The sequence below is a fragment of the Coregonus clupeaformis genome, chromosome 1, assembly GCF_020615455.1.
Source record: "Coregonus clupeaformis isolate EN_2021a chromosome 1, ASM2061545v1, whole genome shotgun sequence".
Taxonomy (NCBI): Eukaryota; Metazoa; Chordata; class Actinopteri; order Salmoniformes; family Salmonidae; genus Coregonus; species Coregonus clupeaformis.
Window position 1 is genome coordinate 62,196,714 of NC_059192.1, and position 144,179 is coordinate 62,340,892.

Sequence of the window (144,179 nt, forward strand, 5' to 3'; positions counted from 1 at the left end):
ACTCAATGCCGCAGGACTGTTTTGAGAATACTGATTGGAATATGTTTAAAGATTAATCTGCCCAGGACAACATTGAGGTTGTCGTGACGTGACTTACTTTAATGTATGACTGTTATTTATCGAATCACCTATGTTTAATTGTCACTCGATTAAATTAATCATATAACAATTAACTCATTAGGAATTTGGGGCACCACGGAAGAAGTTGTTTAACGAGTTACCATCTCCCGAATTAAACTCTTAGAATATATATATATATATATATATATATATATATATATATATATATATATATATATATATATGTTATATATCGATAACAGTCACTTATCAAATAATTATCTCTTATCAGTCTCATTCTGAACGTCGCATAATCCTTGAAGAACCCTAACCTTATTGATGAATCAGCAATACACAAATTAGCTTAATTATTTATTTACTAACTAACTAAATAATAACACAATACAAACACACATAAATTAGGTTATTGATTACTAACGTAATACAATGAAAACAGGTCCCTAGTGGACTGGACTAACATTAGCATGAATGCTTGGGTAGTGGAGGGGTCAGAATGGAAGGGAGAGACAGAGATTCAAACTATCGTAGTTACTTTGGAAACTATGCTCACAGTAATCATAATACCTATGTACCCTAATAATCACTCATTCGGATTAGAAATGCAACATGTATTTACGTGTCCTTGATAGTTGAGTTGATGATATAGGACTCTGGTTTGCCCACCAGAGATCTCAATGTCCTTGGTAGAGTTTCTGGTCGTAGTGGTGGTTAGAATGGATACTTCAGATGTACCAGTGGTTGTCTGATGGGGATTGTCCTCTTGTCTCGTGTCTTTAGTGAAAGTTCTCTAGATGACTATACATGCCAGCTGCAGACTGAAATGATAGGGTCAAGTGTATGTCTTCTTCTTCACCTCGTGTAGAGGTTGAGAGTTTCAGAGTTTCTCAATTTCAAACGTGTGGACTAACGTCTCACGTTTTCTGGTCTTACCATTTTGTAACGTATAGCTTCAGCTTCACGCTTCCTGGTCTTGTAGAAATTCAACCATTTGCAACATCTGGCTTATACCGTAGTATGCTTGGTCTTCCTTTGGTAATGGAGTTGTAGTTTTAAACCATTTTGTAACGTTTAGCTCACGCTTCACGTCTGCTGGTCTGTAGAGTTTCAACCATTTTAAGCCGTGGGGCTTGCTGGTCTGGTAGAAATTAAACCATTTGCAACGTTTAGCTCACGCTTCACGTCTGCTGGTCTAAAGGTTGATTTGTTTGCACGGTATTTACGACCGGTCAGAAAACTTGCCCCAAGGAAAGGGGGTGTTCAAACCTTTGCCTAGCCGGCATGTTTGATCCTCAACCCATGAGGGCAAATCATGACAAGGAATATACATTGTCCATCACATGCTTCATAAGGAAATGTGTTGATGATGTTGTACCCACAATAACATACCCCAACCAAAAACCCTGGATGAACAGAGAATTTCGTACCGTGCTGAGAGCCGTACTGGAGCTTTAACTGTCAGCAGAACGAACCCGGATGACTATGTGGCGCGCGACGCATACAAGACAAGCAGATACAATCTCGGTAAATCCATTAGGGACACAAAAAGACAATATAAACTTAAACTTGAATCGATGTTTAACAACTCATGTGGCAAGGACTACAGGCTATCACGGACTAGAAAGGCAAATCCAGCTGTGTGGTGCCCACGGAAGCCACCCTCGCAGACGAGCTTAACACATTGTATGCTTGCTTCGAGGCAGACAATACTGAGCCATTCAGAAAGGCTCTTGTTGCTCCGGACGACCAGGTGCTTTCGTTCTCTGAGACTGATGTGAGGAAAACTCTCAAAAGAGTGAATACTCACAAAGCCGCCGGCCCAGATGGCATCCCTGGCCGCGACCTCAGAGTGTGCGCTGACCAGCTGGTGGGCGTTTTCTCTAACATCTTCAACTTGTCCCTGTCACAGCCTGTAGTCCCCACTTGCAACAATGGGACCACCATCGAATATTGGCCTGTTGGAAACTACAACTCCCTAATACATCACACAGTTCAGGCTGGATCTGATTTATCTCTACAGAAACTGTGCAATGTGCGCATTGAGCTCACAGAAAAAACCCGAACAAAATGGAATTCAAATAAGTGAACCGACATCGGTCAATTAGTTGTTTAAAAAATGAAAAATTACCAAAATGTTGGTTAATCGCTCAGCACTAAACCGCTCCAAGAGATCCACGGAAGATACCATTTCCATCGCTATTCACACGGCCCTAACACATCTGGACAAGAGGAACACCTATGTTAGAATGATGTTCATTGACTACAGTTCAGCATTCAACACTATTGTTCCCTCCAACATTGTCACTAAGCTCAGAGCCCTGGGTCTGGACACCACCCTCTGCAACTGGTTCCTGGACTTCCTGACGGGCAGGCCACAGGCTGGGAGGATAGGTAACAACATCTCCTCCACACTGACTCTTAACACAGGGGCCCCACCAGGGGTGTGTCCTCAGCCCTCTGCTATACTCCCTGAGCTGTTCATTCCCTTACCATCCGGCAGACAGTATCAGAACATGTGATCTGATACCAACAAGCCATCAGACTGCTGAACATTGGAACTGGATTGACCACCTGCACACCTTAGCACACATGCACTCACTCACACACATCCACACACATAAACACACAGAGAAGAAAAAATGCTTCACTGTCCCAATAAATATGGAGCGCTTCTTCCTCAGTTCTTAAGACTTAAGACTCATTGGAGAACTCTTGCCCAATAAATAACCTTTGAGTTAAGTGGGGGTTCTTGACGTGACATCTACGGTTCTTCAGAATTCTGAAGAAAGTCCCTTTCATAGCACACAGCAAATTGGCAAGTGTTAACTAGTGATGATTTTTCAGTGTAACATTTCTAGTGTTGATTCAGGAGTTAAATTAACACTGTAAAGAGTTACATTAAAACTCAGTAGTGTAAAATAACACCAGTGTTGGTGTTAATAACCAGAGTTGAACCAAAGTTATGCCCATCATTATCACATTTCCCAGCATGTTATATTGCAGGTTCATTTTACAATTGTTTGTTTCAATATCAATGTTTTTGCATGGACAATGATTGTTTAATTAATCTTATGCTACTCAAAAATAAATGTTTCTAAACTAATCCAATCTGTTACTTGGACTTATTACACCCATTACTGAAATGGTTTTTCCAGTTTATATCAAATGAAATGGATTCGTCACATACACAGTTTACAGCAGGTATAAAAGGTGCAGCGAAATGCTTATGTGCTAGCTCCCTCAACAATGCAGTACATTAATCAACAATCAATCATAACAGTGAAAAGAGTCAAGTTAAAAATAACAAGTCATAGAAGCAATAGAAGAGGTAGTATGCATAGTAATAATAGACTGTATTTACACTGTATTTACAAATATAAATTGGGTCATGGAATCAATATTATATAATAGAACATCAGTGTTGACTGTGTGTGTGAGTGTATGAGTTCTGAGTGCGTGTGTGTGTGTGTGTGTTTATGGGTGTTTGTTTGTAAGTTTGTGTGTAAGGGTTGGATGTGTGGGTAGACAGTGCAAATAGTCTCTAAGGTGCATGTCTGTGCAGGGAGACAGCTAGGTTTAGCTTTTCAGCAGTCTGATGGCCTGGTGGTAAAAGCTGTCTCAGAGCCTGTCGGTCCGAGACCCGATACTGCTTGCCAGATGGTAACAGAGTAAACAGTCCTTGGCTCGGGTGATTGCAGTCCTTGATGATATTTCAGGCCTCCCTCAGACACCACTTGGTGTAGATGTCCTGGAGGGCAGGGAGCTCACCCCCAGTGATGTATTAGGCCGTCTGCACCACCCTCTGTAGGGCCATCTGGTTGAGGGTGCTGCAGTTGCCGTACCAGGTACTGATGCAGCCAGTCAAGATGCTCTCAATGGTGCAGCTCTAGAACTTCTTTAGGATCCGAGGGCCATGCCGAATGTCTTCAGGCGCCTGAGATTGAAGAGGTGCTGCTGCGCCTCCTTCACCACAGTGGTGGTGTGATTGGACAATTTCAGGTTCTCTGTGATTTGCACGCCGAGGAACTTGAAGCTTTTGACCCTCTCCACTGCAGCCCTGTCGATGACAATAGGTGCGTGCTCCTCCCACTTTTTCCTGTGGTTCACGATCATCTCCTTGGTTTTGCAGACATTGAGAGAGAGGCTGTTTCCCTGGCACCACAGTTCCAGGGCTCTAACCTCCTCCCTGTAGGCTCCCTCGTCACCGTCGACAATCAGGCCCACTTCCGTTGTGTCGTCGGCAAACTTAATGATGGTGTAGGAGTCATGCATGGCAACGCAGTCATTTTGCATGGATGTTGCTATTTTGTGAGAATGGGACAACATCATCCATGCATTTCCTGATAAACCCTGTGACTGAGTCTGTATACTCATTGATGTTATTGTCGGAGGCGACCTGGAAAATTATCCAGTCCACATGATCAAAGCAGTCTTGTAGCATGGATTATGATTGGTCAAACCAGAACAGATCTTACCACGGTACTTCTGCTTTAATTGTTGCTTGTAGGAGCAGAATGGAGGTTTGGTCTGATTTGCCAAAGGGGGGGCCAAGGACCGCTTTGTATCCGTCTCAGAATAGAGAATAAAAATGGTCAAACATTTTTTCACCGTGAGTGAGGCAAGAGATGTGTTCGTGGAATTTCAGGAGAACTTTCCTTAGATTTATTTTGTTAAAGTCCCCGGCTACAATGACTGCGGCCTCGGGATATGCTGTTTCCAATTTGTTCAAAATCCTGTGTAATTCCTTGAGTGCCAGCATGGTGTCGGTTTGGGGGGATGTACACAGCCGTGATACAAACAGCTGTGAATTATCTCGGGAGATAATGGTATCTGCATTTGATCGTGAGGTATTCCAGGTCGAAGGAACCGAAAGTCTTAAGGGTTTGTACATTCCTACAATCACACCATGAGTTGTTGATCATGAAACATACTCCTACGCCTTTGTTTTTCCCGCAAACATCTATTTTCCTGTCTGCGCGATGTACAGAAAACCTGTATAGCCATGTCAAGCACCTCCCCCGTTAGCCAAGTCTCAGTAAAACAGATTGCATTATAATCTCTTGTATCTCTCCGGTAGTAAATCCGTGCTCTAAGATCACATAGTTTATTGTCCAGAGACTGTACATTAGTAAGTAATATATTAGGAAGCGGATGGTGGTTTGCCCTTCTTCTTAGTCTGACTAGAACGCCAGCTCTCCTACCCCTTCTCCGGCAGCGTCTTTTTGGGACAGCTCCCGTGATGAATGGAACCGCTTCGGATAATCCAGATAAAAGATCCAGGTCCGGAAACTCGAATTTGTGGTGAGTAATCGCCGATCTGATGTCCAGAAGTGCTTGTCGGTCATAGGAAATAATACTAGAAACTTTATGAGCAAATAAACTAAAGAATAACTCTAAAATAAACAAAAGACTGCAAAGTTGGCTGTGAGCTAGTGTTAAGGAAAAGGTTAGGTAGTTTAGACGGCACACTACAGCTCACTACCACTTCCACACTCCATTCTCCCAGGGGGCAGCAGCAACCTTGTCCAGGTGCTGAGCCTGGTTGATAAGCACATCAGGTGCTGCCAATTAAGGTCATCGTCAGTCAGTGTCCCGGCTTGCAAGCCGGGAGGCTGCTGGTTCATTTCGTGGCCAAGAGGCCTTTCGTTTGATTTTTGAATCCTTAGTTTAGGCATGCCTGTTTGTAATTTTCCATGTGAACATAACGATCCACTTGGACTGGCCAACCAAGAGGTCATGACGGAGCTGGCCCTGAACTTGGTAAATTGCTGTCTCCTGAGCACATGTGCATCCAACACGGTCCTCAAACGCTGATTTCACACATTCGTTCAAGTTACAGATCATGTAACTAGGCCTAGGACCCCTAGGCAAAAAGATTGCAACAATATCTATAGGCTAGTTATGGGTTTCATAACACTAGAAACAGGGCTACAATCGTCAGCACCCTCTTGTTGTTACATGCTTTAGGTCAGGGATGGGCAACTCCAGTCCTCTGGGGCCGGAGTGGTGTCAGACTTTTTCCCCATCCCTAACAAACACTGCTGATTAAACTAATTGCATTCTAAACTGAAGATCATGATTAGTTGATTATTGGACTCAGGTGTGTTAGCTGGTGCTGGGGCAAAAGTATGACACCAATCAGACCCCCGAGGACTGGAGTTGCCCATTTCTGCTTCAGTTAGTCTCATATCTTAGTCTTTGCAACCCTTGCAGTCATTCTTAATCCAGGTTGCGGGTGAATAAAAATTCTAAATGTTGGATATCCCTCTCTGACTGGATTCTAATAAGAATTACACATCACTTTGCAAGCCAGCATAATGTGTTTGTATTTATTCTGTATCACGCTGCTACTCTTCCTGGGGTCCAGCAAAATTAAGGCAGTTATAAAATTTTAAAAACATTACAATACAGTCATAACAGATTTCACAACACATTAAGTGTGTGTCCTCGGGCCCCTACTCTACTACCACATATCTACAACACAAAATCCATGTGTACGTGTTGTGACGTCACGAGAGGCTACACAGCTTTCAGCGGGATTGCTCAAGTAGTGCAAGGAGACAAGGTTCAAACAAAACAAGGATTTTATTATAGGTCTTGGGAAACTAACGAAAGTATAACACAATTCTGTTCTCTTGTGGCTCTTTAAGGGTTAACAGTTCAGGGATGTCTCTTCCACATCCAAAATCATAACTCTCACTCGCTCAAATAACTTTTCCCCAGTCTTACGGTATTCCACGTTGCAGCTAGTGGCCAACCCAGCAAAACGTCCTTCCAAATGTCCCACACGTATTTCCACAGGTGCATATATCCAAAGGTGAGTATTTCCCAAAGGTAAGTATCTCCAAATCCTTATATTCCTCATGGAAGTGGACGTGCAGCACTCTTGTCCTCCAGAGAGCCCAGGCTGGAGACTGTGTCTCTTCCCTTCCCCCACACACTCACCCCCAGTGTGTCTCTTCCCTTCAACAAACCTTCAGCTCATCAGCTCCTGATTGGTTTCAGCTGCGTGGGAAGATTGGCCATAGAGGGTTGGAGTTCCCGACCATACCAGCAGATGGAGCCATAGCTGTCTGGGTTTGTAGCCACCTCAGGGGGATGTAACGTCCCTCCAGGACACAGCCTCTCGTGACATCACACATCCCCTCTCGGGACCGACGTCCTCGCTGGGGTAAAGGCGCGAAGAAGGCATCACGCCGGGAGAGGGCGTCCGCATTGCCGTGGTGCTTGCCAGACTGCTCTCTCTTCAACTCCTCCAACTCTAGGACCAGGGACTCAGCCTCCTGTTGTCTCTCCTTGAGTTTCTTACTGAACGCATCAGCCTTGGTTTTAGCAGAGTTTAGCTTCTGTTGAGCAGCTTTCAGTTCCTTCTCTCTCTCTGCCTCCGCATTCTTCATCTTGTTCTCCAACACCTTGTACTTCTCCTCTGCCTTCTTCTGGACCTCCTTACTACTGCGCAGGGTCTCCTCCCACTCCTCGATGGTCCTGCGCAGCCTCTCCAGCTCCTCCTGTTGCTTAGGGAAGGAGCTCTGTTGGAGTTTAGCCTGGAGGATATCTAACTCTTCTGTCTTCATGTCTAACTGTTGCTTTAACAAACGATACCTCTCAGCGGTCCCCTTCAGACCAGACAGTTCTTTGTCCAGATTCTGTAGCTCCGTCTCTGTGTCGGTCTGGGCACCTGCCCTCCCTATCAGAGCCCGGGCGGGAGTGAGTAACTCGGAGGATTGCACCGAGCCTTCCCAGGATGAGTCTTGCCTCTCCGTTTCCGAGGTACTCGGGTTATCCTCTCCTGAGACTCTCTCCAGAGTGGGTAAAAGGCTGGGCAGTCTCGTCCAATTAGGACAGGGGACGGGAGGGAATCAACCACCCCCCGCCTCGTCGTGTGTATGGTTCCCGTGTGCTGGTCATTGTAAGTTCAGTAATGGGGTATTCTCTGGTGTCCCCATGGACACAGGAAACTGGGAGGACTTTCCCCGGGGTCAGACACGTTGGGCCCACCAAATCCTTACGCACCAGGGTGGCCCGGCTACCAGAATCCAGTAAGGCCTCCACATCATGGTGATTCACAGTTACCGGGCAGGTGGGGGGTCGATCTGGGCCGCCATCTACGACTCCCAAGAGCGAGGCAAAACGGTGTGTGGGTGCTGAGCTGGAGGACTCCGCAGTGGGCATAGGTTCATCGGCTGGTTTCCCACACTGCCAGGAGATATGTCCCATCTCCCCACACCGGTAACACTGTCGAGTTTCCCCCTCCTGGTGTACTCTTCTTGGACCCGCCTGGTTTCTGGCTCCCCCTGGAGCCGGGATAAGTCCTGACGTGGCTGGGTTCGAGACCTTGGGGTCCTTTGGACGGGTTCTTCCCATTTGTGGTGGGGCCGCCCTCCTGGGGTCTTTTTCGGGACGCATTCAGCATCTCCGCTGTGGCCTGGTACTTTTCCACAGCTTCCACGGTCAGATCAGCCGTGGTCAAGGCCTGTTGACTGATGAACCGTTTTGCCTCATAAGGCAGGGCGCGTAGGTAACGATCCACCACAACGGCCTCCACCACCGCCGCTGCTGTATTCCTCTGCGGATCCAGCCATTTCCTTCGCGATTCGGACAAGTTCATGCATCTGCGCCCGAGGAGGTTGGTCTGGTTGGAAGGTCCAGCTGTGAAAGCGCTGGGCCATACCAAACTTTGTGAGTCCATATCTGCTGAGGATCTCAGACTTCAGGGCATCATAGTCAGTAACCTGGTCAGGGCCCAGGTCCCGGACAGCATTCAGCGATTCCCGGTTAGGAAGGGGGCTAACAGACCAACCCACTGTTGCTTGGGCCAGGCTTCCCTAGTGGCCGTGGCCTCAAATGCATGCAGGTATGCCTCAATGTCATCGGTAGCTCCCATCTTAGATATAAAGTCACTTGCCTTTATTGGGCGGGTATTTTGGACCACCCTCTGTCTCTGCAACTGCAATTCCTCTGCCTTCAGAAGGTTGGCTTTCTTTTGCTCCTCCAAGAGAGCCACGTTTGCTTGCATCTGGGCTTGCTGGCCAGCAACAAGGGCTTTCAATATGTCCTCCATTTCAGTCGGCGGGGAGCCTACGGCCAACTTGGAAAACTGGGTGATCAAACCTTCGGTATCCTCCTCTGACATGCACTATTAACGCTTGAGCGTGCCCGTATTCTCCACCATCTGTGACGTCACGAGAGGCTACACAGCTTTCAGCGGGATTGCTCAAGTAGTGCAAGGAGACAAGGTTCAAACAAAACAAGGATTTTATTATAGGTCTTGGGAAACTAACGAAAGTATAACACAATTCTGTTCTCTTGTGGCTCTTTAAGGGTTAACAGTTCAGGGATGTCTCTTCCACATCCAAAATCATAACTCTCACTCCGCTCAAATAACTTTTCCCCAGTCTTACGGTATTCCACGTTGCAGCTAGTGGCCAACCCAGCAAAACGTCCTTCCAAATGTCCCACACGTATTTCCACAGGTGCCTATATCCAAAGGTGAGTATTTCCCCAAAGGTAAGTATCTCCAAATCCTTATATTCCTCATGGAAGTGGACGTGCAGCACTCTTGTCCTCCAGAGAGCCCAGCTTGGAGACTGTGTCTCTTCCCTTCCCCCACACACTCACCCCCAGTGTGTCTCTTCCCTTCAACAAACCTTCAGCTCATCAGCTCCTGATTGGTTTCAGCTGCGTGGGAAGATTGGCCATAGAGGGGTGGAGTTCCCGACCATACCAGCAGATGGAGCCATAGCTGTCTGGGTTTGCAGCCACCTCAGGGGGATGTAACGTCCCTCCAGGACACAGCCTCTCGTGACATCACAGTGTGTATGTATGCATGTGTCTTTGCCTATGTTTGTGTTGCTTCACAGTCCCCTCTGTTCCATCAGTTTTCTTACTCTAATTTTACTGCTTGCATGAGTTACTTGATATGGAATAGAGTTCCATGTAGTCATGGCTCTATGTAGTACTGTTCGCCTCCCATAGTCTGTTCTGGACTTGGGGACTGTGAAGAGACCTCTGGTGGCATGTCTTGTGGGGTATGCATGGATGTCTGAGCTGTGTGCCAGCAGTTCAAACAGACAGCTCGGTGCATTCAACATGTCAATACCTCTCACAAATACAAGTAGTGATGAAGTCAATCTCTCCTCCACTTTGAGCCAGAGATTGTTAGTTCTCTGTGTACATCTAAGGTCCAGCCGTGCTGCCCTGTTCTGAGCCAATTGCAATTTTCCTAAGTTCCTCTTCGTGGCACCTGACCACACGACTGAACAATAGTCCAGGGGAGACAAAACTAGGGCCTGTAGGACCTGCCTTGTTTATAGTGCTGTTAACAAGGCAGAACAGCGCTTTATTATGGACTTTTCCCCATCTTAGCTACTGTTGTATCAATATGTTTAGATCATGACTTTCTCAATTTCCACATTATTCATTACAAGATTTTGTTGAGGTTTAGGATTTACTGAATGATTTGTCCCAAGTACAATGCTTTTAATTTTTGAAATATTTAGGACTAACTTATTCCTTGCCACCCATTCGAAAACTAACTGCAGCTCTTTGTTAAGTGTTGCAGTCATTTCAGTCGCTGTAGTAGCTGACGTGTATAGTGTTGAGTCATCCGCATACATAGACACACTGGCTTTACTCAAAGCCAGTGGCATGTCGTTAGTAAACATTGAAAACAGTAAGAGGCCTAGACAGCTGCCCTGGGAAATTCCAGATTCTACCTGGATTGTGTTGGATAGGCTTCCATTAAAGAACACCCTCTGTGTTCTGTTAGACAGGTAACTCTTTATCCACAATATAGCAGGGGGTGTAAAACCATAACACATACGTTTTTCCATCAGCAGACTATGATCGATAATGTCAAAAGCCGCACTGAAGTCTAACAAAACAATGTGACTTGCAGGTAGTGATGGGCATTCTGAGTCTTTTCGATGAGCTGGATCTTTTGGCTCCGTTCACCTAAAAGAGCCGTTCATTTAGCTCCCAAACGGATCTTTGTTCAGTAGCGCTTAAAAATGGATGACAAACCATGAAAAATTGCTCATTTCGAATGTAAAGCCCAAAAATGTGCCTACCATTATGTCAGCTCATGAAATGTGAGTTCAAATAAATGTTTACCTGACAAAATGAGATTGCCTCCAATTTTTTCCTAACACTTTGCAAAAATTAGCGTTGGCCAGAATGAGGCCCCACTACCTTTTGTTCCTGCAGTGAGGAATTACCATCTTCAGATAGAAAAAGTATAATTTATCTACATATAGTTGATGTCTGGAGCTCAAAAAACAATAGTAGCAGTATGAAATACAGGGAGCCAAATGAACGGCTCTTTCACAGATGCGATTCGGTTCCCGACGTTCACCAAAAATATATGTTCAAAAAGAGTCGTTCGTTCAAAAAAGACCCATCATTACTTGCAGGCGTGATGTGGACTGTAAACCATGAGTTTCAGGCCACTGTATTAGCGTAAAACTAGGCCCTCAAAATAATGCCTCCTGTAGCTCAGTTGGTAGAGCATGGCACTTGCAACCCCAGGGTTGTGGGTTCGATTCCCACGGGGGGGGCCAGTATGAAAAATGTATGCACTCACTAACTGTAAGTCGCTCTGGATAAGAGCGTCTGCTAAATGACTAAAATGTAAATGAAATATGTATTTTATTGTCAAATAATTTAATTTGAATGATATCATATTCACTTAGGATCTCACTTGAAGGCCACAGGACTGAAAATGAATGAATGCAACAACTACTGTATGACTGTCACTAGCAAACTGTCACGGTTTTGGCCGAGGCTGCTCCTCCTCCTTGTTCGGGCAGGCTTCGGCGGTCGTCGTCCCCGGAGTACTAGCTGCCACCGTTCGATGTTTCATGTTTGTTTGGTTTTGTCTGTTTGTACACCTGTCCCTTGTTAGTGTTTGATTTGGTTGCCTATTTAGTTTTCGTGTGTGGGGGCAGGTGTTATGTGGTATTGTTTATTTGTCAAGCTGTTGCTCTGTGTTATTTACTCTCAGGATTGTTGTTTGTTCCGAGAGTCCGCACTGTGTGCGCTATCGCCTTTTTACGCACTGTGTGTTTTGTGCGTACTGTGTATTTTGCCTCCCGGTTGGGTTGGCTGTTCGCCTGTTTTGCTGCTGTTCATTTTTGTGACTAAAGTCTGTTGACGAACGCCCGTGTTTCCTGCGCTTGATTCCTCACCGCATCTACACTCAGTTACTGACAGAATACCACATCACACCATGGAGTCAGCAGGAGCACCCGCGCCGACAGAGGTCATGGAGGACCGTCTTCGTGGACAGGAGGACCGGATTAACCAGATCGGGCACGCCTTGGATCGGGTGATGAACACTCTCCACCGATGGGAAAGCAACGGGGTACCCACGCCCCCACCTACCGGACCATCCCCATCGGTCAGTCCTCCTGTCCACATTCCGGAACCCAGTGGGATTCGGCTCTCGCTCCCGAGGGCGTACGACGGCTCCGCTGCCGGGTGTCAAGTGTTCCTGCTACAGGTGGAGCTCTACCTCGCCACCGTACACCCGGCGCCCTCGGGACACGAGAGCGTCTCCGCCCTCATCTCCTGTCTCACCGGCAAGGCGTTGGAGTGGGCCAACGCCGAATGGAGGAGAATGGACGCCGCGACCATCACGTATGCGGAGTTCTCCCGCCGCTTCCGGGCCGTGTTCGACCATCCACCAGAAGGGAAGGCGGCGGGGGAGCGTCTGTTCTTCCTCCGACAGGGGATGAGGAGCGCACAGGATTTTGCCCTGGAGTTCCGGACTCTAGCGGCAGATGCAGGGTGGAATGAGCGGGCCCTCATAGACCACTTCCGTTGTAGCCTCCGGGAGGACGTCCAAAGAGAGTTGGCGTGCAGGGATACCATGTTGACGTTTGACCAACTAGTCGACATGGCCATTCGGTTGGACACCCTGCTCGCCACCCGTGGGCGTCCCGGATGGGGGTCGCCCATTTCACCCTGCAGCACCTCCGAGCCGAGCCCTATGGAGTTCGGAGGTGCTGGCGCTAGAGAAAGGAGGAGTAGGAACCCGAGGGGGGCCGTCCCCTGCACCAACTGTGGCCGGGGAGGGCACACCGCGGCTAGGTGTTGGGGAAGGTCCCCCGGTGGAGGTGAAGGCAGGCCACGCATTGGGGAGTCCTCCCAGGTGAGTAGGCGCCCTACTTACCCAGAACTTTCTGTCGTTCACATAACCTTGCCTGTTTGTTTTCCACAGGTAGCACCTCGTTCCCAGCATAAGGCGCTAGTCGATTCAGGCGCAGCTGGGAACTTTGTAGATCGCCAGTTCTGTGTAGAATTAGGGATTCCCCTCCTTCCCGTTGATAAGCCTTTCCCTGTACATGCCCTAGATAGCCGTCCGTTAGGATCTGGGTTGATTAGGGAGGTCACAGCGCCCCTTAAGATGGAGACGCAGGGGGGTCATGAGGAGACGATTCAGCTCTATCTGATTGACTCTCCTGCTTATCCGGTGGTGCTGGGGCTTCCCTGGTTGATTACCCATGATCCTACTATTTCGTGGCAGAGAAGGCTCTTAAAGGGTGGTCTGCTCAGTGTGAGGGGCTGTGTCTGGGGGGTTTCCATAGGGGCGACCTCGGTGGAAAGTCCGAATCTAATGCCTGCACTGCACATTCCCCCCGAGTATGAGGATTTGACACTAGTGTTTAGTAAGACTAGGGCGGCGCAGCTGCCGCCTCATAGACAGGGGGATTGTGCGATAGATCTCCAGTTAGGAGCAGCCCTCCCGCGGAGCCATGTGTATCCCTTGTCTCAAGAAGAGAGGAAGGCGATGGAAACTTACATCGCAGAGTCTCTGAGACAGGGATACATACGGCCCTCCACTTCACCCGCTTCCTCAAGCTTCTTTTTTGTGAAGAAAAAGGATGGAGGTCTGCGCCCGTGTATTGATTACCGCGGTCTCAATCAGATTACGGTGAAGTACAGCTATCCACTTCCTCTGATTGCGACGATGACGGAATCATTACACGGTGCTCAGTTCTTCACAAAATTGGATCTCAGGAGCGCATATAACTTGGTGCGCATTAGAGAGGGCGATGAATGGAAGACAGCGTTTAGCACGACCTCCGGTCATTACGACTATCTCGTCATGCCATATGGGTTAATGAATGCTCCCTCAGTCTTCCAATCCTTCGTCGATGAGATTTTCCGGGACATGCAGGGGCAGGGAGTAGTCGTGTACATCGACGATATTCTGGTGTACAGTTCTACCCGAGCAGAGCATGTAGCCCTGGTGCGCCGAGTGTTGAGGAGGCTGTTGGAGCATGACCTATATGTCAAGGCAGAGAAATGTCTGTTCTTTCAGAAGTCGGTCTCCTTTTTGGGTTATCAGTTGTCTGCGTCAGGGGTGAAGATGGAGGTTGACCGGGTGTCAGCTGTGCGTAATTGGCAAACCCCAACCACTGTGAAAGAGGTGCAACAGTTCTTGGGTTTTGCGAATTATTACCGGAGGTTTATCCGGGGTTTTGGTCAGGTGGCAGCTCCCATAACGTCTCTGTTGAAGGGGGGTCCGGTGCGCTTGCGGTGGTCAGCTGAGGCGGACAGGGCTTTTGGGAGACTGAAGGACCTGTTTACCTCGGCGCCGGTGTTGGCGCATCCGGATCCCGCTTTACCATTCCAGGTAGAGGTAGACGCGTCCGAGGCCGGTATTGGGGCCGTCCTCTCACAACGGTCTGGCACACCACCTAAGCTCCGCCCCTGTGCTTTTTATTCTAAGAAACTCAGTCCGGCGGAGCGGAATTATGACGTAGGGGACAGGGAGCTGTTAGCCGTGGTACAGGCCCTAAAGGTGTGGAGGCATTGGCTTGAGGGGGCTCAACACCCTTTCCTCATTTTGACGGACCACCAAAACCTGGAATACATCCGGGCAGCTAGGAGACTGAATCCTCGCCAGGCCCGCTGGACTATGTTTCTAGCCCGGTTTGTGTTTAAAATCACTTACATCCCTGGGTCCCAGAACGGGAAGGCAGATGCCCTGTCTCGGCGGTATGACACGGAGGAGAGGTCCGTTGAGCCCACTCCCATACTACCAAAGTCTTGTCTGGTGGCACCGGTGGTATGGGAGGTCGATGCAGAGATCGAGCGGGCGTTACGCACCGACCCAAGTCCTCCACAGTGTCCAGTGGGTCGGACGTACGTGCCGCTCGAGGTACGCGATCGCCTCATTTATTGGGCTCATACGTCCCCCTCCTCTGGACATCCAGGTATCGGCCGGACAGTTCACTGCCTTAGCACTAAGTACTGGTGGCCAACGTTAGCCAGGGATGTGAGGGTTTATGTCTCCTCCTGTTCGGTGTGTGCCCAGTGTAAGGCGCCCAGACATTTGCCCAGGGGTAAGCTACAACCCCTGCCCGTTCCGCAACGACCCTGGTCCCACCTCTCGGTGGACTTTGTTACAGACCTTCCCCCCTCACAGGGGAATACTACCATCCTGGTCGTTGTGGATCGGTTCTCGAAGGCCTGTCGTCTCCTTCCCATGCCGGGTCTCCCTACTGCCCTACAGACCGCTAAGGCTCTGTTTACCCATGTCTTCCGGCATTACGGGGTACCCGAGGATATAGTGTCTGATCGAGGCCCCCAGTTCACCTCCAGAGTGTGGAGAGCCTTTATGGAACGGTTGGGGGTTTCGGTGAGCCTTACCTCGGGTTACCACCCGGAGAGTAATGGGCAGGTTGAACGTGTCAACCAGGATGTGGGTAGGTTTCTGAGATCTTATTGCCAGGGCCGGCCGGAGGAGTGGGCGAGATACGTTCCGTGGGCCGAGATGGCGCAGAACTCTCTCCGCCACTCCTCCACCCAACTAACCCCTTTCCAGTGTGTGTTAGGGTACCAGCCGGTTCTGGCACCTTGGCACGAGAGCCAGATCGAGGGCCCCTGCGGTGGATGAGTGGGTGCGGCGCTCGGAGGAGACATGGAACGCTGCCCACGTTCATCTGCAGCGGGCCATCCGTCGGCATAAGACGAGCGCCGATCTCCACCGCAGTGAGGGGCCTGTATACGCACCTGGAGATTGAGTCTGGCTCTCGACCAGAAACCTGCCCCTCCGCCTGCCCTGCCGGAAGCTGGGTCGGCGGTTTGTGGGCCATTCAAAGTCCTGAGGAGGTTGAACGAGGTGTGTTACAGGTTAGAACTGCCTATTGATTACAGGAATATTAACCCCTCGTTCCATGTGTCTCTCCTCAGGCCGGTGGTAGCTGGTCCACTCCAGGACTATGAGATAGAAGAGACTCCTCCGCCCCGTTGGACATCGAGGGGGCTCCGGCGTACACTGTGAGGTCCATCCTTGATTCGAGACGCCGGATGGGGGGTCTCCAATATCTCGTGGAGTGGGAGGGGTACGGCCCGGAGGAGCGGTGCTGGGTGCCGAGGAGGGACATATTAGACCTGTCCCTGCTGACCGAGTTCCATCGGGGTCATCCTACGCGCCCTGCTCCGCGTCGTCCTGGTCGTCCCCGAGGCCGGGATCGAAGCACGGCTGGAGCCGCGCGTCAAGGGGGGGGTACTGTCACGGTTTCGGCCAAGGCTGCTCCTCCTCCTTGTTCGGGCAGGCTTCGACGGTCGTCGTCCCCGGAGTACTAGCTGCCACCGTTCGATGTTTCATGTTTGTTTTGTTTTGTCTGTTTGTACACCTGTCCCTTGTTAGTGTTTGATTTGGTTGCCTATTTAGTTTTCGTGTGTGGGGGCAGGTGTTATGTGGTATTGTTTATTTGTCAAGCTGTTGCTCTGTGTTATTTACTCTCAGGATTGTTGTTTGTTCCGAGAGTCCGCACTGTGTGCGCTATCGCCTTTTTACGCACTGTGTGTTTTGTGCGTACTGTGTATTTTGCCTCCCGGTTGGGTTGGCTGTTCGCCTGTTTTGCTGCTGTTCATTTTTGTGACTAAAGTCTGTTGACGAACGCCCGTGTTTCCTGCGCTTGATTCCTCACCGCATCTACACTCAGCTACTGACACAAACACAGTCATGGGTTGTACTGGTAACAAAAATTCACTCAAAAGGCACCCTGGAAAATATGCAAATAAGGGTAAACACTACAATGTTAAAACAACACCCCAAAACCACCGTTTTTTTGTAGAACCTATTATGACGGTTCCTTGTGGAACCAATAATGGTTATTTGGAACTCTTGATTTCTGTATGGTTCTTCAAAGAACAATCCCATTTAAGGTTCTTCAGAGAACCTTAAAATGGTTCCCCTATTGCATCGCTCTGAAGAACCTTATTTGGTTCCAACTGGAAACTTTTATTTTTAAGAGTGTACAGCTACTAGTGAATCTACCAAAGCCAGTATGGATGTCACATTCTTGAGTGACAAACTCAGACAGTTGCGGGAGAGTCCTGTGAAGACGAGCCATTGAGTTCATTACTGTAACTTCAAGAAAACATGTAAACAACATTGCATTTTGTTGTTGTTAAAGATACAATATGACATGGCATAAATACGTAACTACAACTAATTATGATGACAGTGATGTTAGTAATGGATGATCTGAGCTATAGTTCCATTGAATTCAATCAGTTTAATCTAGCCATGTAAAGGCCATAGAACTGAAGGTGTCTGGGTGTGTATGGCCTCACATTCCACTAGACCTGAAGTTTATGTGTTTATGCTGAAAATATATGTGGTTGTTGGTCTTTTCCAGGGTAATCCCTGACACTAAGGTAAGACAATCCTTCATTGACGTCTGCTTGACATCCATGACTCTTCCACATGCTCTGGATGCATGTCATTAACCTTCAATGGGAAGCTCACTGGCAGAGCCCAGTCACAGGATCCAGATGGGTAATTATAGAAAGTTCTGCCAAAAGTGTGCAAAAGTAACCTAAGCATGTAAGTAGTGCCAAGAATGTAAGAAGCCTATCCTATTTCGTGCACCAGACACTTGTGCACAATTAGCCTGGGAACCCTGATGCAACTGACTGAAAAGGTTTCACAAATTCTTTAATTTCCAAAAGAATGCTATGCTATGGAAGAACTAAGTACTTGCCTAAATGTAAAGTATCATACAATAATAGATTAGACTATAGCTGATAGATAAGAGGTTGGAGATGGAGATAAGCGAGACTGTAAATATAGATGGTTAGGAATTGGCAAAGGTAGTGGGCAGAATTGTAGTTATTAAACAATGGACAAAGTCGACTGACTCACAACCATGAATCAGTGTTGAATCAAGTATAAATTAATTAAGGTCCCAAAGGTCACAACAAGTATGACGTGCACATGGCTTCTCAAAAGGCCAATCTATAGACAGCAGCAAATCAATCGAGCTGCTAATAGTCCTATAAGTGTGCCATTGGCCTTCTCTACTGGAATAAATATTATTGATGTGAGAACTAACCTTGCCTAAACATCCATGAAGGGTCATTGTCCTTTCTTAAGATAGAGACAATCAAAAAAGACAGGTGAAACAGATCAGGGTGTGACAAGTTCTCATATTTTTTGGAAAGATATGGACCATCTGCCCACCTGCCCTACTGTGTGGATGGTGACATTTGAGAGGGGAGCCCTATGTTTTCCATGACTGAGGATTGGTCCATGTGTTACTGACTGCAGCCATTCAATGTCCATGCTTTCTGGGCATTATCAACCTCAAATTGAGGTAGGAGAGAGGGAAGGAGGGAGCAAGAGATGGTGGGAGAGGAGGAAGGTGTAGAAAGAGTCTTAAAGAGGAACACGGTACTTGCAATTTAGAATGTTGTTATACAGGCTTTCAAATTACATGGAAAAGTTATGTCTACTTCCATTATGTTGTCATTGTGGAAATAGCAGAGCTTGATTTCCTTTCTATCAAGCATCAGGGGAAATGTGAGGACAAAGAAGAGTGGAATTTGGGGTAACCCTTCAGAAAAAACAGAGGCCATGTGAGTCTCATCGACAGAGGGCCTTTCTGTGACAACAAAGATGAGAGTGGTGCACTCCTCACCCCAACCCGCCTTGAGTGAACAGCCGTTACCCCTCACTGGCTACATTCATCTAAATATACACAGCACAATCAGTGTTCAGAACTTGCTGACATAACAAACATTCATCCATTCATACTGACCCCACATCCACTCTTTTGTTTACTGTCATATACACATGCTCACTTGTCCTCAGAGGGTCAAGATGTATTTAGAGCGTAAAATGTTGGACGGGTGAACAGCCCAAAAACAATCAATAATGTAATCTGTCTCTTAACACACATCCTCTCACACATCCTCTGTACTCCAGTCCCCTATAGCAACTAGGACATGCCTAATGCTCACATGGCCTGTTGTATGAGAGGAGGTTGAATGGAAATCAAGAGCATGGCATGCTGGCTAAAGGGTAGAGGGGAAAGCCCAGCTCAGCCAGAACATGCAGTTGATCTGCCTGGTGCAATGTGACCACTCAGGGCTGTGCATAGTAACGGGCATGAGTCCAACATGATGGGCTAAGTTGACCGACCCCTGGCTTTGAGGTGTACACTGTCATTTAGACAGAGGGCAACCGTAGATCCATATTGGCTTTATTCAACTTATAACTATGGTATTGACTATCTAGTGTATCAAAATGTATATAGGCTGAATTGAAGCATGCAGAATATTGATATAGTCTATTCAGTTTCATTTTGTTCAGCAATGTCCGGCTAATTTTCAGCTCTCTTGCATGTAACCAGGCACCCCATTCAGGCCCCGTTGATACTGAGGTAGCCATGCTTGGCAGGCTTACAGTGCCGCTATAATATAGCAGCTGTGTGTCAAGGACACCAAGCTGGAAACGAGACCAACGGTGCCAACTGACATGGCAAATGTATTTCTCAATCCAAAAGACACCACAGCCAACATTTTGGGACAGCATGCAAGCCATGATATAACACGTTCCAGGTGATTTGATGTGTGGTTACATCAGGCGTTTTATAAAACATGGTACGAAAGGCTGCCAGAGATGACACTGGGCACCTGTACCGGCCGCATGAGTGTGTCCAGGGCAGACTTATATAATTAGCGGACAGTGTTATAATGCGGAATGTGGTGGGGATGTTTTATAGGCACTGCCGACAGGACCTCTGTATTGTTGAGTTGCTTCATTTGGTGTGTGCTGCTCGATCAGTGTGTCCCTCACAGGAAGGTATCAGGTTCAAAAATAGCTTCCTGGGGTCATAATGACACTGAGGTTCATACTTTACAGTATGATATTCCAGCCTGGTCTCATAGACTAGACGTAATATAGTAAACGTAAATCCGAGTCACACAAATTAGTATATTTTACGTTTGGTATGGTTACATAAGACAGATGATTACTTAAGGAAAAAACAAAAGTAGGGTAATTGGTCGGGGTGGATGGATGGGAGAATAATGTGAATGTCTAGTAACCCAAGTTTGAATCACATCACAGACAACTTTAGCATTTTAGCTAATTAGAAACTTTTCAACTACTTAGTATGTTAGCTAAACATTCCCCTAACACTAACCTTAACCCTTTAAGCTAACACTAACCTTAACCCTTTATCCTAACTCCTAAATGTAACCCTAACCTTAACCCTAACCCCTAGCCTAGCAAACGTTAGCTACTTAGCTAGAATTCATAACATATTATACATTTAGCAAATTCGTAACATACAGTGCATTCAGATATTATTCAGACCTCATCAGTTTTTCCACAATTTGTTACGTTACAGCCTTATTCTAAAATTGATTAAATCATTTTTTTCCTCATCAATCTACACTAATACCCCATAATGACAAAGCGAAAACAGGTTTTTAGAAATGTTTGCAAATGTATTAAATTAAAAACAGAAATACCTTATTTACATAAGTACACTGCTAAAAAAAATAAAGGGAACACTTAAACAACACAATGTAACTGCAAGTCAATCACACTTCTGTGAAATCAAACTGTCCACTTAGGAAGCAACACTGATTGACAATAAATGTCACATGCTGTTGTGCAAATGGAATAGACAACAGGTGGAAATTATAGGCAATTAGCAAGACACCCCCAATAAAGGACTGGTTTTGCAGGTGGTGACCACAGACCACTTCTCAGTTCCTATGCTTCCTGGCTGATGTTTTGGTCACCTTTGAATGCTGGCGGTGCTTTCACTCTAGTGGTAGCATGAGACGGAGTCTACAACCCACACAAGTGGCTCAGGTAGTGCAGCTCATCCAGGATGGCACATCAATGCGAGCTGTGGCAAGAAGGTTTGCTGTGTCTGTCAGCGTAGTGTCCAGAGCATGGAGGCGCTACCAGGAGACAGGCCAGTACATCAGGAGATGTGGAGGAGGCTGTCCTCCGCCATTGTGCAAGGAGGAGCAGGAGGAGCACTGCCAGAGCCCTGCAAAATGACCTTCAGCAGGCCACAAATGTGCATGTGTCTGCTCAAACGGTCAGAAACAGACTCCATGAGGGTGGTATGAGGGCCCGACGTCCACAGGTGGGGGTTGTGCTTACAGCCCAACACTGTGCAGGACGTTTGGCATTTGCCAGAGAACACCAAGATTGGCAAATTCGCCACTGGCGCCCTGTGCTCTTCACGGATGAAAGCAGGTTCATACTGAGCACATGTGACAGACGTGACAGAGTCTGGAGACGCTGTGGAGAACGTTCTGCTGCCTGAAACATCCTCCAGCATGACCGGTTTGGTGGTGGGTCAGTCATGGTGTGGGGTAGCATTTATTTGGGGGGCCGCACAGCCCTCCATGTGCTCGCCAGAGGTAGCCTGACTGCCATTAGGTACCGAGATGAGATCCTCAGACCCCTTGTGAGACCATATGCTGGTGCGGTTGGCCCTGGGTTCCTCCTAATGCAAGACAATGCTAGACCTCATGTGGCTGGAGTGTGTCAGCAGTTCCTGCAAGAGGAAGGCATTGATGCTATGGACTGACCCGCCCGTTCCCCAGACCTGAATCCAATTGAGCACATCTGGGACATCATGTCTCGCTCCATCCACCAATGCCACGTTGCACCACAGACTGTCCAGGAGTTGGCGGATGCTTTAGTCCAGGTCTGGGAGGAGATCCATCAGGAGACCATCCGCCACCTCATCAGGAGCATGCCCAGGCGTTGTAGGGAGGTCATACAGGCACGTGGAGGCCACACACACTACTGAGCCTCATTTTGACTTGTTTTAAGGACATTACATCAAAGTTGGATCAGCCTGTAGTGTGGTTTTCCACTTTAATTTTGAGGGTGACTCCAAATCCAGACCTCCATGGGTTGATCAATTTGATTTCCATTGATAATTTTTGTGTGATTTTGTTGTCAGCACATTCAACTATGTAAAGAAAAAAGTATTTAATAAGATTATTTCATTCATTCAGATCTAGGTAGTGTTATTTTAGTGTTCCCTTTATTTTTTTGAGCAGTGTACTTAGACCCTTTGCTATGAGACTCGAAATTGAGCTCAGGTACATCCTGTTTCCATTGATCAAACTTGAGATGTTTCTACAACTTGACTGGAGTCTACCTGTGGTAAAATCAATTAATCGGATATGATTTGGAAAGGCACACACCTGTCTATATAAGGTCCCACAGTTGACCGTGCATTTCAGAGAAAAACCATGAGGCCATGAGGTCGAAGGAATTGTCCGTAGAGCTCTGAGACAGGATTGTGTCGAGGCACAGATCTGGGGAAGGGTACCAAAACATGTCTGCTACATTGAAGGTCCCCAAGAACACAGTGGCCTCCATCATTCTTAAATGGAAAACATTTGGAACCACCAAAACTCTTCCTAGAGCTGGCCGCCCGGCCAAACTGCGCAATCGGGGGAGAAGGGCCTTGGTCAGGGAGGTGACCAAGAACCCGATGGTCACTCGGACAGAGCTCCAGAGTTCCTCTGTGGAGATGGGAGAACCTTCCAGAAGGACAACCACCTCTGCAACTCCACCAATTAGGCCTTTATGGTAGAGTGGCCAGATGGAAGCCACTCCTCTGTAAAAGGCACATGACAGCTCATTTGGAGTTTACCAAAAGGCACCTAAAGTTCCACCATGTGAAACAAGATTCTCTGGTCTGATGAAACCAAGATTGAACTATTTGGCCTGAATGCCAAGCATCACGTCTGGAGGAAACCAGGCACTGCTCATCACCTGGCCAATACCATCCCTACGGTGAAGCATGGTGGTGGCAGCATAATGCTATGGGTCTGTTTTTCAGCAGTAGGGACTGGGAGACTAGTCAGGATCAAGTGAAAGATGAACTGAGCAAAGTACAGAGAGATCCTTGATGAAAACCTGCTCCAGAGTGCTCAGGACCTCAGACTGGGGCAAAAGTTTACCTTCCAACAGGACAACGACCCTAAGCACACAGCCAAGAAAACACAGGAGTGGCTTCGGGACAAGTCTCTGAATTACCTTGTGTGGCCCAGCCAGAGTCCGGACTTGAACCTGATCAAACATCTCTGGAGAGACCTAGCTGTGCAGCGACACTCCCCATCCAACCTGACAGCGGATCTGCAGAGAAGAAAGGGAGAAAATCCCCAAATACAGGTGTGTATGCCAAGCTTGTTGTGTCATACCCAAGAAGACTCAATGTTGTAATCGCTGCCAAAGGTGCTTCAACAAAGTACTCAGTAAAGGGTCTGAATACTTATGTAAATGTGATATTTCCGTTTATTTCTTATAAATTAGCAAACGTTTTTTTGCTTGTCATTACAGAGTATTGTGTGTAGAGTGATTAGGGAAAAAACAATTTGATCCATTTTAGAATAAGGCTGTAACGTAACAAAATATGGAAAAAGTGAAGGGGTCTGAATATGTTCCGAATGCACTATATAAAGTGGGGGGAAAAGTATTTAGTCAGCCACCAATTGTGCAAGTTCTCCCACTTAAAAAGATGAGAGAGGCCTGTAATTTTCATCATAGGTACACGGCAACTATGACAGACAAATTGAGAATTTTCTTTCCAGAAAATCACATTGTAGGATTTTTTATGAATTTATTTGCAAATTGTGGTGGAAAATAAGTATTTGGTCAATAACAAAAGTTTCTCAATACTTTGTTATATACCCTTTGTTGGCAATGACACAGGTCAAACGTTTTCTGTAAGTCTTCACAAGGTTTTCACACACTGTTGCTGGTATTTTGGCCCATTCCTCCATGCAGATCTCCTCTAGAGCAGTGATGTTTTGGGGCTGTCGCTGGGCAACACAGACTTTCAACTCCCTCAAAAGATTTTCTATGGGGTTGAGATCTGGAGACTGGCTAGGCCACTCCAGGACCTTTAAATGCTTCTTACGAAGCCACTCCTTCGTTGCCCGGGCGGTGTGTTTGGTATCATTGTCATGCTGAAAGACCCAGCCACGTTTCATCTTCAATGCCCTTGCTGATGGAAGGAGGTTTTCACTCAAAATCTCACGATACATGGCCCCATTCATTCTTTCCTTTACACGGATCAGTCGTCCTGGTCGCTTTGCAGAAAAACAGCCCCAAAGCATGATGTTTAACCCCCATGCTTCACAGTAGGTATGGTGTTCTTTGGATGCAACTCAGCATTCTTTGTCCTCCAAACACGACGAGTTGAGTTTTTACCAAAAAGTTTTATTTTGGTTTCATCTGATCATATGACATTCTCCCAATCCTCTTCTGGATCATCCAAATGCACTCTAGCAAACTTCAGACGGGCCTGGACATGTACTGGCTTAAGCAGGGGGACACGTCTGGCACTGCAGGATTTGAGTCCCTGGCGGCGTAGTGTGTTACTGATGGTAGGCTTTGTTACTTTGGTCCCAGCTCTCTGCAGGTCATTCACTATGTCCCCCCGTGTGGTTCTGGGATTTTTGCTCACCGTTCTTGTGATCATTTTGACCCCACGGGGTGAGATCTTGCGTGGAGCCCCAGATCGAGGGAGATTATCAGTGGTCTTGTATGTCTTCCATTTCCTAATAATTGCTCCCACAGTTGATTTCTTCAAACCAAGCTGCTTACCTATTGCAGATTCAGTCTTCCCAGCCTGGTGCAGGTCTACAATTTTGTTTCTGGTGTCCTTTGACAGCTCTTTGGTCTTGGCCATAGTGGAGTTTGGAGTGTGACTGTTTTTAAGTGGGAGAACTTGCACAATTGGTGGCTGACTAAATACTTTTTTTCCCCACTGTAGTAGGTTTTGCAAATTCGTAACATATATAATACGAATTGTAATTTGTAACATATCATATTAAATTGATGGACATCCACAAATTAATACATCCATTTGAAACCTAACATATCTTACTAAATGGAGTGTCCTGGATTTACTTACAGAATAAAACGAAATGCTCTGACACCAGGTTGGCTATTCTCAACAATCCAAATTTGTCCAGGTACAGTATATCTTTATCCCCTGGACATTGATCTGGTTGTGTACAATTTGTTTGTGATGTTGTGGTGTCCCCAAACTAGTTGACTGAAGTGGGCTATTTGGGGTTGTGCAACAGCCAAATTGACCTTTTGATATGACAAGTGTGAACGACAAGTAGGATGATAACACTTTACCCTGCCTTCATGTACATACAGTATCAACCTCATACTTTGTGCCTCTGCACATTGTTCTGGTACTAGTACTCTTTGTACAGTGCATTCGGAAAGTATTCAGACCCCTTCACTTTTTCTACATTTTGTTACGTTACAGCCTTATTGTAGAAATAGATTAAATGTTTGTTTTTGTGCAAATTTATGAAATAATAAAACGAGATATCAAATGTACATACGTTTTCGGACCCTTTACTCAGTACTTTATTGAAGCACCTTTGGCAGCGATGACAACCTCAAGTCTTCTTGGGTATTACGCTACAAGCTTGGCACACACACACCTGTATTTGGGGAGTTTCTCCCGTTCTTCTCTGGAGATCCTCTCAAGCACTGTCAGGTTGGATGGGGAGTGTCGCTGCACAGCTAGGTCTCCAGAGATGTTTGATCGGGTTCAAGTCCGGAGTCTAGATGTGCCACTCAAGGACATTCAGAAACTTGTCCCGAATCCACTTGTGTTGTCTTGGCTGTGTGCTTAGGGTCGTTATCCTGTTGGATGGTGAACCTTCGCCCCAGTCTGAGGTCCTGAGCGCTCTGGAGCAGGTTTTCATCAAGGATCTCTCTGTACTTTGCTCCGTTCATCTTTCCCTCGATCCTGACTAGTCTCCCAATCCCTGCTGCTGAAAAACATGCCCACAGCATGATGCTGCCACCACCATGCTTCACTGTAGGAATGGTGCCAGGCTTCCTCCAGACATGATGCTTGGCATTCAGGCCTAAGAGTTCAATCTTGGTTTCATTAGACCAGAGAATCTTGTTTCTCCTGGTCTGAGAGTCATTTAGGTGCCTTTTGGCAAACTCCAAGAGGGCTGTCATGTGTCTTTTATTGAGGAGTGGCTTCCGGCTGGCCACTCTACCATAAAGGCCTGATTGGTAGAGTGCTGCAGAGATGGTTGTCCTTCTGGAAGATTCTCCCATCTCCACAGAGGAACTCTGGAGCTCTGTCAGAGTGACCATCAAGTTCTTGGTCACCTCCCTGACCAAGGCCCTTCTCCCCCGATTGCTCAGTTTGTCCGGGTGGCCAGCTCTAGGAAGAGTTTTGGTGGTTCCAAACTTATTCCATTTAAGAATGATGGAGGCCACTGTGTTCTTGGGGACCTTCAATGCAGCAGACCTTTTTTGGTACCCTTCCCCAGATATGTGCCTCGACACAATCCTATCTCGGAGCTCTACGGACAATTCCTTCGACCTCATGGCTTGGTTTTTGCTCTGACATGCACGGTCAACTGTGGGACCATATATAGACAGGTGTAAGCCTTTCCAAATCATGTCCAATCAATTGAATTTGCCACAGGTGGACTCCAATCAAGTTGTAGAATTATCTCAAGGATGATCAATGGAAACAGGATGCACCTGAGTTCAATTTCTAGTCTCATAGCAAAGGATCTGAATACTTTTGTAAATACGCAATTTCTAAAAATCAGTTTTCACTTTGACATTATAGGGTATTGTGTGTAGATTGATGTGGAAAATGTTTTATTTAATCAATTTTGCAATAAGGCTGTAACCTAACAAAATGTGGAAAAAGGGAAGGGGTCTGAATCCTTTCCGAATGCTCCATTCTTGTGTATTTTATTTTATTGCTCTTGTTACTATTTTTGTATTATTATTTTTAAGAATAACTCTGCATCGTTGAGAACTGCTCATTAGCAAGGATTTCACTGAGAAGTTGTATTCGGCGCATGTGACAAATATAATTGGAATTGACATAAGTGGGAGGGCAGGACATTCAATGAGCTGATGACATTATAGTAAATATGGTGAGGATTGAGATGCGCCTACAGATTTGGTCAGGGCGTGTTAGGTAAAATTACGTTTCTATTTCAAAGGTGAGCCTATCTGTGATCTCTAAATTCTGGCTGGTAGGAGATGTATGAGGACATGACCATGAAAGGATTGAATGTATGTGTGTGATGTCCTCGTGAACCCAAACAAGGTGACTTAACTGGGTCACTTGGCTATTCTGGGGTCTCTAGGGCAATGAACAGCATAGCAACGGAGCTTTGGAGATGGCCCCCTCTTTTACTAGTCATCAATCCTGTCTTGTTTTCGTTTACAAATATTTTGCTTCAGAAGGGCATTTGGTATAATCTGAATCCCCTAGTCTATATTATTACTAATATAATTAAATAATCAGGAGACTGATTAAATGACGATGAACCTTTTAAACTCTTTACATTCGTACCCATATACGGGTTGAAAATGGCAGATCTGGGCAATGGCGTGTATTCATGGATGCCAAGGGCTTCCAAAAATATTTGACCAATAAAACATATAAATTATAAAATGTCTCTTTCGTCTCTCTGTGTTTTCATAATTTTCTGTCTATTCTAAAGTGGCTGAATCTCACAGGAGAAATCATCTGAGCGAGGGAAACCGCGCCCCTCTGTCTCAGTATGTGTAGCCATGTATCTGATGCTGTCTGGAACAAAAGAGTATGACATGTTGCCGCAGTAGCATTTGATGGATTGATGCCAGCAAGCATTTGGCCTCCCTTGATAAAAAAAGGTAGAAAGGAATTAGCCAATCAGCGTTGAGCAGAGCTCAACTGTGGGTTGTCCTGGCACAGCAATGGAGGCCAGTTTGGATTTGGCTTCACACCAATCAAATCACATCCTAAACAAAACGTCATCATTGTCCGAAAAACGTGTCAGTTTCTGGTCTACTTGTGTTAATGTCCTGTAGTAGCTAGCTTGCTATTTCGGCCCTTTCCTACGCCATTAATGGAGATGGGGATTTGAACTTGTTTTGACTGAATTATCTATGCAGGCCAATTATTATGACGGTGATTCTGATCTAACCTTAAATTCATATATTTTTCCACTGGCCTGAGACAATTGAAGTTCAATATGTAGCCTAGTAGGCTCACATTAACTAGCTAGCTAACTTAGCTGGTTCATTGTTGCCCATGTGAGGAAGCATTTTATGTTTGAATTGAATGCTAGCAAGCATTTTAGCTAGGTAGCCTATGACAACAAAAACTAAAAGTGTACTGGATGACAGAGCCATAGACCGTTTTGCCAACATGAAAGAGAGAAGGATGGCATTGGCGTTAAACTATTCTACGAGTAGGGTAAGTAAACATTTATTTTTACACACAAACAGAAATCAGTACCATGGACAGCCACTTGATATTTAGCAAGGTTGATTGGACAAAATTATTTTTGGTATCTTTAAGTTTGTTTTCAGTGTATCAAACTAAGCATATATACAGTTGAAGTCGGAAGTTTACATACACTTAGGTTGGAATCATTAAAACTCATTTTTCAACCACTCCACAAATTTCTTGTTACCAAACTATAGGTTTGGCAAGTCGGTTAGGACTTGTTTACAGGCAGATTATTTCACTTACAGTTGAAGTCGGAAGTTTACATACACCTTAGCCAAAGACATTTAAACTCAGTTTTTCACAATTCCTGACATTTAATCATAGTAAAAATTCCCTGTTTTAGGTCAGTTAGGATCAGCACTTTATTTTAAGAATGTGAAATGTCAGAATAATTATAGAGAGAATGATTTATTTAAGCTTTTATTTCTTTCATCACATTCCCAGTGGGTCAGAAGTTTACATACACTCAATTAGAATGTGGTAGCATTACCTTTAAATTGTTTAACTTGGGTCAAACGTGTCGGGTAGCCTTCCACAAACTTCCCACAATAAGTTGGGTGAATTTTGGCCCATTCCTCCTGACAGAGCTGGTGTAACTGAATCAGGTTTGTAGGCCTCCTTGCTCGCACATGCTTTTTCAGTTCTGCCCACACATTTTCTATAGGATTGAGGTCAGGGCTTTATGATGGCCACTCCAATACCTTGACTTTGTTGTCCTTAAGCCATTTTGCCACAACTTTGGAAGTATGCTTGGGGTCATTGTCCATTCGGAAGACCCAATTGCGACCAAGCTTTAACTTCCTGACTGATGTCTTGAGATGTTGCTTCAATATAGCCACATAATTTTCCTTCCTCATGAGGCCATCTATTTTGTGAAGTGCACCAGTCCCTCCTGCAGCAAAGCACCCCCACAGCATGATGCTGTCAACCCCCATCCTTCACGGTTAGGATGGTGTTCTTCGGCTTGCTACCCTAGCTTATGCTAAAAAGCCTCCCGTAAAGGGGCCAGGCTTCATGCAGGCTAAACAGTCTCACAGAAGCACAATGTATGTTGGAAGCTTGTCCATGTTTAATGCTTCCCCCTCTGTTACCACATATTCCACTGTGTTCACAGGGTTCAAGGAGTATATAATTCTCCCGAGGGTGAGAGTGACAAGTTGGGTCACACAAGGGGGCGGCCCTCCCCCATAACTGGCTCATTACTGGGATTCATCGCTGATTCCTGCTTGTAGCTCACTAGTCCCTATGAGGTGTCTAGTGATACAGGTTATGGGCTCTATAGGCGACTAGTTGTTGGTAGCGGAGTCGAGGGAACGAGCAGGGTTGGACACGAACATGCTATTATCCCACACGTAGTCTTTGTGGTTCACATGAGCTGTCTGTCTCCAGCTCAATGCTTTTCATTCCTTGTAATAAGATTCAATTACGACTCGCCCCTGTCTGTTACAACAAAAGGGGTCCGTTTTTCAGAGCTGTCTGTCCCATTCCCAGCTAGGGTACAAGGCACTTTGTCACCAGTTCCTGTGACTGATCGTGACTGATCGGTGGGTAACCTCCACAATAAACATTTTTCCCTGGGTTTATTTTTTATTACGTGCGGTCCAGCGCTGGGTACCAGCCGGTTACCGGAACGCATCTTACCACCTAAACCGAGCAAGGCTTGTCGTGACAACTGCACCCCCAAGTGACACGGCCAATCGGAGTACATCACTGATCACCGGAGCCCGTGTACCCAGTGTAGGCAGGACTTTAGGCAAACCTTGGCACATAATGTTTTTTCAACCGAGTTCCAGTGTACCCAGTGTTGTGTTGTCTCCCGTATGTGAGTTTGATGAAGGGAGTGGTTCTTCCATTTCCACCAATCTCTCCCAGTCCACAAAGTGGCATCACGCCCCTTCAGATGGCACTTCACGGGAGTCGCGCTGCCTGCACCGACCAATGGCCCGCATGTGCAGTGTCACCCTGGATCATGCGAACAGTGATGTCAGGGTACAGGCTACAATTCGACTGTTCCCGAGGCCTCAGTGCCTGTTTAGAGGGAGGAAATATCCTCCCGTCTCCAGAAGCAGGCAATCCGAGTGGTTCCTATGTCAAAGATCCGGGACTGCTGGTACAGCCGGTATTCCTGGTTATGATGGGACGGAACATTGCGTCCCATTCTAGACCTATGTGCCCTCAGCAAAAACCTCAGTCTAAAAACTCGGAATGCTCGAGCTGCCGGCTATTACAGAGATTGGCTGGTGGCGGCGGAGTCGAGGGGGCAAGCAGTGTTACACACATCCATGCTACTGTCCCATATTCAGTCTCTAGGCTTCATAAGAAACCAGAAAAATAGTTGTCTGACTCCCTCTCAGCGCATTCCGTTTCTGGGTCTCAAGCTAGACTCACTCACATATCACGCTTATTTATCCCCACGAAGGGTGTCCATGTTCAGGCTCTGCTTAGCCAAATTTTGGCTGGATCACACAGTGCGTTTTTGCCAAATTCTACTTGGGATGATGGCTTCTGTGACGGAAGTTGTTCCCGTGGGGATATCGTTAATATGGCACTTCCAGCGCTGATTGCTAACAACTCACCTGGATGCATCTCGCAGCCTAAGCCAGTCACTTTGGGTGTCCCTGTCAGGCCTACGGGCCATGGCCCAGTGGTGTGCCCCTCTGCTATTGTCAAGGAGCTCCCATGGGCTGAGTTGTATCCCGCAAGGTGATAATGACAGGTGATCATGACCCGAGAGTGGGGTGCACAGCAAGAAGGCAACTCGATTCGGGGGTATGGACACTGGTGTGGAGCGCACCACATGTCAATTATCCGGAGTATCTGGCGCTTAGGTGCTTCCCCCTGTTTTTGTTGGGCCGGCTTGTGCTGCAATATGTCAGTGGTGGTGTGCATCAACAGATGCGGAGAGACTGTCTCTCTCCATTCTAACCTTGGCTCGCTCCCTATTGCTGGGGAGCAGTGTGCTCATGCTTTCGCTTTGGGAGACGCATGTCCCCAGTTGCCTCAACTCAGGTGCAGATCTTTTATCCAGGTAGGACCCTCTGTCTCAGGAGTGGAGGCTCTCCCAGGTATGGGACATTTTTGGCAGGGCCGACATTTATGTTTCCGCATTGCTAGAAAACATGCCGCCCCCTTTGTGATATTGAATACTTAATATTGTACTCCACGGCAGGGTGAGGGGAGGATCTGGGGTTGTTGGCCAGGTGAAAGTTTGAAAAAGGAATGAATAGTTGTATATATCACATAAAATCAAATTTTATTGATCACATGCACGTATTTAGCACATGTTATTGCGGGTGTAGCGAAATGCTTGAGCTTCTAGCTCCGACAGTGCAGTAATATCTAACAAGTAATATCTAACAATTTCACAACATATAACCAATACACACAAATCTAAGTAAGGAATGAATTAAGAATATATACATATATGGACGAGTGATGTCAGAGCAGTATGGACTAAGATACAGTAGAATAGTATAGAATACAGTATATACATATGAGATGAGTAATGCAAGATATGTAAATATTATTAAAGTGGCAAGTGATTTCTAGTATATGTCTATAGGTAGTAGCCTCTAATATGCTAGTGATTGCTGTTTAACAGTCTGATGGCCTTGCGATAGAAGCTGTTTTTCAGTCTCTCGGTCCCAGCTTTTCCCAGTAAGACTTTTAAGCAGGTCAACATTCACAAGGCCGCAGGGCCAGACGGATTACCAGGACGTGTACTCCGAGCATGTGCTGACCAACTGGCAAGTGTCTTCACTGACATTTTCAACATGTCCCTGACTGAGTCTGTAATACCAACATGTTTCAAGCAGACCACCATAGTCCCCGTGCCCAAGGACTCTAAGATAACCTGCCTAAATGACTACCGACCCGTAGCACTGACGTCTGTAGCCATGAAGTGCTTTGAAAGGCTGGTCATGGCTCACATCAACAGCATTATCCCAGAAACCCTAGACCCACTCCAATTTGCATACCGCCCCAACAGATCCACAGATGATGCAATCTCTATTGCACTCCACACTGCCCTTTCCCACCTGGACAAGAGGAACACCTACGTGAGAATGCTATTCATTGACTACAGCTCAGCATTCAACACCATAGTGCCCTCTAAGCTCATCACTAAGCTAAGGATCCTGGGACTAAACACCTCCCTCTGCAACTGGATCCTGGACTTCCTGACGGGCTGCCCCCAGGTGGTAAGGGTAGGTAACAACACATCTGCCACACTGATCCTCAACACGGGGGGCCCCTCAGGGGTGCGTGCTAAGTCCCCCTCCTGTACTCTCTGTTCACCCATGACTGCATGGCCAGGCACGACTCCAACACCATCATTAAGTTTGCCGACGACACAACAGTGGTAGGCCTGATCACCGACAACGATGAGACAGCCTATAGGGAGGAGGTCAGAGACCTGGCCGTGTGGTGCCAGGACAACAACCTCTCCCTCAACGTGACCAAGACAAAGGAGATGATTGTGGACTACAGGAAAAAAAAGAGGACTGAGCACGCCCCCATTCTCATCGACGGGGCTGTAGTGGAACAGGTTGAGAGCTTCAAGTTCCTTGGTGTCCACATCACCAATGAACTATCATGGTCCAAACACACCAAGACAGTCGTGAAGAGGGCACGACAAAGCCTATTCCCCCTCAGGAGACTGAAAAGATTTGGCATGGGTCCTCAGATCCTCAAAAAATTCTACAGCTGCACCATCGAGAGCATCCTGACTGGTGGCATCACTGCCTGGTATGGCAACTGCTTGGCCTCCGACCGCAAGGCACTACAGAGGGTAGTGCGTATGGCCCAGTACATCACTGGGGCCAAGCTTCCTGCCATCCAGGACCTCTATACCAGGCGGTGTCAGAGGAAGGCCCTCAAAATTGTCAAAGACTCCAGCCACCCTAGTCATAGACTGTTCTCCCTGCTACCGCACGGCAAGCAGTACCGGAGTGCCAAGTCTAGGTCCAAAAGACTTCTCAACAGCTTCTACCCCCAAGCCATAAGACTCCTGAACAGCTAATCATGGCTACCCGGACTATTTGCACTGCCCCCCCCACCCCATCCTTTTTACGCTGCTGCTACTCTGTTAATTATTTATGCATAGTCACTTTAACTCTACCCACATGTACATATTACTTCAACTATCTCAACTAGCCGGTGCCCCCGCACATTGACTCTGCACCGGTACCCCCCTGTATATATAGCCTCCCTACTGTTATTTTATTTTACTTCTGCTCTTTTTTTCTCAACACTTTTTTTGTTGTTGTTTTATTTTTACTTTTTTTGTTAAAAATAAATGCACTGTTGGTTAAGGGCTGTAAGTAAGCATTTCACTGTAATGTCTGCACCTGTTGTATTCGGCGCATGTGACCAATAAAATTTGATTTGATTTGTTTTATGCACCTGTACTGACCTCGCTTCTGGATGATAGCGGGGTGAACAGGCAGTGGCTCGGGTGGTTGATGTCCTTGATGATCTTTTTGGCCTTCCTGTGACATCGGGTGCTGTAAGTGTCCTGGAGGGCGGGTAGTTTGCCCCCGGTAATGCGTTCGGCAGACCGCACTACCCTCTGGATAGCCTTGCGGTTGCGGGCGGTGCAGTTGCCGTACCAGGCGTTGATATAGCCCGACAGGATGCTCTCAATTGTGCATCTGTAAAAATTTGTAAGGGTTTTAGGTGCCAAGCTACATTTCTTTAGCCTCCTGAGGTTGAAGAGGCTCTGTTGCGCCTTCTTCACCACACTGTCTGGTGGGTGGTCAATTTCAGTTTGTCAGTGATGTGTACGCCAAGGAACTTGAAGCTTTCCACCTTCTCCACTGCGGTCCCGTCGATGTGGATAGGGGGGTGCACCCACTGCTGTTTCCTGAAGTCCACGATCATCTCCTTTGTTTTGTTGATGTTGAGTGAGAGGTTATTTTCCTGGCACCACACTCCCAGAGCCCTCACCTCCTCCCTGTAGGCTGTCTCGTCATTGTTGGTAATCAAGCCTACTACTGTTGTGTCGTCTGCAAACTTGATGATTGAGTTGGAGGCGTGCTTGGCCACGCAGTCATGGGTGAACAGGGAGTACAGGAGTGGGCTGAGCATGCACCCATGTGGGGCCCCAGTGTTGAGGATCAGCGAAGTGGAGGTGTTGTTTCCTACCTTCACCACCTGGGGCGGCCCGTCAGGAAGTCCAGGACCCAGTTGCACAGGGCGGGGTTCAGACCCAGGGCCTTGAGCTTAATGATGAGCTTGGAGAGTACTATGGTGTTGAATGCTGAGCTATAGTCAATGAACAGCATTCTTAGATTGGGTGTACTGGGTATTTTATGTGCATGACACTTACCGTACTGTGAGGTCAGATTTGCTGTAGCCCTCATACTGAACTGCTTTCTGCAGAGCGCTCATGTCCAGCTCTGGACTCCCACACACCAGGATCTCCACCTCCTCAGGTCTCAGCAGCTGCACAACCACAACACAAAATCATCACTAAGGTGTGCCTAGGGCTGTTATTGTGATCTTATTACCTCCACACACCAACAGTCTGGTGTCATGACCACAGTCAAATTCCATGTGATGTTGAGTCACAGTAACTAGGCTTTACCAAAACTGTGTTCTGATGCCTTTGATGGTCATTAGTGTCAAGAGTGGAGTGTAGTGGGATGTGGAATCACACGCAGGACACAGAGATATAAATCCAAAGGTCTTTAGTGAAGTCCGTAGAAACACGCCAACAACGGCCACAGGCCACAGGCGAAATAAACGCACACTAAACTGAACAAAGTAAGTGTGCACAAAGTGCAGGACTCTCTAATACCACACGAAATAAAGAGAGAACAAAATACAGCGGACTAAAACTACCACACGACAGTAAAACAATTACACACAACACCTAAACTAACACAAGGAACTAAATAGGGTGCCTAATGAGACTAAACACTAAACAGGTGTGACAAACAGACAAAACCAATCAAACATGAAACATCGAACGGTGGCAGCTAGTACTCCGGAGACGACGACCGCCGAAGCCTGCCCGAACAAGGAGGAGGGGCCGCCTCGGCCGAAACCGTGACAATTAGTAGCTAATGACCGGTACTCAGCGCTCTATTGTCCCTCTAATCACTCTGACATCAATGCAAATGGCATTGAAAATCAAATAACACTTAATGAGAGCCCTGGCATTAAGTTTGAGTGAAATCGGATCACCTGTTGCACAGTGACAGCCAGCTCCTCATAGCTGGTTGATGCATGGAATGAAATAAGTGTTCCTGTTGCTCAACATTTCTATAGGCTATACAATTGCGTGAGAAAACAGAGTTTTGATGGCCTCTATAAAAAATTGGATGATCCCTTCAGCTTTCTATAGGCTAGGCCTACTATATTTATTTATCAACTTACCTAATATTAAGCACAATGCTTCGCTTTACAACCGGAGTATCCTACCTGGCTGGCATGAAAATGAACCGCAGGAAAAGCGTCCTCCATTTGCTATTCAAGCGCATATGGTATTTTTTTTACCCTGCCCCTGCACCGTCAGGTGCATGATAATGGTCCATTCTAAATCAAAACTAATTTCACACATTATTTAGTATATGTAAAGACCAGTGCTAAATTTGTAAATCGGAAGGTGCTGGAACAAAAAGTGAGCTGGAGCGGGGTGACCTGGTGAGCTCTGAGGTACAGAAACGCATGAGAAAATTTTTTACTTTTAAAGGCACTGCATGGTCATTCCGACGTCTGCATTGGCCGTGCATGCAGCATTTACGGTGATACGGCCTCTGCAGTAGTCAGGGCATTCATACTTCTTGCGCTTCATGGAGCAGCGCAGAGCTGTTGAGCAGAGCTGTTGTGAAGGAAGTTGTCAAGGAAGTGAGTTTGTGTTTATACAGGACCTCCCGCCACCACCTACCATCAACCAATCATGTCAATGTGGAGCTATACAGAGCCCTCCGCATTGTTACAAAATTTGGGAGGCACATAGTGATGGGTATATGGATCTCAATTTTGCCTCTGCGTGCCTCCAGAGGCTCTGTAAATGCGTCACACCCTCCATACGGAGTCTCCGACCACATTTTCAAATCAAGTATAAATTGGCTCTTATAATAAAGCATTTTATGCATATCATTGCATTTGTGTAGTGCCATAGAGCAGTAAGGTTGAGGCACTTACAGAAGTTGCACAGATGGGGAAAATGTTTAGTAGCTTAGGATCCCGGAAAAAGCGTACTTTTATAAACGCATGCAATTCTAAGTAATTCTACATGACTGGAGACTGGCAGAATGTTTTTTAATATTACACAAATTATCGAAATGACGGGCTACTTTGACACTGACAAACTGAGAATCTGAGATCAATAAAAACAACCTTGTCTTGAATCCATCAATAGCCTAGGCATGTGGAGACGCACATATTGTAGGCTACAATATGAGGAGGAAATTATAGTCCTAAACATGCTTTACAGTTTCACTGACTCGACCAATAATGTTTAGCTCACTCGCCGGTGATGGCCGACGCGTTCGTGCCAAAAGCCTATATCACTCTTGTTTTACTTTGTAAAACAATATTTGGAAGTTGATCAAATATTTTGGTAGCCTACAGCATACGGATTAGAGTCTTCTCTTTTCAGCAGGAGCCATTTGCTTTGCAACCTGTGTTTTCATTGATTGTATTTAAAATATTGCCAAAGGCCTGTTTTGTCTGCATGCTGTTCACTGACAGATTTGCAGCACGTTCACAACTGTAGGCTATGCCTTGTTACTCAGCATGTGTTATTGGGCTACACACAATCCACAACTAGGCAATATTTTTTAAATAAGCTATTGATCCTCTGCGGCTACATTATAGGCCTTCTCATCAGAGCAGAGAGAGGGAGAGAGATCATATAAAGTGAATCTCATTCTAGTTCTGTGAGAGATACAGGTGCGCTTCTCACACAGCCACGCCATGCCACGTGTTGGTCTCAAACACAGGTTACGATGTTGCACAAACCATAAACCCTGTCTGGCCCAACCCGAATCAACTAGAATATCAGGCTCAGGCTGAAAATCTACTTTTTCACATTACTTTTTTGGGGGGGAGAGGGCAGGAGAATTAACGAAGAGCCAATTCGAATGAACTTTGATCACTTTTATTATAATTTTTACATTTTCATGCCATGAGAGGTACCTGATCTGGCCAAATAGGTTCTGGAACGAAACAGCCCAAAAATGAGAGGTGCTGGATCCTATTCCGGCAGGATCTGGCTCAAATGAAGCACTAGTAAAGTCAAGATTAAATTGAGAATAGTCTGAAAGGTGAGAATATTATTACTTGTGAATGATGCACAGCGCATGCATTTATTTGCGACTTTTTAATATCATAGTAATGTAGCCAGGCCTATATGTTTTGCTAAGGTTTGTATATCAACTGAAGTGGCCAAATAACTCCAAACGTAGCCTATAGGCCCAAGACCCCTGGAACATGGTTGGCCTACATCAGGGTTTCACAAACTCTGTCAAAACGTGCACCCAGGGGGGGCCCCAGGACCGAGTTTGGGAAACCTTGGCCTACAGAGCCTAGTGAAACATGTTCTTTTAAGCCCAGTCATTGCGGAATCGCGTGTGAAAACAGTTTTGACTGGCCACTGTTTAATAAAAGTGGATTCCAGCTCTCTCGTGCTGCTATTTGCATTGCTAAATTCTTAAAGATTAAGCAAATTAATCCGCTTTACAAACAGCGTAGCCTACCTGGCATATTAAAAAAGTAACTGAACATAACCTCAATTCTCTATTTGAGTGCAGGCTATGGATGACATTTTTATTTTTTTGAGGGCCATTGTAAATCAAAAATACACTAAATGACCAAAAGTATGTGGACAACTGCTCGTCGAACATCTCATTCCATAATCATGGGCATTAATATGGAGTTGGTCCCCCCCTTTACTGCTATTAAAGCCTCCACTCTAATGGGAAGGCTTTCCACTACATGTTGGAACATCGCTGCAGGGACTTGCTTCCATTCAGCCACAAGAGCATTAGTGAGGTCAGCCACTGATGTTGGGCGATTAGGCCTGGCTCGCAGTCGGCGGTCCAATTCATCCCAAAGGTGTTCGATGGGGTTGAGGTCAGGGCTCTGTGCAAGCCAGTCAAGTTCTTCCACACCGATCTCGACAAACCATTTCTGTATGGACCTCGCTTTGTGAACGGGGGCATTGTCATGCTGAAACAGGAAAGGGCTTCCCCAAACTGTTGCACAAAGTTGGAAGCACAGAATCGTCTAGAATGTCATTGTATGCTGTAGCATTAAGATTTCCCTTCACTGGAACTAAGGGGCCTGAACCATGAAAAGCAGCCCCAGACCATTATTCCTCCTCCACCAAACTTTACAGCTGGCACTATGCATTGGGGCAGTTAGTGTTTTCCTGGCATCTCCCAAAACCAGATTTGTCTGTCGGACTGCCAAATAGTGAAGCGTGATTCATCACTCCAGAGAACGCGTTTCCACTGTTCCAGAGTTCAATGGCGGCGAGCTTTACACCACTCCAGCCGACACTTGGCATTGCGCATGGTGATCTTAGGGTTGTGTGCAGCTGCTCGGCCATGGAAACCCATTTCATGAAGCTCCCAACGAACAGTTCTTGTGCTGACGTTACTTCCAGAGGCAGCTTGGAACTCGGTAGTGAGTGTTGTAAACGAGGGCAGACGATTTTGAGCTTGTGTGGCCTACCACTTCGCGGCTGAGCTGTTGCGCCTAGATGTTTCCACTTCACAATACCAGCACTTAAAGTTGACCGGGGCAGCTCTAGCAGGGCAGAAATTTTAGGAAGTGACTTGTTGGAAAGGTGGCATCCTATGACGGTGCCACGTTAAAAGTCACTGAGCCCTTCAGTGAGGCCATTCTACTGCCAATATTTGTCTATGGAGATTGCATGGCTGTGTGTTCGATGAAATAGCCGAATCCACGCAGTATATATTTATACTGCATTCGGAAAGTATTCAGACCCCCTTCACTTTTTCCAAATTTTGTTATGTTACAGCCTTAATCTAAAATGGATTAAATGAATAAAAAATCCTCATCAATCTAAACACAATACTCCATAATGACAAAGCAAAAACAGGTTTGTAGAAATGTTTGCACATATTGGCCCACTCACCACAGTACCTGCTGTGTCCAGACATCTATAATATAGCCTGGAAACACAGAATTACACCCAGGCTCATGATACAGTATCTATAAAGTGCAACAGCCCATGAGTGTCACCCCACCACCCCAATATGAGGCTTCCCCGCTGGCCAAGTCTGGGTCGGGGAGAACATAAGCTTTTCTTTGTCTCTGGCAGATCGGTATTCAACAGTAGCCAACTGTGTTAGATTTTTGCTGCAGTAACTAGATGTTAACACATTTGTCCCAGGAGGCCCTGGGACAAATACCCCAGGAGAGGGACCATTGGGAACAGGAGGGGGCTGGTGGGTAGAAGTTTTGTATATATGAGATACACACACACACACACACACACACACACACACACACACACACACACACACACACACACACACACACTCTGATATTAGCTTCTCTCCTACTTTTACTCAGAACTGCATGAGTAGGCCCTACGGTTACACACCTGTATCAGAATTTTCATCTGGATGTTTTCTGACCACAGTGACGTGAATAACTCTTATCGTACTTTACAATGAAAGACCTCCAAGAACCTGGGAGCTGAGCCGACTTTTACCCCACCCCCACAGAATGCCCAGAGAAGTCCTGACTCACCATCATAGTGTGTGATGCACACACATTATGGAAGCCATGATAGAAGGCTGCAAACCGCTTGTAAATTGACTTATTCAGTAGGAAATCAGCGTACAGCTGAACATATTCTGCAGAGAAAGAAAATAATTGAATAAGCCACTCACACCCACAAATAGAGGAGACACATACTCAAACACAAAGAGGAGCATTGTGACATAACGTGTGGAACAGAAAAAGACACACTAACGGGAATTAGGTTTAAGGGAATGGCACGTCTCTGATTTTCAAACAGAAATGTAGTCCTGGAGGGCCGAAGCTTGATTTCATTGTAGAGTGTTTTAAATTGATGACCATGACTAATTGATTCATTGAATAAGCTGTGTTAGAGATGGGATGAATAAAAACAAAGCACATCCTGTGGCCCCTGTATGTCTACCCCTCATATTTTAGCCTACAGTATAGGCCTACTCACCCTTTCTGTTCTGTTTGTTGACTGGGATCTTGTCACCTCCAGGTTTCAGGTTATAGGACTTGACAACGCCAAGCTCCTCTTGGAAAATCTAGATACAATGATACACTCATTATCTTTACAAGAAGAGAGTGGATTTCCTGTGAAAGCTTATATTAGTTTATGGTCAACATTCACTTACGGTAAACATGTGGGCTTAAAAATAGCCTACTGTAATCAGTAACCAGGGGCATAGATAATGTATTTGCTCTGGTGTTGAACTCAGCTGGTGAGTGAAGGATATAGCATATAGGAGCTGTCATATAGAGGGGTAATGGATGATGGTGGGTGTGAACTGAATACGGTTCAGTGAGTATACCTCTGCCTCAGTAAGGGTGAAAGACCCTTCACCCAGTAAAATGGTGAAAGACCCTGAAACCTTGGGTTTCCTTGACTCAGAGGCCAAAATGCACATTTACAAAGATCTTAATCTCAGTCTCATAATATTTCAGAGGTGTGACAACATAACCCATGATAAGTGGTGATAGAATGAAGATAGATTGATAAGAGTGCTGACTGATTTTGACCTCTGACATTCTTAGCTTACTAATGCTGACAAGGCATAGACATTTAAATAAAGACACTCCCAGGCAGACTAAAATCACAATAATGACACATTCATAGTCAGTTGATTTAGTTATTGTTGATCCATGTTTCGGAACATGCATGTTTCGGAAGATTTTTATTCTGTACAGCAGGGTTCTTCAATTCCGGTCCTGGAGGGCCGAAACACTTCTGTTTTTTATTTCTACCTGGTAGTTAATTGCACTCACCTGGTGTCCCAGGTCTGAATTAGCCCCTGATTAGAAGGAGAGGATGAAAAACAGAGGTGTTTCGGCCCTCCAGGACCGGAATTGAAGACCCTGCTGTACAGGCTTGCTTCTTTTCACTATGCCATTTAGGTCCGCATTGTGGATTAACTACAATGTTGTTGATCCATCCTTAGCTTTCTGTAACTAGTTTAAAATCTCCATATATTTACAATTCCCTTATCCAAATGGAATACTCATTTAACTAGTTCTTATTAATAGCTCTTATCAAGTTGTAAATTATAGTGCTTGGAGAAAGGTGTTATTTCTAACTGAAAGTAGATGCTTTTTCCACTTGGAACCGGTATGTTCACTACACCTTATTCATGGTTTCCTCGTGCATAAAGGTGGTGAAATTATTAGGGAATTAAGTCAAGGACAGAATACGGCATATCTGTAGACACCTCTGCCACACCTTCATTTATTCGATCTACACCCCGAATAGCAGGTGAATAGCATGCTATTCTCATGCTTAAGTTCAAGGTCAGAATATGCATAGCGAGAAAAGTGCATAAAAAGGGAATTATGTTCCATTAACACATGCTTAACTCGGGTCTGAATTGGACCCCTGGTGCACTGTTGCCCTTGCACAGGTAATAAATAGGAGCGGAGATGGTCCATACCTGGAAGGTCAGATAGAAGTCTTCCTCCACATTGCCCGCATAGCTGAACAGCTCTCCAAGCCCATGTGCTAGGTCCTGAAATGGAAAATAATGTATGTCACTTTTATTACTTACTGTCAATGGACTGTACACAGGTGATGTATTACTATGTGTGCCTGCATGAATGTGCACATTATGTTAGCAAACTTCTGTTTGAAAACTAATAATCTGTGTCTGGACAAATGTGTATTCAGCAAACCATTCACCATGTAATTACTATGACAATTGCATTTGCAGATGGGACTGTACTGCAAACAATTTTTAACCATCTCCTTGAATCAGCTCAACTGCAAAGTAATTACATAAGGTGAGGGCACAATCTCTGATCGGTCATACAGTGGCATGGCTGTGCCTGCCTGTCATGCCCCAAAGGGAGCCAGGGCAGCATTACTGTGGCACTTAGAGTATGCCAGGCCCGCCACCCTGCTTCACCGAAGCTACAGTGTCATAATGTGTGTGTTTTTTAGGACAGACAGGGGAGAGAACAATCCCCCACTCTTATGTAACTGTGAACAAAGCCCCCCTCCAAAAAAAAAGAGGAGGCAAGCATCTGGCACAGTTTAACAATTAAAACCAGACTCTTATACCAAGAAACACCATGTCAGCAATGGGTGTGTACATTTTAGAATAAAAGACCTGAGAGTTGTTTCACATTGGACAGACTGAATAAAAAGTAGAGGAAAAGTTTAAAATACTGATTAATATAAATTAATTCATATGAGTTTCAGAGGTTGGATCCAGTCCAAAGGAAAATGTTTGGGAGTAAAGACAGAAAAGCTGAACTGTTGGTCCCCCTGCTGGTTAACTGGGGTATTGTGATCCTCACTTTAACCCCCTAAAACCCACGCCGGTCTGCAGTCAAATTTACCTATACTGATGAGGATGCCTATCCTCAGAACGTTTATTACTCTAAATGCTGTGCTTGAGATAAAGCAATCATAGAAGACGCACCGGCATAACCTGATGCAGGTCGCCCAGGGTGGCGGTTGCTATGCCGACAGGAGTTTTCTGGTTACATTACATTTTTACATTTTAGTCAATTTAGCAGACGCTCTTATCCAGAGCGACTTACAGTTAGTGAGTGCATACATTTTTTTTATTTTATATACTGGAATCGAACCCACAACCCTGGCGTTGCAAACGCCATGCTCTACCAACTGAGCTACATCCCTGCCGGCCATTCCCTCCCCTACCCTGGACGACGCTGGGCCAATTGTGCGCCGCCCCATGGGTCTCCCGGTCACGGCCGGCTATGACTGAGCCTGGATTCGAACCAGGATCTCTAGTGGCACAGCTAGCACTGCGATGTGTGGAGTCAAGAGCTTCTTGTAGCAGTATGGAGGGAAGTGGATGTCCAAACCAATGCTGTTGTACACAGCGAGACCCATGAGCTGACACACAGAGTTAAGGACAATACACTGATTCAGAGACAGTTTAGACCATTTTAGGTGATCAGTTTTCACCAAAGCAGGACCAGTGTCTTGTGTCAAAAGCTATTATCCTGAGCCATCTAACAATGCCCAGACAATATGAAATCACTGCACATCACTCAGTGACAATTAATATATTAGTGCAACACAATAACACAGGAAATTTTAACATAACGTACGGTACCAATGCAAATAGTCCTGGTAGCCATGATTAGCTGTTCAGGAGTCTTATGGCTTGGGGGTAGAAGCTGTTAAGAAGCCTTTTGGACCTAGACTTGGCGCTCCGGTACCACTTGCCGTGCGGTAGCAGAGAGAACAGTCTATGACTAGGGTGGCTGGAGTCTTTGACAAATGTTAGGGCCTTCCTCTGACACCGTCGGGTATAGAGGTCCTGGATGGCAGGAAGCTTGGCCCCAGTGATGTACTGGGCTGTATGCAGTACCCTCTGTAGTGCCTTGCGGTCGGAGGCCGAGCAGTTGCCATACCAGACAGTGATGCAACCAATCAGGATGCTCTCGATGGTGCAGCTATATAACTTTTTGAGGAATAGCGGGATTTCTTATAAGCGTCCGGGTTAGAGTCCCGCTCCTTGAAAGCGGCAGCTCTACCCTTTAGCTCAGTGCGGATGTTGCCTGTAATGGCTTCTGGTTAGGGTATGTACGTACGGTCACTGTGGGGATGACATCATCAATGCACTTATTGATGAAGCCAGTGACTGATGTGGTGTACTCCTCAATGCTATCGGAAGAATCCCAAAACATATTCCAGTCTGTGCTAGCAAAACAGTTGTGTAGCTTACCATCTGCGTCATCTGACCACTTCCTTATTAACCGAGTCACTGGTGCTTCCTGCTTTAGTTTTTGCTTATAAGCAGGAATCAGGAGGATAGAGTTATGGTCAGAATTGTCAAATGGAGGGCGAGGGAGAGCTTTGTACGCGTCTCTGTGTGTGGAGTAAAGGTGGTCTAGAGATTATTTTCCTCTGGTTGCATATTTAACATGCTGGTAGAAATTAGGTAGAACGGATTTAAGTTCCCCTGCATTAAAGTCCCCGGCCACTAGGAGCACTGCCTCTAAATGAGCGTTTTCCTGTTGATTTATGGCCTTATACAGCTCATTGAGTGCAATCTTAGTGCCAACATCGGTTTGTGGTGGTAAATAGACAGCTACGGAAAAATATAGATGAAAACTCTCTTGGTAAATAGTGTGGTCTACAGTTTATCATGAGATACTCTACCTCAGGCGAGCAAAACCTCAAGACTTCCTTAGTATTAGATTTTATGCACCAGCTGTTGTTTACAAATACACACAGACCGCCACCCCTTGTCTTACCGGAATCAGCCGTTCTATCCTGCCGATGACCGCCACCCCTTGTCTTACCGGAATCAGCCGTTTCTATCCTGCCGATGTAGCGTATATCCCGCCAGCTGTATGTTATCCATGTCGTGCGTTCAGCCACGACTCGGTGAAACATAAGATATTACAGTTTTTAATGTCCCGTTGGTAGGAAAACCTTAATCTTAGGTCATCCAATTTATTTTCAAATGATTGAACATTGCCTAATAGGATTGATGGATCTACGTCAGCCACCGCCCCTTTACTACAAATCCCAGCAGGTGGACAGAACATTTAGTCCATTAAATCTCCGCCTACGCACACACACAGGCACGCACACACACACACACACTCACGCATGCACAAACAACACACAAGCAGTAACATGCTACATGCTACATGCTACATGATACATGATACATGCTACATGCTGCATGCTACCCTTGCACACACACACAGACGGAGCCACTTTGGCTATATTTCAGAGGAATAGCACACATATACCTTTTATAATGTGGTAACTGCAGGTAGAGTGGGTGCCTGTATTCAAGAGTACAAAAACATAAGCACACATGCATGCAGACTGCTCAGACACACACAACCCTCTTACGAACACATGCACACATACACACACCTTTGTGCACACTTTCACACACTCACAGAACCATGGGAAATTCAACAGGGTTTCTGTAGTGAAGGGAATGAACAGCCACCTACTACAAAACTCAATGTCATTGGCTTTCCAATTATTTTCATGGTTGATTCTTGGCCTTACATAACAATCAGAATCTCACTGTACAATGTTAGGCTGTAGTATCTGAGGAATTTATGACTTTGTTAATGTTTGCAAATGGTAGCTTAGAGAATGTTGATTTGGCCCAGGGAGACATCTGGAGAGCAGTTTTAGAGTGGCACCCTAAAGCAGAGGAAGTCTCCTGGGATTGGTCTGTAGGGGAAACACCCATATCAGATTACATAGGATAAATACTTGGTTGAGACAAAGGAGGTCAGAATAGCATATTTAGAATTTGGGTTGGCTGTTCTCCAGTTGCCGGCAGGTATCCAAAGGATACAGTCCAAAGGAAAATGTTTGGGAGTAAAGACAGAAAAGCTGAACTGTTGGTCCCCCTGCTGGTTAACTGGGGTATTGTGATCCTCACTTTAACCCCCTAAAACCCACGCCGGTCTGCAGTCAAATTTACCTATACTGATGAGGATGCCTATCCTCAGAACGTTTATTACTCTAAATGCTGTGCTTGAGATAAAGCAATCATAGAAGACGCACCGGCATAACCTGATGCAGGTCGCCCAGGGTGGCGGTTGCTATGCCGACAGGAGTTTTCTGGTTACATTACATTTTTACATTTTAGTCAATTTAGCAGACGCTCTTATCCAGAGCGACTTACAGTTAGTGAGTGCATACATTTTTTTTATTTTATATACTGGAATCGAACCCACAACCCTGGCGTTGCAAACGCCATGCTCTACCAACTGAGCTACATCCCTGCCGGCCATTCCCTCCCCTACCCTGGACGACGCTGGGCCAATTGTGCGCCGCCCCATGGGTCTCCCGGTCACGGCCGGCTATGACTGAGCCTGGATTCGAACCAGGATCTCTAGTGGCACAGCTAGCACTGCGATGTGTGGAGTCAAGAGCTTCTTGTAGCAGTATGGAGGGAAGTGGATGTCCAAACCAATGCTGTTGTACACAGCGAGACCCATGAGCTGACACACAGAGTTAAGGACAATACACTGATTCAGAGACAGTTTAGACCATTTTAGGTGATCAGTTTTCACCAAAGCAGGACCAGTGTCTTGTGTCAAAAAGCTATTATCCTGAGCCATCTAACAATGCCCAGACAATATGAAATCACTGCACATCACTCAGTGACAATTAATATATTAGTGCAACACAATAACACAGGAAATTTTAACATAACGTACGGTACCAATGCAAATAGTCCTGGTAGCCATGATTAGCTGTTCAGGAGTCTTATGGCTTGGGGGTAGAAGCTGTTAAGAAGCCTTTTGGACCTAGACTTGGCGCTCCGGTACCACTTGCCGTGCGGTAGCAGAGAGAACAGTCTATGACTAGGGTGGCTGGAGTCTTTGACAAATTTTAGGGCCTTCCTCTGACACCGTCGGGTATAGAGGTCCTGGATGGCAGGAAGCTTGGCCCCAGTGATGTACTGGGCTGTATGCAGTACCCTCTGTAGTGCCTTGCGGTCGGAGGCCGAGCAGTTGCCATACCAGACAGTGATGCAACCAATCAGGATGCTCTCGATGGTGCAGCTATATAACTTTTTGAGGAATAGCGGGATTTCTTATAAGCGTCCGGGGTTAGAGTCCCGCTCCTTGAAAGCGGCAGCTCTACCCTTTAGCTCAGTGCGGATGTTGCCTGTAATGGCTTCTGGTTAGGGTATGTACGTACGGTCACTGTGGGGATGACATCATCAATGCACTTATTGATGAAGCCAGTGACTGATGTGGTGTACTCCTCAATGCTATCGGAAGAATCCCAAAACATATTCCAGTCTGTGCTAGCAAAACAGTTGTGTAGCTTACCATCTGCGTCATCTGACCACTTCCTTATTAACCGAGTCACTGGTGCTTCCTGCTTTAGTTTTTGCTTATAAGCAGGAATCAGGAGGATAGAGTTATGGTCAGAATTGTCAAATGGAGGGCGAGGGAGAGCTTTGTACGCGTCTCTGTGTGTGGAGTAAAGGTGGTCTAGAGATTATTTTCCTCTGGTTGCATATTTAACATGCTGGTAGAAATTAGGTAGAATGGATTTAAGTTCCCCTGCATTAAAGTCCCCGGCCACTAGGAGCACTGCCTCTAAATGAGCGTTTTCCTGTTGATTTATGGCCTTATACAGCTCATTGAGTGCAATCTTAGTGCCAACATCGGTTTGTGGTGGTAAATAGACAGCTACGGAAAAATATAGATGAAAACTCTCTTGGTAAATAGTGTGGTCTACAGTTTATCATGAGATACTCTACCTCAGGCGAGCAAAACCTCAAGACTTCCTTAGTATTAGATTTTATGCACCAGCTGTTGTTTACAAATACACACAGACCGCCACCCCTTGTCTTACCGGAATCAGCCGTTCTATCCTGCCGATGACCGCCACCCCTTGTCTTACCGGAATCAGCCGTTCTATCCTGCCGATGTAGCGTATATCCCGCCAGCTGTATGTTATCCATGTCGTCGTTCAGCCACGACTCGGTGAAACATAAGATATTACAGTTTTTAATGTCCCGTTGGTAGGAAAACCTTAATCTTAGGTCATCCAATTTATTTTCAAATGATTGAACATTGCCTAATAGGATTGATGGATCTACGTCAGCCACCGCCCCTTTACTACAAATCCCAGCAGGTGGACAGAACATTTAGTCCATTAAATCTCCGCCTACGCACACACACAGGCACGCACACACACACACACTCACGCATGCACAAACAACACACAAGCAGTAACATGCTACATGCTACATGCTACATGATACATGATACATGCTACATGCTGCATGCTACCCTTGCACACACACACAGACGGAGCCACTTTGGCTATATTTCAGAGGAATAGCACACATATACCTTTTATAATGTGGTAACTGCAGGTAGAGTGGGTGCCTGTATTCAAGAGTACAAAAACATAAGCACACATGCATGCAGACTGCTCAGACACACACAACCCTCTTACGAACACATGCACACATACACACACCTTTGTGCACACTTTCACACACTCACAGAACCATGGGAAATTCAACAGGGTTTCTGTAGTGAAGGGAATGAACAGCCACCTACTACAAAACTCAATGTCATTGGCTTTCCAATTATTTTCATGGTTGATTCTTGGCCTTACATAACAATCAGAATCTCACTGTACAATGTTAGGCTGTAGTATCTGAGGAATTTATGACTTTGTTAATGTTTGCAAATGGTAGCTTAGAGAATGTTGATTTGGCCCAGGGAGACATCTGGAGAGCAGTTTTAGAGTGGCACCCTAAAGCAGAGGAAGTCTCCTGGGATTGGTCTGTAGGGGAAACACCCATATCAGATTACATAGGATAAATACTTGGTTGAGACAAAGGAGGTCAGAATAGCATATTTAGAATTTGGGTTGGCTGTTCTCCAGTTGCCGGCAGGTATCTGTAAATTGAAGCTGTAACCCTTTGATATAAATAAACCTTTATGATCAAAGTACAGCATCAGCGGATTTCCTTGGTCTCACAGCATAATTAGCAACGTTTTCTCGACACAACAAAATGGCGACGAGGATTTGGACGAATTGCGTTTTTTCTCAACGTTCCATTCATGGGCGCCGAGCTGACTCTGGCTCCAGAGTCCGGCAGATAAGGGTGAATTTTCTCACCACTTTGGGCTCTGGTTAGTTCATGTGTCTGTGTGTCTGTGCGTTGAATAAATGCACCGTTAAGAACTTGCGTGTGTGCATTGTTGGTTATATGCTGTGGGATAGGAGTCCGTTCTAAATTTGTTTGCGCTGGTAAACAACGCAAAAAGGGGGGAGTGTCTATAGGGATATTTTGCTTGAATAAAATTCAAGAAGAATAGATTGAAAGGAATAAGGCCAAGGTAAATGTGTACAAATTAGAACCATTGCGAATCTATGTTAGCCCTCTAAGGAGGCGATCATTAGGATGGGCCGAAAATCCTAAAAGCACGTTAGGTGTATTTAGGTAAGTCCAGGGGGCTTGAGGCTGTGGTATATATATTCGGTTGCAAGTCCTCTGTAGCTCAGCTGGTAGAGCGCGGCGCTTGTAACGCCAGGGTAGTGGGTTCAATCCCCGGGACCACCCATACACAAAAATTTATGCACACATGACTGTAAGTCGCTTTGGATAAAAGCATCTGCTAAATGGCATATTATATTATTATTATTATAAGTTACCTCTCAACAGGTGGTTGACGAATTATATGATTGATGTGACCGCTCATTGAATTTCCGCGGACCTCGTGGCAGCCTAAATTTAGGAACAAAGGAATTATACGGCGCAATGGAGGTAACATGCTACATGCTACATGCTACATGATACATGATACATGCTACATGCTACATGCTGCATGCTACCTTAGGGGTCCATATGAATGGATTAAGCCTCTTAAACTGTATGTATGTTTGTGTAGAATAGAGTAGGATTTGTGTCCTATGGTTTGTGAGCTCTGTTAAGTGTTATTTTTTGTCTATGAGGGGTAAAAGAGAGGAAGTACAGCGGGACTGTCTACTTTCTGTTGTCTAGCTTGGAGAGAGCTGGGAGAGAGCTCCATCCACTCTGAAATCGTAGTGGTGTATGAACTACGTATGCGTGTGATTTTATGACTCTAGAGTTACGTAGGGCAAATGTGCCACTGAGCTGCGGGGAGACGCAGACAAAGAGAGAGAAGATTTAGAGACTAATAGTGTATTCTGGTTGTTAAATCGGCTGTTGTTTGACGATGAAACTGTTTTCTTGAGACCTATTGAATTGATAGATGAGAGATATGTTGACGGATTAAAAAAATAAAATAAAAAAAAATTAAAAAATGTTATTGAGCTATCTATAAATATTCCTGAGTTAAGTTTGCTTATTTCTTAGAGCGAATGTGAACGGAGGAGTATTGAATGGTTGAAATAACTCAGTGAGTGCATAAACTACTAAATTCTTGTCTGTTTCTTTGTTCTTTTGTGATATGAGAGACGATAAGAGGGAGGAGGAGAGAGAGAGAGAGATTAATTGCTGACGTGTACATCAAGCGACAGGGTGTGCTGCGACAGAGTCTGCTGCAACGGATCCAGTCAAACTAAGGCCAGTACTGTTCTATTTACAAAACTTACCTTCCCATACAGGATATTTTGGTTGCCTAGCATATTTGATGTTATGACAATTTGACAGGGACTTGGCAACAGACTGATCAATTGATGTAATTGCATATTGGAGTTTTTGTGAATAAGTTGGTTTGATTAGAGTTGAGGGGGAATCGAGTACTGACATTATTCTGTAACTTAAGGTAATTGGGTGCTTATTAAGCAATTGGTTTGTGAGTACTGTAGTGTTGCTGGATTGTAGGTCTTTCTTTTTTGGATTGCTCTGAAGTTGACTACTTTCATTTACTTTTCCTGATTGGATGTGGTAAGATTGCCACTAAGTTACAACACTCTTGGCAGTTTGTTGTAACCAAGTATTGGTGCTAAACTGTGTGTTAATGGATGCTAGCATGCTAGTTAGATATGGCGTCATAGCTAGGCATCGTGGGTTGTTGTGGGTAGTTACTGTAGGTTGGCAGTGTCTTCGGCCGTGCCGGCTGTAGCACGAAGCGAGCTAACTAGCCGTTTTTCGAACAGAGTCAGAGTCAACACAGTAGCCATTGTGTGCCAGGTGTAGCACGAAGCTAGCTAGCTAGCCGTTCTTCAAACAAAGTCAACACAGTGGCCACTGCTAGCTACCCAACACGACCAGCTAACTGTACTGTAGTAGCTAAATACAATATACTTGTCCTAGCTAGCCAACGTTTAATCATTGCTGCGTCATGAAAGGAACTTGACACAGACACGAATGATCTGTTTAGTGTGTTGTGACCAAGTGTTGGTGCTAAACTGTGTGTTACTGGACGCTAGCATGCTAGTTAGCTAGTTAACACACTATTGGTGGTTTGTTGTGACCAAGTGTTGGTGCTAAACTGTGTGTTATTGCTATTGGATGCTATCATGCTAGTTAGCTATGGTGTCATAGTTAGCTAGCTGAATAAAGTGGGTTGAGTCTATTCCTTTAAACATTGAACCGCTGTGGTTCACAACAATTCTGATTTCTAAAGGTGGAAGTTGGGAGAGTTTTTGTTCGGGTGGTTCAGTGAAACAATTTTAGTTTCTGAGGTAGAAGTTTTTTGGTGAGGGAGGCCCTGCTCTCTCCTCTCCCAGATGCTTAACTCATTTCATTCCGATCTCCTCTGCATTTTTGTAGCCATTTGCTACAGCCTGTCAACTATGCCTCTGCCTATCCCTGTTCTCTCCTCTCTGCACAGGCTACACAAACGCACCACACCGTGTGGCTGCTGCCTCTCTAACCTGGTGGTCCCTGCACGCACCCCACACCTGGAGTTCCAGGTCTCAGGCAGCCTCTGGAACTGCCGTTCTGCTGCCAACAAAGCTGACTTCATCCCAGCCTATGCCAACCTCCAGTCCCTCGACTTCCTGGCGCTGACGGAAACATGGATTACCACTGAAAACACTGCTACTCCTACTGCTCTCTCCTCGTCTGACCATGTGTTCTCGCATACCCCGAGAGCATCTGGTCAGAGGGGTGGTGGTACAGGAATCCTCATCTCTCCCAAGTGGACATTCTCAATTTTTCCCCTAATCCATCTGTCTATCTCCTCATTTGAATTCCATGCTGTCACAGTCACTAGCCCATTTAAGCTTAATATCCTTGTCATCTATCGCCCTCCAGGTTCCCTTGGAGAGTTCATCAATGAGCTTGACGCCTTGATAAGTTCCTTTCCTGAGGATGGCTCACCCCTCACAGTTTTGGGGGATTTCAACCTCCCTATGTCCACATTTGACTCATTTCTCTCTGCCTCCTTCTTTCCACTCCTCTCCTCTTTTGACCTCACCCTCTCACCGTCCCCCTACTCACAAGGCAGGCAATATGCTTGACCTCATCTTCACTAGATGCTGCTCCTCTACTAATCTCACTGCAACTCCCTCCATGTCTCCGACCACTACTTTGTTTCCTTTTCTCTCTCGCTCTCCTCCCACACTACTCACTCTGCCCCTACACAGATGGTAATGCGCCGCCGCAACCTTCGCTCTCTCTCTCCCACTACTCTCTTCTTCCATCCTATCATCTCTTCCCTCTGCTCAATCCTTCTCCCTCCAATCTCCTGATTCTGCCTCCTCAACCCTCCTCTCCTCCCTTTCTGCATCCTTTGACTCTCTGTGTCCCCTATCCTCCCGGCCGGCTCGGTCCTCCCCTCCAGCTCCGTGGCTTGATGACTCATTGTGAGCTCACAGAACAGAGCTCCGGGCAGCGGAGCGGAAATGGAAGAAAACTAAACTCCCTGCCGACCTGGCATCTTTTCACTCCCTCCTCTCTACATTTTCTTCATCTGTTTCTGCTGCTAAGGCCACCTTCTACCACTCTAAATTCCAAGCATCTGCCTCTAACCCTAGGAAGCTCTTTGCCACATTTTCCTCCCTCCTGAATCCTTGGCTCTGTCATATCCTCACACGGCCTCTCCTATCATCGCTACGCTGACGATACACAACTAATCTTCTCCTTTCCCCCTTCTGATAACCAGGTGGCGAATCGCATCTCTGCATGTCTGGCAGACATATCAGTATGGATGACGGATCACCACCTCAAGCTGAACCCTGGCAAGACGGAGCTGCTCTTCCTCCCGGGGAAGGACTGCCCGTTCCATGATCTCGCCATCACGGTTGACAACTCCGTTGTGTCCTCCTCCCAGAGTGCGAAGAGCCTTGGCGTGACCCTGGACAACACCCTGTCGTTCTCCGCTAACATCAAGGCGGTGACCCGCTCCTGCAGGTTCATGCTCTACAACATTCGGAGAGTACGACCCTGCCTTACACAGGAAGCGGCACAGGTCCTAATCCAGGCACTTGTCATCTCCCGTCTGGATTACTGCAACTCACTGTTGGCTGGCCTCCCTGCATGTGCCATTAAACCCCTACAACTCATCCAGAATGCCGCAGCCCGTCTGGTGTTCAACCTTCCCAAGTTCTCTCACGTCACCCCCCTCCTCCGCACACTCCACTGGCTTCCAGTTGAAGCTCGCATCCGTTACAAGACCATGGTGCTTGCCTTTGGAGCAGCGAGGGGAACGGCACCTCTGTACCTTCGGGCTCTGATCAGTCCCTACACCCAAACGAGGGCATTGCGTTCATCCACCTCTGGCCTGCTGGCTCCCCTTCCTCTGCGGAAGCATAGTTCCCGCTCAGCCCAGTCAAAACTGTTCGCTGCTCTGGCACCCCAATGGTGGAACAAGCTCCCTCACGACGCCAGGACAGCGGAGTCACTCACCACCTTCCGGAGACATTTGAAACCCCACCTCTTTAAGGAATACCTGGGATAGGATAAAGTAATCCTTCTACCCCCCCCAAAAAATTGTAAAGTGGTTATCCCACTGGCTATAGGGTGAATGCATCAATTTGTGAGTCGCTCTGGACTAGAGCGTCTGCTAAATGACGTAAATGTGCCCTTGAGCAAGGCACTTAACCCTAATTGCTCCTGTAAGTCGCTCTGGATAAGAGCGTCTGCTAAATGACTAAAATGTAAATGTAAAATGTAAAATAAAAAATAAATAAAATAAAAATATTTTAATTATACATATATTGATTGATTAATTGTTTTAAAAAATATATATATATTTTTTTTTAGTTTTTATTAATAATTAAAGGGAGGAAACTATAAGCTATATAGTCTAAAATAATAAAATAATTCACAATAAAGGAATATAAAAGAGTTGTTACAATGGGGAAAAAGGACATCAAGACTATGAAAGTAATTACACCTGTTGATATAGTTGAAAATAGTAATCCTCTAGTTAATGGTATTGCAAGGTTATCTGGAAAAGGGAATAAACGTTGGCCTGACATTGAACAACCATGGCCAGTGGAAGGGACTCTTAACCCTGACGTCATCAACATAATGAAAGTGCTTCTGTCAATTCATAAAGCAGATCAAAAGAAAGGGAAAAAAAAGGGAACAATGTAAAGAAAAGAGACAAAGAGAGCTGGGTGTTCTTAAGCTGTTTGAAAATGAAGGACAAAAACTGATAAAAGATACCAGCGATAAAAGAAACAAAGGTATAGAGAAAATTGTAAAAGCAGTGAAGGTGACAGAAAAACTAATGACAGAAGTCAGTACACCTTTCTCACATACGGATTCAGCAAAAAGACCCCCACCTTATGAGAAAGAAGTAGAGTTTAAGGACGTCTATCCTCAGCTTCCAGTGATCATTCAGGAGGGTTATTATTGCATCAGAGATGAGGATGAATGAATAATAGAGAGAGGACAAGCAGAAACGACCATAAAAATGAATAAAAACTCCAAAAGTAGGAAGAAAATGAGATGTCTGGAAACTAAGGGTGGAGTGAGGTTAAGGAAGATGGAACTTGAAGATGAAGAAGAAAATGATGATGATGATGATCAGAGTGATTGAGAAGAGATCATGGGTGGATATGACTCTGTGATTAGAAGGAAGTTGGCAAGAGAGGAAAGAAGAAGGATACTAGAGATTTGATCTCTGATGGAAGTTGAAGGAAGAAGGATACCAGAGATTCGATCTCTGAGGAAAGTGAAGATGGAGAAAGTGATAAAGATTTGGAGATTAAAGGTGCTTTATGTTCAAGAGGATTTTATCCAACAATGACTAGCACAGAAGAAATAGAAAGAGATATAGACCGATGCGTATTATGCCTGGGTAAAGCGAATAATTTAGAAGAAGTAAGAGAACTGGAACAACAACTCAAGAAGCTGAAGATACAGAAGAGGAGAAAAAACTGCTGAGAAAAGGATCCCAAGAATTGGAGAAGAGGTATACATTAAGGCCAAGACAAGGGAGCACAAGTAAGAAGATGATGCAAGGTGATCATTCGAGGACAAAACTTAGAATATAAGCCTTTGAAAAATACCGATATGCCAGATATACTTGAGAAGCTGTCTACTCTTCAAGATGGAGCATATCCTTGGATTTCAAGAAAGAGGAAGAAATTATGGTGGGAACATAGTCTGCCATAGGAGACATTAAGAGACTTTTGGCTAATCTCCTTGGGATTCCAGATATGGAAGAAATATTTCAGAGAGCGGGACTTAATAGATATGTAGGGACTGCAGTGAATGACCCTGAATTGTTGGCTGCAAGTAATAATAGGCTGTGGAGAGCACTGAAAGATACGTTTCCAACAAATGTGCATCCTGATAACATTCTGATTGATCCACTAGAACAACAATAAAATCCGAGAGCCTATGTGTCAAGAGTCCATCAAGTGTGGAGAAATATTACCGGAAATGATCCAGATGTGAGTCAAACTGAGCAGTTAATTTTGAGAGCTAAACTGCAGATTGGACTGCCCTCACCAGTAAGGAGCAAACTGGCAGAGGTGGTTGGACTTGGAAGCATGACAAAAGGCGTCTATACAGATCATATAGCCCATCAAGTGGATCTGTACAGGAAAAAGGAACACAACCAGAAAGAACAGGACCAAGAAACTCTCAGAAAACTCAATCAAATACAACTGGGGGGAGAATAAGAAGGAGAATAAAAGCTTTGGTTATGAAGAATCAGTGTGCACTAAATCAACAATCACTGCCACAGCTTCAACTGAACAAGGTCAAATGCAATTGTACCAGCCACAACTAGTGGTACAAGTTGTTTCATATCCATAGATAGTTTCTGGACTGTGAAAGAATTGGAGAGGAAGAGGATGAGAAGACTTAGGAAGAGGAAGAGGAGGAAGATTTAAGCCATACTTCCAGCAATCTCCAGAAGTGTGTTATGATGGTGGACAGGTTGGTGACTTTGCTGTGAGTGCAATGGGCCAGGAGGAAACATCAGAGGGAATTTCAGAGGAAGATACAGGAGCAAGTCAAGATCATCTGGAGGACAGGTGAACCCCTATAGGGGCCCGGAGCAAGGATTCTAGAGTGCCTAGAAGATCCGAAAGGGGGGTGTCAGCTGGTAGCATCAGGACCGGAAAAAGATCCAACAATTGAGGTGAAAATAAACAACCGACCATGGGAAGTGATGGTGGATAGTGGAGCTGCTTTTATCTGTGTTCAGCCTGAAGAGGTTACACATCTCACTATGTAAAATTAACTAATTAGGATAGGGATTTGAGGGAGTAAAACAGTTGATTACTCTTAAGGAACCAATTGAGCTCTGCTTTAAAAATCAAAGAAAATTACAATACCCATACTGGTATCAGAACATACACCTATTGCATTGTTGGGAAGAGATGCATTGCGTAAGTTGAACTGTACAATAAGATGTACACCAGACGGCTGTCTGGTAGAAGTGCCAAAGGAAAAGGTTTACCAATTGTTGATGATGACAGAAATGGATTTGTCTTTAGTATTCTGGATTGGAAATCTCAGTGAAGATTTTTTAAAGAAGGCTAAGGTTAGGAGAAGATTTTAAAGGAGTAGGGTTTTTGGGAATCATATTTGCTTGAAAAGGTTGATTATATCATAGGAAGGAGGACAATCTATCTGAAAAATAATGTTTACAGGGGGTGACTGTTATGCTTGGTTACATTCCTACACTAAGAGGTGAATAAGATGTCAAACTAAGCTAAAAGATGCTCAGTCGTTTACCAAGTCTGTGTGTAAAGAAGTCATAAGCAGGTGGGAACTTCCCGATCACATATCCTAAAATTAGTGGGAAAAGAATTGGTGGATAAATCAGTGAAATTGTTTTTGAAAAGTTAGGAGAAAAGTCAGATTAAAAAAGTTAGGAAAACTAGGGTTGAAGGAACTCTAGGACAGTCAGCTAAGCTTCAATGTTAGTAGGAAGAGAGAGAGAACAGTGGTGAAGGGAAATGTAGAGTTCAGTGGGAAGATAGATATGGTAGGAGTTTAGATCTGTTAGGAGCAGTTGCATTGAGAAAGTATACATTGTTGAATGATAAGAGAAGAATGAAGATTGAGGGTGATTGCAGTATCTATATTTACAATTCCCAGCAGGAAGATCAAGGTGATTATGAATGTATTTTTTATAATCAACAGTTTGAACGTGAGGGATTAGAGTTGGGACTGAGAGTTAATGTAGTGACACTAGTGGTGATAGATGGAAATACAAGTAAAGACTTCAAAGCTTTAGGGAGAATGGATGAATCAACGACAATGACATCAACACTTCAGCTTATTATAACAACAGTGACAAGCAATTCAACTCTTTCAACATTGACAGTTATTAAAGCTATAAATATATCACATTTGATTACAAGGGAGCCAATCGCTCCAGCACCAATTTTAGAGGAAAATACTGTCATTAGGGTTAGGATGGGTGGTACAGCTCATCTTCCTTGTAGATGTGAGAGAAGGAATGTGTAGAGGTGAGATTCCTCTCATGTGGGGAGATAATTATGGAGAAGAAGTGTTGTTATGAAGACTAGAAGTAGAAGCTGTTTCATCTAGTCAAAGGAAGTATATTTTGAACAACGATATGAAGTGGAAGAGGGTTATGAGTGATTGCTCACTTATTTTGCGTAATGTTACATGGAAAGATCAGGGAGAATATATGTGTACTTATCTAGTGCAAGCATTAAAATTTGTTCCGGTTAAGAATTATTGGTTATAAGGCTATGTAACTCGTAAGGTGACGCTTATGATGGAAGATTTGAAGTCTGTTGAAGCTTCCACAGTCACCAAAGGAGTTCAAGAGAAGTATATTACAGTAGCCACTCCAACAGTAAATACTACACAGAGGATATCTGTAACTTTCCCACTGGAAATAGTTAAGGGTGTTAATACATCAACTAAAGCAACTATTTTAATAGTAACTTTGAGAGAGGTTAATGGTACGACGGCAATAACAAATGTAGGAAATATGACACAGACACCAACAACAACTTTTCTGAAACTAAAGGATGTAGCAAGAGTGACTCAGGAGTTTATGATACGGATGGAGAGTGCTGTCAATGGTAGTAAGGATAGTGTTGAGATAGGAGAGCAGATGGTAGTAGAGAATGATGCAGATTCATCTGAAATAGTGCAGAATACTATCATGGAGGTACAGGATGAGTTCTTTGATTTTAATGAAAGACAACAAGATATATCTGATCAATACAGTTCGTTAGGGAAGAGAGAAACTAAATGGAAGGCATATGGATTTGATTCTTCTGTTTTGTAAATTAAAGATGGATGGGAAGGTAGGAATCTTTAGTTCAAGGAGTTAACTCATTCTGTAAGATCAGTGAGGAATCTTGAGGGTCCATGTCTGTTGAGAATTTCAGCATAAGGAAAATGGGGTTGAATCTTAGAAGGTAGCTAAACTTCTATCAAGTATGTGTCAATCTTATGTTTTATAAGGGATGTTGTATCAGCAACAATCATTAAGAGAGAAAATAATGTTGTTGTGGAAACATTTGTTTAGGCCTAGGTTTAAGTGTTATTGGTTAAGTGAATTACCCTATGTGAATTTGTTAGATGGGAAGTAAAATCAGTTAACAGCGCTTCATGAAGCATTGGGGAGGAAACCAGTGAGGGCTAAAAGCTGTTTTTGTTCTGTCGTGTCCCGTCGGCTGTTGGTGGTTGTTGCTGTCAAACAAAGAGTCCGCTTAGGCTGCACCTTGATTAGAAGCTTTTATTCATCACAAGTTTACAGCATAAGTTACAGACCCGCGGTGCCTGGAGAAGCACCGTCCCAAATTAATCTGAATGCCTCTGACCCCCTCTTTGTCTAGCTCATACTTATAAACAATGGCAGAATATGGGTTGCTCCCTCTTCCGTCCAATCACCGGTCTCCCCTGGGGTGTCACCCTACAACTGACTACTTTTGAACTAACATAAACCACATTCCATTTCTTCATGAAAAACATTTAACAAAGGCATAATCCTAATACACTACAGTTCTAATAAAACATATGATGGAAAGGGGATGTTTATGGGATATCAGATTGTGATGATTATATGATGACTTTGGGTAAGCATGAACATAAGGTTAGTAATGAGAAATATAATGTAACTTTTTATGTTCCAGTTATTAAGAAGAGCAGGACTTTGATGGTGAAAGATCAGCTTTTGCCTGGTAATGTGACTATTGGGAATTTTTTAGATATTTGGTGGGTTTGTGGTGATAAAGCGTATATATTCTGACCCTATGGATGGACAGGATGTTGTTACATGTCGATGTTGAAGCTTCCATATGAGGTTTTAAAATTAAAAGAGGGGTAGCAAGGGGAAAGAGATACATCTGATTCTGAAAGAGAGAAGTTTCATAGTCTGGGAAGCCTATCATTGGAGGATAAGTCTAAGAGAGAAGTATGGGATTTTTCCATGGTATGGTGTAAAATTTGGGAAGATAACATAGATAACATTACCTATAATTTGAAGGGTTTTGCGAATGAAACGATAAGAGGGTTTAACCTTCTGTCAAGACTCAAAGGAGTATTGATAGATAGATATCAATTTTGAATATCCGATCATTTTTCAAATGTTTTTAAATATTAGTGTGATTTTAGTATTTTGTTATGAATCAAAGGGGGGAAATGGTATGTGATTCATTGTATATATCATTTTTATATTTTTAGTTGATATTGATGTTTTAATTTGAATGTGTTGTTTTGCAAAATATACTGTTTGGTCTTTTCTTTTCTTCCAGAAGCATATGGGGGAATATGTAGAGGGGATTCAAATACTCAAACATGGACAATATGAAAGGAGAATATGAATGGACTGGAGGAAGTGGAACAAGGAAGGTGTGGAAATGTTCAGATTACATCATCGACGTTGCATTGGAAGTCGACACTGCTGAGGAGATGAAGTGCAGTGGACTACATTCCAGTGTCTGCAATGATATATAGACATATTTGCATGTGTAATACATAATTTGTGTCATATTCTTTCTGTATTAATTTTTGTAGAATGATATTTGCTGTTATTGGGTACATGTGGGGATCTCAGATGTTTTTGTTTATTTCGTGGATGCTTAGGGACATGGGGTCTAGGCAGGGATAGAGAGAATCCACAGGAGGGTCCGATGGGTCGACCAGCCTGAATGTGGACATTTTTGATTGTATTTTGTTCTGAAAGAGCTGCAAAATCTGGACCGCTACAAATCCCTACAACTGACTACTTTTGAACTAACATAAACCACATTCCATTTCTTCATGAAAAACATTTAACAAAGGCAAAGTCCTAATACACTACATTTCCCCCCTTCGAGACTAACTAAAAGTCTCGAAAACAAACAGAATAGGATTATGACCAGTAACAATTTATCTTATTGAGTATCTTTATCATTAAACCAAAAACATTCTCCTCTAGAGTGTAAATACCTTTCTATGAAATATGAATAACTGTTTATGAAGTGTGAATACATTACTATGAAATATGAACAAATCTTTATGAAGTGTGAGAGCGAAAAACTGTCCGGCAGCCATCTTTTCAGATATCCATCCATCAATCAAGACAGTAAAATTCTCTCACGGTTCCTCTGCCCCAGGCAACCACCTAGGTACTCCCGATAAACTCATAAATCCCTATCAATGCATTTGAAACTATAATGCAATTAAATACACATGTAAGCCCCTGCAAACAAAATCCTATCCAAAAAATTTCCACTCTAAGGCTGGTCAACCCATCGGATCCTACAGTGGACCTCTCCCTGCCTAGACTCCCTGTCCCTAAGCATCAACGAAATAAACAAAAACATCTAAGATCCCCACATGTATTCAATAACATCAAATATCATTCTACAAAAATTAATACCTAAGAATATGACACAAATTATGTATTACACATGCAAATATGTCTATATTTCATTGCAGACACTGGAATGTAGTCCACTACACTTCATCTCCCCGTAGTCTCGACTTCCAATGGATTGTTGATGATGGAATGGGAACCTTTCCCCCCCTTCCTTGTTTCATCTCCTCCAGTCATTGTCCTTTCATATTGTCCTTGTTTGAGTATTTAAATCTCCACATATTCCCCCAAATGCTTCTGGAAGAAAAGAAAAGACCAAACAGTATATTTTGCAAAACAACACTTTCAAATTAAACATCAATATCAACTAAGAATATAAAAATGATATATAAATGATATCAACTAAGAATATAAAAATTATATATAAATGATGTATGAATCACATTATCCTATTCCCCCCTTTGATTCATAAAATCATACTAAAAATCACACTAATATTGAAACATTTTTTTGAAAAATGATCAAATAATCAAAAAGGATATTTATCCATTAGTACTCCATCCAGACCCCCTTGTCCATCTTCATCCAGATCAGGAACAGTCAACAACGGCATCTGAGTGTTGTCTCCAGGCATCACAACACCAACCCATCTTAAAATCATAGCTTTCGCAAAGGTCAGTAACAAAGTACAAAAGCAAAACATCACACACAACGCTATCAGAGCTGCAACTAAAATCTGAACCATCACTGCCCCTACTGGGCCTAACTGATCTTGCAACCAAGACTTCGCTGACCATCCAGCTCCTTCAGATCTACCAAACGCATCCCTTATATTCTTCAACGCATCTATAACACTCGTGATATTATCGGAACTATCTGGGATCAAAGTATAACAATCATCCCCCGTCAGATTCATAGCCAAACATAAGCCACCTTGTTTTGCCAAAATATAGTCAAGAGCCATGTCATGTTTCAACAGCGTCAGTCTGTGACTTCTTTGAGTATTTGACAGAAGGTTAAACCCTCTTATTGTTTCATTCGCAAACCCCTGCAAAGTATATGTAATATTATCAATATGATCTGCCAAAAATGTTACACCATACCATGGAAAAAGACCGAGTCCCCACTTCTCTCCCAGACTTATTCTCCAATGGTAGGCTTCAAGACTATGAAATGTAGCCATGTCTCTTTTCACCCTATTTTCAACTCTAGTTTCAGATTGATCTGTGTTCGGTGCTACCCCTCTTTTAATGGTAAAAGCCTCATATGGAAGCTTCAACGTTGACATGTAACAACATCCTGTCCATCCATAGGGTAAGAATATATATGCTTTATCACCACAAACCCACCAAATATCTCTAAAATTCCCAATAGTCACATTGCCAGGCAAAAGCTGATCTTTCACCATCAAAGTCCTGCTCTTCTTACTACCTGGTACATAAAAAGTTACATTATATCTGTCATCTCTAATCTTATGTTCATGCTTATCCAAAGTCATCATATAATCATCACAATCTGATATTCCCATGAACATACCCTTTACATCATATGTTTTATTAGAACAAAAACAACTTTTAGCCCTCACTGCTTTCACCTCAAATGCTTCAGGGTTCGCTGTTACCTGATTTTCCTTACCATCCAACAAATTCACATAGGGTAATTCATTTAACCAAGAACACCTAAACCTAGGCTTAAACAAATGTTTTGACAACGACATTACTTTATCTGTCAATGCTCGTTGCTGATACAACAGCCATGACAACGCATAAGACTGACACACACTTGATAGCGGTTGAGCGACCGTCTCTAAAATGGAACCCCACGTCTCTGGTGCTGGAATTCTCAACAGACATGGACCCTCAATATTCCTCACTGATCTTACAGAATGAGTTAACTGCTGGAACCAAAGATTTCTCCCTGCCCATTCATCTTTAATCTTCAAAACAGACGAATCAAATCCATATGCTTTCCATTTAGCTTCTCTTTTCCCTAACGAGCGGTATTGATCAGATGTATCTTCTGATGTTATGTTGAACCCAAAGAACTCATCCTGTACCTCCATGATATTATCCTGTACTATTTCAGATGAACCTATATTGTTCTCTACCACTATTTGCTGAGTCATTCCTGCTACATCCTTTAATTTCAGAAAAGTTGTTGTCGGTGACGGAGTCATACTTCCTACATTTGTTATTGCCGTCGTACCATTAAATCCTCCCAAAGTTACCATTAAAGTAGTTGATTTAGTTGATGAATTAACACCCTTAATTACTTCTAGTGGGAAAGTTACCGATATACTCTGTGTATTATTTATTGTTGGAGTGGCTACTGTAACATACTTCTCCTGAACTCCCTTGGTGGCTGTGGAGGCTACAACAGACCTCAACTCTTCCATTATAAGCGTTACTTTACGAATTACATAGCCTTTTAACCAATAATTCTTAACCGGAACAAATTTTAATGCTTGCACTAGATAAGTACACATATATTCTCCCTGATCTTTCTCTGTAACATTACGCAAAATAAGTGAACAATCACTCATAACCCTCTTCCCCTCCATATTGTTGTACAAAATATACTTCCTTTGACTAGGGGGCACCGCTTCTACATCTGGTCCTGATAACAATACTTCTTCTCCATAATTATCTCTCCATGTGGGAGTGTCCCCTCCCCCACTCCATCTCTCACAGCTACACGGAAGATGAGCTGTCTCACCCCTCCTAACCTTAATAACAGTCTTTTCTTCTATAATTGGTGCTGGAGCTATTGGTTCCCTTGTAATCAAATGCGATATATTTATGGCTTTAATAACTGTCAATGTTGAAAGAGTTAAATTGCTTCCCACTGTTGTTATAACAGACTGAAGTGTTGATGTTATTGTTGTTACTTCATCCCTAGTTTTCGTAACGTTTTGGTCTGACTTTTCTCCTAACTGGTCTAGGCCTACTTTGTCTAACTGAATCACTAGCTTCTCCTGTAACAGAGTTGCCCTTGGTGGTCTCTGCTGCTTCACATTCCACTGAAATATTCCCTGTTGCTTCTGGGACGTATTGGAAATCAATTTCCCCAAATCCCCTTTCCTTTCCATCCCCTGCATAGTCATCTCTGGCATCATCAGAAGTGTAAACATTATCAACGTTATTCCCAACATTGACAATCTCTCCCTCTTCCTGTTCTCCCCTATCTCCATCCTCTCTCTCTGCGCGTGGCACCTCTTCTGTAGGCGCTTTAACACAATGTGACAAATGATACCACGTAGGAGACCCCTTAACCTGGACAGCTGTTCCAGTACTACGAACCACTTCAAATGGTCCTTCACGACGTTCGTTATACCACTTCCTTCTGAATACCTTTACGAATACTTTGTCTCCCGGTTGTACTGTATTCCTCTTATTCCTCCTCAAGCGCCTTCTGCACCTCTTCTTGTCTTTGCCTGTCAGAAACATATGTGGACAACTTTTTATGAAAATTGGCCATATATGTAACGTACGCTCTCATTTCATCTTCCAACAGAGCCAAGCTTGGACCCTTTCCGCTTGTTCGCAAACAAGGCGTAGGCATCCTTCTTCCTGTTACCAACTCATGGGGTGTCATACGTAGATCACGTAACTCACTTGAGCGACACACCATTAGTGCTAAAGGAAGCGCCGCTATCCAGTTTAGACCTGTATGTTGACAAATTTTCACATTACGATTTTTCAAGACACCGTTCATTCTTTCACACATCCCTTGACTTTGTGGGTGATAAACTGCTCCAAGACGTTGCTTAATTCCCAATTTTTGCAACATCAATTTAACTGATTTATCCACAAATTCCCTTCCATTGTCTGAGGATATTCGATCGGGTAATCCCCGCCTGCTTATGACTTCTTTACACAAGAACTTGGCAACCGACTGAGCATCCTTACGCTTGGTTGGACAAGCTTCCGTCCATCGTGAAAATCTATCTACAACCACCAACATGTATCTTTTCCCATCAACTGGTTTTATCATATCAACAAAGTCAATAACCAACTCACGCATAGGACCCCTTGGTGTAGGAATGTAACCTGGATGAACAGTTATCCCTCTTCGAACATTATTTTTAAGACAGATAGTGCACCTTCCTATCATATAATCAATTTGTTCAAACAAATATGGAGCCCAAAAACCATATTCCTTTGTGATCTTTCTGTTAACCTCCCCCCTTGCAACATGAGCTAACCCATGTGCTTCCTGAATCATCAGACCTAAGAGGTCTAGAGGCGCTACTATCAACCCCTCATGGTTTCTCCACAGACCAGTAGCATCTTTGACCGCTCCTCGGTCTAGCCATAGCTGTTTGTCGATCATAGAAGCAGCTTCTTGCATCAAAATTACATCCTGAAGCGTAATTTTGTCTTCCAAGTCCACTACATGAGTGACCAGAAAAACTTTTCCCAATTTATCCGCTCCTGCGACGGCTTTTGCAGCTTCATCAGCAGCTTTGTTCCCTTGTGTCACTCTTGACATATCTGTCTTGTGAGCTGCACACTTAGCTATCGCTATCTCTTTAGGCTTCATCATAGCATGCAACAGTTTCATTATTTGCGCATGATGTTGTATCGGAGAACCATCCATTTTCTTAAACCCTCGACCTTTCCATACTGCCCCAAACAAATGACATACACTATGTGCATATGCTGAATCAGTGTATATCGTTACTCGCTTTCCTTCTGCTAACAAACATGCTTCTGTTAGCCCCACAAGTTCAGCAAGTTGTGCAGACGCAGGCTGTGGTATTACTTCAACCTTTTCCACAACAAATCCCGTTCCTCTGCCTCTAACTACTGCATAACCAGCACATAATTTATCTCCCACCCGATAACAAGACCCATCCGTCCAATACTCCAGGTCTGCCTCACGTAATGGAAAGGCTTGTAAATCTGATCTAAGCCTCGAATATCTCTCTGCTTCTTGGACACAATCATGTGGCTCACCATCCTCTGAAGTTGGTAAACTCTCGGCTGGATTTACTGTATCACACCTCACTAGGGTGACATCTTCCTGCTCTAAGAGCCTATGATAGTCTCTGAGCCTAGGCATAGTCAATGTATATTTCCCATAGTTCAGAAGATTTCTGAGACTATGATGGGTAAGAATTGTTACTGGGTAGCCCATCGTGACCGATGATGCTTTGTCATACATTGAGTATGCTCCCACCATTGCTCTGTAGCACAGTGGTAACCCTAGTTCTACCTCTGAATAAGCAGTAGAGTAGTAGGAAATAGGCTGAGGATTCGTCCCCGTGCCTGTCGGTTGACAAAGAACCGCACACGCATATCTACCTCCAGTAGAAGTAGACACATATAGCAAAAAGTTCTTTGAGTAATCTGGTAGTGTAAGTGCAGGTGCCTCCTGCAACCTCTGTTTGATCGTTTCAAATGCCACATGGCCTTCCTGTGTCCAGGAAAGATTGCTATGGAGTTGACCACTCTCAGTACCCCTAACCATAGCTCTTAAAGGTGCCATCAAACTAGTATAACCCTCTACCCAAGCTGAGGAATAACCAGCAATACCCAGAAATGTCATAATCTCTCTGACCGTTCTAGGCTTTGGAGCCTTACGAATAGTTTCCACTTGCCTGTCCGAAATATTTCTGTGGCCATGCGTTATGTTTTGACCTAAATACACAACTTTCTCCTGGCAATATTGCAGCTTTTTCTGTGAAACCTTATGCCCCTTTTCTGCCAATACCTGTAGTAATTGAATTGAGTCTCTATGACATGTTTCATTATTTTGTGAGCAAACCATTATATCATCCACGTACTGAATGACAGTGCTCTGCAATATCTGATCTATCCCTACCAAATCCTCCTTCAGTACTTTATTGAAGATATGAGGAGAATGCTGGTACCCCTGTGGCATTCTACTGTACTCATAGAATTGTCCCTTATATGTGAACCCAAATAAATTCTGACTCTCTACACTAAGTGGAACACTGAAAAATATGAATATTAAAAAATTCAATTAAAATTTTTATTCAAAAAATATTTCTAATTAAAATAAAAAATTATATTAAAAAAAATCTATTAAAACCAATTTTTTATTTCTATTTCCTATCTTACCAATTTATCAATTAGTGGCTATCTTACCACAACCCATCCGGACAGTAAATACAAGTAGTCAACTTCACAGCAATCCCAAAAACCAAAGACTTCCAATCCTACACCCCTACAATACTCATAAATTCCATTGTTTAATATGCACCCAAGTATCTTAATTGCACAGAATAATGTCAGTACTTGATATCCAACCGAACCCCTAATCCAGCCCAGTGATGCAAAGAGACTCCAAAATGCAAATTTTATTCAAATGATCAGTCTGTTGCCAAGCGTCTGAGAAATTGTCATAACATCAAATATCCTGTAGGGGAAGATTTGTCAACAAAAAAGCACTGGCCTGATTTTGACTGATCCTCTGCCTGCGTCACACCTTGTCACGTGACGCACGTCAGCCCCTCCTCTCTCTCTCCTCTGCTCTCGTCCTATCGCTTCTCATATGACAAGGGAACAAAACGGGACAGACAAGCATTTAAAGTTTATACACTTAACTAAGTTATCCACATTCAATATTCCCCCACTCATATTCGCTATAAGACTTAATTCAGGACTAAATAGCTCAATAACATTTTTATTAAATTTTTATTTATTTTAATCGTCTTTCAATTTAATTTAATATTATTATTATTCATTTTCGAACAACAGTCACTTTAACGATTAGAAGATTCGTGTCCAAATCTCTCTTGTCTGTGGCTATTTCTCTGTCTCCCCCTGCAGCACGCAGCCCCACAGAAATATGACACTTTACCCACAATCCCGTGTTGTAGTTTTAGCAAATCCCCTCGTGTTGTAGTTTTAGCGCCGTAAAATCAAGCGCATGCGCAAATCCATTTAACAATACGATTGCCAAACAATAGAACGCCAGCATTCTACCTCAGTTCTCTATTTTACACTTATAGTCAGACAATAACACTTAACAGAGCTCACATTTGCGTAGAACTCTGACTTCCACACACACAAACACATTTAAGAGGGTTATTCCATCGCAATGGGACCTCTAAGGACACCCGTTAGCATGTAGCACGCAACACAATTAGCATTTAGCCTTAGCATTTAGCATTAGCCGCTATGTACAATATGGCCTGAACCAGCATTTTGCATTAGCATTAGCATTTATCATGTGGCGTGCAAAATGTAACCAGAAACCCTGCATTGTGCCTAAATTATTTTCCTTGTTTCTTCTAACTTTATGCTGCTGTGAGTTATGGATATTATATGAGCGGTTCCCCCAAGCAGATACCCCGTCGGCTACAAGATGAGAATAACTTACAATATAACCGTCCACCTCATAGTTCCCAGAACTAACCTGAAACACAGAATGCATAATCAGGATTTATGGCCCATCCTATATGATGGCCCCCCTGGGGTCTTTATCAGATTCACAATGCCCTAATGTATACGTATTCCTGCCTTTATTCACTACCAATCAATTGTTCTAGACTTCCTATTATTTGCCGTTTACCAATGCAACCACATTTTAGAATAATTATGACAGACTCCTAGTCGACCGCAATAGCACCACATCAACAACACCGACCCAAGTAATTTTAACGGTACACCCTTCCCATCCCCTTAATGAGCCATCGAAAGAACTAATGCCCAAATTGTGTGAGAAATCTCACCTTTAAAGCCGGCTTGAGCAGTAGTCAACTCGCGACTCAGGAAGGGAACCAAGAATGATGCAATCAGTATCCCGGACGAGCCCCCATTATGTCGTGTCCCGTCGGCTGTTGGTGGTTGTTGCTGTCAAACAAAGAGTCCGCTTAGGCTGCACCTTGATTAGAAGCTTTTATTCATCACAAGTTTACAGCATAAGTTACAGACCCGCGGTGTCTGGAGAAGCACCGTCCCAAATTAATCTGAATGCCTCTGACCCCCTCTTTGTCTAGCTCATACGTATAAACAATGGCAGAATATGGGTTGCTCCCTCTTCCGTCCAATCACCGGTCTCCCCTGTCTCACCCTACAACTGACTACTTTTGAACTAACATAAACCACATTCCATTTCTTCATGAAAAACATTTAACAAAGGCATAATCCTAATACACTACAGTTCTAATAAAACATATGATGGAAAGGGGATGTTTATGGGAATATCAGATTGTGATGATTATATGATGACTTTGGGTAAGCATGAACATAAGGTTAGTAATGAGAAATATAATGTAACTTTTTATGTTCCAGTTAGTAAGAAGAGCAGGACTTTGATGGTGAAAGATCAGCTTTTGCCTGGTAATGTGACTATTGGGAATTTTAGAGATATTTGGTGGGTTTGTGGTGATAAAGCGTATATATTCTGACCCTATGGATGGACAGGATGTTGTTACATGTCGATGTTGAAGCTTCCATATGAGGTTTTAAAATTAAAAGAGGGGTAGCAAGGGGAAAGAGATACATCTGATTCTGAAAGAGAGAAGTTTCATAGTCTGGGAAGCCTATCATTGGAGGATAAGTCTAAGAGAGAAGTGGGGATTTTTCCATGGTATGGTGTAAAATTTGGGAAGATAACATAGATAACATTACCTATAATTTGAAGGGTTTTGCGAATGAAACGATAAGAGGGTTTAACCTTCTGTCAAGACTCAAAGGAGTATTGATAGATAGATATCAATTTTGAATATCCGATCATTTTTCAAATGTTTTTAAATATTAGTGTGATTTTAGTATTTTGTTATGAATCAAAGGGGGGAAATGGTATGTGATTCATTGTATATATCATTTTTATATTTTTAGTTGATATTGATGTTTTAATTTGAATGTGTTGTTTTGCAAAATATACTGTTTGGTCTTTTCTTTTCTTCCAGAAGCATATGGGGGAATATGTAGAGGGGATTCAAATACTCAAACATGGACAATATGAAAGGAGAATATGAATGGACTGGAGGAAGTGGAACAAGGAAGGTGTGGAAATGTTCAGATTACATCATCGACGTTGCATTGGAAGTCGACACTGCTGAGGAGATGAAGTGCAGTGGACTACATTCCAGTGTCTGCAATGATATATAGACATATTTGCATGTGTAATACATAATTTGTGTCATATTCTTTCTGTATTAATTTTTGTAGAATGATATTTGCTGTTATTGGGTACATGTGGGGATCTCAGATGTTTTTGTTTATTTCGTGGATGCTTAGGGACATGGGGTCTAGGCAAGGATAGAGAGAATCCACAGGAGGGTCCGATGGGTCGACCAGCCTGAATGTGGACATTTTTGATTGTATTTTGTTCTGAAAGAGCTGCAAAATCTGGACCGCTACAAATCAGCTGGGCTAGACAATCTGGACCCTTTCTTTCTAAAATTAGCCGCCAAAATTGTAGCAACCCCTATTACTAGCCTGTTCAACCTCTCTTTGGTATCATCTGAGATAATAATAATAATAATAATAATAATAATAATAATAATAATAATAATATGCCATTTAGCAGACGCTTTTATCCAAAGCGACTTACAGTCATGTGTGCATACATTTTTACGTATGGGTGGTCCCGGGGATCGAACCCACTACCCTGGCGTTACAAGCACCATGCTCTACCAATAGAGCTACAGAGATCCCCAGAGATTGGAAAGCTGCCGCAGTCATCCCCCTCTTCAAAGGGGGTGACACTCTACATCCAAACTGTTACAGACCTATATCCCTCCTGCCCTGCCTTTCGAAAGTATTTGAAAGCCAAGTTAACAAACAGATCACCAACCATTTCGAATCCCACCGTACCTTCTCCGCTATGCAATCTGGTTTCCGACTGGTCATGGGTGCACCTCAGCCACGCTCAAGGTCCTAAATTATATTATAACCGCGTTCGATAAAAGACAGTACTCTGCAGCCGTCTTCATCGACCTGGCCAAGGCTTTCGATACTGTCAATCACTGCATTCTTCTTGGCAGACTAAATAGCCTTGGTTTCTCAAATGACTTCCTCGCCTGGTTCACCAACTACTTCTCAGATAGAGTTCAATGTGTCAAATCGGAGGGCCTGTTGTCTGGACCTCTGGCAGTCTCGATGGGGGTGCCACAGGGTTCAATTCTCGGCCCGACTCGATTCTCTGTGTATATCAATGATGTCGCTCTTGCTGCTGGTGACTCTCAGATCCACCTCTACGCAGACGACACCATTTTGTATACATCTGGCCCTTCATTGGACACTGTGTTAACAAACCTCCAAACGAGCTTCAATGCCATACAACACTCCTTCCGTAGCCTCCAACTGCTCTTAAACGCTAGTAAAACTAAATGCATGCTCTTCAATCGAATGCTGCTTGCACCCGCCTAGAATCACTACTCTCGGCGGGTCTGACTTAGAGTATGTGGACAACTACAAATACCTAGGTGTCTGGTTAGACCGTAAACTCTCCTTCTAGACTCACATTAAGCATCTCCAATCCAAAGTAAATCTAGAATTGGCTTCCTATTTTGCAACAAAGCCTCCTTCACTCATGCTGCCAAACATGCCCTCGTAAAACGGACTATCCTACCGATCCTTGACTTCGGGGATGTCATTTTCAAAATAGCCTCCAACACTCTCCTCAGCAAATTGGATGTAGTCTATCACAGTGCCATCCGTTTTGTCACCAAAGCCCCATATACTACCCACCATTGTGACCTGTACGCTCTCGTTGGCTGGCCCTCACTACATATTCATCGCCAAACCCACTGGCTCCAGGTCATCTATAAATCACTGCTAGGCAAATCCCCACCTTATCTTAGCTCATTGGTCAACATAGCAACACCCACCCATAGTGTGCGCTCCAGCAGGTATATCTCACTGGTCATCCCCAAAGCCAACACCTCCTTTGGCCGCCACTCCTTCCAGTTTTCTGCTGCTAATGACTGGAACGAACTGCAAACATCTCTGAAGCTGGAGACTCTTATCTCCCTCACTAACTTTAAGCATCAGTTGTCAGAGCAGCTTACCGATCACTGCACCTGTACACAGCCCATCTGTAATTAGCCCACCCAACTACCTCATCCCCATATTGTTATTTATTTTGCTCATTTGCACCCCAGTATCTCTATTTGCACATAATCTTCTGCACATCTATCACTCCAGTGTTAATACTAAATTGTAATTATTTTGCACTATGTCCTATTTATTGCCTTACCTCCATAACTTACTACATTTGCACACACTGTATATAGATTTTCTATTGTGTTATTGACTGTATGTTTTTGTTTATCCCATGTGTAACTCTGTGTTGTTGTTGTTTTTATCGCACTGCTATGCTTTATCTTGGCGTGGTCACAGTTGTAAATGAGAACTTGTTCTCAACTGGCCTACCTAGTTAAATAAAGGTGAAATAAAGAAATAAACAAAATAAACAAAGGGAAGGAGCTTCACACGTTTATTTTGGGGAGTTTGAGGGCAAAGACTTAATAGTAGGCTATAGGGAACATACTGTATTACACATAAATGTGCTGTACAATGTGCTTTGAGAGAGTGGTACAGTAGCCTGCCAGGCTATATCAGTACAGGAGCTGACAGACTGACTACTTGACATTGCATCTCTGGCCCCAGGGCAATCAGAGGTAATGCCAGGACAACCGGCTGTCTTCAGCTGTCTCTATGTCAAAATCTCCCTCTCACTCTCTCTCTGAATAGCTCTCCTCTGAATCTCTCCCTGTCCCTGTAGTCTCATTTTGCAACGTGTCTCTACCCATCTCATTGGAAGTGAAAGCAATATGCAGGCTCATTTCCAGCACAATACTATTGCAACGTGTACAAATTCCAAGCAACATGCACAAAGTAAGAACGGCACTGTACAAAACGTAACTGTAACATCACTGAAACATGCACACTGTCAATGTAAAAAAAAAACTGAGGTAAGTGGCTGTGATCCACCGTCCTTATCAAAGACCAAACTGTGAGCTATAAGAGGGGCCTTCCTCATCCATCTGGCTTTTATTTGACATGCTGCCTTTTACTGCCTTGAGCTTTATAGTGGAAGAGGGATTCAGATGTAGTCTCAGAGCTTTAACTCTCGGCCTGTTCTGTAACCTGGCTCTTTCCATGACCACCTGACAGACTGCGATGACTATGGGAACAGGTTGGCTAGTTTAGCACTTAGCTTGCACACAGCCCTGCTAGGTCGCTAGTCACAGGCTGATGTTATGTAACACAGAGCTTTGACAAGCCCCAGCTCACCTGTAGGTAGGAATAAACTGGATATGATCAACTTTCCAATGTATTAATACATCCCTCCCTTGAAACACACATAAGGAAAAACTTATTCACTCAATTTCTTTACTACTTTCTATTGCCATCTCTTGAAAACACACTCATGTAATTTACTTTAATTAATTGTCACACTATGGCAGTTAATGAAAACAGAGATGCTGCACTAAAGAATATTCTATAAACTGGACTAGATGTTGACAGAATGCTATTCAGAGGGCTGAGAAACAAGGTCAACTCACTCAAAATCTTTGATATGATTCCAACTACTGAGGTGAAAGTTCACAAAATCTTTTCTACTTACCCAGAGTCAGATTAACGCATGGATACCATTTTTATGTCTCTGCGTGCAGTTTGAAGGAAGTTGCTAACTAGTGTTACCGCAATGACTGGAAGGCTATGGGAACAGCTAGTTAGCAATGGCTCACAAAGCTACCTTCAACTTCATTCAAACTGCAAGCAGAGACATAAAAATAGTATCCATGAGTTCATCTGACTCTGGGCAAGTAAAAAGGGCGTGAGTGACAAAATCTTACACTATCCCTTTCAATTTCTACCCGGTACAGCCAGAAGAGGACTTGCCACCCCTCGGCGCCTGGTTCCTCTCTAGGTTTCTTCCTATGTTCCAGCCTTCTAGAGAGTTTTTCCTAGCAACTGTGCTTCTGCATCGCTTGTTCTTTGGGTTTTTAGGCTGGGTATCTGTAAAGCACTGTGACAACTGCTGATTTGAAAAAGGGCTTTATAAAATACGTTTGAAAATGTTTTTTCAATACAGTCAATACCGCTGAAACTATTTATTTTAAGTTTTGTATTAAATTTGAATATTTGTATCTACTTTTTAATTGATTGATTGTGACATCCCACTACAAGGCAGACGCACACCAGGCCGACCAATCGCAGAACAGTGGTTTCTGTGTCCTCGTTTGCAACACTCTCTACTGAGTTCCAAACTGCCTCTGGAAGCAACGTCAGCTCAAGAACTGTTTGTCGGGAGCTTAATGAAATGGGTTTCCAAGGCCGAGCAGCCTCACACAAGCCTAACATCACCATACGCAATGCCAAGTATCGGCTGGAGTGGTGTAAAGATCGCCGCCATTGGACTCTGGAGCAGTGGAAACACGTTCTCTGGATTGATGAATCACGCTTCACCATCTGGCAGTCCGACAGACGAATCTGGGTTTGGCAGATGCCAGGAGAACACTACCTGCCCCAATGCATAGTGCCAACTGTAAAGTTTGGTGGAGGAATAATGGTCAGGGGCTGTTTTTCATGGTTCGGGCTAAGCCCCTTAACTCCAGTGAAGGGAAATCTTAACGCTACAGCATACAATGACATTCTAGACGATTCTGTGCTTCCAACTTTGTGGCAACAGTTTGGGGAAGGCCCTTTCCTGTTTCATCATGACAATGCCCCCGTGCACAAAGCGAGGTCCATACAGAAATGGTTTGTTAGATCGGTGTGGAAGAACTTGACTGGCCTCAACCTCATCTAACACCTTTGGGATGAATTGGAACGCCGACTGCGAGCCAGGCCTAATCAGCCAACATCAGTGCCCAACCTGACTAATGCTCGTGGCTGAATAGAAGCAAGTCCCCACAGCAATGTTCCAACATTTAGTGGAAAGTCTTCCCAGAAGAGTGGAGGGTGTTATAGCAGCAAATGGGGGAGCAACACCATATTAATGCCCATGATTTTGGAATGAGATATTCGATGAGCACGTGTCCGCATACTTTTGGCCATGTAGTGTATCTTATAACTATTAAGTTAACTCTCTAAAATTTGCTAAATGCTCTGCAGTTGTGCATTTGGTTTGCTCATAATTTAGTTGCTAGTTAGCTATCTAGCTAAGTGGTTAGCTTCTTACAAAATTCCATCATTGATCAAGAGCCTTGCTGTCTAATATTTGTTTTGTGCATGAAGCACACTGTGAGTAGCATTTTTGAGTTACTTGTATAACTTTATGAGCTTGGATGTCTGTCTTGCAAATAGTTTAGGTCAGACTGTATAAAATGTTCGCAATGTGCTCGTTAGCATTTAGCTAGCATTCAGTTAGCATTCTCTATGGGATTTTACATGTACTTGTTAGCATTGCTAACTTTAGGATTACAATAGCTCAGTGGGGTTTTTTAATCGTGCCCCTTGTGTTCAGTTCCGGTATTACCGAATATATCTCGGTATGGCACAAGGTCAGTATGAAGGTATGACAATCTGGATACCGGCTCCAGGACATCTATAAATCACTGCTAGGCAAATCCCCGCCTTATCTTAGCTCATTGGTCACCATAGCAGTACCCACCCGTAGTCTGCGCTCCAGCAGGTATATCTCACTGGTCATTCCCAAAGCCAACACCTCCTTTGGCCGCCATTCCTTCCAGTTCTCTGCTGCCAATGACTGGAACGAATTGCAAAAATCTCTGAAGCTGGAGACTCTTATCTCCCTCACTAACTTTAAGCATCAGTTGTCAGAGCACCTTACCGATCACTGCACCTGTACACAGCCCATCTGAAATTAGCCCACCCAACTACTTCATCCCTATATTGTTATTTATTTTGCTCTTTTGCACCCCAGTATCTCTATTTGCACATAATCTCTTGCACATCTAGCATTCCAGTGTTAATACTATTGTAATTATTTTGCACTATAGCCTATTTATTGCCTTACCTCCATAACTTGCTACATTTGCACACACTGTATATATATTTTCTGTTGTATTTTTGACTTTATGTTTTTTTACCCCATATGTAACTCTGTGTTGTTTTTATTGCACTGCTTTGCTTTATCTTGGCCAGGTCGCAGTTGTAAATGAGAACCTGTTCTCAACTGGCCTACCTGGTTAAATAAAGGTGAAAAAAAAGAAAAGAAAAGAGGACAACCCTAAGAAAGTTATGTCAGATAACGTTGGCTTACACTGACATGACATATTAATGATTAGGTCAATATAATGATTAGGTGGCCACTGCCACCTAATGTTCAGTGGTTTGAAATTGTACTTTTTTGTATCTCTTACTTATTGAACGCAGGAAACATCATGCTTGACATTATATCATGAAGATTCTGTTATTGTTCATGTCTCGCAAAAGTGGTTTACATAAGTCCTATGAAATATAGATAGATAATAAGCAGATATTGGAGATGTATGCACTTTTTGCAATGGTTAGACAGATTTATAGCATCAAAAATACATTAAAGTATCTGTTTCTCCAGTGTGGTTTTCCAGCATTGACTCATCTGTTGTGTGTGTGGTGCAGACTGCTGTATATCTGAAAACGTTGACACAGTAATTCCTGGGTTAGGAATGAAAGGATACAGTCCCGACCAATTGAAACTCTGAGTAGTTGTCACACTTCCAGCTGCTGAACCAATGACAACAGGAAACCTTCAAGTAGGTGAACATGCCTGAAAAAACAAACAGGTTTGATATTTAATCCAGTGAAAGGGGCATAAATGGGACTGGGAAAACCCCTCCATAGGCCTAATGTAACACAAACGTCTATTCAATGTCTACTCTAATGATATTTTATATAGTAGTATTCTAAAAGTAGACTGAAAACATTCCCAGGTGCATTCAGCAGCATTCCTTAACCAGATGAAAACACTGACCTTCAAACTTGAAACAGTATTGTGCCTTTCACAGCTCGGCTATGAAAAGCTGACATTAACTTTCTGACACACAAAAAAAGCAGTTGAGTGTACAGTAGATGGGATGGTTTCCCATTGTTTAATGAGCGGGCCACAGTTTAAATTTAGTCTAGGCAAGCAGCCCGCACTTCTAAAATGTATGGAAAGAAGAATAACTCAGCTTGGAGGACTGAGAGAGAAGGAGAAAGAGACTCCGTGCCTCCAAAAGCAACAAGCACAAGCACACTCACAGTTATTATGTTTTTATTGGCAGTGTGAATGTGGCTTAATGGCTAATATTCTAATTCTGCTGAGATTTAAATAAAAGCTGATTTACTTTCCATTGCATTGCATACAGTATCTGAAATGAGAGAGAGAAATATTTGATAAATCTTGCATGGGTTTTAAGAAATATATGGATTCTCTCTGAAATTTGATAAGCCATGGCAAAATGTGTATAATTGCAGGAACTTAGCATTGAAACTGCAATTTATGTCTCATCAGCCCCATGACAATGTCACGATCGTCGGTAAGAGATGAGGACCAAGGCGCAGCGTTGCAGATGAACATACTCTTTATTTATGATACACGAACAAAACGATAACGTGACAGTCACTGGTCAAACACAAACCAACACGAACAAGATCCCACACACACGAAAGAAAACAGACTGTTTAAATATGGCTCCCAATCAGAGACAACCAGCAACAACTGACACTTGTTGCCTCTGATTGGGAGCCACTCTGGCCAACATAGAAATAGCACCCATAGAATTTACACCATAGAAACAAAACACATAGATCTACACACCCTGGCTCAACATAACAGTGTCCCCAGAGCCAGGGCGTGACAGTAACCCCCCCTAAAGGCGCGGACTCCGACCGCGTCAACCAAATACCACAGGGGAGGGACCGGGTGGGCACTCCGCCTAGGCGGCGGATCCGGCTCCGGGCCTGATCCCCACTCCCTCTCCAACCCCCCAAAGTACCCCTGGTCCGGTCTGGCCCCGCTGGCCGGAGCTGGACTGCACACTGATGGAGCGGATTGCTCTAGCTCCGGCGTAAGGCATCTGACCGGTGCCGAACCAGGCACCAGTGGAACAGGCACGGGCCGTGCCGGACTGACGACGCCCACCACTGGCTTGGTGTGGAGAACAGGCACGGGCCGTGCTGGACTGACGACGCACACCACTGGCTTGGTGTGAGGAGCAGGAGCGGGCCGGACCGGGCTGGCGATGCGCACCATAGGCTTGGTGCGGGAAGCAGGAGCGGACCGGACCGGGCTGACGATGCGCACCCCTGGCTTGGTGCGTGGAGCAGGAACGGACCGGACCGGGCTGACGATGCGCACCCCTGGCTTGGTGCGTGGAGCAGGAACGGACCGGACCGGGCTGACGATGCGCACCCCTGGCTTAGTGCGTGGAGCAGCAACGGGCCGAACCGGGCTGACGATACGCACCCCTGGCTTGGTGCGTGGAGCAGGAACGGCCTGGACCGGGCTGACGACTCGCACCCCTGACTTGGTGCGAGTGGCAGGAACAGGCCGGACCGGGCTGGCGACGCGCACCCTAGGCTTGGTGCGGGGAGCAGGAACAGGCCGGGCCGAGCTGGCGACGCGCACCGTAGGCTTGGTGCGAGGGGCAGGAACAGGCCGGGCTGGGCTGGCGACGCGCACCGTAGACTTGGTGCGGGGAGCAGGAACAGACCGGACCGTAATGGGGACACACACCACTGGCCCTACACCGGGATCTGGAACGGGCCGGACCGGACTGGTAACACACCCCAGTACCTCTCGCCGTGCCTCTACACCTTCCTTCCCTTCTTTGACCAGTGGCCCCCGTAACCTGGCGGCCTCCTCCGCCAACCCGCTGGACCGCTCTATCGCAGCCTCCTGCTGCCCCGACGTCGTGAGCCCCCCCCTAAAAATTTTCTGGGGGTCTCTCTTCCCCGTGGGCCAGGCCTCTATAGTTCTCGCCCAACTCTCGCTCTTCTGCTTCCAACTCCCGCCATTCAGCTCCTCATTTGGCTTGACCCAATCGAAACTCTTCCTCCACTGTTCCCAAGTCCACCCTCTCTGCTCCTCACTAGGCTTGACCCAGTCGAGGTTGCCACGGAGATCTGCTAGCGATTCCCCTGGCGATGGCTCCTGGACACGCTGCTTGGTCCCGTTTTGGTGGGATCTTCTGTCACGATCGTCGGTAAGAGATGGGGACCAAGGCGCAGCGTTGCAGACGAACATACTCTTTATTTATGATACACGAACAAAACGATAACGTGACAGTCACTGGTCAAACACAAACCAACACGAACAAGATCCCACACACACGAAAGAAAACAGACTGTTTAAATATGGCTCCCAATCAGAGACAACCAGCAACAACTGACACTCGTTGCCTCTGATTGGGAGCCACTCTGGCCAACATAGAAATAGCACCCATAGAATTTACACCATAGAAACAAAACACATATATCTACACACCCTGGCTCAACATAACAGTGTCCCCAGAGCCAGGGCGTGACAGACAAATGTGTAGAATTGCAGGAAACTAGCTTTAAAACTGTCAAATGTTCTCTCTGCCCCATGACAAAATGTGTAGAATTGCAGGTAATTAGCTTTAAAACAGCAAATGTTGTCTCTGCGGCCAAGAGGGCCTCTAAAACCGCGGCATTGCCCCCCCTCCCGGCATTGTTATCCTCATCAGCCTACACACAATATCCAATAATGACAAAGCAAAAACAGTTTTTTTGAATGTATTAAATATAAAAAACAGAAATACCTTATTTACATAAGTATTAAGACCCTTTGCTATGACACTCGAAATTGAGCTCAGGTGCATCCTGTTTCCATTGATCATCCTTGAGATGTTTCTACAACTTGATTGGAGTCCACCTGTAGTAAATTCAATTGATTGGGCATGATTTGGAAAGGCACACACAGTTGACAGTGCATGTCAGAGAAAAACAGAGCCATGAGGTCAAAGGAATTGTCCGTAGAGCTCCGAGACAGGATTGTGTCGAGGCACAGATCTGGGGAAGGGTACCAAAACATTTCAGCAGCATTGAACGTCCCCAAGAACACAGCGGCTTCCATCATTCTTAAATGGAAGACGTTTGGAACCACCAAGACTCTTCCTAGTGCTGGCTGCCCTGCCAAACTGAGCAATCGGGGAAGGGCCTTGGTCAGGGAGGTGCTCCAGAGTTCCTCTGTGGAGATGGGAGAACCTTCCAGAAGAACAACCATCTCTGCAGCTCTCCACAAATCAGGCCTTTTTGGTAGAGTGGCCAGACCGAAGCCACTCCTCAGTAAAAGGCACAAAACAGCCCGCTTGGAGTTTGTCAAAAAGCACCTAAAGGACTCTCAGACCATGAGAAACAATACTTTTTGGAGAGACCTGAAAATAGCTGTGCAGCGACACTCCCCATCCAATCGGACATAGCTTGAGAGGAACTGCAGAGAAGAATGGGAGAAACTCCCCAAAAACAGGTGTGTCAAACTTGTAGCGTCATACCCAAGAAGACTCGAGGCTGTAATCGCTGCCAAAGGTGCTTCAACAAAGTACTGAGTAAAGGGTCTGAATACTTATGTAAATGTGAATTATTATTATATATTTTTCTTTTTACTGTTTTTGCTTTGTCAAAATGGGGTATTGTATGTAGATTGATGAGGGGAAAAAACGATTTAATCAATTTTAGAAATAGGCTGTAACGTAACAAAATGTGGAAAAAGTAAACAGGTCTGAATACTTTCCGAATGCACTGTATATTTGATGTGCATTGTGTTCTGCTCTCTGTACCATGTGCTGTCAATCACTGACTCATACTGATTAATAGAGAAATGGGAAAACGACTTGCTGTGGTTTCCATTCTTCCCAGCAGGGCTTCCCAACTCTGTTCAGAATTGAAGACATTTAACCAAGAAGAAGTTATGGCCTATAAGAAGGGCTCAGAAAATGTCCTGGTCAGGAAAAACTCCTGGCTCTGAATATGGGATATGAGTGTTGCTCCTGTAGACTGGTGACTCACTTGTTGGAGTTCCCGTGGCTCTGCCAGGTGTGGTACTGCTCCATGATGTCGATGTGGTCCAAGGTGATGTTGTAGAAGTCTGTGAAAGAGATTATAGGAGGCGTGGATATGCTGTTAGCTGTGTCTGGTGTGGACAGGGTATACCATGGCATTAGAGTTTATCTACACGTCTATAAATTACTTTACACCTGAAATATTATCTCTACCCAGGTTCTATATGCATGAAAAACCACTTCACCCCCCTGATCTTCACCCTCCTGACAGCACCTGAAACTACAGCCTCCCTTGAACAAATATACTTTTGCTCTGTTTCTGGTAGGCCTAATCAAATCAAATGAAATGTTATTTGCCACATGCGCCGAATACAACAGGTATAAACCTTACAGTGAAATGCTTATTTAAAAGCCCTTAACATTTTATTTTCTTAAAAACTGCATTGTTGGTTAAGTAAAAAATAGATAAGTAAAATAAAATAACAGTAGGGAGGCTATATACAGGGGGGTACCGGTACAGAGTCAATGTGCGGGGGCACCGGTTCCAGAAAATGATGTCATGGCTTTAAAAGCTTCTGATAGGCTAATTGACATCATTTGAGTAAATTGGAGGTGTACCTGTGGATGGATTTCAAGGCCTACCATCAAACAGTGCCTCTTTGCTTGACATCATGGGAAAATCAAAAGAAATCAGCCAAGACCTCAGAAAATAAATTGTAGACCTCCACAAGTCTGGTTCATCCTTGGGAACAATTTCCAAACGCCTGAAGGTACCACGTTCATTTGTACAAACAATAGTACGCAAGTATAAACACCATGGGACCACGCAGCCGTCATACTGCTCAGGAAGGAGACGTGTTCTGTCTCCTAGAGATGAACGTACTTTGGTGTGAAAAGTGCAAATCAATCCCAGAACAACAGCAAAAGACCTTGTGAAGATGCTGGAGGAAACAGGTACAAAAGTATCTATATCCACAGTAAAACAAGTCCTATATCGACATAACCTGAAAGGCTGCTCAGCAAGGAAGAAGCCACTGCTCCAAAACTGCCATAAAAATGCCAGACTACGGTTTGCAACAGCACATGGGGACAAAGATCGTACTTTTTGGAGAAATGCAAATAGTCCAGGTAGCCATGATTAGCTATTCAGGAGTCTTATGGCTTGAGGGTAGAAGCTGTTAAGAAACCTTTTGGTCCTAGACTTGGCGCTCCGGTACCGCTTGCCGTGCGGTAGCAGAGAGAACAGTCTATGACTTGGGTGACTGAAGTTTTGACAATTTTTAGGGCCTTCCTCTGACACTGCCTGGTATAGAGGTCCTGGATGGCAGGAAGCTTGGCCCCAATGATGTACTGGGCCGTACGCACTATCCTCTGTAGTGCCTTGCGGTCGGAGGCCGAGCAGTTGCCATACCAGGCGGTGATGCAACCAATCAGGATGCTCTCGATGGTGCAGCTGTATAACTTTTTGAGGAGCTGAGGGCCCATGCCAATTCTTTTTAGTCTTCTGAGGGGGAATAGGCTTTGTCGTGCCCTCTTCACAACTCTCTTGGTGTGTTTGGACCATGATAGTTTGTTGGTGATGTGGACACCAAGGAACTTAAAGCTCTCAACCTGTTCCACTGCTCAGTCCTAATTTTTTTCCTGTAATCCACAATCATCAGCCTATGTGTGAGTATCAGGTTTTACAGCACATACTGTTTTACACAGTGCTCATTTTGCAGCACTGCGGTGTACCCAGAGCCCTGTGAACATCCCCTTTTCCCGATGTTGTGGACAATACTTATTGAAGAGGCCAAGGAACTTGGTGGCAGCCGGAATCCACCAGGAGCACTTGTTCAGAGGGGGCAGCTCATCAGGAGGAGCCGGGAACAGACGAGTGGAGATTAAGTGAAGGAGACGCGCCACCATGAAATGCCTTGGAGTCAGTCTGGGGAGGAGGGAGGAACAGGAACACACACACACACTTCGTTTATGTAACCACAGGCCATAGTCAACTTAAGGTACTGTTTGGGTGTGACTATGTGTGTCACGCCCTGACCTGGAGAGACTGTTATTCTGTAGTTAGTTTGGTCAGGGTGTGAAATTCTATGTGATTGTATATCTATGTTTGGCCGGGTGTGATTCCCAATCAGAGGCAGCTGTCGCTCGTTGTCTCTGATTGGGGATCATACTTAGGCAGCCAGTTTTCCTGCCTGGGTTGTGGGATCTTGTTTCTGTTTGGCTAGTTTCGTTATAGCCCATAGAATGTCACGGGTCGTTGTTTGTTATTTTTGTGAAGTGTTTATTCGTAAATAAAACATGTACGCATACCACGCTGCACCTTGGTCTGACTACTTAATCAACGATTGTGACAATGTGCAGGGAGAAACTGGGCAACTCATACTTAAACTGGATACAGGCTGGGTGTGAGTCATCTCTATGAACATCATAAATACTTCACTACTTAACTCATTCATAACTGTGGGCTGTGTTACTGTGAAACAGACACATGGAACGTTTTATAATGAAAAATGTTTTATAAGACACACACTGCAGACTGCACTTACTTTTTAAACCAGTGCACTAGGAAATGGTGGTCAGCCTCGGACAGGGCAGCTATCTGTCTCAGTAGGTGGGCGATCACATAGGTACTGGTGCTGGAATACTGAGGGTTCTAGAAAACAAATAAACACATGTACTCTTTATTAAAAATCCAGAATGGAATGGAAGTGTGCTTAAAAAAGGAACGAGCACCAATATAGGGAAAAGAGAGATTCAAGCAAAAGCTTTAAAAGCTGATGATGGTCCAGTCTGTTTATTAGGTTTCTATGCACTGAACTTCAGCGAAAACCATAAAACATTCAGCCTCTCCGAAAAAATAGCATCCCACAAGAAAACGACATTCCAGCAATCCAGAATGACCTCAACCTGTCTCCATGGAGAACATGGAACATGACATCAAGGATCTGGCTGATCAGATGTGTGCTGTGTGTCTCCCAGTCCATCAACCACCCGAGTTCTCTACATTAACGTTAACAAGAGAATAGACCTACACTTATAGATAGGCTAAAGCAATTCTATTTTGTATTCAATTTCCTATCTTGTTTACAATTGTCCTACACTGTTAGTTACAGCAAGTACATATTTGTTCTGAGGAGGTAAATTAATGACATCACCAGCATTTTCCTTAGAAGGACTAGGGTTACTAGATTTGAGGTTAAGTGAAATAGGTGAAGTCAAATCAACGACTCTAGTCACACAGCTAGCTCAGGGCACAGAGAGTAGTTGTTGCAGTACTGCTGTGCACTGACTGACTGAGATATGACTGGAGTCAATGGGCTGTATGGAGGGGGAGGAGGCCTAAGGATTCCAGCGTGTCTTGCTTGGCCTGGCCCACTGTACCGTATAGCTAGGCATTAGACCAACAGACAGAACTACTGTTGCAGTAAAAAGTACTCTGGTGTAAGAGGAACAGAGACACGGCATACTGTAGGTATTAAATTAACATCCACTACCACAGTACACTGAAACGAAACATTCTGAACCAACAAGACCATCAGCTTTATATAAGCACCTAGACATCTAAAGAACTACTGTCTCACTATGAAAAACACAGAAATAAGACCACAAAATAAAGCAGACTCACTACACTACAGCCAGAACCATCTGCAGAACTGATGCGAGAGCAGACAGTAGTCCTGCCACTGAATCCAGTGAGCCAGAACTGCCGCCTCTGTATCACTTCACATGCGACCACAGAGGAGTCTCAGTGGAACCCAGAGGCTAGAATACTACTGGGTATATGGGACCCTCACAGTCTCTTTAAGCCTGTGGCAGTGGTGGTTTGGAAAGCACAAAATAACCCACTTTCCACAGGAAATGACATGGATTAATTGAAAACAAAAATCTGATGACGGGAGCAGTATAGCCATTTTATTTCTGTCCTGAAATTAACGGTTTAACAACATAGGGATTTACTGATCATTTGCACCAGTCCAAGCTTTTTCAAAAATAAATTAGACACAAAAAACAAAGCATGAAACAGAAAACATTATTTTTTACACTTTATAAAATGACACTTTTACATACTTTTAAATACAAAACGTACTAGTGCATATACAGTACTTAGTAAGATGTTCAGTTAAGGAGTAAATGTTACCTGAACTAAGATGAAGTATGCCCTAAGGTCATCTTTCGTTCTGGGTCTGAAAACACAACAAATAGTTTTCAGTGAAATGAGGAAATGAAAATGTATACAGTCAGCCAAATGAGACATCATATTTCATTATTTAGACCACCCGAAACTGGCATAATGTGGCAACTAAAAATTGCAAAAATTTTAAAATACATTTATTTAATTAGATTTATTACCAGGACGCGTACTCCGAGCATGCACTGACCAGTTGGTAAGTGTCTTCACTGAAATGTTCAACCTCTGACTGACCCAGTCTGTAATACCTACATGTTTCAAGCAGACTACCAGAGTCCCTGTGCCCAAGAATGCCAAGGTAACCTGTCTAAATGTCTATGACCCCGCCATTAAATGTTCTGAAAGGCTGGTCATGGCTCACATCAACACCACACCAATTCACATACCACATCAGCAAGACAAAGGAGCTAGTCGTGAACTACAGGAAACGGAGGGCCAAGCACGCCCCCATTCACATCGCCGGGGCTGTAGTGGAGCGGGTCGAAAGCTTCAAGTTTCTCGCTGTCCACATCACTAAGGATCTATCATGGTCCAAACATACCAACACAGTTGTGAAGAGGGCCCAGCAACGCCTCTTCCCTCTCAGGAAGCTGAAACGATTTGGCATGGACCCTCAGATCCACAAAAGGTTCTACAGCTGCACTATTGAGAGCATCTCGACTGGCTGCATGTCACGCCCTGGCTCTGGGGACACTGTTATGTTGAGCCAGGGTGTGTAATTCTATGTTTGTATTTCTATGTTGGCCTGAGTGACTCCCAATCAGAGGCAACGAGTGTCAGCTGGTTGTCTCTGATTGGGAGCCATATTTAACTGTTTGTCTTTCACTTTGTGTTTATGGTTTCTTGTTCTTATTTGGTTTGTGTTCAACCGTAGACATCACGTTATCGTCTGTTGTTTTGATCGTGTGATCATTGATATAATAAATATGTTCACCTTCAACGCTGCGCATTGGTCCTCCTCCTTAGACGAGCGTGACAGAAGAAACCACCAAAACCGGACCAAGCAGCGTGTCCAGGAGCCATCGCTAGCAGATCTCCGTGGCAACCTCGACTGGGTCAAGCCTAGTGAGGAGCAGAGAGGGTGGACTTGGGAACAGTTGAGGAAGAGCTTCGACTGGGTCAAGCCCATTGAGGAGCTGAATAGCGGGAGTTGGAGACAGAAGAGCGAGAGTTGGGCGAGAACGATAGAGGCCTGGCCCACGGGGAGGAGAGACCCCCAGAAATTTTTTAGGGGGGGGCTCACGACGTCGGGGCAGCAGGAGGCCGCGATAGAGCGGTCCAGCGGGTTGGCAGAGGAGGCCGCCAGGTTACGGGGGCCACTGGTCGAAGAGGGGATGGAAGGTGGAGAGGCACGGCGAGAGGTACTGGGGTGTGTTACCAGTCCGGTCCGGCCCGTTCCAGATCCCGATGTAGGGCCAGTGGTGTGTGTCCCCAGTACGGTCCGGTCTGATCCTGCTCCCGCACCAAGTCAGTGGTGTGCTTCGCCAGCCCGGCTCGGCCCGTTCCTGCTCCCCGCACCAAGTCAGTGGTGCGCCCGTCAGCCCGGCTCGGCCCGTTCCTGCTCCCCGCACCAAGTCAGTGGTGCGCTCGTCAGCCCGGCTCGGCCCATTCCTGCTCCCCGCACCAAGTCAGTGGTGCGCTCGTCAGCCCGGCTCGGCCCATTCCTGCTCCCCGCACCAAGTCTGTGGTGCGTTTCGTCAGCCCTGTCCGGCCCGTTCCTGCTCTCCGCACCAAGTCTGTGGTGCGCGCCGCCAGCCCAGTCCGGCCCATTCCTGCTCCCCGCACCAAGTCTGTGGTGCGTTTGCCGACAGCCCGGCGCGGCCCGTTCCTGCTCCCCCACACCAAGTCTACGGTGCGTGTCGCCAGCTCGGCCCGGCCTGCTCCCCGCACCAAGTCAGTGGTGCGTTTCGTCAGCCCTGTCCGGCCCGCTCCTGCTCCCCACACCAAGCCAGTGGTGTGCGTCGTCAGTCTAGCACGGCCCGTGCCTGTTCCCCACACCAAGCCAGTGGTGTGCGTCGTCGGTCCGGCACGGCCCGTGCCTGTTCCACTGGTGCCTGGTCCGGCACCGGTCAGATGCGTTACGCCGGAGCTAGAGCAATCCGCTCCATCAGTGTGCAGTCCAGCTCCGGCCAGCGGGGCCAGACCGGACCAGGGGTACTTTGGGGGTTGGAGAGGGAGTGGGGATCAGGCCCGGAGCCGGATCCGCCGCCAAGGCGGAGTGCCCACCCGGTCCCTCCCCTGTGGTATTTAGTTGGCGCGGTCGGAGTCCGCGCCTTTAGGGGGGGGTACTGTCACGCACTGGCTCTGGGGACACTGTTATGTTGAGCCAGGGTGTGTAATTCTATGTTTGTATTTCTATGTTGGCCTGAGTGACTCCCAATCAGAGGCAACGAGTGTCAGCTGGTTGTCTCTGATTGGGAGCCATATTTAACTGTCTGTCTTTCACTTTGTGTTTGTGGTTTCTTGTTCTTATTTGGTTTGTGTTCAACCGTAGACATCACGTTATCGTCTGTTGTTTTGATCATGTGATCATTGATATAATAAATATGTTCACCTTCAACGCTGCGCATTGGTCCTCCTCCTTAGACGAGCGTGACACTGCATCACTGCTTGGTATGGCAACTGCTTGGCATCCGACCGTAAGGCGCTACAGAGGGTAGTGCGCACTGCACAGTACATCATTGGGGCCGAGCTCCCTGCAATCCAGGACATCTCTATCAGGCGGTGTCAGAGGAAGGCCCTAAAAATGGTCAAAGACTCCAGCCACCCAAGTCATAGACTGTTCTCTCTGCTACCGCATGGCAAGCAGTACCGACGCACCAAGTCTGGAACCAACAGGACCCGGAACAGCTTCTAACCCCAAGCCATAAGACTGGTAAATAGTCCGGGTAGCTATTTGGTTAACTATTTAACTATCTGCTTTGACCCTTTTTGCACTAACTTTTTTAACTCATCAAATACGCTGCTGCTACCGTTTACTATCTTTCACTTTGTTCCTAATTATATATAACTATCTACCTCAATTACCTCGTACCCCTGCACATCGACTCAGTACTGGTACCCCTTGTGTGTAACCAAGTTGTCTATTATTACTTTTATTACGTATTTTATTTTATATTATTTCTCTATTTTCTTTCTCTCTGCATTGGTGGGAAGGGCCATAAACATTTCACTGTTAGTCTACACCTGTTGTTTACGAAGCATGTGACGAATAACATTGGATTTAATTTCATAAATACAGCCGGTATGATGCATTTAGCAAAAAAAGGTATAATACTGGCTGTATTTCTGTATTTTGAAATGATATATCTTGAAAACTTGATTGCTGACATGCAAAACATTTTGGGAATATATCAACAATGGACTAATGAAACAAATACCAAAATATAGTTTTTGGGTGAAATTGCCCTTTAAATCCACATAAGCAATGCTGTAGGTATGGTAAACGGTTGCTGCAGTGTAGCAACAGTTATCATAGTAACAGTAAATGGTAGTAGAGGTGTAAATTAAAAGCAGCACTCACCCTTTCCACTCTCTCAATAAGCTATTAATGACTTCCTTCAACACTGATTTCTGGATGTCTTGGGAATAAAACAAAATAAAAAAACATGAGTTAACCTTTAAATCGGGTGAATACGACCCAAATGCTGCTAGTTTCACAAATAACATTTAGGGCAAAAAATCTGAATATGATTTCATTTGTTTATTTTGCCATACGATATCCTTTTCCCTAGAAATGTCATGTTAGCAGTACTTACTGTGCAGAGTAAAGTATCATAAACAGCATTCACACATTTTGAGTTGACTCCAGATTCCTCTATTGTGTTAAATATGCCATTAGCTTCTTTCTAAGAAAGGAGGAAAATAGGGTTTCCCGCTGTTAAATGGTTTTATTTCAGGGCTTTTTAATGACATCTCAAACGGTTTTCTCACAAGGGGCACCTGCTAGTGCCAAACCCTGGACTTGTTTGGCAGGGAGGACGTGTGTGTGTGTGTGTGTGTGTGTGTGTGTGTGTGTGTGTGTGTGTGTGTGTGTGTGTGTGTGTGTGTGTGTGTGTGTGTGTGTGTGTGTGTGTGTGTGTGTGTGTGTGTGTGTGTGGACGTGTTTAACTATACTTGTGGGGACCAGAAGTCCCGACAAGAATAGTAAACCAAGAAACATTTGACCAACTGGGGACATTTTGTTGGTCCCCACAAGGTCAAATGCTATTTCTAGGGGGTTTAGGGTTAAGGTTAGAATTAGTGTTAGGGTTAGGAGATAGGGTTAGTTTTAGGGATAGGGTTAGGAGCTAGGGTTTGGTTTAGGGTTAGGGTTAGGTTTTTGGGTTAAGGTTAGGGTTAGGGTTAGGTTTAGGGTTAGGGTTAGGGAAAATAGGATTTTGAATGGGACTGAATTGTATGTCCCCACAAGGTTAGCTGCACAAGACTGTGTGTGTGTGTGTGTGTGTGTGCGTGTGTGTGTGTGTGTGTGTGTGTGTGTGTTGAACCATTCTCGCATGACGCCAACAAAACAAGGCTCGGACCGTTATGAGCTGTGTAGATGATGAACAGTTTTTCTGTTACATTACGCACTATTGGTTTCCTCATGAATAACACTTTCCAGAACGAGCACATGCTGTTCTGTATGCTTTCCTTACATTTACATTTACATTTTAGTCATTTAGCAGACGCTCTTATCCAGAGCGACTTACAGGAGCAATTAGGGTTAAGTGCCTTGCTCAAGGGCACATTTACGTCATTTAGCAGACGCTCTAGTCCAGAGCGACTCACAAATTGATGCATTCACCCTATAGCCAGTGGGATAACCACTTTACAATTATTATTTTTTTTTTTTTTTTTTTTTTTTTTTTTTTTTTTTTTGGGGGGGGGGGGGTAGAAGGATTACTTTATCCTATCCCAGGTATTCCTTAAAGAGGTGGGGTTTCAAATGTCTCCGGAAGGTGGTGAGCGACTCCGCTGTGTGTGGGGTTTAGATTAGTTCCACTTCTTAAGAGAATTCACAACAGAGAAACAGGTGCTGCAAATATCAATAATTTAAGAAGTGGAACTAATCTAAACCAAAGGATTTAGAACATAAAAAAATTGGTAAGTTATTTTGGGGAAAAGCCTAACTCACAACATAAAACAAAAAGCCAGCAGGAACCATTTGAAAAGCAATTACCTTGAAGGCAGCATTGATCTCTAGAAAGGAGTCAAAGGTGGTCAGGTAGAAATCCCTCACATCCCTCCAGTCCCCTGAGATTGTGGCTCGCTCTATGTCTTCCCTGCAACACCGTGGAAACAATACATCAATAAATCATTGGGGGGAAGTGTGTCGATGGAGAACCTCTGTTTCTGCCTCACATCACTGGAAATAGGAGGTAGCTCCCTCCCTGGGAAATTACAAAATACACATAGTTCTCTCTACATAGAGTATCATACACACGACTATTGTGTACTGTGGCAGATATGTAAATAGTTTTTTCACCGCTTGCAAAGACACAGATGGGATACATACAGTCGTTTCCACAATGCACATGATTCACAAGGCTTTGATAGCGAGATCCTCAGACTGCGACTTGTTCAGATTGGCTTGACTAAGAAAACCAAGCCATTATCCACAACACAATCAGTCTATAATCATATAGTACATTCACTGCATGACCTTCAGTTGACCCCAGCTGACCTTCCATTAAATGTGGACACACATCATTGTCTCTACCCATCTTTTTCACAATCTAACAGGCTAGGACTACAGTGTATTTAGACTAATAACAACTTACCCACAAACAGAATCAATGCAGGGGTTGGGAGAGACAAAATCGTCTGTCCTCGGTTGCAACACTCACTACCGAGTTCCAAACTGCCTCTTGAAGCAACGTCAGCACAATAACTGTTTGTCGGGAGCTTCATCAATTGGATTTCCATGGCCGAGCAGCAGAGGGCTCTAGCCTTAGCACACGAGGGACATTTGGGCATTGTAGGCACAAAACAACATCTCAGGAGTAAAGTGTGGTGGTCGGGCATGGACAAGGCTGCAGAGAGAAAAGTCAAGTCATGCCATGGTTGTCAGATTGTAGCACGACCAAATGTGCCAGAACCTCTGAGACCCACAGCGCTACCTGATGGGCCGTAGCAGGACGTCGCCACTGACCTATTGGGTCCACTACCAACAGGACACTCAATAATAGTAGTAGTAGACTATTACAGCAGACATTATGAATATGACATGCAATCTACTACCGCAGAAAAGGTGATTGATAGTCTGAAGTACGGCTGTTGCGGTGACCGCATTACCGCCACACCGGCAGTCACGAGTCAAGGCAGTCAAATACCATGTGACCGTTTAGTCACGGTAATTAGGCTTCTCCTCGCTCTGATGCTGCTGATGGTCATTAGTAGCCTACCAAACTTGCTAACTGCCTGGTACTCAGCACTCTATTGTCCCTCTAATCACTCTGACATCAATGCAAATGAATTCGAAAATCTAATCAAAAACTTAATGAGAGCCCATGAGCACATGTTGCACAACATTTCAATAGGCTATGCAATTGTGCGAGAAAACAGAGTGATGGCCTCTACTAAAAAGAGGAGGATCAGCTTTCTATAGGCTAGGCCTACTATATTTCTTTTTCAACTTTCCTAATATTAAGCACATTGCTTATATTTACAACAGGAGTATAGCCTACCTGGCTGGCATGACAATAAACCACAGGGAAAAGCATCCTCCATTCGCTATTTAAGTGCATAGATGACATGTATTTTTTTCCCGCTGCCCCTGTTTCCATACAGGTGCATGATAATGGTCCATTCTAAATCAAAACAAATGTCAAACATATATTATTTAGTATATGTAAAGAAAATATTAAATCAAGAATAGTCTGATGGGTGACAACATTAGCCTATCACTTGTGAATTATATATTACCACTTGTGAATGATGCCCAGCATAAGAAACAATGCTTTTTTTTCAACTTTTTCTAATCGTAGTTGCACACCTCATGTAGCCTAGCCCATAGGCCTATATGTTTTAATAAGGTTTGTATCACTACTAAAGTGGCCAAATAACTTATTAAAATTAAGCACATTAATTCGCTTTACAAGGATACATAAGCAGCGCGTGAGTTTCAAGTTTGGGGAAGATAATTGTCACATAAAAATGCACCTTTATAATAAAAGCATTACATGCATAATCGCATTTGTGGTCACATTTGATAATGGTGTTTTCCCGCTAATGGAACATTTGCGCTTAAAGCCTACTGCCGTGTGCGCATCGCTGCGCTTATAATGTGAAGAAATAGCCTAATAGTTTATCAATATTTTAAGCTAAACGTTCTGATCTGTTGGGTCAGCCTTATTGCGTAAAAATGTTTTTTTGATTCTAGTGGTTGTATTAATTTGGGATCTATCGCATCCCACAACTGTCCCAGACTATGTTTGGAATATTTATTTCTCGCACTGTCACGCCCTGACTCAGGGGACGCTTATATGTTGAGTCAGGGTGTGTATATTCCTTGTTGGGCGTTTTCTATGTTTGTGATCTAGTATGTATAGTGCTATGTTGGCCGGTGTGGTTCCCAATCAGAGGCAGCTGTCGCTCGTTGTCTCTGATTGGGGACCATACTTAGGCAGCCTATTGGCACTGTCTAGTTGTGGGATCTTGTTCCGTGTAAGGTTTGTTTTCTGTACTACCTTGCACGTTTCGTTTCGTTTATTGTTTTGTCGTGGTGTTTATTCAGTTAAATTAAACATGTATGCATATCACGCTGCGCCTTGGTCTGACCCGTCATTCAACGAGCGTGACACGCACATAATAGAATAGGTCGACTTTTGTACTATGGGGGATAGTAGATTGACATAGGCTAATGCTTTTGCTGTTCGTTAGGCCTACTCATCTTGTTGGCTGACGAAAAGTAATTGTGGACAGTACTTCCAATATCTTCAATATGCACCTCGGAATTGGATAAGGACATGCACAGTTGCATTCCCAATGTCTTCACTTGTAGCCTGTGAAAAACACCTGATCACTTGATGGAGAGCAATGTGAGTGAGATCAAAGGTTCTTTGGAGTGGGCAGCATTTAGGGCTGCAAAAGGCATGGATTTCTTTTGGGTGCATTATGGCCACACAAAGGGGATGCCACCGGGAAATTCAAGGCGTTATCAAGTGCTTCTTTGTGAATGAGAGACTGACGAAGTGTGTACAGCCTGCGCAAAAAAACAAAGCAGAGCTCATGCCTTTCAAGTTACTTTTTTCAAATCATCATTAGAGTTTCATCATGCAGCCTTACAATGTATTAAAATTCAAAACATATAGCCCAATGTTTGTAGAACAACTAAAGTTATATTAATAACTCTAAATTAAGCATATGGGAGTACCTATTTCTTTGTTAACTGCTCAACACAGAATAGCTGCATGTGCACACTCCCTCAAATCATTTGGAGAAGATATCCTTTCTATTTTATTCAGCTTTGTTCAATTGTATTCTTCATACTATAAAATAATATAAAATAATGCCATGGAATTCTAAGCAAATCTTGTCTGCTAAATGAACTAGTGTAGCCCACAGCCATTTGGCATAGCCAGATCAGGACCTAACATAAGGACAACTCAGAGTATGCTATTCTGTTCTTTTGAAATAGACTACATTGTTTTCATATCATGCTTCTTTAGACCTGTCTAAAATAAATACTGGATTTATTATGAAGGTGTAGGCTATATTACATACATTTATTAGATATATATTTACTACATAGCTTGTAGGCTATGTGTGGAAGCCAGGAGATGCTAAATGTGTTTATGTTAATTAACGGTTAATTACCGTGAGACCAACAGTTATTTGCTTGACAATCACCGGCTGATGAAATTTCGTGACTGCCACAGCCCTAGCCTGGAGACAATTTTCAGTCGTCATGGTCTACCATTAACAATCCAATCTGATTGTGGCCCACAGTATATGTCATCCCAGTTCCAGAACTTCTTCCAGGAATATGGGATACAGCATGTAAAAACGATGCCAAAATTGGCACAGGCAAATGGTGAAGTGGAGCGGCAAAATGCCTCCCTCATGAAACGAATTCGCATTGCACAAGCTGAGGGGCTGGACTGGAAGAGGGAGCTACACAAGTACGTGACAGTCTACAGGTCCATTGATCACTCTCCCACAGGCAGGAGCCCAGCTGAGCTCCTTTTCAAAAGGAAAATGAGGGGGAAGCTTCCGGATATAGCTACACCACTGAGTGACCTGGAGACACGGGACTATGATGCTGAGCAGAAAGGGAAATTAAAGATCTATGCAGACAACCGTCGCAGAGCCAAACACTCTGACGTGGACATCGGAGAACAGGTTCTCCTAAAACAGGACAAAACAGACAAGTTCACAACAACTTTCAACAAGATACCACACACTGTGATCAATAAAGAGGGAAACAATGTGGTTGTTCAATCTCCATCCGGAGCCAGGTATTCCAGGAATACAACATTCGGGAAGAGGTATACAATTGAGGAGCTAGATCCACAACCAAAGGACACCACACAACTGAAAGAGACTGTGGAACAGAGTCCTACTCTGAGATATTACATAGAGTCCAAACCAGAGACTATCTGTGAGGGATCACCACAAAGACCACAGACATACAAGCCAGTCAGGCATCACAGACAAATTAAACTTCCACAGAAGTTAACAGACTTTGTCATTAAAAAATGATCCTGTACTGCAAGGGGTAACGAAAACTAATATAAACTGAAAAATGACAAGTACAAAGGACTAATGCAAATGCTCAATGTTTGAGTTATGTTGTGAAAAAGGTGCAGAATGTTTCGTTACAGTCAGAAAAAAATAGAATAATCATATTGTTTTGTTAAGAAGTAAGCTTAAAAAGGAAAGTCTATTAGGAGAAGATAAATAATAAGACGAACAGATTTCAGTTGTTTATTGGTAACACAAAGGTTGTTATACAGGTAAAGAATTAGTGTTATTGTGTACAGTGCATTCGGAAAGTATTCAGACCCCATGACTTTTTCCACATTTTCTTACGTTACAGCCTTATTCTAAAATTTATGTAAAATGTATCTCATTAAACTACACACAATACCCCATAATGAAAAAGCAAAAATGTAAAACGGAAATATCACATTTACATAAGTATTCAGACACTTTACTCAGTACTTTGTTGAAGCACCTTTGGCAGCGATTATATCCTCGAGTCTTAGGTTTGATGCTACAAGCTTGACACACCTGTATTTGGGGAGTTTCTCCCATTCTTCTCTGCAGCTCCTCTCAAGTTCTGTCAGGTTGGATTGGGAGCATCGCTACACAGCTATTTTCAAGGCTCTACAGAGATGTTCGATCAGGTTCAAGTCCGGGATCTGGCTGGGCCACTCAGGACATTCAGAGACTTGTCCTGAAGCCATTCCTGCATTGTCTTGGCTGTGTGCTTAGGGTCGTTTCCCTGTTGGATGGTGAACATTTGCCCCAGTCTGAGGTCCTGAGAGCTCTGGAGCAGGTTTTCATCAAGGATCTCTCTGTACTTTGCTCCGTTCATCTTTCCCTCGATCCTGACTAGTATACCAGTCCCTGCCGCTGAAAAACATCCCCACAGCATGATGCTGCCACCACCATGCTTCACCGTAGGGATGGTGCCAGGTTTCCTTGAGACGTGATGCTTGGCATTCCGGCCAAAGAGTTCAATCTTGGTTTCATCAGACCAGAGAATCTTGTTTGTCATGGTCTGAGAGTCTGTTACGGACACAGGTATCCTGTGTTTATGTGTTTTTCCTTGCCTTCTGTCCTAATCACAGGTGTCCCTTTTGTTCCTGATTGATATGATATGCCATTTAGCAGACACTTTCATCCAAAGCGACTTACAGTCATGTGTGCATACATTTTTACGTATGGGTGGTCCCGGGGAACGAACGCACTACCCTGGAGTTACAAGCGCCATGCTCTACCAATTGAGCTACAGAGGACTGGATTGGGGGTCGTTGGTGTGTCTCACCTGTCAGTCATCAGTTCATCTGCTGATTGCTGAAGTGGACCAAGCAGTGGCCACTTCTCCTGATTGCACCACCTGTTTCTGGTTTTCATCCTCTTGCTTTAAAAGCCAGTCAGTTGTGTTTTCTGACAGAGACTCTTTTTGTTTGTGAGTATGGATACTGTGGTGTATTTTTGTGTACTCACTCATTTGCTGTTTACTCCATATGGTAACTATGTTGTTTGTTTGTTCCTGGGAAAAGGGGATTTTTAGCAAGGCGCCCTTGGGCATACATTACCCGTAGGAAAACCTTGTCTAAAAACACTAGTTAGACCTGAGCGGACCACCCATGGTTAGCAGTAGCTTAGCGGTTCTTGAGGCAGGCAAGATCAGTTGAGTTTTTTTTAAAAACTTTGTTTCATTCCTTGGGTCCTGCTCAGCCCCTTTTCCCCAAACCGTTTACCGTGTATTTATAATAAAGATTTTTGTGTTTGACGGTAGCTTTTTGAATGTCGGTGTATTTTTGTTCTCACTGTTCCATGGCAATATTCTAATTCGCATGAGTTATGTTACGGTCTCTTTTCCATCCACCCTAGTCTTTTAAAGCCACGGGGTTCGTAACAGAGTCCTTTAGGTGCGTTTTGGCAAACTCCAAGCGGGCTGTCATGTACCTTTTACTGAGGCTTTACTTTACGTGGCTTCCGTCTGGCCACTCTACCATAAAGGCCTGATTGGTGGAGTGCTGCAGAGATGGTTGTCCTTGGAAGTTTCTCCCATCTCCAGAGAGGAACTCTGGAGCTCTATCAGAGTGACCATCGGGTTCTTGTTCACCTCCCTGACCAAGGCCCTTTTCCCCTGATTGCTCAGTTTGGTCAGGCGGCCAGCTCTAGGAGGAGTCTTGGTGGTTCCAAACTTCTTCCATTTAAGAATGATGGAGGCCACTGTGTTCTTGGGACCTTCAATACTGCATAAATTTTTTGGTACCCTCCCCCAAATCTGTGCCTCAACACAATCCTGTCTCGGAGCTCTACGGATAATTCCTTTGACCTCATGGCTTGGTTCTTACTCTGACATTCACTGTCAACTGTGGGACCTTAAATAGACAGGTGTGTGCTTTCCTAATCATGTCCTATCAATTGAATTTACCACAGGTGGACTCCAACCACGTTGTAGAAATATCTCAAGGATGATCAATGGAAACAGGATGCACCTGAGTTCAAGTTCGAGTCTCATAGCAAAGGGTCTGGAAACTTATGTAATTAAGGTTTTAAGTTTTTTGTTTTTAATAAATTTACAAAAATTTCAAAAAAACATTTTCGCTTTGTCATTATGGGTTATTGTGTGTAGATTGAGGAGGAAATGTTTTATTATGAATTTTAGAATAAGGCTGTAACATAACAAAATGTGGAAAAAAAAATACTTTCCGAATGAATTGTATAGCCTATAAACACCGGCTTCTCTAGCTGTGCCACTAGAGATCCTGGTTCGAATCCAGGCTCTGTCGTAGCCGGCCGCGACCGGGAGACCCATGGGGCGGTGCACAATTGGCCCAGCGTCGTCCAGGGTAGGGGAGGGAATGGCCGGCAGGGATGTAGCTCAGTTGATAGAGCATGGCATTTGCAACGCCAGGGTTGTGGGTTCGTTTCCCATGGGGGGTATAATAAAAATAATGTATGCACTCACTAACTGTAAATCGCTCTGGATAAGAGCGTCTGCTAAGTGACTAAAATGTAAAATGTAAAAATGATCAGTTAAATAACAAAGAGTTCCAAACCTCTCAGCCAATTAGACGCCTCACTCAGACCACTCCCAGACAGACCATTTTAACATTTTACTGCAGTGGGCTAAATCAGGGTCACACAGTGTTTCTTGGTAGTCTTAAACAAATCTACTTTGAAACAAAAGTATATACCTCACACACATGGTTATGGGCTTAAAAAAAAGAAGACACCTGTACCATGTCAGATATAGATTTGAAATGTATTCCATTTTGAGTTTACATCCCAATATTACAATTTATTCAGTGGGGAAAAAAAGTATTTAGTCAGCCACCAATTGTGCAAGTTCTGCCACTTAAAAAGATGAGAGAGGCCTGTAATTTTCATCATAGGTACACGTCAACTATGACAGACAAAATGAGGAAAAAAAATCCAGAAAATCACATTGTAGGATTTTTAATGAATTTATTTGCAAATTATGGTGGAAAATAAGTATTTGGTCAATAACAAAAGTTTCTCAATACTTTGTTATATACCCTTTGTTGGCAATGACACAGGTCAAACGTTTTCTGTAAGTCTTCACAAGGTTTTCACACACTGTTGCTGGTATTTTGGCCCATTCCTCCATGCAGATCTCCTCTAGAGCAGTGATGTTTTGGGGCTGTCGCTGGGCAGCACTGACTTTCAACTCCCTCCAAAGATTTTCTATGGGGTTGAGATTTGGAGACTGGCTAGGCCACTCCAGGACCTTGAAATGCTTCTTACGAAGCCACTCCTTCGTTGCCCGGACGGTGTGTTTGGGATCATTGTCATGCTGAAAGACCCAGCCACGTTTCATCTTCAATGCCCTTGCTAATGGAAGGAGGTTTTCACTCAAAATCTCACGATACATGGCCCTATTCATTCTTTCCTTTACACGGATCAGTCGTCCTGGTCCCTTTGCAGAAAAACAGCCCCAAAGCATGATGTTTCCACCCCCATGCTTCACAGTAGGTATGGTGTTCTTTGGATGCAACTCAGCATTCTTTGTCCTCCAAACACGACGAGTTCAGTTTTTACCAAAAAATAATATTTTGGTTTCATCTGACCATATGACATTCTCCCAATCCTCTTCTGGATCATCCAAATGCACTCTAGCAAACTTCAGACGGGCCTGGACATGTACTGGCTTAAGCAGGGGGACACATCTGGCACTGCAGGATTTGAGTCCCTGGCGGCGTAGTGTGTTACTGATGGTAGGCTTTGTTACTTTGGTCCCAGCTCTCTGCAGGTCATTCACTAGGTCCCCCCGTGTGGTTCTGGGATTTTTGCTCACCGTTCTTGTGATCATTTTGACCCCACAGGGTGAGATCTTGCGTGGAGTCCCAGATCGAGGGAGATTATCAGTGGTCTTGTATGTCTTCCATTTCCTAATAATTGCTCCCACAGTTGATTTCTTCAAACCAAGCTGCTTACCTATTGCAGATTCAGTCTTCAGCCTGGTGCAGGTCAACAATTTTGTTTCTGGCGTCCTTTGACAGCTCTTTGTTCTTGGCCATAGTGGAGTTTGGAGTGTGACTGTTTGAGGTTGTGGACAGGTGTCTTTTATACTGATAACAAGTTCAAACAGGTGCCATTAATACAGGTAACGAGTGGAGGACAGAGGAGCCTCTTAAAGAAGAAGTTACAGGTCTGTGAGAGCCAGAATTCTTGCTTGTTTGTAGGTGACCAAATACTTATTTTCCACCATAATTTGCAAATAAATTCATTAAAAATCCTACAATGTGATTTTCTTGATTTTTTTCTTCTCAATTTGTCTGTCATAGTTGACATGTACCTATGATGAAAATTACAGGCCTCTCTCATCTTTTTAAGTGGGAGAACTTGCACAATTGGTGGCTGACTAAATACTTTTTTTCACCACTGTATATGTCACAGAAGACAAAAACACTGGATTTTCGGCGGTTTCAAATAATTGTTTAATTATTAAATAAATAAAAATATGAATAACATTCCACCCAACTAGGTCATTGAACTGCAGAAAAGAGCTGCTGGAAAACTATTACAGTAATGTACTTAATTGTTACCCAGAAATGCTATGGATACAGTGTTTCATTATCCCAATTTGCCCAACTGGCCAAAAATAGTAATATTTTTACATTTTTTACATTTAAGTCATTTAGCAGACGCTCTTATCCAGAGCGACTTACAAATTGGTGCATTCAACTTAAGATAGCCAGTGGGGCAGGGGGGAGAATGATTACTGTTATACTATTCCAGGTATTACTTAAAGAGGTAGGGTTTCAAGTGTCTCCGGAAGGTGGTCAGTGACTCCGCTGTGTCCTGGCGTCGAGGGGGAGCTTGTTCCACCATTGGGGTGCCAGAGCAGCAAATAGCTTTGACTGGGCTGAGCGGGAACTGTGCTTCTGTAGAGGTAGGGGGGCTAGCAGGCCAGAGGTGGATGAACGTAGTGCCCTCGTTTGGGTGTAGGATCTGGGTGTAAGGAGGTGCCGTTCCCCTCACAGCTCCGTAGGCAAGCACCATGGTTTGTAGTAGATGCGAGCTTCAACTGGAAGCCAGTGGAGTGTGCGGAGGAGCGGGGTGACATGAGAGAACTTGGGAAGGTTGAACACCAGACGGGCTGCAGCGTTCTGGATAAGTTGTAGGGCTTTAAATATTTCTGCGCATGCGCAGGATTTTTTTAAAACGTAGCTGAGTGCCAACTCCGCTGCCTACGTAGCTGCTGTGCTGAGTGCTCTGCTGCCGCTCCCCCCTCCTTGATCGCCTTTGTCTGGACACTGGTGTAGCCTACAAACTTAATGTTGTACACAAAACTGTTCGAACTATTGCATTCCCTCAGTAGGCTGCTAAGCATAGGCACGATTTCATGTAATCTTTTCAGGAGGGGAATGGACTACATGCAGCAATTTACATGTTTTACATAAGATACATTATCGACATGTTCGTAGGTAGGTAGTTGTAGTTAGGTATTGTAGGTAGTTTATTTAGGTAGTTATTTAGGTAGTTATTGTAGGTTTCCGTAGGTAATTATTGTAGGTAAGTATTGTTTACGGCGGAGCCCGGCGAAGCACGAGGCTGGCTAGCTAGCTAGCGGGTAGCTACTGGTAACGTTTAGCAACGGTGGAGAGTTGTTTCCAATGTTAATGTGCCAGCTAGCCAACGTTTAATTTTTGCTGCGTTATGAAAGGAACTAGACACGGACACGAATTATCTGTTTAGTGTGTTAACACACTACTGGTAGTTTGTTGTAACCAAGTATTGGTGCTAAACTGTGTGTTATTGGATGCTAGCATGCTAGTTAGCTATGGCGTCATAGCTAGGCATCGTGGGCTGTTGTGGGTAGTTACTGTAGGTTAGCATTGTTTTTCGACGGTGCCGGGTGTAGCACGAAGCTAGCTAGCTAGCCGTTCTTCAAACAAAGTCAACACAGTAGCCATTGCTAGCTAGCCAACACGACCAGCTAACTGTACTGTAGTAGCTAAATACAATATACTTGTGCTAGCTAGCCAACGTCTAATTATTGCTGCGTTATGAAAGGAACTAGACACGGACACGAATGATCTGTTTAGTGTGTTAACACACTATTGGTAGTTTGTTGTAACCAAGTATTGGTGCTAAACTGTGTGTTATTGGATGCTAGCATGCTAGTTAGCTATGGTGTCATAGTTAGGCATCGTGGGCTGTTGTGGGTAGTTACTGTAGGTTGGCATTGTCTTCGGCGGTGCCGGGTGTAGCAAGAAGCTAGCTAGCTAGCCGTTTTTCAAACAGAGTCAACACAGTAGCCATTGTGTGCTGTACTGTGGCAGCTAAATACAATATATTTGTGCTAGGCTAGCCAACGTTTAATTATTGCTGCGTTATGAAAGGAACTAGACACGGACACGAATTATCTGCTTAGTGTGTTAACACACTATTGGTGGTTTGTTGTGACCAAGTGTTGGTGCTAAACTGTGTGTTATTGGATGCTAGCATGCTAGTTAGCTATGGTGTCATAGTTAGCTAGCTGAATAAAGTGGGTTGAGTCTATTCCTTTAAACATTGAACCGCTGTGGTTCACAACAATTCTGATTTCTAAAGGTGGAAGTTGGGGGAGTTTTTGTTCGGGTGGTTCAGTGAAACAATTATAGTTTCTGAGGTGGAAGTTTTGGTGAGGGAGGCCCTGCTCTCTCCTCTCCCAGATGTTTAGTTCATTTCATTCCGATCTCCTCTGCATTATTGTAGCCATTTGCTACAGCCTGTCAACTATGTCTCTGCCTATCCCTGTTCTCTCCTCTCTGCACAGGCTACACAAACGCCTCACACCGCGTGGCTGCTGCCTCTCTAACCTGGTGGTCCCTGCACGCACCCCACACCTGGAGTTCCAGGTCTCAGGCAGCCTCTGGAACTGCCGTTCTGCTGCCAACAAAGCTGACTTCATCCCCGCCTATGCTAACCTCCAGTCCCTCGACTTCCTGGCGCTGACGGAAACATGGATTACCACTGAAAACACTGCTACTCCTACTGCTCTCTCCTCGTCTGACCATGTGTTCTCGCATACCCCGAGAGCATCTGGTCAGAGGGGTGGTGGCACAGGAATCCTCATCTCTCCCAAGTGGACATTCTCAATTTTTCCCCTAACCCACCTGTCTATCTCCTCATTTGAATTCCATGCTGTCACAGTCACTAGCCCATTTAAGCTTAATATCCTTGTCATCTATCGCCTCCAGGTTCCCTTGGAGAGTTCATCAATGAGCTTGACGCCTTGATAAGTTCCTTTCCTGAGGATGGCTCACCCCTCACAGTTTTGGGGGATTTCAACCTCCCTATGTCCACATTTGACTCATTTCTCTCTGCCTCCTTCTTTCCACTCCTCTCCTCTTTTGACCTCACCCTCTCACCGTCCCCCTACTCACAAGGCAGGCAATACGCTTGACCTCATCTTTACTAGATGCTGCTCTTCTACTAATCTCACTGCAACTCCCCTCCATGTCTCCGACCACTACTTTGTTTCCCTTTTCTCTTTCGCTCTCCTCCAACACTACTCACTCTGCCCCTACACAGATGGTAATGCGCCGCCGCAACCTTCGCTCTCTCTCTCCCACTACTCTCTCCTCTTCCATCCTATCATCTCTTCCCTCTGCTCAATCCTTCTCCCTCCAATCTCCTGATTCTGCCTCCTCAACCCTCCTCTCCTCCCTTTCTGCATCCTTTGACTCTCTGTGTCCCCTATCCTCCCGGCCGGCTCGGTCCTCCCCTCCAGCTCCGTGGCTTGATGACTCATTGCGAGCTCACAGAACAGAGCTCCGGGCAGCGGAGCGGAAATGGAAGAAAACTAAACTCCCTGCCGACCTGGCATCTTTTCACTCCCTCCTCTCTACATTTTCTTCATCTGTTTCTGCTGCTAAGGCCACTTTCTACCACTCTAAATTCCAAGCATCTGCCTCTAACCCCAGGAAGCTCTTTGCCACATTGTCCTCCCTCCTGAATCCTCCCCCTCTCTCTCTCTGTGGATGACTTCGTCAACCACTTTGAAAAGAAGGTTGACGACATCCGATCCTCGTTTGTTAAGTCTAATGACACTGCTGGTCCTACTCACTCTGCCCTACCCTATGCTTTGACTTCTTTCTCCCCTCTCTCTCCAGATAAAATCCTGCGACTTGTGACTGCAGGCCGCCCAACAACCTGCCCGCTTGACCCCATCCCCTCCTCTCTTCTCCAGACCATCTCCGGTGACCTTCTCCCCTACCTCACCTCGCTGATCAACTCATCCTTGACCGCTGGCCATGTCCCTTCCGTCTTCAAGAGAGCGAGAGTTGCTCCCCTTCTCAAAAAAACCAACACTCGATCCCACTGATGTCAACAACTACAGACCAGTATCCCTTCTTTCTTTTCTTTCCAAAACTATTGAGCGTGCCGTCTTTAGCCAACTCTCTTGCTATCTCTCTCAGAATGACCTTCTTGATCCAAACCAGTCAGGTTTCAGGACTGGTCATTCAACTGAGACTGCTCTTCTCTGTGTCACGGAGGCTCTCCGCACTGCTAAAGCTAACTCTCTCTCCTCTGCTCTTGTCCTTCTAGACCTGTCTGCTGCCTTTGATACTGTGAACCATCAGATCCTCCTCTCCACCCTCTCCGAGCTGGGCATCTCCGGCGCGGCTCACTCCTGGATTGCGTCCCTACCTGACGGTCGCTCCTACCAAGTGGCGTGGCGAGAAGCTGTCTCCGCACCACGTGCTCTCACCACTGGTGTCCCCCAGGGCTCAGTTCTAGGCCCTCTCCTTTTCTCCCTATACACCAAGTCACTTGGCTCAGTCATATCCTCACATGGCCTCTCCTATCATTGCTACGCTGACGATACACAACTAATCTTCTCCTTTCCCCCTTCTGATAACCAGGTGGCGAATCGCATCTCTGCATGTCTGGCAGACATATCAGTATGGATGACGGATCACCACCTCAAGATGAACCCTGGAGAGACGGAGCTGCTCTTCCTCCCGGGGAAGGAATGCCCGTTCCATGATCTCGCCATCACGGTTGACAACTCCGTTGTGTCCTCCTCCCAGAGTGCGAAGAGCCTTGGCGTGACCCTGGACAACACCCTGTCGTTCTCCGCTAACATCAAGGCGGTGACCCGCTCCTGCAGGTTCATGCTCTACAACATTCGGAGAGTACGACCCTGCCTTACACAGGAAGCGGCACAGGTCCTAATCCAGGCACTTGTCATCTCCCGTCTGGATTACTGCAACTCGCTGTTGGCTGGCCTCCCTGCCTGTGCCATTAAACCCCTACAACTCATCCAGAATGCCGCAGCCCGTCTGGTGTTCAACCTTCCCAAGTTCTCTCACGTTACCCCCCTCCTCCGCACACTCCACTGGCTTCCAGTTGAAGCTCGCATCCGTTACAAGACCATGGTGCTTGCCTATGGAGCAGTGAGGGGAACGGCACCTCTGTACCTTCGGGCTCTGATCAGTCCCTACACCCAAACGAGGGCATTGCGTTCATCCACCTCTGGCCTGCTGGCTCCCCTTCCTCTGCGGAAGCATAGTTCCCGCTCAGCCCAGTCAAAACTGTTCGCTGCTCTGGCACCCCAATGGTGGAACAAGCTCCCTCACGACGCCAGGACAGCGGAGTCACTCACCACCTTCCGGAGACATTTGAAACCCCACCTCTTTAAGGAATACCCCCCCAAAAAAAATGGTAAAGTGGTTATCCCACTGGCTATAGGGTGAATGCACCAATTTGTGAGTCGCTCTGGATAAGAGCGTCTGCTAAATGACGTAAATGTGCCCTTGAGCAAGGCACTTAACCCTAATTGCTCCTGTAAGTCGCTCTGGATAAGAGCGTCTGCTAAATGACTAAAATGTAAATGTAAATGTAATGTTCGCACAAACTTTGCTGTCAGTATTGCAAACATAAGCATGACACAAACAGCCAGTATAGCAATTTCATGTTTCTTAGCTGCTGAGTTACAGTACATGCAGCTATTTACTCTCCTCACGATATATTGGATATTCAGTGGATATTCGGTATTCTCTCATCAATAGCTATTGAACCAAGCATCCCATGACTATAAAGATGGTATATTCTGAATCAGTGGTGGATGGAGAACAATCCACACTTTTTTTGTTGGCCAAAATCAAAATACGTTTTCGGCTTTCAATATTCAATAGCTCTTACACAACGTGTGCCATGACTATGAAAATTATATGCAGTATTCTGAATCGGGAGGATGGACACAAATCCCTGACTTTTTTATGAAAATGTATTGTAAAGGTGGCACATTAATTTTGTATTTATAATCGAAGTTAAGATCATCTTGGGTAATTTCCCTAGAAACGTTGTGATGTTGCTATGTCTCACCTTGGTTACTTTTGTTGCACACTTGCGCACAGAACACACAACTATTCACAGTTAGTATTTCGTATTTTGACTGTTAGCCTGTTTTTTGGAGTCTTATTTGCTCCGTCTTTCTTTTTCGTGTAAAGACCATCAGCAAAGATCCTTGTTTCGCCATCTCTGCCTACTGCCTAATGTCTATCCTGCACTGCACCTGGGTCACACCTCACACCAACCCTTACAAGCTCTCTGTCACACCCTGATCTGTTTCATCTGTCTTTGTGATTGTCTCCACCCCCCTCCAGGTGTCACCCATCTTCCCCATTATCCCCAGTGTATTTATACCTGTGTTCTCTGTTTGTCTGTTGCCAGTTCGTTTTGTTTAGTCCTCCTGTCTTTTTCAAGTTCCTGTTGTCTAGTTTTCCCAATTTTGACCATTGTGCCTTCCCTGAGGCTGCCTGCCATTCTGTACCTTGTCACACCACCCTGGATTATTGACCTCTGCCTGCCCTGACCCTGAGACTGCCTGCCGTTGTGAACCTTTTGGACTCTGATCTGGATTACTGACCTCTGCCTGCCCTTGACCTGTCGTTTGCCTGACCCCTGTTTTTGTAATAAACTTTTGTTACTTTGACACTGTCTGCATCTGGGTCTTCTCCTGAATCGTGATAGTACGAACTGGCCATGACTGACCCAGCAGACTTGGACCAGCTCCACCATGCCATCTCCTCCCAAGGAGCCACCATTGGAAGGCACGAGGAGTTGCTTCGTGGTCTCATGGAAGGGTTCCAGACCTTGGCCGAAAGCCATGACCGAGCATTTAACACATTGCTGGAGCAATTCTGCGGGTTGTCTGTTAGGCAGCTTACCACAACGGTAACCTCCCAGACCCCGTAGGAGGCCTTTTGCCATTTGGTAGGCTGTCATTGTAAATAAGAATTTGTTCTTAACTGACTTGCCTAGTTTAAATAAAGGTTTTCTTTCAAACTGTGCATTTGGTATTACAGTTTTTTTTAATCACCTACAAGCATTTTTTGGAACAATGTTGTCGATTTACAGAACTTTGTGGCCTTTTGCGAAACTTGCAGTTATGAATTTAACTACTGTTCCCTGAAGTAGAGAAACAGGTAAAGCGTACTATGGGGAGTCAACAACCAATCATATTCACCTAAAGAAAACTTAAAAACATGCCCAACAGGCCAATGAATGCAGAGGCCGCCCTTGGAAGCCCTGCCTTCCTGGCTATAACACCAGGACTCTCATTAATTTCCTCAATTCAGTACCGCTCTTCAGCGGGCCCAAACCCGCTGACAGCCAGGGGCCAAAATATGTTATACCTCGTTCCCTCCTACAGGGAATGTTAGTTATATTCATAACAGTACATTCCCTTTCAGTTGGTCACAAGGCTGCCATACTATGGGGAGATACAATAACGCACCAAGCTGGCACAAACTAGGAGGCCCACGGCAGCCCAACCACATACAGGTTCTTACTGGCTAAAAAAAGGGGTTACAGAAGCCACCTTTTCCCTAATACTTACTTGAGAAGCCTGAACTGTCAGAGCTCCATATAAGGAACCAGAACCTGCTGCAAGTTGGCAATGCACACTGACACACTGCCACTGCAGCCAAAGTCCATAGATCCCACGATTCCAATAACAATACTTACCATGCGAGCCTGAAATGTCAAAACTCGTACAAGGAACCACAAGTCCAAAACAACAGAACACCTGTCGTGACTTGGTAAAGTGCAAACACGCTCAACATAGCATCGACCAGAGTCTATGAACCACGGCAGCCTGAGGCTCAAACCCACAGGGAACTGTGTTAACCCTGAGAAATACACACTCTGCACACTGCCGCACATCAAGGCAGCCCAAGGCTCAAAACCACAGGGAAACCGGACAAAACGTTGCCTAACATCGACCATGTCCATAGACCCAACCAGTTCCAAAAAGGCTTACACAGAGACCTAAGGACTCTGAAATGCCAGAACTCACACAAGGAACTGCAAGTCCAAACCAACAGGCACCTGCTTTGACTTGATAATGCTCATTCGCACACCGCCTCATCGACAAATCACTGTAGCCCAAGGTTCAAACCCACATGGAAACTGTGGTAACCCGGATAAATTCGCAACCTGCACGCTGCCTAACACCCATTCCAGGACGCAGCCATAAGAACACTATGAGCCACACTGGGAGCAGTTACATCCTACCAATAAAACCTCACAAAGGTAAGTGGGGAACCCAACTCGCAGCAGCACAGATAACCAATCGTCAAGCCCCTGAACATTGCCCAAGAAGCCGCCACACCCATAGGTGAGTGAGCATGCACACCGCTAGGCAACGCCGAGATGGCTGCCACAAACTTTCAATGTAGAAAAAGAAAAGCCCTGCTCAAAAAGCTATTGCTAGAACATCAAAATGGCTCTGAAAAGTAGAAACTCCTTTAATCTGACACCAACCCTCAAACGCACACCACTTATATGTATACAACCTCTCATAGAGTGTGCACGCGCTAACTGTATAGACGAAATCACATTAGAGGGTAAGCCCCTAGCCGTAAAAGTCAACCTTTTCAGGGGCAAAACCTACAGATCCCATATCTGCGATCATGGGTGACAAATCCAAAAACACGCAACCCCCCACGGGTCCTCGCCCAGCAGGCGGATGATCTCCAGGAACAAGGGTTGTCTGGACCAATGGGGAGCCACCAGAATCATCAACAGACTCTCCTGACGGACCCTCTCCACAGTGGCCTGAATCAGGTCCACCGGAGGAATGCATAGAGCAGGGTCCAAGGCCACTGATATGCCAAAGCATTTGTTCCCAACGGAGTGCCCAGATCCCTTATTGAGAAGAACAGACAACAATGAGCGTTTTCTCGTGATGCGTAAGATCTACATCAGCCCTGCCGATCCGGTCCCATATCTAGGCCAATCCCGAGGGGTGCAGTCTCCACTCCATAGAGATAGGACCATCCCTGGAAAGTAGATCCGCACCCACGTTGAGAGACCTGGGAAGATACGTCGCACTGAGCGACAGGAAATGAGAGAGATAGATGACCAGGTCCAGATAACGGGCCAGATTTAGGAGAGAGAGAGACCCAGCGCAGGCACAAGCGAAAAAGGCACCGAGTGCCCCAGCTGAAACTGTGCCAGACAGAGCCGGAACGAGACCCTCCTCTGTTGGGACAAAAACGAATGATTCAGAACCGAGTCCAGAACGAGACCCAGAAACTGAATGCGCTGAGCTGAAGTCAAACAACTTTTCATATCAAGTCAAATTGTATTAGTCACGTACACATATTTAGCAGATGTTATTGCGGGTGTAGCGAAATGCTTGTGTTCCTAGCTCCAACAGTGCAGTAGTATCTAACAATTCATAATACACACATCTAAAAGTAAAAGAATGGAATTAAGAAATATATAAATATTAGGATGAGCAATGTCTGAGTGTATGATGAGGTGATGTCGAAGGAGTCAGGCACAGGAGGGTAAATAAATACAGAGGTACGCAGAAATGCGTCAAACACTAGTGCGCAAATCAGGCGCACTGGAAAATAAAAGGCACACAGGGAAATACAAAATACACGGAGCTCCACCGAGCTTAGCTATCCTCCACAATAAACAATCACACACAAAGACAAGGGGGCAGAAGGAACACTTATACAGGCACTGATGAACCAGGTGTGTGTAAAAACAAGACAAAACAAATGGAATGATGAGATAAGGAGAGGCAGTGGCTAGAAGGCCGGTGACGACGAACGCCGAAGCCTGCCCAAACAAGGAGAGGTGGCAGCTTCGGAGGAAGTCGTGACAGAGTGGCATTGACTAAAATACAGTAGAATACAGTATATACATATTAAATTAGTTAAACAGTATGTAAACATTATTAAAGTGACCAGTGATCCCATGTCTATGTACATAGGGCAGCAGCCTCTAAGGTGCAGGGTTGAGTAACCGGGTGGTAGCCGGCTAGTGATGGCTATTTAACAGTCTGATGGCCTTGAGATAGAAGCTGTTGTTCAGTCGCTCGATCCCAGCTTTGATGCACCTGTACTGACCTCGCCTTCTGGATGATAGCGGGGTGAACAGGCCGTGGCTCGGGTGGTTGATGTCCTTGATGATCTTTTTGGCTTTCCTGTGACATCAGGTGCTGTAGGTGTCCTGGAAGGCAGGCAGTGTGCCCCCGGTGATGCGTTAGGCAGACCGCACCGCCCTCTGGAGAGCTGTGGTTGCGGGCAGTCCAGGACCTAGTTGCACAGGGCGGGGTTCAGACCCAGGGCCCCGAGCTTAATGATGAGCTTGCAGGGTACCATGGTGTTGAAAGCTGAGCTATAGTCAATGAACATCATCATCTTACATAGGTACCCTGCAAGCTCTTGGAGCAAGTGGGGACAGCAGACTGGGATAGGGAGAGATTGAATATGTCCGTAAACACTCCAGCCAGTTGGTCTGCGCATGCTCTGAGGATGCGGCTAGGGATACCATCTGGCCCGGCAGCCTTAAATGTCTTACTCACGTCGGCCATGGAGAACGAGAGCCCACAGTCCTTGTGAGCGGACCCCGTCAGTGGCACTGTGTTATCCTCAAAGCGGGCGAAGAAGGTGTTTAGCTTGTTCGGTTTTTGGTTTGGGTAGGTTTTAATAGTCACAGTGGGAACAACATCCCCTATACACTTCCTGATGAACTCAGTCACCGTTTCCGTGTATACGTCAATGTTATTCTCAGAGGCAACCCGGAACATATCCCAGTCCGCATGATCAAAACAATCTTGAAACATGGATTCTGATTGGTCAGACCAGCGTTAAATAGACCTTAGCACGGGTACTTCCTGTTTGAGTTTCTGCCTATAGGAAGGGAGGAGCAGAATGGAGTCATGATCTGATTTGCCGAAGGGAGGGCGGGGGAGGGCCTTGTAGCCATCCCGGAAGGGAGAGTAACAATGGTCGAGAGTTTTTGTAGCGCGAGTACTGCAGGCAATGTGTTGATAGAACTTCGGTAGCGTTTTCCTCAAATTTGCTTTGTTAAAATCCCCAGCTACAATAAATGCGGCCTCAGGATATGTGGTTTCCAGTTTGAACAAAGTCCAGTGTAGTTCTTTGAGGGCCGTTGTGGTATCAGCTTGAGGGGGAATATACACGGCTGTGACTATAACCGAAGAGCAGCCTCTGGGATAAGTTAAATTGCCCTGGTGGGTCCAAACAAAGGATCCAATTCGGGAAAGTCGTATTTCTGGTCGTAATGCTGGTGAGTTACCGCCGCTCTGATATCCAAAAGTAATTTCTGGCTGTATGTAATAACACAAAAAAACGTTCTGGGCTAATAATGTAAGAAGTAAAGCAAAGTTGCTTCGGAGCTAGAAGCAGAGCTGCCATGTCTGTTGGCGCCATCTTCATTTCTTTTGATTCACTATGAACCCCAGAGACTGAATATGGGAAAACAGCGTGGCAGTGTGGAGTTCCACCTGTTCCCTCGACTCCGCTACAAGCAGCCAATCGTCCTGATGGGCCAATACTCTGATCCCCTGGTACCGCACCGGTGCCAAAGCCAAAGCCAACCGGGAGAGCCTGAAGGCAGGACCAGGAACACGTAAGCCACACCCTTGAAATTAAACTTCAGAAACCTTCTGTGGGGTGGACGTATAGCCACATGAAAAAAATCTTCCTCAGATCGACGGACATGTACCAATCACTATGACGCATCGACTGTATTAGCTGCCGAATCGTGAGCATTTTGAACTTGCACACTTTGAGGTGCTTGTCCAAACCATGCGAGTCCCTGATAGGACGCAGCATTTCATTGCTCTTAGGAACTAGGAAATACCGGCTGTACCAACCGCTCTGTACTTTCGGCAGGGGAACCACCCGATTAGCATGCTTCCAAAGAAGAGTGGACATTTCCTCTCTTAAAACAAGCGCTAAGACACACCCACAGTGTTTCACCTCGCATGCCCGCCATTGGGCGGAGCATGCGGCCCACCACTCATAAATTGTAATCTGAAAGCGCAGAGCACCACCTTGAGGACTGGGATAATGTGGTTATTTTGTCATCTCCTCTCACACCCGCCAATCCTGACAACCTTGTGTCCGACTGATTTATGCTCACATATGGGTGCTACCATACTTTCGATAACCGTGGACACCAGAGGCCCTTGGGTAGCAGTACTGCACTCACTACTGCAAGTCGCTCTGGATAAGAGCATCCACCAAATGACCAAAATGCAAATGCAATATATCACCATTGACAGCAAAAAAAGGCCCTGTTTGTCCTTCTCAGTGGTGCATGACATTGAAGCCCTGCCAAATGAAAGCGATTGGGATCCTAGTCATAATCAAGAGTTGGACAGGCGTTCACGTACATTAGATTGTATTGCAATAGTTCCCAACATGAGTTGAACGCAGCAAGAAAGCACTGCTACTTCCTGCTTCTGCTTCTCCTCGGAACGGGACTGCATGGATTCCATACTTCAGCCAAACACTCCCTCTGCGAAATTGGCTAATCCAAAACACATTCCCCTCGCTCAGATAGGCAATTTGTGACAAAACCAACCAGAGATGACACCGGTCCACCCGAACCAGCCATGCTCTATTCGGGAGCAAAGGACTAGAATGGTCCTCTCTGTTAGCCTCCGAGACTAGGTGGCAAACAAGCTTCCCATTCCGGCATGCAAGCTATCCGCACCCCCTCCAAAACAGTTCCACATTCATGCAACTTGGCTGAATGAGTTACTCCAAGTCAAAATCAAACAAAAAAAACAGAACCAGTCAGAGACACTACATCCTTTCCAGAATGCGGTTCCTGAATACCTTCCAGGAAGCAGAGATCCCACCCAGCTAGCCATTGCTTGGCTGGGATGCCCATCGGGGAATTGAACCCCAGTCCCCCGCATGACAGGCAGGAAACAACTCTGATGACAAACAGCCCCTCTCTCCCTGTCTCCAGCAGCCCAGAGGCCACTGTACACTATTATTTTTTTCAAAGAGAGGGCCTTCTCTAGTAACCCTAATCTTCCAAAGAAGTCAGCGTACATGAGAGTCTGAACTCAACTGGTGACACTGGTTACACAAACTGGTCCGAGCCAAGGCAGCCTGAGTGCATTTTCACCCCAGGCAAACAAGAGAGCACTTGGGAGTATCTTTAATTTTTACTGTGAAACCACATGCCCTAGGGCACTGTCGGAGGTTCAAATCTCTTACCATCGGCCATCTTACTCAAACAAGGAAGCACTGGCTACACAAGCAGAGCAGAAAGTAGTTTGCCAATACCAAGACCCAAAACTCTCAACATCTAGGAGGATGAGTACTCTCTCCCAACTAACAGACACCTAAGTCAGAGCCAAATCTAGTAGCCTTTGTGTGCTTGAAAAGTTTTTTTAATCGCGCTACACATTCTCCTTCAAGCGTGCTGAAGCGTGAAGAATTAAGGAAATGAATGCGAGTGTTATAGCCAGAAAGGCGGGGCTTCCAAGGACAGGTTCTGCATTCATTGGCCCGTTGGGCATGTTTTTAGTTTTCTTCAGGTGAATATGATTGGTCGTTGACTTCCCATAGTATGTTATACCGAATGACTGACTGAAAGGGAACAGTAAATGCATTTTCAAAATGTAGTTGCCTTCTCAGAACATAAATACATTAATAAAAACTATATTATACTGTAAAAATTGCAAATAAAGTCATCAAAAGAACACAACTGCCTGAAAAAATGTAAAACAGAAAGTTTGTCTGTGTTTTAATAATCCCAATAGATCAATACATTTTGAAATCATGATGATCAAAATTGGAAGTACAACTATCCAAAGGTGCAGAATTATGGGCAATTACTCACCTTTTATGCATATTTCACCAAACAATTTCATACACTTTAAATCAAATATTATTCCTGATAAAAAATCAAATAAAAAATAAGCACATTGTGTGCTGGATTTTCATTCATCAGTATCATCACAATCCAATTCCATGTATTCAATAAAAAGGTTGGTTTGCTCAGGGTTGTGTAGACTTTCCATTGGCACACAGAAACACGATCCACAATAGAAATAAGGAAAGGTGAATACAATGGAGGAAGACAACTGATCTGAATGTATAGGCATAAGTCCAAACCAAAGCAAAGCTGTATAATGGAAGGTCACAATGTTGGAGATGATGATTTAGGAGCAACTCAAAGTTACGTAGAAGTAACCACATTTATTTTTCTGCATCTCTGCGTGTCCACAATATTGTAAAAAACCATAACAATTAGAGAATCCCCATTGCCTAGATCTGTCCATATATTGTACATGGTATGACACTGATGGGATGATTTTGAATTGTGTGCAGTAGTATTTATTGATTGCTGGAAACAGTGAACACAATTGCACACATTTCTCTTCTGATGAAAACAATGTGTTAATACTCTGTGAGCAAAACACTTAACAGTGAATTTTGTATTCACAGATTACATTTGTATTTAATATTTTGCAAAAGGTGGTCTAAGATATGCAAGTCAGGTACTAAGGCAAGAAAATTCTCAGAAGTTCTGTAAATGAATTTGAGCATTTGATCATTGCTTTTCTGCTATAGATACGTTTGAACACAAATCAAAAAATTGCTTGTACGCGATTGAGAAAAACTGTAATAAACGAGTTAAACGTCTCCTTTCTCGAGCATACTCAGAGGATCCAATAATGTTTTTTTTATGGAGGAAAAACAGGAATATTGTGTTCTGTATTGTGAGGCGAGACACATGGAGGCAGTTGCTGTGTTCAGCATTGCGTGTAAGGAAACACAAACAGGGCCAGGCCAGACAGGACTAACTGTGTGTGTGTGTGTGTGTGTGTGTGTGTGTGTGTGTGTGTGTGTGTGTGTGTGTGTGTGTGTGTGTGTGTGTGTGTGTGTGTGTGTGTGTGTGTGTGTGTGTGTGTGAAAGAGTAGAGCAAAACAACTGGCTAGGTACTGCTCTGTTTCAGCCGTTATGGGCAGCCTAGCAGGAGTAGGTGCTTTTTGTCCTTGCATCAACAACCTTTGTGTGTGCGTGTGTGTGTGTGTGTGTGTGTGCGTGTGCATGTGCGTGTGTGTGTGTGTGTGTGTGAGTGACCAAGTGGAGAGGGAGGAAGAGAACGTCTGCTGGAGGCCCCCTGAGCTCAGTCATACAGACAGACTACTGATAGAGAAATCCACACTCCACTGGCCTCATCTCATAGCACTCTCTCTTCAAAACCTCTTTGTGCAATATTAGCTGCAAAATAGCTTCTTACCACACCCATAGGGACAGCCAGTGGAATGACCAACCAGAGCAGTAACATTGCTACCTGAGTCTTTCTCCCGATTTCATTATTGTCCTCATTCATTTCTTACTGTAGTGTCCTGTTAATTGTTACTACTCATTGAGTTCTATAATTTTTCCTATTATCATCTATCTGCGTCATCATTGATTTGATATGTGTCTATATGTTTGTTTTGGCAATGTATGTGGTAACAGTTTCCATGCCAAAAAAGCCATTTGAATTTGAGAGAGAGAAAGAGAGAGAATAGCAGCGTTTTGACATTTCCAGACATTAGTATGAAAAATTATGGGATCACTATTGGTTCTTCCTCTTTTGTGGGGGACTGTTGGGGACTCAAATGTCAATACTTTTTCTAATGACAAATGTCCTGGTTCAAAACCAAGACAATGCTAAACTGTGTGGGTGATTAGTATAGGTCCTATTCTAATGCTTTATGTATTTTAGTCCACTTACTTTGTGAATTAATTTACTCAGCATATTTTAGTTTAATAGGAGAATGGCATTTATAGGAGGGATGCTGACAATAACAAATCATATTATAGTAGCCCATGCTAAAAATAAATAGGCCTACTGCACATTGTTTGATAGGTCCAGTTTGATAATGTCTTTAGGATGAAGTTGAATAAAGGAAATACTCTGTTACAAAACCAATACAGAAAAGAGCTCAAAATGATATAAGAATTAACTCATTTTTATAGGAACACGTTGTAAACATTTTTGGATGGAATATAAAAAATGTTGCACTTACCATAGGTGGTGATATTTGGAATATCGGAGAAAGTTTTCCCTTTCAACCTCCGATTGCGCATCTTCTTCTTCTTCTTCTTCAGTGGGGTTTATCGGCGGTTGGCATCCAACGTTATGGTATATTACCGCCACCTACCGTACTGGAATGTGGGCCAGAGACAGGGAGAAACTAAATCCTATCTGCCAACCCTGTTTCTCTTAAAAAAGAAAACAAAATATTTGAGACTACAGTTTAAGTCGGAAGTTTACATACACCTTAGCCAAATACATTTAAACTCAGTTTTTCACAATTCCTGCCATTTAATCCTAGTAAAAATTCCCTGTCTTAGGTCAGTTAGGATCACCACTTTATTTTAAGAATGTGAAATGTCAGAATAATATTAGAGATAATTATTTATTTCAGCTTTTATTTATTTCATCACATTCCCAGTGGGTCAGAGGTTTACATACACTCAATTAGTATTTGGTAGCATTGCCTTTAAATTGTTTAACTTGGGTCAAACATTTCGGGTAGCCTTCCATAAGCTTCCCACAATAAGTTGGGTGAATTTTGGCCCATTCCTCCTGACAGAGCTGGTGTAACTGAGTCAGGTTTGTAGGCCTCCTTACTCGCACACGCTTTTTCAGTTCTGCCCACAAATGTTCTATAGGATTGAGGTCAGGGCTTTGTGATGGCCACTCCAATACCTTGACTTTGTTGTCCTTAAGCCATTTTGCCACAACTTTGGAGGTATGCTTGGGGTCATTGTTCATTTGGAAGACCCATTTGTGACCAAGCTTTAACTTCCTGACTGATGTCTTGAGATGTTACTTCAATATATCCACATAATTTTCCTTCCTCATGATGCCATGTATTTGGTGAAGTGCACCAGTCCCTCCTGCAGCAAAGCACCCCCACAGCATGATGCTGCCACCCCTGTGCTTCACGGTTGGGATGGGGTTCTTCGGCTTGCAAGGCGTCCCCTTTTTCCTCCAAACATAACGATGGTCATTATGGCCAAACAGTTCTATTTTTGTTTCATCAGACCAGAGGACATTTCTCCAAAAAGTACGATCTTTGTCCCCATGTGCAGTTGCAAACCGTAGTCTGGCTTTTTTATGGCGGTTTTGGAGCAGTGGCTTCTTCCTTGCTGAGCAGCCTTTCAGGTTATGTCGATATAGGACTCATCTTTACTGTGGATATAGATACTTTTGTACCTGTTTCCTCCAGCATCTTCAGAAGGTCCTTTGCTGTTGTTCTGGGATTGATTTGCACTTTTCACACCAAAGTACGTTCATCTCTAGGAGACAGAACGCGTCTCCATCCTGAGTGGTATGACGGCTGCGTGGTCCCATGGTGTTTATACTTGCGTACTATTGTTTGGACAAATGAACGTGGTACCTTCAGGCATTTGGAAATTGTTCCCAAGGATGAACCAGACTTGTGGAGGTCTACAATTATTTTTCTGAGGTCTTGGCTGATTTATTTTCATTTTCCCATGATGTCAAGCAAAGAGGCACTGAGTTTGAAGGTAGGCCTTGAAATACATCCACAGGTACACCTCCAATTGACTCAAATGATGTCAATTAGCCTATCAGAAGCTTCTAAAGCCATGACATCATTTTCTGGAATTTTCCAAGCTGTTTAAAGGCACAGTCAACTTAGTGTATGTAAACTTCTGACCCACTGGAATTGTGATACAGTGAATTATAAGTGAAATAATCTGTCTGTAAACAATTGTTGGAAAAATGACTTGTGTCATGCACAAAGTAGATGTCCTAACCAACTTGTCAAAACCATAGTTTGTTAACAAGAAATTTGTGGAGTGGTTGAAAAAATAGTTTTAATGACTCCAACCTAAGTGTATGTAAACTTCCGACTTCAACTGTATATCTAATGACGTTCTGCTCAATATACTCTTTAAACTAATTTCCTGTATCCCCTTCTCCCTCATACTAAATCTCATCCTCTCTCTTCCCTCTGATACTGCCCACACTGTAGCAATACATGCTCCAGAGTCTCTATTTCCTGACAATAATCACACTTTCCTGATGGATGCTTTCCGATCACATTTAATGTCTTATTCAACTGGCTGTGTCCCACCCTTAATCTTGTAAAAACCCAAGTAAATCTTATCTGAATACACATCTGTTTAATCCTGCTAAGGGTTTTTAGCACCTCATAAAGCAGGTATTGTCTGCTACAGTGGGGAAAAAAAGTATTTAGTCAGCCACCAATTGTACAAGTTCTCCCACTTAAAAAGATGAGAGAGGCCTGTAATTTTCATCATAGGTACACGTCAACTATGACAGACAAATTGAGATTTTTTTTCTCCAGAAAATCACATTGTAGGATTTTTTATGAATTTATTTGCAAATTATGGTGGAAAATAAGTATTTGGTCACCTACAAACAAACAAGATTTCTGGCTCTCACAGACCTATAACTTCTTCTTTAAGAGGCTCCTCTGTCCTCCACTCATTACCTGTATTAATGACACCTGTTTGAACTTGTTATCAGTATAAAAGACACCTGTCCACAACCTCAAACAGTCACACTCCAAACTTCACTATGGCCAAGACCAAAGAGCTGTCAAAGGACACCAGAAACAAAATTGTAGACCTGCACCAGGCTGGGAAGATTGAATCTGCAATAGGTAAGCAGCTTGGTTTGAAGAAATCAACTGTGGGAGCAATTATTAGGAAATGGAAGACATACAAGACCACTGATAATCTCCCTCGATCTGGGGCTCCACGCAAGATCTCACCCCCGTGGGGGTCAAAATGATCACAAGAACGGTGAGCAAAAATCCCAGAACCACACGGGGGACCTAGTGAATGACCTGCAGAGAGCTGGGACCAAAGTAACAAAGCCTACCATCAGTAACACACTACGCCGCCAGGGACTCAAATCCTGCAGTGCCAGACGTGTCCCCCTGCTTAAGCCAGTACATGTCCAGGCCCGTCTGAAGTTTGCTAGAGTGCATTTGGATGATCCAGAAGTGGATTGGGAGAATGTCATATGGTCAGATGAAACCAAAATATTATTTTTTGGTAAAAACTGAACTCGTCGTGTTTGGAGGACAAAGAATGCTGAGTTGCATTCAAAGAACACCATACCTATTGTGAAGCATGGGGGTGGAAACATCATGCTTTGGGGATGTTTTTCTGCAAAGGGACCAGGACGACTGATCCGTGTAAAGGAAAGAATAATGGGGCCATGTATCGTGAGATTTTGAGTGAAAACCTCCTTCCATTAGCAAGGGCATTGAAGATGAAACATTGCTGGGTCTTTCAGCATGACAATGATCCCAAACACACCGCCCGGGCAACGAAGGAGTGGCTTCGTAAGAAGCATTTCAAGGTCCTGGAGTGGCCTAGCCAGTCTCCAGATCTCAACCCCATAGAAAATCTTTGGAGGGAGTTGAAAGTCCGTGTTGCCCAGCGACAGCCCCAAAACATCACTGCTCTAGAGGAGATCTGCATGGAGGAATGGGATAAAAAACCAGCAACAGTGTGTGAAAACCTTGTGAAGACTTACAGAAAACGTTTGACCTGTGTCATTGCCAAAAAAGGGTATATAACAAAGTATTGACAAATTTTTTTTATTGACCAAATACTTATTTTCCACCATAATTTGCAAATAAATTCATTAAAAATCCTACAATGTGATTTTCTGGATTTAGTTTTCTCATTTTGTCTGTCATAGTTAACGTGTACCTATGATGAAAATTACAGGCCTCTCTCATCTTTTTAAGTGGGAGAACTTGCACAATTGGTGGCTGACTAAATACTTTTTTTCCCCACTGTACGTGAGCTAAAGGACTGGAGACTCATTAACACTGCACATGAATCAGAGCATATAACTATTTTGTCTGGCTTAACTTCCTCCATCCACTGCAAGGCCAACAGTATGGCCATCAGCTCCGCCATATATACAGCCACATGATCTGTAATACGTTTCCTGACTTCCACCCCACATTCCTGCACTACAAATGCTAACCCAGTATGTCCTGTCCTTGGATCTTTTGAACCATCTGTGTAAATGGTCACAAAATCCTGATACAAATTTTCCAGACGTCACTTAAAGAAATCAGCTGGATCAACCCCCTCCCTATCTTTCTGTAGTCTCTCCAACATTTCTAGATCAACTACTAGAGGCGGGAGTAGCCATGGTGGATTTACAGGAATAACTACCATTGGACTAAACTCCCTTCCATACAGTCCCATCTCCTTCGCCTGGGTATTACCCACCCACCCAAAGCTCGTGTTCGGTCTTCGCTCATGTTCCCAGCATGCCTGTAAAATCCCTTTTGCAGGATGAGACACCCCATGTCCTTGTAGGTTGACCCAATAAGTTTCTCCGGCAGGTGGGCTCACGCGCAACCTGTCACTAATAAACCGATGCTTTACGCAAACTCCTGAATTTTACATAGGGAAAAAAATATAAGAATTCATAAGAACTATGTGTCAGGTACCGGTATACTTTTTATTGTTAACTGTTACTTTCAATAACCATCTTTTTAAGGTGGTGCATGAAAACTAGCTTGGAAACTGAGGCGGTCTCCAAGATGAGACATCCTGCGTCATCGGTGCAATTTAACTAACATCCATAATTAGATTTTTAAAAACCTAGGCAACAGCCCAGCTTCAAAGTTTAAATGAATATCAATACATTTTCTCCCTAAAAGTCATACCATGTAAGTAGACTATATAATTTGAGGCTCTGGGAAGTCCTGAACATGCCAGTTTAGCAGCAGTTTTCAGAACTGGCCTAGCTACTACAGAAAAATTCTTAGTCTATGATTAACCTACTTCTATAATGATTAAGCTACTGTCACATTCTACAGCAGGGGTGTCAAACACATATTTCCCTGGGGCTGCATTCGGTCTTGGCCTGGGGGCACACTGCAAATGTGCTATAATATTTTATGTTTGACACTTATGTTCAAGAGCAAGATATACAGAGGAATCATGCCCATAGGGGGCATGTGCCCCCTCAGATAATACATATGCAATCATGTAGTAACCAAAAAAGTGTTAAAAAAATCAAAATATATTGTAGATTCTTCAAATAGCCATCCTTTGCCTTGATGTCAGCTTTGCACACTCTTGGCATTCTCTCAACCAGCTTAATGAGGTAGTCACCTGGAATGCATTTCAATTAACAGGTGTGCCTTCTTAAAAGTTAATTTGTGGAATTTCTTTCCATCTTAATGCGTTTGAGCCAACCAGTTGTGTTGTGACAACGTAGGATGGGTATACAGAAGATAGCCCTATCTGGTAAAAGACCAAGTCCATGTTATGGTAAGAACAGCTCAAATAAGCAAAGAGATATTACAGTCCATCCTTACCTTAAGACATGAAGGTCAGTCAATCCGGAAAATGTAAAGAACTTTGAACGTTTCTTCAAGTGCAGTCGCAAAAACCATCAAGCGCTATGATGAAACTGGCTCTCATGAGGACCGCCACAGGAATGGAAGACCCAGAGTTACCTCTGCTGCAGAAGATAAGATCAGTAGAGTTACCAGCCTCAGAAATTGCAGCCCAAATAAATGCTTCACAGAGTTCAAGTAACAGACACATCTCAACATCAACTGTTCAGATGTAACTGTGTGAATCAGGCCTTCATGGTCGAATTGCTGCAAAGAAACTACTACTAAAGGACACCAATAATAAGAAGAGACTTGCTTGGGCCAAGAAACACGAGCAATAGACATTAGACCGGTGGAAATTTGTCCTTTGGTCTGGAGTCCAAATGTGAGATTTTTGGTTCCAACCGCCGTGTCTTTGTAAGATGCGTTGTGGGTGAACGGATGATCTCTGCATGTGTATTTCCCACAGTAAAGCATGGAGGAGGAGGTGTTATGGTGTGGGGGTGCTTTGCTGGTGACACTGTCTGTGGTTTATTTAGAATTCATGGCACACTTAACCAGCATGGCTACCACAGCATTCTGCAGCGATACGCCATCCCATCTGGTTTGGGCTTAGTGGGACTATCATTTGTTTTTCAACAGGACAATGACCCAACACACCTCCAGGCTGTGTAAGGGCTATTTGACCAAGAAGGAGAGTGATTTTCTAACATGTATTGACTCAGGGAGCTGAATACTAATGAAACTACTATATAATTTCTATTAATCTTTTAAAAAGTAAAATAATAATCTTCCACTTTGACATTAGAGCATTTTTGTAGATTGTTGACAAAGACTGACAATTAAATCAATGTTAATCCCACTTTGTAGCACAATCAAATGTGAAGAAATCCAAGGGTTCTGAATACTTTCCGAATTCACTATATCTCTTCTATGTGTTCTCCCTTTTCAGCAAGCTTCTAATTCAGGCCTCTCTCTTACACATATGGACCTTTTAATATGCCCATATGGACATTTTGCCTTGTGTTGTATAACTGCAGATCTGCCCAGTCATGAGTAGTGCCTGTTGAGTTCTGCGGGCATCGAGAGCAGGGAGGGGCCAATGGAAGGAGCTACCAAAACCACTGTGTCCAAATGGTTGAGTCTGTGGCAGGGTTCCTACTCCATCCTTCCTCCCTCATTCCATCCCTCCCTTTCCTCCCTCCCCTCCCAAAACCACTGAATCACTGGCACATGACTGGGCCACTTTTTGCAGACCAGGTGTAAAAACAGTGCAGGCATGGAACCAATCAACAGGAGCGGCAGCCCCGGCCATAACTACAAATATGTGTCACTTCAGTTTTCTTCTCATTCCTTGTTTTCCTCCTCATTCAGATACTACTAAATATTAAGTACATTTGGGGTTGAATTTTGTGAACTAAATCCAGTTCATCACTGAGTTGTCCAGACGAAAATATAGGCTACGTGTCACAATAGGAGTGGCGATTTTAGCATGTCAATCTTGGTGGGGACAACAACAAAAAAACTTTTGCCGATGCATGCCAGCAAAGCCACTACACAACACTAAACAATACATTAATTGCACTATAACGGTGACAAACGGTGCCCACAAACTGTTAGGGCCTACATAAAGCTGTCCCAACAGCAGTCCCAACACCTTACCACTGCTTCACCTGGCTATCAGCGGAGCCTTGTCTGGCAGCGAAACAGTTCATTCAGCCTCATTTACTGCCTTTTAAGAAAACATAGTTAACATGGCTGACTTGCTTTAAAAAATGTGGTTTCTACTGACAATTGAGATGTACAAACTATGGCATAAGGGGACGACAAACGGATAAGAGGCAATCCGTAATTTCGATTAAGACATTAATGAGCGAGCTAGGATGGACGTAGTCAATATAACTATTTGTTCAGCACTTTTGAAATGTACAGCGACAGAATTCAGAACATAGGCCGTTCTTACAGTGTTCTCCCTGTATAGCAAGTCAGAACCGTAGGACAAATAAAGGGGGCATATAAGCAGACAATGAAAGCTCTTACAATATTTGATTATTCAATTTCTGTAAAACAGGTTGTAGGCTACATGTGCACCACCAAGTCAGAACAGTAGGGGAAATCAAGAGGGGAAAATAGACCAAATTATTAGGGTGAGGTACATGGGCTACAAACAGCTTACTACACAACATACACTTAGTATTAATTTTTTTGCTACAGTATACATATCTCCCTGGCATATTACATCATTTGTCCAGCAGCATACAATACATTTTTGGACTCGCCTTGTTGTGCTGTGCTCACTTGAACAGGAAGTTGGCGGAGTGGTCCATCGTGGGCAACTATTGTCATCAAACTTTGTCATCAAACTTTGTCATCAAAGTCTGGCATTCTCTGGATTTATGGTGCTTTCAAGACAACTTTGAACTCTGAAAAAAGCAAGGTTGAATCATGATGACGTCAGTGATCTTCAGGTCGTAGCTCTAGAAAGAGGCCCGAGTTCCCAACTTACAATTCCGAGTTGGATGACGGTTCAGAAAGTATTTTCCCAGTCGGAGCTTGTTTTTTCCCCGAGTTCCCAGTTGTCTTGAACTCACTGAAGTCAGATTTCCCAGTTCTGAGTTAACAGTTGTTTTGAGCGCGGCAGAAATCATGCTGGATTGACAGATGGCGTAGCAGTGCGGTCGTGTACTATGTGTGTGTCCGTGTAAATAGCCTGTTTTTTGTATTTGTTGTGTATTTTTCGTACATATTTCCCTATCACACTTTTCATCCTTCTACTAAATATACTTTCCTGCAACCCGCCTCACTCATGATCAGTCCAATCAAAGCTACTGTTGATTTTCATTTTATCTGTGGCCAATGACCTTGAGCCTTCTTGGATGGGGACTTCTAATGTAACTCTATGGCAGCACCCAAGGGGCTTGAATTTTAGAGCTCTACCCTTATATTTGGCAGTAACTAGTGTCCCCATGAGTGACAGAACACTGAGCCAATCACGGCGCAACTAGAGAACATTAACAACCACTACGCTCCATATTTTCCGCTGGCTGCCCCACCACCACAGAAAGCACTGAGCTAGGCTGAAACACCTGCATTTTGGAGCTGCCTTACTCAAGAAAGCAAAAAAAGAGACCATGTTTGTATGCGGCTTTATTAACTCAATGATTATATATAATTGTTTGCAAGCTGATATGTGACATATTAATGCAAAAATAACATGCAAAACAGGTGTGGCTCTGTACACATTAGTTGGATAAGTGGCTTGAAAATAGATTAACATAATACTAAAGTTATCCCAAATGTTCCTGTTTGAAAGTAAAGTAAAACTTCAAAAAACATGGCAAAGAAATATTCTTTATGTCCTGAATACAAAGTGTTATGTTTGGGGCAAATACAACACAACACACCACTGAGTACCACTCTTCATATTTTCAAGCATGGTGGTGGCTGCATTATGTTATGGGTATGCTTGCCATCGGTAAGGACTTGGGAGTTTTTTTTGATAAAAATAAATAGAATAGAGCTAACTAAGCACAGGCAAAATCCTAGAGGAAAACCTGGTTGTCTGCTTTCCAACAGACACTGGGTGACACATTCACCTTTCAGCAGGATAATAACCTACTGGAGTTGCCTACCAAGATGACATTGAATGTTCCTTAGTGGCCAAGTTACAGTTTTGACTTAAATCAGCTTGAAAATCTATGGCAAGACTTGAAAATGGCTGTCTAGCAATGATCAACAACCAGGGCTAGTCCTAGCCGTTCTGCAGCCATAGGCGAGACCAAATAATGCCGCCCCCTGCAAAACTAGAATAGTCCCAGTAAGCAAAATGATGTTGTAAAGCCGTCTAAAATGTGTATTTTCCAGACGTTGAAGTTAGGTTCAATTTAGGTTCTGAATGAAAGGTAAAAAAGGTATTTTCCGTATGTTTTAAAATACATATTTTCCAGGACGTTGACAAGGCATCTTTTCCAGATGTTGAAAAACATGTATTTTCTGGACGTTAAAATCAGGTTCATTTTCGGCTCTGAATGAAATTTGAAAATAAGTAATTTATAGACGTCTATGTTTGGGCCAAATCAAGGCTGGTCCAGACCGGACAAAATCTGAACCATACATAGATGTCTATGATTGGAACTGCACCAAAAAAAAGACATCCAAAAGTGTCGGCGTCGGACCATGCATACTGAGGTGTAGCCTACAGTGTTGCCTGAAATTAAATTGTTTGAATGACCATCTATGTGGTGAGCCTACCATTTGTAAAACACAAAAAAATTACGTCCATCCAAAAGACGTTGGCTCGTGCTTATTGGGTTTATCCTACCATGTCGGCCTGCAATGGAATTTTATGAATGTCCATCCATTTCACAGGCCCACCGTTTGTAAAACAGGCCATTGCATTGGCTTTATTAGTCCTGATTCCTGTGACTAATCAATTTGGCTATTTAAGCTCTGAATATCAGCTACCCAGCTTTGTCAGGAGTGTTGGGTTGTAATTTGAAATATTTGCTACACCAGAAGTTAATAGTTATATGTAGGAGGAATGTATATGGTGGGGTCAATTGAGGTTGGATAAGAGCCATGGGCCTGGGAAGTTACTAATTAAGGGAAAAGGCAATCACATGGTTGCGGTCACTGATAAGAGTGGATAGCTGTGGATTAGTGAGGAATATGAGCCGAGGTTAGGTCACATGAAGGGAGAAGGAACAGTTTATTACTCACATCACTTAACTTCCTGCTTAGCTACAAAGATGTATTGTTTAAAGAAAAGGAGGAGACTCTGCCTAAAGGGGGGTATAAATACTTGTGCTGGTGGAAACATGTCTTTGTCTTTTGCAGCTGTTTGACCCAGTGGGTGAATAAACTTGGTTTGAGCTTTTCCTAGTTGTCCGTTAGTTTTTACTCTGTTTATTTCGAACCTAACAGGAGTTATCGCAAGCCTATTTGCAATGTGTTTACACAGCGGGAAATGCAGAAGTATTTTATTTTTCGCTTTGAACAGCTTGTCAAAAATGTACGGATACAAACTTGAAACCACTGATCATGACAATAGGGTGAAACTCCTGGACAACAGTTGTGGTTGTCCATTCCATACTGTCAATTTTACTTTGATCTGTCCTGTTTTTAGGATATATTGTTCGTTAACATGACAGCACATTTTTTATTTGATTGAGCACCATTTAGGTTAGGCTATTTGATCGGAGAAACCTGCATAATGAAAAAAGTGACGGTCCTCATTACTTTGTCATACATTTTATCTCCAGCCTGTAGCCTACAGAAAAGGCCACATACTCTTTCTACCATATGCTATATCTGCTACATGATCTGTATGTTAGATTTCTTTTTGGACAGAACATTAGTGGAGCGCTGCAGAAAATGTATGCACTCACTAACTGTAAGTGGCTCTGGATAAGAGCGTCTGCTAAATGACTAAAATGTAAATGTGAATGTAATGTGTCTCTCCAACAGCACCCTGGAGAGGCGCGCTGGGAATGGACAAGAAAAATATTTTCCGCCCCTGCCTTTGACAAAGTGGGCATTGCTTACCAAAGGGTGGCATCAGCGCTCACCTAAAAAGCACATATGTCTCTGGGTGAGAGAAATTGTCATTGTTTTTGGGCAGAATTATGTGAGGTTTTACAGTATGTGTTGTTGTTGGAGGTGTGTCTTGGTCAGTTTAGCTCAGAAAATGCCACCCTCGTCAATCTGCCGCCATAGGCGACCGCCTAATCCTGCCTAATGAGCAGGCCGGCCGTGTCAACAACCAACTTGACAGAGCTTGAATAATTTTTTTAAAGAATAATGTGCAAATATTGTACAATCCAGGTGTTCAAAGCTCTTAGAGACTTACCCACAAATGCTCACAGCTGTAATAGCTACCAAAGTTGATTCTAACATGTATTTACTCAGGAGTGTAAAATACTTACAGTACCAGTCAAAAGTTTGGACACACCTACTCATGCAAGGGTTTTTCTTTACTTTTACTATTTTCTATATTGTAGAATAATAGTGAAGACATCAAAACTATGAAATAACACATATGGAATCATGTAGTAACCAAAAAAATGTTAAACAAATCAAAATATATTTTTGATTTTAGATTCTTGAGAGTAGCCACCCTTTGCCTTGATGACAGCTTTGCACACTCTTGGCATTCTCTCAACCAGCTTCACCTGGAATGCTTTTCCAACAGTCTTGAAGGAGTTCCCACATATGCTGAGCACTTGTTGGCTGCTTTTCCTTTACTCTGCGGTCCAACTCACCCCAAACCATCTCAATTGGGTTGAGGTCAGGTGATTGCGGAGGTCAGGTCATCTGATGCAGCACTCCATCACTCTCCTTCTTGGTTAAATAGCCCTTACACAGCCTGGAGGTGTGTTGGGTCATTGTCCTTTTGAAAAACAAATGATAGTACCACTAAGCGCAAAGCAGATGGGATGGCGTATCGCTGCAGAATGCTGTGGTAGCCATGCTGGTTAAGTGTGCCTTGAATTCTAAATAAATCACTGACAGTGTCAAGAGCAAAGCACCCACACACCATCACACCTCCTCCTCCATGCTTCACGGTGGGAACCACACATTCAGAGATAATCCGTTCACCTACTCTGTGTCTCACAAAGACACGGCGGTTGGAACCAAAAATCTCACATTTGGACTCGTCAGACCAAAGGACAGATTTCCACCGGTCTAATGTCCATTGCTCGTGTTTCTTGGCCCAAGCAAGTTTCTTCTTCTTATTGGTGTCCTTTAGTAGTGGTTTCTTTGCAGCAATTCGACCATGAAGGCCTGATTCACGCAGTCTCCTCTGAACAGTTGATGTTGAGATGTGTCTGTTACTTGAACTCCATAAAGCATTTATTTGGGCTGCAATCTGAGGTGCAGTTAACTCTAATGAACTTATCCTCTGCATCAGAGATAATTCTGAATCTTCCTATCCTGTGGCGATCCTCATGATAGCCAGTTTCATCATAGCGCTTTTGATGGTTTTTGCGACTGCACTTGAAGAAACGTTCAAAGTTCTTGAAATGTTCTGGATTTATTGACTTTCATGTCTTAAAGTAATGATGGACTGTCATTTCTCTTTACGTATTTGAGCTGTTCTTGCCATAATATGGACTAGGTCTTGTACCAAATAGGGCTATCATCTGTATACCAACCCTACCTTGTCACAACACAACTGATTGGCTTAAACACATTAAGATGGAAAGAAATTCCACAAATTAACTTTTAAGAAGGCACACCTGTTAATTGAAATGCATTCCAGGTGACTACCTTATGAAGCTGGTTGAGAGAATGCCAAGAGTGTGCAATGCTGTCATCAAGGCAAAGGGGGAAAAATGTATCAATTTTGAATTCAGGCTGTAACACAACAAAATGTGGAATAAGTGAAGGGGTATGATTATTTCTGAAGGCACTGTATTATGTATTGGATGTGGTGGTTTTTATTCTCACAGCTCAAAGAAGCTTGTTGGTCAAGAATACGTGACGCCTTGAAACCACAGTCATAAAGAAAACTGTGAAGAGTTGTTTTTGATTGTGCAAATATAGAAACAGACTGAGAAGTATTCTAATTAACCTAGGGGAAACACTAAAAGAGCCTACATTAGAATAAAGATGGCAGTTAATGTATTGCCCGTATAACCTGTCCTTTCTGTAGGAGAGTGCTGCTTATTCAGACTTGCCCATGCAAACCTAGTCCATGGGTCTTAGAAACAGCGACAGAGCTGAGCCCAAAAGAGAACCTGTGGTACCTCTTCATTCCTTTGTTAGTCACTATGGTCAACAACTCTTGTGATTCCCGGTCAACAAGCATCTGTAGATAGACTCATGTCAGACCTGTCTTGTCAGATGTCTGTTCTCCAGCTGAACCTCAAAAAGTATTCCATGATAATGAGACCACGTGAAGTTTTCTAATGAATGCCAGCATTTATTGGATCACATCTACTTGGACCACTATAGATCCTGAACCCGACTCAGTCCAGTTCCATTATGCTATACATTGTCCTCAGTAAATCAAATGTCTTGGAAAACAGCTACACTTGCTGAATTATTGCAGGCATTACTGATATACTGTAGTCTTATGCAGACTCTCAAGTCGCAAGGCACTTTGCAAAATGTTGAATCCGATTCATAAAGAGTGTGATGCCACAGCAAGACTTTTCTAATGCAATACATTTCTAATATATTTTTTATGCAAAATATCTCACACTATTGTATGAATGCCTAATAAGAAACCACCACATGGTTGAGGTAGATCGCTAATAGTGATTTGTTTCTGTATTGCCTTCAGCCCATTCATTGTAGCAGAAGTACAATTAATCAATCAGCACATCCTGGACACAGTTGTAACCCCAGTCACATAAAGGTCATGCTCACAATGGTGTTGGAGACAAGGAGATTATTCAATGGGGGGTAGAGAGCAGGTTATGAACTCGTGAAGCAAGCATAACTCTTTTCAAGGTCATGACTTTTCAATGGAACTGCAAGGGCACATCAGGAGATCAAGACAAGACCCCAAACTCACATTGGAATTTTATTCAACGTATTCCCTACTGTTTTGTATCCTCATGATTTCAGTGGAAGATAATTATAGTGGTCATCAGTTCATTTTGGCCCATCTTATTTAACTGAAAAGAATCATACACTTTAGTTGCAATTAGAGATTGCACATATTGCACTCAACCCTTCAAATAGTTAGTCAGCGCATAATAGTGCTGAGTGATGTGTGGATAGTACAATGCCAGCAGATGGCGGCAAGCTCCAGATATGATGAGCAGTCACCATTTAATTATCAGCTGATAGTGTAACCTATACTACTAGATATAATGCAATATGTATTTTATGTATACCATATATATGTGCCAATAGCCAATATGTCTGGCTGTGGGAAAGCTTAATGGAACTGATCTGTTTTTTTGTTGTTGTTGCATTAGACCCTTGCAGCGTGTTTGTGTGTATTTGTGTGTTTCTGTGTGTTTGTGTGTGTGTCTGTGTGTGTGTGTGTGTCAATAACTGTATATATGTGTCCTGTATTAGACCCTTGCAGTGTGTCTACAGCAGGACATCTACAGCACCCAGTGTCACAGGCAGGCAAAGAGGATCATCAAGGACCTCAACCACCTGAACCATGGCCTATTCAACCCACTACCATCTAGAAGGCGGAGACAGTACAGGTGCTTCGAAGCTGGGACCGAGAGACTGAGAAACATCTTATATCTCCAGGCCATCAGACTGTTAAACAGTCATCACTAGCCGGCCTCCGCCCAGTACCCTGCCCAAAACCTTAGACACTGTCAATAGCTGGCTACCACCCGGTACTCTACCCTGCACCTTAGAGACTGCTGCCCTATGTACACAGAGTCACTGAACACTGGTCACTTTAATAATGTTTACATACTGCTTTACCCACTTTATATGTATATACTGTATTCGAGTCATGGCTCATCCTATTGTGCATTCAGAAAGTATTCAGACCCCTTGACTTTTCCACATTTTGTTATTTTACAGCCTTGTTCTAAAATTGATTTTTTTTAAATATCCTCATCAATCTACATACAATACCACATAATGATAAAGCGAAAACAGGTTTTTAGAAATGTTTGCAAATGTATTCAAAATAACAAACAGAAATACCTTATTCACGTAAGTACTCAGACCCCTTGCAATGAGACTGGAAATTGAGCTCAGATGCATCCTGTTTCCATTGATCAACCTTGAGATGTTTCTACAACTTGATTGGAGTCCACCTGTGGTAAATTCAATTGATTGGACATGATTTGGAAAGGCACAGACCTGTCTATACAAGGTCCCACAGTTGACAGTGCATGTCAGAGCAAAAACCAAGCCATGAGGTCAAAGGAATTGTCTGTAGAGCGCAAAGACAGGATTGTGTTGAGGCACAGATCTGGGGAAGGGTAACAAAAAAACATTTCTGCAGCATTGAAGGTCCCCAAGAACACAGTGGTCTCCATCATTCTTAAATGGAAGAAGTTTGGAACCACCAAGACTCTTCCTAGAGCTGGCCGCCTGGCCAAACTGAGCAATCAGGGGAGAAGGGCCTTGGTCAGGGAGGTGACCAAGAACCCGATGGTCACTCTGACAGAGCTCCAAAGTTCCTCTGTGGAGATGGGAGAACCTTCCAGATGGACAACCATCTCTGCAGCACTCCACCAATCAAGCCGTTATGGTAGAGTGGCCAGACAGAAGCCACTCCTCAGTAAAAGGCACATGACAGCACATGACAGCCTAAAGGACTCATGAAACCAAGATTGGCCTGATGAAACCAAGATTGAACTATTTGGCCTGAATGCCAAGCGTCACGTCCGGAGGAGACCTGGCACCATCCCTACAGTGAAGCATGGTGGTGGCAGCATCATGCTTTGGGGAGGTTTTTCAGGATCGAGGGGAAAAATGAACGGAGGAAAGTACAGAGAGATCCTTGATGAAAACCTGCTCCAGAGCGCTCAGGACCTCAGACCGGGGCGAAGGTTCACCTTCCAACAGGACAACGAACCTAAGCACACAGCCAAGACAACGCAGGAGTGGCTCTGGGATAAGTCTCTGAATGTCCTTGAGTGGCCCAGCCAGAGCCCGGACTTGAACCCAATCAAACATCTATGGAGAGACCTGAACATAGCTGTGCAGCGACGCTCCCCATCCAACCTGACAGAGATTGAGAGGATCTGCAGAGAAGAGGAACTCCCCAAATACAGGTGGGCCAAGCTTGTAGCGTCATACCCAAGAAGACTGGAGGCTGTAATCGCTGCCAAAGGTGTTTCAACAAAGTACTGAGTAAAGGGTCTGAATAGTTATGTAAATGTGATATTTCCGTTTTTTATTTTTAATACATTTGCTAAAATTTCTAAAAACATGTTTTTGCTTCGTCATTATGGGGTATTGTGTGTAGATTGATGAGGGGAAATCGATTTTAGAATAAGGCTGTAATGTAACAAAATGTGGAAAAAGTCAAGGGGTCTGAATACTTTCCAAAGGCACTGTAGCTCACTCTAATATATCTACTGCTGTGCATATCATTGTTAGTATAGCTTGTGTAAATTCATCTGGTGTAGGCTATATACATATAGATTGCATTTGGATTGCTGTGATTACAATGCTATTTGGCTTGTTAATTGGATTCGTTCGACATTTCTTGATAAAAAAATAAATATTTTTGATTAATTTTTTACTAGTTTAACATTTTACTGCATTGTTAGGCGCTAATAATATAACGATTACGCTGCACCCGCTTTAACATCTGCTAAACTGTGAATGTGACCAATAAACTATTTTATGTATCAGATAGTGTCATTTATCGACCATATTAATTATTGATGTGGCCATCTAAGGATTTTTTTACATTTCCATAAAGTTGATTTGTTGAGTTTGCATAGATTATTACTCAATCAATTATCAATTCAAATTCCAATATATAACCTTTGTGTAACGACATGCAAACAAAACCATAGGAGAAGATTGGGCGTGGCCTGCTGCCCTTACAGGAAGTCGAGTAAAAAGTATCCGAAGAGTTTTCGAAACTCAACCAACAACAGATCATTTTTGCCACAACAGGCAGTGCAGAGCTAAACAAAGCCGCGGTGAGTTGTTTATGGTGGGAAAGTTGATATGTAGCAACGAATAAAATGAATATAAACAATTGATTAAACGTTGTTTTTGTAACGTAGCTACTTTATCTGTATTGAAAAGGTGAAGTTTGCCGAATATTTTGTTTTTTCAGCAAGATAGCTTGTTAGTTAAACAAACAGAATGTCTTCATCGCTACGCTAACCAGCTACCGTTAGCTAGCAACAAAGCTAACAGTGAGTCCTAGTCAATGGCTAAGGTTAGCTAATTTAGCTAGCTAAGTTAGCGACAGTGATTGGCATCTAACACTAATTTAGCTAGTGAATGGCTTCTGTTTACAAGCATATATTTATTTTCTGGATAGCCACTATGGCTAGTAACTAGTTAAGTTAGCTGTGTTTCCATCCGTATCACAGTATCTATCGATAGCCAACTAACTAGCCGCCGTAAATTAATTTTGTTGACCAACTAGCCAGGTAATGTTAATAAGCTGTCTAACGTTAGCTAGCTACAGTAACTCTGCTAGTAGCTATTGTTATCTAGCTGTTGGTGTTCATCTGACAGTGTACAGAAAATCGAAAGTCTGTCAGCTAGCTAACGTTAACTGTTAACTAGTTAGCTGGCCAAATAAATGAACAAGTTTAGCTTCCGTTAGTTAGCTAATCCGGCTTCTTCTGGCCAACAGTCAGTTGTAGCTACCATTTCAGTCTTTGATTAAGTGTTTCAGCTGAACTAACAAACGTAAGCTAGTTAGCTAGCTATGTTGCTAGCTAAGTGATAGCCTTATTAACGTGTAGTTGGATAAACAAATCGTTAATTATCAAGCTAGTAGGTCAACCTTTCACATCTTGTCCCATCTGTGTGCCACCTAGTTAGCTAACTGTCATTGTCTCCCGCCTGTCTTTCAACACAGGGGAAAGATGCACTACTATCGTTATGAAAATGCAGAAGTCAGCTGCTGCTACAAGTACCTCATGTTCAGCTACAACATCATCTTTTGGGTAAGTAGTAATAGCAGTAGCCCTGTAAACCATGAGTAATGCAGACATGCTGTGACACCCCGTTGTCTCATTTGGTGCTATGCTATGAATGTAGTTATGAAGATACTGTATAGTTGGCCTGCGCTATGAGTCAGCCTAGCAGACTAAACTCCACTCTGGTGAAGGAAGTTTATGATTAACTTTACCAACAGAGTGGAGCAGAGACCAGACTTTGTGGAATCTAGCTCTCAGACTCGATTTGCCCAAGGTCAATACTTAACAAAAGTTAAATCATGAATTGCATACCTTGTACTTATGTTTGTCCTCTGTAGTTGCGTGCCTTTCTTTCATTTCAATAAACAACTTTTTAGGCTATAAAACAAGGGTCTCCAACCTTTTCTAGCATGAATGCTGCTTTTAAAAAATGAAACATGTTGTGAGCTACTCATTTTTTTCTCTAGCTTTCAGATAGGCACATTCATCTCTCCCCTGCAATGTTTCCCGGTTCCTTAGTGTACAAGAGAAAGTAGTGCACTATATTTTGTCTGTGAATATACCTGGTACAATAATGTTAATAAAGAACTCTGAGGGGGCCCTATATAATCTGCAATATCCTCCCCACCCCAAATTATGTTTTACATTTTCTTTGTTTTATCTTTCCTGGTTTTAGATTTGTTTTGTTTTTCACTCAAAAAATTACAATTCTTCATAGAGAAACAATGAAATTGGATGTTCTGAGTCAATGTGAAGACTATCTTTTTTTTTTTTTTGGGGGGAGAAACCTACCTACTCATTGCTATTTTCAACATTGTAGAATAATAGTGAAGACATCAAAACTATGAAATAACACATATGGAATCATGTAGTAACCAAAAAAGTGTTAAACAAATCAAAATATATTTTATATTTGAGATTCTTCAAATAGCCACCCTTTGCCTTGATGACATCTTTGCACACTCTTGGCATTCTCTCAACCAGCTTCATGAGGTAGTCACCTAAAATGCATTTAAATTAACAGGTGTGCCAAAGTTAAAAGTTAATTAGTGGAATTTCTTTCCTTAATGAGTTTGAGTCAATTAGTTGTGTTGTGACGAGGTCGGGGTGGTCCAAGTCCATATTATGGCAAGAACAGCTCAAATAAGCAAAGAGAAACGACAGTCCATCATTACTTTAAGACACGAAGGTCAGTTAATCTTGAAAATCTCAAGAACTTTCAAAGTTTCTTCAAGTGCAGTCGCAAAAACCATCAAGCGCTATGATGAAACTGGCTCTCAGAATTGTTTGGCCAGCTACTCATAGGTGGGCTGCAGGCTAATGGTAGCTCGCGATCAACCTGTTGGAGACCCCTGCTATAAAATTATTGTATCTTTCTATGATTTCTCTCTCGTTATTTCTCAGTATCTCTGGATAGAAAATGAGGCCTGTCAATAAAGTAATGTGCAAAATGTTATTGGTCGACACACCATCTGTAGATTGTGTGATTTGATTGGACAATGAGTATTTGGAGACCTAGGCCTACGTCATCGGAGAATCAATTGACACATGCGCATTCGCGCTAAGCTGCCATCTTTGAGAAACAGAAATGAGCAAAAGTCGGTTGTATTTGATTAACATTTATTGAGAAAGTATGGATTTCAGCAAACAATGAATGGTCTGCAACTACAGAGGACAAACATTGGTACACGGTAGGTGTTTAATGATTTACATTTTTTTGAAGTATTGACCTTGGGGGAATCGATGTAGTCTGAGCTAGATTCCACAAAGCCTGGTCTCTGCTCCACTCTGTTGGTGAAGTTCGTCATAAGCGTCCTTCAACGTGGAGTTTAGTCTGCTAGAGTCAGCCATGGCCAGTAATCAGATACTCTTAAATCCAGGCATACACTACACGATTTGACCCTGATTTAGCTGTCCCAGACACGTTTTTGAGATCAGAGACAAAATCCCCATGTTGTTGCCTGCAAAATCCTAGACGTCCCAATAATTTCAAACATATTTTATCGCCACAAAGTCGGCAATGCTCTTGTAGTGAGATGGGCAACAACATGTTTTGAGAACGGTGATCAGCAATGAGAGCTTGCCAGAGAAGAAGCCAGTTAGATGATGACGTATCGCTTCACCCAGAATGAGTAGACTGTCGAGCATGAGCGATTACTACTAGTATTCGTTTGTACTTGTCTTTAACCAAAGCCAGTGTCAAATCGTTACAACTCTGAAGTTCACAAGCAATGTTACTCAATTCAAAATGTATAGGCTAGATAATTCAACTCTGTATGGCAAGCGTGAATTTCTGACTAAATGCGTTTGAGGCTGCTTTGAGACACAACTCGTTCCAGCTACGTTAAGTCTAATCACATCACTCATTGTTTCTGGGAGACAGCGTGGTATCGAGAATCCTCACAACCAAGTGAAGAATCTTGTAGTGTGTGACCCCCTGTCTGTGCCACATCGTTTAGTGTGCACACCACTACGTTGGCAAGACAAAAAACTACAGGAAAGGCGTTTGTTTAATGTGAGGGTCAGCGATGTTAGGATTTTGAAAGTCGTGTAGTGTACGCCCGGCATAAGGGGGAGCATATAGCAGTCCCTCCAGGATTCTGTGATCGCAACATATTTAGCAAAAAAAACTCACTATGATATTTGCTAGCTTCCTCTCTTGGTCTGTGTCAACAGGAAATATAGAAACGCTTCTGTTTTGGATTTTGGTTAAGAGCGCTAATTCATCTCTTGATAGGGCAGTTGTAGTCTGAGTGCAAGGATACGCGATAACCACTTATGAAACATGTCTTCCTGTTTTTTTGCAATTTCTTGAGAATTTTGGTGCACCTTTGTAATTACAGGCGTTGTCAGTGTTTTCGTTATTAGCAGGCTCCCTCTTTTATACATCATTATTATTTAATATTCTTTAGTGGCAGATGTTTCCCTAATGCCTATATGAAATATAAAAGTAGACAACTGAACACACAAAGTAAAAAATGTAAACACACCAGAAAAATACTCTGCTTCCTTCCTCAGCTTGCTGGAGCAGCATTCATCGCCATTGGGTTCTGGGCCTGGAGTGAGAAGGTGAGTGAGCAGCTTCTCCCATTGTCCTGTAAATGTTTCAACACCATACAGACAGCTGATCTCTGCCCAATGACTGTGTTTGTATAATTGTGTTTGCGCCAGTCCTTCAACCCACAGACTGGTTGGCAGTCTAATACAGGATTGTCCAGTCACTTATCACTGCCATCACATCTTTTAAAAGATTCACATTCACAACCATCAAATTCACATTTAATTGTTACACACAGCTTGAAACTTTAGCTGATAACACATTTTAATCGAAATGTCTGTAAGCATGTCTGTTCTGTAGGGTTGAACCGCTACATTAGAGGTTATTCAAATGTGTATTGGACCTATTAATGTTACAAGATAACACGCCAGCTTTTAATCACAGATACCCCATGTAATTTATTAAATAATTTAATTATTTATCATGTGGCATTCATTATTCTCGTAATGACTGTCAACTTGCATGTTGATGCTGTGCTTGAAATGGTATCAGCCTCTGTGTCATCCATGTCTGAAAGGCCATACAGTAATTTAATTCACCAGTGGTACTGTGTTGCCATGCACAATAGCCTGGGTGTCTGTTAGCTCAACAGTTATCTCAGCTGTTCTCACTCCTGTAGGGAGTACTGTTGGACCTGACACAGGTGACACGGCTGCATGGCTTTGACCCCGTGTGGCTAGTGCTGTTGGTGGGAGCGATCACCTTCATCCTGGGCTTCGCAGGATGTGTAGGGGCACTAAGGGAGAACATATGCCTCCTCAAGTTTGTGAGTACTGTACCACCACAACAATACTCTTTCTATTTCTCTTGCTCTTTCTCTGTCTCTCTTGGGTCTCTCATAGCATACTGATAGCATACAGGTACACATTTTAGCTGGTCTTACAAGTGGTGCTGTGACGGTCATGGAATTTTGGATGACAGTTATTGGTCAGCCAAATGACCGCGGTCACTGTAAAAACCATTTGAGTAGAAAAAAGTAATCGTTCTCCTGTCCTCTGCTCCTGACTGCATGTGCTGCTGTATACATATAATGAATAGAACAGGCATCCCCATTCAAGCGTGATGGTATAGCGGGTGGACTGGTGGCCATTGTGAGTTTACCCATAGGAGCAAAGCAGGAAGTATACCCATCAATATGTGCTGTGATTTTGTTGATTCGACTCAAGTGACATTACAAAAAATATATTCCATTGCATGAGCCACATCAGTTAACATCATACATTCTACTTTACCATGGAAATTATTGCATGAAAATACCAGGCAGCCAGTGCGAGTTTACCCATGAAATTGCCAGGGTTAGAGGTTCCAAGCAAGTTCTATTCATTCAAAAATGTTTGTGCTGCTGCTGCAGGGGAGGGGGCATTACCTACGCAATGCCTTGCTTGTTTCAGCAAGAAGCTTGTGCAAAGGCCGGTTGGATGTACTGCCAAATGTTCTAAAAGACATTGGAGGCAGCTTATGGTAGAGAAAGGAACATTCAATTCTCTGGCAGCAGCTCTGGTGGACATTCCTGCAGTCAGCAAGCCAATTGCGCGCTACCTCAAAATTTGAGACATCTGTGGCATTTTGTTATGTCACAAAAATGCAAATTTTAGTGTATTTTTAGTCACCAGCACAAGGTGCACCTGTGTAATGATCATGCTGTTTAATCAGCTTCTTGATATGCCACACCTGTCATGTGGATGGAATATCTTGGCAAAGTAGAAATGCTCACTAACAGGGATAAAAGCACATTTGTGCATTTTTTTTGTTGAGAAATAAGCTTTTTGTGCATATGGAACATTTCTGGGATCTTTTATTTCTGCTCCTGAAACATGGGACCAACACTTTACTTTTTTGTTGTGTTTATATTTTTGTTCAGTACCAGTCAAAACTATGAAATAACACATATGGAATCATATAGTAACCAAAAAAGTGTTACACAAATCAAAATATATTCTTCAAATAGCCACCCTTTGCCTTGATGACAGCTTTGCCCGCTCTTGGCATTCTCTCAACCAGCTTCACCTGGAATACTTTTCCAACAGTCTTGAAGGAGTTCCCACATATGCTGAGCACTTGTTGGCTGCTATTCCATCACTCTGCCCTCCGACTCATCCCAAACCATCTCAACTGTGTTAGGTCAGGGGATTGTGGAGGCCAGGTCATCTGATGCAGCACTCCATCACTCTCCTTCTTGGTTAAATAGCACTTACAGTGGGGGAAAAAAGTATTTAGTCAGCCAGCAATTGTGCAAGTTCTCCCACTTAAAAAGATGAGAGGCCTGTAATTTTCATCATAGGTACACGTCAACTATGACAGACAAAATTAGGGAAAAAATTCAGAAAATCACATTGTAGGATTTTTTATGAATTTATTTGCAAATTATGGTGGAAAATAAGTATTTAGTCAATAACAAAAGTTTCTCAATACTTTGTTATAAACCCTTTGTTGGCAATGACACAGGTCAAACGTTTTCTGTAAGTCTTCACAAGGTTGTCACACACTGTTGCTGGTATTTTGGAACAGGTTGAGAGCTTCAAGTTCCTTGGTGTCCACATCACCAACGAACTATCATGGTCCAAACACACCAAGACGGTCGTGAAGAGGGCACGACAAAGCCTATTCCCCCTCAGGAGACTAAAAAGATTTGGCATGGGTCCTCAGATCCTCAACAAATTCTACAGCTGCACCATCGAGAGCATCCTGACTGGTTGCATCACCGCCTGGTATGGCAACTGCTTGGCCTCCGACCGCAAGGCACTACAGAGGGTAGTGCGTACGGCCCAGTACATCACTGGGGCAAAGCTTCCTGCCATCCAGGACCTCTATACCAGGCGGTGTCAGAGGAAGGCCCTCAAAATTGTCAAAGACTCCAGCCACCCTAGTCATAGACTGTTCTCTCTGCTACCGCACGGCAAGCGGTACCGGAGTGCCAAGTCTAGGTCCAAAAGACTTCTCAACAGCTTCTACCCCCAAGCCATAAGACTCCTGAACAGCTAATCATGGCTACCCAGACTATTTGCACTGCCCCCCCACCCCATCCTTTTTACGCTGCTGCTACTCTGTTAAGTATTTATGCATAGTCACTTTAACTCTACCCACACGTACATATTACCTCAATTACCTCAACTAGCCGGTGCCCCCGCACATTGACTCTGCAACGGTACCCCCCTGTATATATAGCCTCCCTACTGTCACTTTATTTTACTTCTGCTCTTTTTTTTTCTCAACACTTTTTTTTGTTGTTTTATTCTTACTTTTTTTGTTTAAAATAAATGCACTGTTGGTTAAGGGCTGTAAGTAAGCATTTCACTGTAATGTCTGCACCTGTTGTATTCGGCGCATGTGACCAATAAAATTTGATTTGATTTGATTTTGGCCCATTCCTCCATGCAGATCTCCTCTAGAGCAGTGATGTTTTGGGGCTGTCGCTGGGCAACACGGACTTTCAACTCCCTCCAAATATTTTCTATGGGGTTGAGATCTGGAGACTGGCTAGGCCACTCCAGGACCTTGAAATGCTTCTTACGAAGCCACTCCTTCGTTGCCCGGGCAGTGTGTTTGGGATCATTGTCATGCTGAAAGACCCAGCCACGTTTCATCTTCAATGCCCTTGCTGATGGAAGGAGGTTTTCACTCAATCTCACGATACATGGCCCCATTCATTCTTTCCTTTACATGGATCAGTCGTCCTGGTCCCTTTGCAGAAAAACAGCCCCAAAGCATGATGTTTCCACCCCCATGCTTCACAGTAGGTATGGTGTTCTTTGGATGCAACTCAGCATTCTTTGTCCTCCAAACACGACTGAGTTGAGTTTTTACCAAAAAGTTATATTTTGGTTTCATCTGACCATATGACATTCTCCCAATCCTCTTCTGGATCATCCAAATGCACTCTAACAAACTTCAGACGGGCCTGGACATGTACTGGCTTAAGCAGGGGGACACGTCTGGCACTGCAGGATTTGAGTCCCTGGCGGCGTAGTGTGTTACTGATGGTAGGCTTTGTTACTTTGGTCCCAGCTCTCTGCAGGTCATTCACTAGGTCCCCCCGTGTGGTTCTGGGATTTTTGCTCACCGTTCTTGTGATCATTTTGACCCCACGGGGTGAGATCTTGCGTGGAGCCCCAGATCGAGGGAGATTATCAGTGGTCTTGTATGTCTTCCATTTCCTAATAATTGCTCCCACAGTTGATTTCTTCAAACCAAGCTGCTTACCAATTGCAGATTCAGTCTTCCCAGCCTGGTGCAGGTCTACAATTTTGTTTCTGGTGTCCTTTGACAGCTCTTTGGTCTTGGCCATAGTGGAGTTTGGAGTGTGACTGTTTGAGGTTGTGGACAGGTGTATTTTATACTGATAACAAGTTCAAACAGGTGCCATTAATACAGGTAACGAGTGGAGGACAGAGGAGCCTCTTAAAGAAGAAGTTACAGGTCTGTGAGAGCCAGAAATCTTGATTGTTTGTAGATGACCAAATACTTATTTTCCACCATAATTTGCAAATCAATTCATTAAAAATCCTACAATGTGATTTTCTGGAATTTTCTTTCTCAATTTGTCTGTCATAGTTGACGTGTACCTACCTAGGCCTCTCATCTTTTTTTAAGTGGGAGAACTTGCACAATTGGTGGCTGACTACATACTTTTTTCCCCCACTGTATACAGCCTGGAGGTGTGTTGGGTCATTGTCCTGTTGAAAAACAAATTATAGTCCCACTAAGCCCAAACCAAATGGGATGGCGTATCGCTGCAGAATGCTGTGGTAGCCATGCTGGTTAAGTGTGCCTTGAATTCTAAATAAATCACATAATGTCACCAGCAAAGCACCCCCACACCATAACTCCATGCTTTACGTTGGGAATTACAGATGCGGAGATCATCTGTTCACCCACACGCGTCTCACAAAGACACAGCGGTTGGAACCAAATATCTCTAATTTGGACTCCAGACCAAAGGACAAATTTCCACCGGTCTAATGTCCATTGCTCGTGTTTCTTGGCCCAAGCACGTCTTTTCTTCTTATTGGTGTCCTTTAGTAGTGGTTTCTTTGCAGCAATTCGACCATGAAGGCCTGATTCACACAGTTCCCTCTGAACAGTTGATGTTGAGATGTGTCTGTGACTTGAACTCTTTGAAGCATTTATTTGGTCTGCAATTTCTGAGGCTGGTAACTGTAATGAATTTATCCTCTGCAGCAGAGGTAACTCTGGGTCTTCCATTCCTGTGGTGGTCCTCATTGAGAGCCAGTTTCAACATAGCGCTTGATGGATTTTGCTACTGCACTTGAAGAAACTTTCGAAGTTCTTGAAATATTCCGTATTGACTGACCTTCATGTCTTAAAGTAATGATGGACTGTCGTTTCTCTTTGCTTATTAGAGCTGTTCTTGCCATAATATGGACTTGGTCTTTTACCAAATAGGCCAACTTCTGTATACCTCCCATACCTTGTCACAACACAACTGATTGGCTCAAACGCGTTAAGAAGGAAAGAAATTCCACAAATTGACTTTTAAGAAGGCACACCTGTTAATTGAAACACATTCCAGGTGACTACCTCATGAAGCTGGTTGAGAGAATGCAAGAGTGTGCAAAGCTGTCATCAAGGCAAAGGGTGGCTACTTTGAAGAATCTCAAATATATTTTGTTTAACACTTTTTTTGGTTACTATTTTTTTTTTTTTGGTTCCATATGTGTTATTTCATAGTTTTGATGCCTTCACTATTAATGTAGAAAATACTAAAAATAAAGAAAAACCCTTGAATGAGTAGGTGTGTCCAAACTTTTGATTGGGACTGTATGTACAGTGGGGGGGGGGGGGGAAGTATTTAGTCAGCCACCAATTGTGCAAGAAAAAAAGTATTTAATCAGCCATCAATTTGTCCTCATCAATCTACACACACTAACCTATAATGACAAAGCGAAACTGTTTTTAGAAATGTTTGCTAATTTATAATAATAAAAATAAACAGAAATACCTTATTTACATAAGTATTCAGATGCTTTGCTATGAGACTCGAAATTGAGCTCTGGTGCATCCTGTTTCCATTGATCATCCTTGATGTTTCTACAACTTGATTGGACACCACCTGTGGTAAATTCAATTGTTTGGACATGATTTGGAAAGGCACAGACCTGTCTATATAAGGTCTACAGTTTACAGTGCATGACAGAGCAAAAACCAAGCCATGAGGTCGAAGGAGTTGTCCGTAGAGCTCCAAGACAGGACTATGTTGAGGCACAGATCTGGGGAAGGGTACCAAAATAATTCTGCAGCATTGAAGGTCCCCAAGGACACAGTGGCCTCCATCATTCTTAAATGGAAGAAGTTTGGAACCACCAAGACTCTTCCTAGAGCTGGCTGCCCGGCCAAAGTGAGCAATCAGGGGAGAAGGGCCTTGGTCAGGGAGGTGACCAAGAACCTCATGGTCACTCTGACAGAGCTCCAGATTTCCTCTGTGGAGATGGTTGTCCTTCTGGAAGGATCTCCCATCTCTGCACCACTCCACCAATCAGGCTTTTATGGTAGATTGGCCAGACGGAACCTATTGTTAGTAAAAGGCACATGACAGCCAGCTTGGAGTTTACCAAAAGGCACCTAAAGGACTCTCAGACCATGAGAAACAAGATTCTCTTGTCTGATGAAACCAAGATTGAACTCTTTGGCCTGAATGCAAAGTGTCACATCTGGACGAAACCTGGCACCATCCCTACTGTGAAGCATGGTGGAGACAGCTTCATGCTGTGGGGATGTTTATAAGCTGCAGGGACTGGGAGACCAGTCAGGATTGAGGGAAAGATGAATGGAGCAAAGTTCATAGAGATCCTTGATGAAAACCTGCTCCAGAGCGCTCAGGACTTCAGACTGGGGCAAAGGTTCACCTTCCAACAGGAGAACGACCCTAAGCACACAGCATGACAATTCAAGAGTGGCTTCGGGACAAGTCTCAATGTCCTTGAATGGCCCAGCCAGAGCCCTGACTTGAACCCGATCGAACATCTCTGGAGAGACCTGAATATAGCTGTGCAGCGACTCTCCCCATCCAACCTGACAGAGCTTGAGAGGATCTGCAGAGAAGAATGCGAGAAACTCACCAAATACAGGTATGCCAAGCTTGTAGCTTCATACCCAAGAAGACTCGATGCTGTAATTGC

The 144,179-nt window shown here is 44.1% G+C and overlaps 1 protein-coding gene and 1 pseudogene across 1 annotated transcript in view; one reads left to right on the plus strand and one right to left on the minus strand.

Moving 5' to 3' along the window:
* Positions 1 to 34,988: 34,988 nt before the first annotated feature.
* Positions 34,989 to 113,278, minus strand: LOC121545708 (annotated as a pseudogene).
* Positions 113,279 to 132,949: 19,671 nt separating this feature from the next.
* LOC121571611 (tetraspanin-14) overlaps positions 132,950 to 144,179 on the plus strand; it is a 17,500-nt gene continuing 6,270 nt past the window's right edge. Inside the window, exons 1-4 of the mRNA XM_041883173.1 lie at positions 132,950 to 133,025; positions 133,925 to 134,012; positions 137,004 to 137,054; positions 137,663 to 137,809. Of these exons, the coding sequence (XP_041739107.1) occupies positions 133,932 to 134,012; positions 137,004 to 137,054; positions 137,663 to 137,809 (279 nt within the window). The 5' untranslated portion in view covers positions 132,950 to 133,025; positions 133,925 to 133,931. The remainder of the gene's footprint in view (positions 133,026 to 133,924; positions 134,013 to 137,003; positions 137,055 to 137,662; positions 137,810 to 144,179) is intronic.